The sequence below is a fragment of the Lissotriton vulgaris genome, chromosome 12 (assembly GCF_964263255.1).
Source record: "Lissotriton vulgaris chromosome 12, aLisVul1.2, whole genome shotgun sequence".
NCBI lineage: Eukaryota > Metazoa > Chordata > Amphibia > Caudata > Salamandridae > Lissotriton > Lissotriton vulgaris.
Window position 1 is genome coordinate 746,405,878 of NC_141700.1, and position 144,179 is coordinate 746,550,056.

At 43.7% G+C, this 144,179-nt stretch overlaps 1 protein-coding gene across 1 annotated transcript; it reads right to left on the reverse strand.

Annotated features, from left to right (window-relative positions):
• Positions 1-12,288: 12,288 nt before the first annotated feature.
• Positions 12,289-81,142, reverse strand: LOC147678555 (extracellular calcium-sensing receptor-like). Its single transcript, XM_086945689.1, has 5 exons — positions 80,885-81,142; positions 41,266-42,087; positions 38,018-38,242; positions 13,305-13,428; positions 12,289-13,217 (listed from the first exon to the last, which is right to left on the reverse strand). The coding sequence occupies exons 1-5, from the start codon at positions 81,140-81,142 to the stop codon at positions 12,289-12,291; spliced, it is 2,358 nt and encodes a 785-aa protein (XP_086801815.1).
• Positions 81,143-144,179: the final 63,037 nt, after the last annotated feature.

A 144,179-nucleotide genomic window follows, 5' to 3' on the forward strand; every position in this document is an offset into this window, starting at 1 on the left:
CTGTGTGATGCCTGCACAAGGATCTCACATTTAGCAGACCACAAACCAAGGAATTGTGGCTTTTAACAGTAGTAGAGGGCTGGTGTTCTACCAAAACATCTGAGTTCAGAACAAGAAGGTCTTCTTTTGTATAGGTTAAGCGCGTAAGGGAGACGGGGGCAGCAGTTCCAGCCGCCAGCGCATCCTATGCGCGAACAGACGCAAACGGCTTACCTCTGGCGCACCTCCGGCACGCCAACGACGCGCCCGCTGTGCGCCAACGCTGTGCACTGGGCCCTCCATTACTATTTATCACCGTAGAGCGCGGGAGACCGCCTATGCGATCGTCTAGCCCGCCAACCAAGATGGCGCCTAGTCACCGGCCCGTTTTCCCAATCACTCACCCAAGATGGCGACTAACACCGCGATGTAAGCCTCCCAGGTAGCTCTACTCACTAAATCCCACAAATGCGGGTGAGTTTCCAATAATTATAGTGCAGGTAAGACTCACTATTTACACCCCCCCAAAATGCAGGTGCAACTGCGCAGGTTGCAGCACGAGCGCGAACAGGAGCGAGAGCCAAGCTATGGCGAAATAAAATTAGGATTCAATTTAAAAAGCTGGCAAAAGCAGTGACACGCGTGCAGGTTCAAAAGATCTACCTACCGGTGTAAAGGATCGCCTTAAATGCAGGATGCGAGGGCAGAGCACGGGAGACCGCCTATGCAATCGTCTAGCCCGCCAACCAAGATGGCGCCTAGTCACCGGCCCGTTTTCCCAACCACTCACCCAAGATGGCGGCTAACGCCGCGATGTAAGCCTCCCAGGTAGCCCTACTCACTAAATCCCACAAATGCGGGTGAGTTTCCAATTATTATAGTGCAGGTAAGACTCACTATTCACCCCCCCCCCCCCCAAAATGCAGGCGCAACTGCGCAGGTTACAGCACGAGCGCGAACAGGAGCGAGAGCCAAGCTATGGCGAAATAAAATTAGGATTCAATTTAAAAAGCTGGCAAAAGCAGTGACACGCGTGCAGGTTGTTGTTTTTTATATGTATTGTGCTTTTATGATTTGATATTTCGAATTGAATAAAGCATATCTTGACTTGACTAATTTAATGGCATGATAAAGAGCATGGAGATGGTTTTATGGAAACCTTATATTTCATAATTCTATACAATATAACTCTCTAATATATTATACATCGGAATGTGAATGATAGGGAGGTTACATTTCTTGTATGGAAGCCATATTTGAAACTTTTCACAACAGTAGAATTCTGTAATAGACAAAAAATGAAGACATGGAGTATAGGAGATGATTGATAAGGTATGTATCTTGGACTGCCTGTCAAACTATTAGGGTTGCATCTTTTTGCTAAACTATAATGACTATATTTAGTTTGTACTGCAGTCATTCCATTGTCATTTGTAGTTATTTATATGTACTGAACTATAAGAATTCTGTATTGAATGAACATGTTACAAAACAAAATCAAACAACAGACATTTAGGGCCCCATTAGGATGTCGGGCGGATCCGCCCGCCACCCATTTCCCCCCTGCCATATTTGTATGGCAAGGGGACCGCGGTGGACGGAAAGACTGTCCGCCGCTTTTCCGTCCGGGGCGCAAAAAGGGTTTATATGGTGGCGGTGTCTGCTAGACACCGCCATCCATATTAGGATGCAGGCGGGAGGGTGCCCCCAGAAAGATGGAGGGTGGGGGAGGCACATGGGAGGGTACCTATGGTACCCCCCAACATGTGCATGCACAACATGCATTTTTAGCATTGTGGCGGGCGGTGCTCTAGCACCGCTCGCTACAATGGTAAAAATGCAGGATGCTCGCACCACTGTGGAGAATGGGATACTCTGTCAAAACATGATGGCTACCCTGTCCACTGTATTATTAATGCCATAGGCTATTATGCACATGTACTATGGCCAACGGGATAGCCAACACATTTGTGACAGTGTGTCCCATCCGCCAAACTCTAAATAAGGCTCTGAGATTCTAGTCCAACTACTAATTTATGCAAGGTATCACTGTTATGTATCACCATATCTTGCACTGCGCTCATTATATTTAAAAGGTCTGAGACTCTATCTTTGCATTTTCTCTTGACTGCAGTTGGGCAAGAGTGAGCTCAAAAACAGTCAAACCAATTTCTTGACTACAGATCTCTTCCCTAACCCAGTAGAATTTGAGATGGCTCCCAAAAACAGGGTTCCTGCCAAGAAAGTGGATCCTTCCAAAAAAGTGATCAGTATGAAGTTTTGCACCATTGAAAATAGTTTCAATGTAGTGTACCTGGTGTTCATTCTTCTAATGAGTAGTAGGTCTTTAGAAGCACTTCTGGATCCATGGTACCACCAATAATACTAATGCCTGTGTTGAGATTGTAGGAGGCATGGCTGAGACCAATACATTAGAGAGATCAGACTGAATTGTTAGAGCAAACAGAATTTCTCCACCAGCAGAACATGTTCACGATCCTCTGCAACTGAGCTAGAGAAGAAAGGGTGGTTGCTCATTTATAATCAATATCATGTTTTTTATCTCATACTTTAAAGAAAGGATGCCAACATTCCCATCTCCTTCAAGACATAGGTTACAAGGAGTGCAATCCCAACCCCGAGGGCCAACGAGGGACACTATACGATGAAAGCCTCCAGGAGGTACAGGTGGCAGTGAGGAAGAATAATCTGGCATTTCTTAAATTAAGAGTGGCCCTGAAGAACTGAAATCTCTGCCCAAACTCCTCGTACTAAGTATACTGAATCAGGCTTCACAACAAGTTCAAAGTATGGCATTGTAAAAGTTAACTCAACTCCAGTTTGGGATTTCTTCAGAGTTAGGAAGAATGAGGAGGACACTCCAGGATTCCCAATTCACATTGTTGTAATATGTTGTGTTCAGAAAATGTAATGTTATGGGCAGAGCATCCAAGAAAGGTGGGTGTTGCTGATACAACTACTGAAGCCAAAGAAGCTGAAGTAGGTGATGTTAGCGATGCCGAAGTCATCAGGATACCGAGCCTTTTCTTTAATAGAGCCAGGATTACCTCTATCTAGGATAAGGAAATCACAGACTAATGCACGGTCTAAACATCAAATCTTCATGGACTTTACTTCATGGTGGATCATCAAGTACCAGGCGCTATCTTGGGAATTACAGCTTAGGCGCTATTATAGGAAATTGAGGGTTATTACCTTATTTAATTTTATCAACAGGCCTGATGAATAATATTGTGAGTTTATGGGTGTTTATAAGTCTTAAGGTGTAATGTGTGCTTTTAAGACATTTGATTAATTGAAAAACTATGAATTACTGCTTTCACTGCTACTATTACCACTACTGCTACAACTACTACTACTATTACTACTGCAGTGGAACATTACTTATCAGTTCACCAGAAAAAAGCACCATACTACTGAAACCATTAACTGGTCCATTTACATGGAGAGGATCTAAATCAAACTGTGGGTGCTTGAGCTAATTTTGTTTGTAGGAGAGGGTTACTTGATAATGTACTAACCATTTGTCTGAAATGGAAGGATATTGCCCACAAAGCTATTCCTGTTTTCAAGTCATTCATCTGCATGCAAAAACACAATGTTCTCCATGGAGAATGCGCAAACAGCTGCCAACTTCCTGGAAGAATTAAATGCAAAAGTCTATGAATGATTTGAATGCAGGGGCCTACATGATGCATTTGTTACAAGTGACAATTTCAGTCAAATTGTTGAAGCCAGGAGTCATAAAGCAGAGACGTACAAGAGATCTGTTACATGATGACATCATCCCAATTGTGCCTGGCTTCCTTATAAAGTAGAAAAACAGTTTGCATGAGATTGTAATCATGTATTGTAAGATTTGAACTAATTTTGGCAATATATCTAGTGCAAAGGTCCTAGATCAAGCTTAGGATCAACTAATATTCAGCTTCTTTCATCCTAACCCTGGTGAGAGGGGAGTGCTGCAGAGGAATCTCAGAAGAAAATCTTATGAAGGACCTATTCAGATATTATTGACCACACTTTTTCGGGCACAATGTTCACAAGGCAAAACATGGCAAAAATGTGTGTGAAGAAATTGTGGCCATTATGAGTTTTGTGTCTGGAAAGGGAATAACATATTACCACATTATCACCCATACTGAATTCTAGGTGCAGAATTTGGAAGAGGGAAAGTTTCCAAAAAAGTGAATTTGATTTGGATGCAGCATGGCATGTTTTATGCAGATCTATGGGCCAGAGTAGGGGAGAGTGGTCATCCAAAAATTACTTTTCTCATAATTCCCATCAGGTTCCTTGCTCTCCACTGCATAAAAAATGTTGAACAGAATTACACTAAACGTGTAATGGAAGCAGAACTTTACTTTGAGGCCTTATACCCTTCAGAAACTCTGACATTAGGCAGTTCAGAATTTAGCAGGTGCAATAATTGTTGCATATTCTGAGTTTTTAGGAGAATAACATGCAGAGTTTGAGGCTTAATGCACCAAATTAAGCATGTTATGGTAAATACCGTGTAGTTTTCCACTTTTACATCCTGGGAGGTTCAGGTATTTTCCTTTTTTTTTGTTTGTTTTATTATGCTGATTGTTTCTTGATGTCTTGGTGTGTTGGTGATTGTCTAGTAGTGAGATAGCTTGTAAATACCATTGTTTTTTCTTGTTTAGTGTGTTTACACTTCTTTTGTTAGGGGCTCATGTTCTATATATTTTAATATGAAGTTCGTTTTTATGTGATTGTTTGTAGATGAATTTATAAAGGAGAGATACGTTTCTGTAGTAGTAGTTACTCAATGATTACAGGTTGTATTATAATCAAATGAAAAGGTTTATTAGGTCCATGGGTGTATCAATCACTATGATACAATAAAAAGGAACACTTATTCCATATTAAGTTACTTAACATGTTTAATTAATATGTTTCTTAATGCAAAGTGAACAAAGGACTGGTACTTTTGGAAGATGTCATCAATGATTTCAGCAGAGATGTTATTTGACTTGTCATCGGTGATGCTTCTAATTATGTCATTTAACATAACATCAGTGATTTCGTGTATGAGGTCATTAGCAGTGCACGGCATGTGTGTGTGTTATGGTTCATTTACCAACTATAACTAGTGGATTTCTGTTTTTAGATTTTGTTTTGAAAAGGCAAGCTCACTTTCAATGTTTTTTCCAGTGAATTTCTGAAGTATCTTTATGTAAATTATACTATTTTATATATGTTCTGATCATACCTTCAGGTTCATTTCAGAGGTTTTGTTTTTAAATGTAAGTTTTAATACCCCATACATTTAATTTAACAGTTTTTGTTAATTAGAATATATGTAGGTTCTAGTTAAAACTGCACTTTAATTGTGGAATTTGAGCAAATACGTATAAAACTGAAAAAGCTTTTTTTTTTATTTTTAAAAACTTTAGCTATTTTTAGTTTGGTTAGCGATAATCTAATTTAAGAAACATGATTTTATTTAATATTCATTTTACTGTTAAACTGAACGTTGGAGTAATTTCAAATATTGTCCAACACATGTTAGCAAGACCAGAATTAATAATACTACTATTTGGAATTAAGAAATAAAATAAATTCAGCCAAAGTGGAAGGAAGATGGCGACTAACGTTTTGCACCACCGCTAGGTCTCTGGCTGGCTATCCTAATATAGTGAATTGAGTCACTACTTACCTAAAATGGGTGATGTCTTAGATGGTGTGTTTGCTGCTTCTTCCATGTTGAGCCAGATTTTGCTATCGTAAATGCTCGGACCCGGGTGCAGTCTCTGGCGGCACTGGTGGACTTGAAGGAGGGTCTGCCTGGCGAGTTTGCTGGTTGTCCAGCCCCTGCTACTCCTACGGATAAGGTCTCTGCAGGTCGGGCCTTCCCTCACGAGAGACTTTCCTAAGGGGGGATATGGCGCTGCCAAAAATCACGGTGAAATCACGGTGAAAGAGGCCCGCACTACAAGGACAGCGGGCTTGCAAGCCCCTCTGCAAGGGGAGAACAACGTGAAGAATGGAGCCAAAACTGCCCCGACAAGAGCCAGTAGACCTGCGCTGCGGCTTCTAGAGGCAGGTAAAGTGGCCAAATAGATTTCAGAGGGCGAACTTCGTGTCCAAATTGAGGATGTAATTGCAATTGCATCGATACTTTGTAGCGCAGCACCTAAAGACACCTTAGAGACAGCCTTTGAGAACAAGCTATCGTTTGAGGATTCTGCGGGCACACGGAAGAGGAGCTCGAATTTGGCGATGTTGAGGAACTGCCTGGAGGGCTGGATCAGGGGGGAGCACGTACTTGGGGGAGACTTCAGTCCATCAGGACAATGCCATTATAGTGCTATAAGAGAAGGTAGCGGCTTGTTTTAGTAAGCATAAAACAGTGCAAAATGAACATGGGGACAGGATAGGAAAAGTTTTAGCGCATCAGTTTATGGATAGTCGCCTTAAAACTAAGGTTAAGGCCATTAAAGGCAAGGGTGGTGTTATATACAGATGCCCCCAGGAGATTGCCGATCAGTTTTCCCTTTTTTATCAGCAATTATATTCCCCAGACCAAGCACAAGATTTGAAAAATATGCAGAGCTTTTTACAAGGGAGCAATTTGCCGACTCTGACAGAAGAAGATTCCCTGTTACTAGAGCAGGAGATTACAGTGGAAGAAGTTTTGGAAGCAATTGCAGGGCTTTGTGGTGCTTTCGCCAGGGAAGGCGGCTGGCGATGATGCCCTCCCGGCAGAGTTTTACAAGTCCGGCCCTGGTGCTCTGAGATGTAATCTCTCAAGTTGGGTTACAGGGTGAGTTCCAGAGTCATGGAATATGGCCAACATACATTTTTTTCTAAAAAAAAGATAAAGCTCCAGAGGAACGGGCATCAAACCACCCAATCTCTCTAATAAATTCAGATGCAAATGTGTTTACTAAGATATTGCCCACCCGGTTAGCTCCAATGATGGCCAGCCTGGTTTCTCCCAGCGGCATGGGTTTATTCATGGGAGAGACACCACTGCCTATGTTAATATGGCAATAGCAGCTTTTGATGCTGCGGGGAAGTTAAAAACTAACCTGGGCATGGTCTTATTGGATGCAGAAAAAGCATTTGACCGGGTGGCCTGGGAATATTTCTGGACAACACTTATCGCATTTGGGGTTAAGGAAAAATTTCTGAAGCTGGTTGGGGCTGTGTATAACAACCCTATGGCTAGATTACAGTATTCTAATGTTCAAACCACTCCTTTTTTCATTCGCTGCGGTACAAGACAGGGTTGTCCCCTTCCCCCTCTTCTTTTTGCTCTTTATATAGAGCCATTTATTTGCGCACTGTTGTTAAATATTTTGATTTGCCCGCTGAATATTGGACAGCGCCCCCTGAAACTCACGGCATATGCCGACAATATTGCTATTTTCTTTGAAGAGCCAAGGAGGCTTTAGAGGGCATTAATAGGGAGGCAAGGAGGTTTGGATGTTTTTCTGGCTATAAACTAAATAGTAACAAAATGTAAGTCCTTCTTAATTTCCAGGCGGAATTCCCGGGTGAACGGACCTGCCCGATGGCTACATATTTGGTGGTACAAATTTCGTCTAAGATTGAGCTCATACACTTGGTAAATTATTATTCTCTATTAGCCACTGTTACTAAACAACTGAAGTTGTGGCACAAGCTCCCAATAAGTATTTTAGGTAGATGCAATGTTATAAAAATGAAGATACTTCCTAAGTTCCTGTACCTTTATAGGTTGATCCTGCTACTAATTCCTAATGTGTTTTTAGGAAGTTGGATGGGGTCCTGAGCAGCTTCATCTGGGGCTATAAAAAACCAAGACGCACCATTGGATTGATAAAGCTCCCATATAACCAGGGCGGTTTAGACCTCCCTGTCTATATACTTTATTTTTGGGGCGCTTTTGTTGGCCATTTACGCAGCCTCCTGAACCCCGAGCAAATGGATTTCTGGCATTGGCTGGTTCTTGGGGCAGAGAGCCAGATGCTTTTATATCGACTTAACAATCTTAATTATTTTAAGCGTGTGCAGTTTAAGACCATTAGAGACTGTGCACATATTTGGCAGGGCATTAAAACCAGATTTTCTTTATCACTTGTACATAGTAAACTTCTTCTTTGGGGTAATCCAATGCTGCCCGGGATAATTCAGGATGTTATGGCCCATCGATGGGCTAGCTACAGGGTGTACTCTCTCGGGCAACTATATCACTGTAATGGTTTTAAGACATCTGAGAATCTCCAGCTAATGTTTGTATCCTTAAACGGTTATTTTTTAAATATATACAGGTCAGGGATTATTTTGTTAGAAACTTAGCTGTTCAGAGCGTTTCTGGGTCGGATATGTGGGAGTGTTTGTATGCCCAGAACCGGCAGGCCATTTTTAGTAATGCGTATCAAACTCTCTGCCAGGGTAGAGCAGAAGGCTGTGAGAAATTAGTCTCCAGATGGAGTGAGATTCTGGGGGAAAATATTGCTATAGAAAACATGAAGATAGCCTTTGATACTATTGCCCTTTCTGTACACTCAGCGAATTTACGACTTCAGCAATTTCTGACACTTTGTTTACTTTATTATACCCCAGAGAGGATTGTTAAATGGTCACAAGGTGGGGCTGGATGGGGAGGGATTCATGGAGGGACGGCCCAGAATTGCCCCAAATGTGGGGTACATGCAGCTGGCATTATTCATATGTTTGTTACGTGTTCTACCTTAAGTCTTTTTTGTGATAAGATATCAGCAGCAACCAAATTTAGACTTGGAGGTGACTTTATGTTCTCGACAACAGAAAAGATGTTAGGATACAAGGAAGATTGTGGTCGGATTAGGCCTATATTAGCAATTATGCTGGCTGCTGCCTGGCTGGCGATAGCTAGAGCTTGGATTACTCCCAATACCCCAACCATGATGAAATGGTGGCTAATTGTTAAAGAAACTGGGGAGAGGGAAAAAACGCTTGCTAAAACATGGGTTATTCAGGCTCTGCGAAAGCACCGTTCCATATGGGGCTGTTTAGAAGAGCTGTAATTATATGTTAAAAGTTTATTGATTGTCATACGTATTCACGATTGTGAAATATTTTAGGATAATTCCCATCTTTTTGTTTTCTTTATCATGTTTTTCTGTATGACTGTACTTCTTCTTAACAATAAAAATATATAAAAAATAAATAAATGAAATAAATTCCCACTCTTAAACTTAAAACATGTAAGAGACTCCTAATACATACTAACACAAAGGTACATCCCCCAAAAAAGTTTAAAATTAAGATCTTCCCTTGATTCAACCTGTGAAGCTGGGGCAAATTTAGATAGTGAGGTGAATTTGTAAATTGCCTTATCAACAGAACAAGTTGCCCTAGAAATGTATTTAGCTTTTTCTTCTGAAATGTCATATCCTATCATAAATATTTAAATGTAATAGAAACTGAAATATTAATCCCTTCTAAAAACTACTTGCGATCTACCTGTGTGATGAATATAGTACACAGTTTACTCCACGTTCCTTAAAATGGAAGTGGATAAACACCTTGGTCCTTAACACCAAAGTGCTACATTTAAAATATAGTGATTCCCTATGTTGAATGGGCCAGTGCGATCCATCTCCTGAGCCTCTTTGTAAGGAACAAATTGTGGTGGAGGGTGTAGGAGTGATGAAATCCCAAGGCCCTTTTGCTAACCACAACCAAATAGAATATATTTATTGTTTTATATGTAGATTATGTCATTTGGCAATATCTTTCTCCAGAATGCTCTGACCTAAACATGGTTGTCATTGACTGACCATTTCAGGAAGCTGATACAATTTAAGATCTTGCCTTGAACATTAAAGTCAGGCAAAACCAACACTATGAAAGCAAGGATTTCAGAAAAAAGGATGGCAGACATAAATAAATGGAGGAAAAAGGATCCTACTAACATCCAAAATAAAAATAAAACGTACGCATGCTAGTGCTGCCATTTTGGTCGAACACAAAATCACTCATCTTTGAAGGAAGATGCTCGCACGTTCTCAGCTTATTCTCTGTGATGTTTCTTGCATCCTACACTGATGGGACAGAACAGAGAGAGGAGCCATTGCTTTAGTGATAAAAGAAAAGTTGATTTCCTTTATTTAAGGGATGGATGAGGGTTCCTTCAACCACTCTGCAGGTGTGATACCACCCAAAAATAGCTGAATACATACAAATGCCATACCCACTTACAAATAATGAAGAAATGCAATTTACGCATGAAATTCCTAGTAGGGAAGGCCCCTGTTGTAACATCTGAGGTTGGGGAGCAGTAGAGCTGTGTACTTGAAGACAGAGTCCTAAACATAGAGATAAACATAACTTTACAACCTAATGTATCTATTTTTACTCCTCTCTGGAATTTACAACAGGGTTCTGGCAGGTGTAAAACCATGTTAGGTTGAGGAGTTGTGTACTGCCAAAAGCCCCTCCCACCCTTAAATACCTGTGCTGATGGACAGAATGGAATGTGTCACCAGACACAGAAATCTGGGAGGAGCCTGGGAAAAGAAGTGAGATAAATCCTAGACTGGAGCCCACTCTCTTTTATAACACCACTCTATCTGAAATTTTGCAAAGGTTTGTAGATCTGAATCATCTAAAATATAGGGGGGGAATGGGCAGTAAGTAATTTCAGTTCCTTAACCAATAACAGCTGTGGATGAAACAGTGCTTATCGGTTCAATTAGCAGATAGTGCTGTAACACAACGGGAGCTGGCCAGGAATCCAGCTGAAGATACCAGGACACTGCTGCAAATACACTGTTGGGATTGTACAGATAACTAAAACAAGAGACAGTAGAACAAAAGGACAAATTCTGGTAGGACTATGAATCTGAGGGAACAAAGAGGGACGGAAATAACAAGAGGAAAGCCAAAACGTGTGTATTTCATTTTGGAATTGGAAAGCGAATGCACACACAGAAGAATTCATTGTCAGGCAAGGACTAAAGCCCAGGAGTCTTAAATGGGGCTCTACTCCTCTCGACCCGGAAATTACCCCATACCCAGAAAATGACTGGGCAAATGTAAGTCTAAACTGAGGTTAGTGGTCTAGAGTTCTAGCCCTTCTAAGAATCTACTGCCCTGTTTTCCAGAGCTCCTAGCCCAGTGTGACTCAGGCTTTCCCTGAATACTGACAACCCATTTATGTGTTCTTGAAATCTCTAACTAAAGCATGAAGTTTTCCGTACCCATAAATCTCAATCATGGGGTAGGAATATGGGCTTTCCAAAGCATGATTACAATCGGACGAATGAGAATGCCCTCAAATATGTACATTTGCTGGAATTCACGAGGTCTTATAATTCCTCTCTGCACCCTAGAAACTGTAGGAATTGATGCCATCCCTGGGGTGGCATAAATCCCTTTCCAGGATGTAAGGAGAGTATACCACCCAGATTTAGGAGAATGGGTTCCTTCATGTGAAAAGTGTTTTTGCCATAGGGAAATAAAAGTTTATGAATGCACATGGGCTTCTCTTCTTCCTGTGCTAAGATTCCACAATGAACAACTCTGCACAGCAGCTATAGGACCACCTTGCATGGGCCATGCGTGGCTTGGTAAATATGGAGTAACGGAAGGCAGCGTAAATCATTGCATTGCTTTACTCTGCCCTAGTGAGGCATTATATGGGTGGAGCACGGGGCTACCCATGCATCCACCCACGTATTTTACTGCATTCCCAGATTTACCATTAGTGGTAGACCTGGGAATGCATCAAAACCCTATGCCTTCCCAGGGGAAGTACACCAAGGAGAAATATGTTTATTTCTCCTCCTTTGTCCTTCCTTCTATGTGTGCTTCATTCTGTAGCACACATAGAAAGAGGACGATGCCTCTGAGGATTGTTTTTATGCAGGAAGGTGTCTCTGCCCGCACAAAAACAATCCTGCTAACAATGCAGGCACCCTTGCACCATGGGGCAAGGCCATTTGCACTTTTCGCTAGTCAGCCCAAAGTGCAGCAGCACTAGGGAAGGACTGGAATGCATAGTACAATGATAAATATAGTGCATTCCTGTCCTTTCACACAGCGCAGTACAGTGCAGCAAGTGGCTTGCTGCAGTGCATGAACTTTTGGCAAATATGGCCCTATATATATAGAAGGATGGCTAATGGAGGAACATCATCTTCTCAATGTTCCTACAACCCATCTGCTGAATTTCAAGTGAGAGCCCAAAATGACATCCTTTGTGCCAGCTCATTATGGTTGCAAGCAGATATACATATGAGCCCTCCTGAAGGAAGAAACTATAATAGTCAACAAAAACAGCATTCTGCCTTACATCCTTTTCACCTTTTTTCTCTTTGCCACTCCCCTTCCCATCATATACTCCTTTGTATTTTTCTCAGATCTAAACATGATTATGTAGCATTTTGGTAAAAATATGCAAAAAACCAAGGAGGAGCTCGAAGACAAGATGGCGAAGATCTCCATGGCCACCATGTACTTGCCCTTGGTGCTGAGATATGCAGGAATAAATGATAGCCAGACACTGAGAAAGGCGAGCATGCTGAAGGTGATGAACGTTGCCTCATTGAAGCTGCTGGGAAGTTTTCTGGCCAAGAAGGCAATAATGAAACTGATAGTTGCTAGAAATCCAAGATATCCCAGCATGCACCAGAAAACAGTAGGTGAACCCTCATTGCATGCAATGACAATCTTTCCAGGATGAGTTTGCATGTTATTTTCAGAGAAAGGAGGGTAAAGAATCAGCCAAAATACACAGAGAAGAACCTGAATGAGCGTGCCAACACCAATCACTGCATAGGACAGCATGGGTCCAGCATATCTTTGTAATCTACTGTTGGGTTTGGTGGCTTTGAAGGCAATGACAACCATGATGGTTCTGGCCAAGATGCAGGATACAGAAAAGGCAAAAGTGACTCCAAAAGCAGCTTGCCGCAGGAGGCATTTTTCTGTGGTGGGATATCCAATGAAACTCAAAGAAGAGAGAAAGCACAAGCTAAGGGAAATAAGCAGGAAGTAGCTAAGTGTAGAATTACTTGCTTTGACGACAGGAGTGTTCTTGTAATACAGAAAGAGTCCCAAAATTATAGCAGGGATCACAGATAAAGAAATGCTGGCTGCTGCCAAGATGGCTCCAAATGTTTCCATATAGGAGAGAAACTCGATGATCTTTGGGATGCATTTGACTTGCTTCTCATTGGGCCACTGATTCCAAAGGCATTTAAAGCATTCAATGGAATCTTTAAAAGGAAAATAATCACATCAAATCTCTTTTATTAAGCAGCTGACATCACATTTCAAATTTCCTCGGTTACTTTTACTCTTACCAGTTTGGTTAGAGATCTCCCCTAGTACACACGGGACACACTGGAAGCAGCAAATAGGCTTTCCTGGTATGGTAACTTTTCTAAATCCAGGTGGACAGCTTGGATTGCACAGAGAGAGAGGAACCTGGAGAGGGAAACAAGGTCACTGATTAGAAGTGAAAGTAAAATGTGACCTGAACAAATATTGTTTTATAGCTTGTGATTGGCCCATATTGAGTTCATTTATAATAGTGCAGAAAGTATAGAAATAAAGTAAAAATGTTGTAACATATGAACCATCAGTATAGTAGAAATTATCTGTGGAGAGAAGCATTGGGATTCAAGAAATGTTCCGCTGGCTGCCATTTTTTAGCTACATTGCTGTGTGACAACTGATTTAGGGCCTGATTCTGATCTTGATGGATGAGATACTCTATCAAAAATGTGATGGATATCCTATCCGCCATATTACAAGTGCGTTGTGTCCGACGGAACTTGTAATACAGAATACTTGATATAAGTAATGTTTGTGAGGGTGCATCCCATCCATCAAGATCTAAATCTGCCCTTAATCTAGTAGTAACTGTGGTGATGTTATCCCAGCAGCATTATTCTCCTTAGCTTTCAGTGTGACATCTTCAGATTGGTACCTGATCCTTAATATGAAATGAAATGAAATGAAAAAGGGTTTTATTAAGCGCTACAGCTGCCCTGAGGCGTCCAGGCGCTAAGACTAAAAAGGTGCCTTCAAAAGGAAAAAAACCAAGGATCTAGTTAGTCAAAAAGAAAAGTCTTGAGCTGTTTATGAAAGCTCAGAAGATTGGGATTAGTTCTCAGATGAGAGTATTTAACCCTTAACAATAAAGGTGTAATTTTACATTTACTAACTTCCTGTTTGAAAACGTTTAGCTGAATACAAGTTCTTCAAGATAAATTGAGTTTATTAGTGGCAAGATCCCTGTGGCACTGCCTGGAGGCCAGCTCAGTTCCAACTGCATGTAAGGAACACCAAAACGAAAAGAAAGGAAGACATTGAAAGTATGAGTGCTCTAACTTGGATTAAAGCAAGAGCACCTCCACAATGCGGAGCAAATACAGGGACTGGAAAACTTAAAGTTGTGATTATTGTCAAAGATTCTGTGTGAATTATAAAAGCATTAACAAAGTAAGCATACAAGTGACTCTTGTTTGACCACTAAACTTGTAATAGATAAGGTAACAATAAACAAGCATAATTGATATTACCTAGTGCACCATGGCTACCAAAAAGTGTGCAAACAATGGTTCACCTTGGAATGGATAGAAGAACTGAAGCAGACTCCATGGGAATTTAACCATCTGGAGGTCAGCAAATGCTACCTAACTGAGGACTGGCGAAAAATACCGCTAACTGGCGAAAAACACTGTACTATTCAACTAAGACAAAACACAGTCAGTCTAAAATACCCGGAAGCCATCTATCCTTTAAATATACAACTGGCTAACATTTAACATAACAAGTGTATATTAATTCAATTGGGTTAATAAAGTAATTCCAAGTTTCTTTCAAGCAATTTCCTCAGTCATGTTCCTGGAACCTTCCATACACGGGCAATAGACCCATCCACTTTTTCGATATGCCAAATTCATCTCTTCATATTTTATGTCAGTGTCCACAAAAACATCCTCAAAAATCACATGGCCTTATGGGCAACTCAGATTTTATATTAATACATAAGTCCTCTACCACTAGAATCAGATACCAGATTCCATTAAAAGAATACAGAGCTTTCATTCACCTCAAATTTCTAACCTTTAGATTTTTCATTATCAATTGATCCATGGTCAGTGTCCAGTGAAAAACACTATCTGCAAAGGCTCATTTGCTGGCTGCTAGTAGTATGAGATTTTGAGAGCACTACAAACACTGTTCATGTCTACAACAGGAAGGATCTGACAGATGTAAAGGTATATCCTATTTGTGGGTCTCTAGCTCACAATGTTTTTTACATGTGGAATTCTAGCGACTTCAAATTGTGTGTAGATGTCATCTTCCTCTGAGTTACAATGACTGAATGTTCTATCAACAGACCAACCCTGGCTGGGCCCTCAGCTGGTTAGAGAATGGATTCTCTCACTCACACTCAATAAGGACATTATATTACTGCACACAGAAGCTAGTGTGCTATTCATATAAAGAGTGATATCCCACAGAGTATGCTGATGTCTCCAATGGCTACAGCAAACAGCCCAGATGGACATCATGAAGACATGATGAGGGTTTAATGAAGCACTGCCCCCCTGCTCTGTAATTCAGATGCATATGTGCTTGATGCTATCTGATTGATGTCAGCCTTGTGACCTGAGGCAAACACACATCTTTGCCCTGGAAAGTAGTCACACACGCTTGGGATTTTTTCTTAGGCAAAAAAAACAATCCAAAATGTGTTTAACTCCCTGCTGAGACACACCACTGTGTGTCTGCGCCTGCCCAATGAACCAGAAGCTCTTGGGAATGTTTTTATTTTTCTCTAAAGAAAAATACCAAATAGCCAATGACTCCTGTATGAGGTACAAATACACAGCTTTTTTCTCTCTCAATGCTACTCACAGACAAGGAAAGTTTTGGACCTGAAACTGGGGACATTAAGGAGAGGGGCTAGGAATAATTGCAGTTCATTTCCTTCCAATACCCATCTACTTTTTCATTTCTTCTGTCAGTGGATTGGAGAGGAATGTGGAAAGAAAGGTGGGAGGAGTGAGGGTCTTCTCCTGCCTTTCCTCTCTACTAGCTCAAGAAAAATTGGATTGGCAGCTGAATGTGGCTAGGGAGGTGCAGCAGACAGCACAAAAACATTATTTCACTTGCTGACTGTAGCGTAGAGCAGAAAAAATGCTACCAAATCACACCTCTTTTGTATGATCACCACTGGCTCCTCTTACAAGCAAGCAAATCCCTCAAGCTCTGTCTCACTGTTCATAAAGGTTGCACGATACCTGCCCATCTTACCTAGCAGATCTATTAAATGTTCAGGGGGGTCCACTGGTTTGAGAAGCAAGACCTCTCTACTGTTGTAAGTTCCCAAATGAAATTAGCAAAGAAACCACGGTAGCACATGGAACTTTCTCCCTGATGCTCTTAGATCCTTAAAAAACGTACATCTCCATTTGCGAACTTAAAAAACATTTATTCAAACTCCTTTGTTCAAAGCACACTATTCTAACAATTCCTGATCTAAAGACTAACTATCCCAAATGATCACCACCTCGCAACCAAACCTATTTTTAATCTTTCTTTTGTACTGTCCCCTATCTGTTAATCAGTCCCATGTATACATCTTATTAAGGGCATTTTTCCAACACAATTCCATGATGTATTTATATGCTTATTGGGTTGTCAAATAGGGCAAACGTAACGCGTACCTATATCCCCAAAGCAGTTACATTCATTTTATTGAGATCACTCAATGTATCAACTTTTGCACTTCACAGTACTATAGAGTACATAGTCATTCAACATGCACTAGTAAAACATATTCTTAATACCAAAATAAGCTGCCTTTACTGCAGTGACTTAGCGAACCCCTCATTCTAGCAGCTTAAGCTTGCTAAAACGGTTTGTTTCCTGTTTCTTATCTTCTCTGTTTTCAGCTATGGGTCAGAAAGCGCCGGGACACTCCTTGGAGTAGCCGAGCGCTATATAAGACACCCATAACATAACATAACATAAGTGGAGGATGCCAATTTGCTCTATTGGATGCTGAACAAAGTCCAATGAACATTTTAATCAGTTGTTTATAGACCTCTGCTGTCTGAATGCTTCTTTATGGACAAATGAGACTATCCATGACCGGCAGGCGTGGGCATAGGCTGAAGTGCCCAGTGAAGGAAAATACAGAATGATAAATTATAAAGAGGTCGAAAACAGTTAGGAGGACAAATAAAAAGTGAGCATGAGATAGAAGTATGAATGAAAAAAGATGAGAGGAAATCAATCAATCAATCAATCAGTGACACTTATATAGCGCGCTACCTACCCGTAGGGTCTCAAGGCGCTGATACAGAAACAGATACGTAAATAGAAAGCGGATAGAATAACAGCAGTGAGAAGGAGGGGTGAAAGGAAGAAAACAAGGAAGAAAAGATGAAAAGTTGGATGGATAGTAAAAGACAGGAAGTGTCAAAGAATGGGTTAAAGTGTTAATGGATGGAAGGACCAAAGAATGGCAGATGAGTGAAAGGATGAACCAAGGAAGAGTCAACAAGTAGATGGGTGAATGCATAGCTACAGGAGTATGTTCTTGGGATATAGTATAGATCGAAAGCTCGCGGGCTGGCTGGATTGATGAATGAATGGATGAATGAATGAATGAGCAGTTGGAAAGACATAGGGTGGAAAATGTGTGAATTAATAGATGTAAGGGTGTAAGGGTGAAAGTATGGCTGGAAGAAGCATAAAGGGAAGCTTAGTTTTGCTCTCTTCACATGCTCTGTGAAATTAGAGGTATGGTTCAAGTGGGAGTGTATTTATATTTTCTAGCTCCTCCCTTGTTTTAACATTGGGTAATTATACAATTACGTGGTACATATACTAGCAGGTGAAAAAAACAATAGATATTTGGAAGATACAGGCTACTATAAAATGATATAGTTGTTATTTAGGTAAAATAGTATTTAGTCTCACAGTACATACAACTAAATATTTACCAGTCAGATATTTAGAACTTTGGAGCCTCAGGTATTATCTGACGGTAATGGAACATATTGGGTTTTATGGGGTAAATGCTGAATCCAAATGAGAATTCACTGTTGCAATAGGCATTCAGAGTCAACATATTAAGATGCATTTACATTAGATCGTAGTCCAAATTAAAACAGCTTTATAACTGTTTTTAAATTGTTCTCTTTAACCATTTAAATATATGAACCAAAACATGCTCTTAGAAAACAATGTCATTAATGAGAAATTGCCCACTGAATGCCGAATTCATACATTCGATTTAAATGATTCAGTCTAGAGAGGTGCAAGACAGAGCGAAAATGTACATCTTACAACAAGTAAATAGGAATTGAACATCCAAATTTACCATTAAAGATTGCCAAATGAAGATTTTTTTAAAAGATGGCATAGGCTAGATCTGTCAGTCTTCCCCCACATGTTTTGTCTTCACCCTCCTATTATTTTGAATGCAGTTTTGCTGACTTCAGGAGTCTGCACTTTACCATTGCTACGCAGTACTAAAGTGTTTGTGCTCCCTACCTAAAACATGGTAAAATTGTCTTACATCTAATTGGCATAAGTAATTTACTTATACATACCTAGTATAGAGGTATACCATTCCCAGGGCCTCAAAATGAAATGCTAATAGTAAAACTGCAGCACTAATTGTGCCACCCACCTTAGTAGCCCCTTGAAACAGGTTATGCGTCTGCCATTGCAGCCTGAATGGGACCGGTTTCAGGGTATCACCCAGGATCCCAGGATGCTTGTTTCTGGTGTAGGAAGGACCTGACCCAGGAGTTCAGGCTGGACCATTCTCATGAGGAGCAGGCTCAAGACTGATTTGCATATGGCTGGGTCCAAACTGGTGTGGTGTGGCAAGCAAATAATGTAAATGTAAATGTAAATGTGTTTCGATTTATATAGCGCACTTTAACCCAGGGGCCTCAAGGCGCTTGCTTAGGGAACCCGTCCTGGTATTCCCCTGTGAGATACCCCGGCCGGGTATCCACAAGGTGAAAGCCAGGCATCCCGCCGCGAGGGGCTGTAGTGGAGATTAAGCAAGCTATTGCCCAGAGTCGCAGAGTGTGACCCCGTGAGTCGAGTAGGCACCAGAGCGAGAATTGTTGACTCCGTGGAATTTTTGAGCCCGAGACCCACCGAGGCAGGGAATCGAACCCTGGTCCACGGCCGATCTCAGCTTCTGGGTCTGCCGCCTCTAACCACTGAGCCACGCTTCTCCACCTAAACAATTGATTAAACCCATATCCTCTGACTTGGGGTAAATATTTGCATTGTTCAACATTCCGTGTGTACTATGCTCACTGTGCCACTGGATTAAAGCTAGCCTGGCTGATTAGGGGGAGACCATGAAACAGGTGGCAGGAAACTTGTTTCTGGTCCAGGGAGGACCTGGTTTGGCAGTTCTGACTGGATTATTCCCTTGAGGAGGAAGGTCAAGACTAATTTCCATATGACTGTGTTCAAACTGGGGTGGTACTGTGATGAAAGAAATAATGGATTAAACCCAGATCATTGTGACTCGTGGTGAATGTTTACATTGTTCACCATACTGTTCTTTTAACTTTCAAAATGGCAAACAAAAACAAGTGGCTACCTTCTTCCGCAGGAATGCACAACCTCTCTCTTAACTCCTTCGACGCTCATGACGAGCTCAGCTCGTCATGAGTTACGCCTGTCGTACGCTCATGACGAGCTGAGCATGTCATGAACCGCGGGTTTTTTAAAAACTCAGCGCACAGCTGGTGTTAAGGAAGCAAGAAAAGCTCAAAGTTCAGGTAAGACCTGAATTCAAGCTATGCGTACTGAACACAGTTTTGTAAACAAACACACAGGGGAAGGCATATGATGCTGGAAGAAAACATTGGTAAGAATATTCTCTTTAACAAGACACTCATTTGGGACATTATCTTTCACCATTGAGTTAACAAATGTTTTCTCAGTTCCGAAAAGAGTGCATAATTACTTCCTTTCAAGGGACTTCAATCCCTTACTTGGAATGATATTAGGGACTACTCAAAAGTGATAAGGTGCAAGAGATTTGTTCCATAGGGCTTCATCAAAAAAGTTGCCCAATGCATGAGAATAAAAAAATGCCTGGACGGATGCAGTGGGCCCAAATCTACTAATGCTTTGTGCTGGGTTTGTGTACTTTTGTAATGTAACCCCGACTTTTGTGCAAGTTTACTGATTGGCTACTCAAAACCAGAACCAACTCTAATGACCAAATTAGGAGTTTGAAGATGACTCCCAGGTTTCTATTTGCCAGGTTCGGGGCATGAGTGGACATCCATCTTTAGGACAGGTGCCATCCCAACCAGATTAATATTAGGCCCAAACAATATGAGTTCTGTTGTATCCGGGTTGCATTGTAGTTGGCTTTCTTTGAGTCAAACTAAATCTGCTCTCATGCAAATTCAGAAGGCTGCTGTGCGGGATTCTGAGTTGCCTTCATAGAAGAAGACCAGCTGGGTATTGTCGGCATATGAAACTATCATAATGCTGAATGTCTCAACCAGGGTGGGCAATGGATACATGGGAACAGAAAAAGATGATGGACTGAATGCTGAACATTGTCAAACATTCGCCAGCAATACAGGGGACATTTTTGTGATTCAGAAACTTTCAGTAGTGCTGTTTTGTTACTGTGTCATGATCAATAACCTGACTGAGAAGGGGTGCAGGAGGTGATTAGATTCTTGAAACGCAGGGAGTTGTTTATTTATAATAGATTCTTGAATTTTGGAGGCTGCTGGGAGAAGAGATATTAGTCTAAAAGCCGTTAAATCTTACTATCTGCTGAAGGTTTCTTCAGTAGTGGAATTACCCTAGCTTGATTCCATAACAGAGGGACTAAGCCAGTTTGCAGGGAGGTATTAAACACCTTTCCCTCAAAAAGGGCAAATAATTTCATATTGTTAACCATACCACGCGCATACAAAAAGTAGAGGGAATGGGAATATAGGACATTTGCCTTATCCTGGCTAAAATCTTTCCTGTGTGACTGCACCTTCCAGGTGCACACTAACCAACATAGGTTGAAACCTCATCTTTTAGCCTCAGGTGTGCCTCTTGATTTTCCTACACTCCCTGCCCCTTTATCACATTCTTGCAGGATCCTGCTTTCTCCATTTGTGACTATTTTTCCATTTTCTGCTTGCTATGCTGAGGATAAATAAGTGCTGGTGCCCAAAAATAAGTGCAGGTGGACACCACCAGCAATGTCGCTGGTTCTGGGAGGGTTATTTTGGCACCTTTGCAAAACAAGACAGGTTAGAGAGCCCTCAATGTGGAAAATGGGAGTCTGGAAGAGATCATGCTGTAAGTATTTGTGAAGAAGCATGTTGCAAATCTGCCCGTGGGCCGTATATATCTGGGTGGTGGGCAAGAGGGTTCTTCTACTGCCACTGTATGATTGAGGCGTCTGAGCAGAAAAAACTGGGTGACAGTGAATCACCACTCCATGTACCTGTGACACACTGATTGTAATGTGATTTTCCTGCAGTATCAGTTCAGGAATGCGCTATATGCCCATATCCCTATTATAAATGTCAATCACTACATAGTGTGCACAGACTCATGTGGATATATTTTATTTGGGTTAAAAAAGGCAAAAATCAATATAAGCTCTTCTGTGAGCTATTCATTATCCATCTTCTTAACCTTTAAATATGCTATTAAGAATGTATTGTTCTTTTGAGTTGTCCAAGTTCTACAATACTATCTTCTTGCTTTTTGCACCTAGAAGCGGTGTTATATGTTGTGGTGTGCTTGTATGTATGCATGCATGTATGTATGTGGTGTTTATATTGTGCAAACCGAGATAAAAAGGCAGTGGAGTTCCATGCAGGGTCTAACTCAAAGATACAGTTACTGTGAGGGGATGTAGATGTAGAGGAAGAGGGACCCCCACCCAAGCTTCGGGCCCTCACCACGAGATTGGACTGGACTAATGTCTGGAGGTTTAGGCACGGCGCGAGCCGAGAGTACACTTACTTCTCCTCAGTACATGGATCGTTCTCCAGACTGGATTACTTGTTTGTCCCTAGGGGACTGGCACAGAGGATCGTGGCCTCTGATATCCTACCGAGGGCTCTGTCGGATCACTCGCCCGTGGCCCTTACCTTTAGAGTAGGCCCGGCTGGGCTCCCGTACCGTTGGCACATGTCTGGATGGCAGTTATTACAGGCCCCCTATAGAGAACATATGTCTTGAGAAATTGACAGTTACCTGACTACCTATCATAACTCAGTGGATTCCCAGACGACCCTTTGGGAGGCCCTCAAACCTACCCTACGCGGGGTAGACATATCCTGGTGCGTGGCGGCCTGGGCAGAGAGGCAGCGGGATCTGGTGCGGCGAGAAGCGGAGCTGGAAACGCTGGAACGCAGGTGTAGGGAGGAGAGTGGTAGATTGATAGGGCGGCGATTTGTCCTAGTCCAGCAGCAGTACACAGCGGTCTTACTGGAGGAGGCGAGGCAGCCTGGCTTGCCACTCGTAGTCGGGTGTACCAATGGGGGGACAAGTCCTGTAAGATGCTACACCGACTGTGTCAGGGCACTCTGTGGTACTGAAAATTTTGGACCCGTGTTATAAACATCGTCATATCATAACGATTTTGGTATCAGCAGACCGGTAATGATTAAGATATTATGTACAAGCATTTTCGTCATTTTCGGGTGACGACATCACCCTGAAATCAGAGTTTCCGTCCTAAACCCTCGGGTTCCATTTTGTGAACGGCAGCCATTTTGTGATTGCCCTCACCTAGGCCAAATGACTAAAGTCATAATCGAGTCAGAAGGACACGTACACCTTTGCTGACTCCTCTGTGACCTGGGCGAGCTGAGTCCACTGCCTGAAGCCAAACCTGTTCGGCCAGTTCCTTTCCCAGTGGCCGAATGAGATTAGCATCGAAGCACAACATGTCATAAACCTTTCATCGCACACAAACCATGCCTAATCTTACACACACCTGCCCCTGTTTCTTTCTTTATGACTTGCTTTACAAGGAGGGGGTGCCCGTTTTTATTGGGGGTCCGTCGATATCTGATGAAAATACTGGGCCTTGCCGGATAATTGATTGTGGGCTGAACAAACTGAAATATGGGCTTGTCATCATGACTCTGCTTTTTCTTTTTTCTTTGTAGTGAAAATATGTGAATGGTCAACTGTAAAATAAGGAATGTTTGCCTAAAGCGTAATATTTTGTATAAAAAGAGAAGGCTGGCTTTGTAAGATTGAGCAGTCTCCTGAGAACATACACCGTGTTGTACTTCTAGGATACCTGTAACTGGCTGCAGCCAATAAATACGATCTTTGACTTTACCTAGAAGACTCTGTGTTTCTGTAGTCTGAAACAGGAAGGACTCAAATTCTTCGGGTGTGTTCCCTGGCACCGCTGGGTTCTTCAAAACCCAGTAATTCAATTGGCGCCCAACGTGGGGCAATTTTAGCTGTACCGGTCCAAGCCAGAGGTTCGTGAGGAGCTTCGTGAGAAAATTCTGGAGGAAGGCCGCCACTTCATCGACCCCTGTATGTCGACGTGGTCCGAAAGTCTTTGCTGCGAGGTTCCCCGCTTCCCGACGGCTACGAAGGACTGCTGCCCTGACTATCGCCCTGTTTTGGACCCTTGATGATTGGTAGAGCGAAACGTTAGACGAGTCTTCTGGTGACGTCATCGATACCTCAGTTAAGTATGAGTGGAGCGTCTCCCAGTCCTTAGTTTGGTTCTTAGTTTTGGTATCCCCTTGGGATCGCTTTGATTTGGAACTTGCAAGTACCAAAGCCGAGGGACTCGTGTATTCACGAGACTATCGTATTCGATAATCCTTTGAAGTTTGAAGCTAGACTAGAGAGCGAAGATGCCTGGTCTTAGCAGACTTGGAAATCTGTTTTGTCTTGGTTGTAATAGGGATTCCCGATTGGAGGACTCGTGTCTGGTTCCTCCGATTGGAACTCCAACCTACGAACTCTATGTGAAACATGGCGTAGGCCCCATTGCATATAATGAAGTATGGATCCGATACACCAGGAAAGATGGTGTTTTAAAATGGCCCCAATATGGTAGTTTTGACGCAGATATTTTGGATAATCTGGAGGTTAAACTTTTTAAGAAGAAAGCCTCGCCGGCAATGTTTGACTCTTTTTGCATATGGCGCAAAGAAGCCAAACAGAGAGAAATGAAATTAGCGAAGAAAAATAAACGAGAACGAGGTATGTCAATGGTACAAGCTGCTGTTGCGTTTAGGGATAATGAGGACGAGCAAGAAAGCGAACAGATGCTTAGGGTAAAGAAGTTAGCGGTAGATAGATGCTACCCAGTTTTGCCGCGTAAAGAACAGGAAGAAAGGAAAGATCTTGAGAAAGATCCTTTAATGTCGCATCTCTTGAGTTCGCCACCCCCTTATGCACAAAATGCTACGGCACCACCGCCACCAGCTGTGATTGCACAACCCCCAGTTGTTGTGCCACCTGTGATTCCACCACAGCCAGCTCCTTTTCCGTTGGCTACTATTCCTTTGGCGCAGCCTCCTCAGGGGCCACCACCTTTGCCTTCTTCTTCGTCTGCTCCCCTACGCCTGTTCTTAATGTTCCCTCCATTCCGACTTTGAATTCTTCTGCTATTGTTCCGTCTTCTCTTTTTCTTCCACCTTCTCCTTCTGCTAGACAACGAATGACTACTGCAGTTACTGGTTTCTTTTCTCCTTTGTTGGGACAATTGGGTATGTCCCCTGTTACTGAGCGTAGACAGTCACGTAGTCAGTTGCCGAATATGGATGAGCGTACGATTTTGGATCACATGGCGCGTAAATGGATCATATACGATACGCAGTATGATCTTGAGGGTGTTATGCATGTTTTTCTTCAATGGGAAGCACCGAAGCAATGGTACGTTTTCGATACGATGTGTGCTTTTCTTGTTGAAAAATGGGATGAGGAAGTAGGGCAAGCTCCTGACAAGTTGTATAGCATACGTTCCGAATTTGCGAAGGGAACGATTGTGAGTCCATCTGATGTTGAGAAAGCGGTTGCGACGTTGTTGTCATTTAGGAGTGAGTCACCTTCTCGACAATTGTTTGGGCCTGATTCCTCAGTTGGGAGAAAGGCACGACAATATCCCATGAGAGAGGTTCCTCCGGTGTGGAAAGAAGCAGTGGTTGCTGGTGCAGGTAATAATCCGCCAGCTGTACCGGCTCATTTTCAGCGTGTCTGGGTGCATGTTCCATGGAAACTTGCTGAAGTTCTAGCTATTAAGCAGTCTTTGCCCGATCCACGCAAAAATCCAGCAGGGTACTATAAAGAGTTGACTCAGACTGTGAGTTTGTGTATTATGAATTTGGCGAACATCGACATGTTGTTTGGCAATGTTGTTCCACAACCCATCTGGAGTAAGATTCGTCATACGGATCATGCGGTTGAATTGGGTGATACATGGGTTAATCTTAGAGACGCCGACAATAGACAAGTAGGTGGTGCTAAGCCTGAGGATTTGATTACTGAACTTCCTGATAGGATTATTACGTATATGAAGACTCTAATGCCCGAATTGCGTGTCAATTAGGACAAGTTGTCTGCATGTAAGCAGAAGAAAGACGAAACTTTGTCTGACTTTTTCACAAGGTTCGAAGAGACCTTCGTCGATCATAGTGGTCAGGATATGGCTACCGAGGGTGGTCAGAGATTGTTTGTTGACAAATTTGTACATAATTTGCTTCCTGAATTGTGTAATAAGTTGAAGGATTCTGAAAGTGCTTGGGCTGTTTCCACGTCAGCACAAATTTTGGCTTCTGCCCAGTACTATGAAAATAGGTGCAAAGATAAGTTAGAGAAAGTGGATAAGAAGACTAAGGAATTGAAGACTAAAGTTCTTCTACAGCAAGCTTATCCACCCCGTATTACTAGTCAGCGCGATTATCAGGAACCTCAGCAGTATTCGAGAAACTCGCAAGGAAACGAGTCTTCTCAACAGCGTTTTCCGTATGGGCCTAATCAGTGTGCGTATTGCAAAGAAGAGGGTCATTACAAGAATAGTTGTCCGTTTTGTTACAACGCACAAATGGTGCTTCTGGTGTGCGAGGTAGAGGTGCTCAACAAGCGCCTACAGGTAGAGGTCGTGGACAGAATGTACGTCCTTTGCCTCCGCAGAACTTGATGAATAGTTTTGATCAACAGCAGAGTTCATCTGGTAGGACAGCACAGTACTACGTGGATGATTACTATGTTGAGGGTGACGAAGCAAATGGTAATGATTGTTAGGACAGCCATGGACAAAGAGAGGGAGTTGTTTCAGTTCCAGTAGATCAGAGTGGACCTTATGTTGAAGTGATTGCATCAGGTGTGTCAGAACCTTTTCTGTTGGATATTGGTGCTACAAAGAGTTCTATTATGCATTCTAAACTCCCTGGCGCACCTTTGTCTAGCTTTGATAATGTTTCTGTAGGTTTTTCTGGCGCCCCCGTTACGAATCCGATTTCTGCTCCATTATCTATTTCTGTTGGTCCTCGTAAGTTCGAAGCACCCCTTCTTTTGACTACAGGTTGTAATGAGAATTTGTTGGGATTGGATTTGTTAAAGAGATTGTATGCGACATTGTATTGTTCTCCATCAGGAGTACATCTTACTTTGGGTAAGAGAGTGATCTCTCCGAAGTACGTGTCGAAAGATAGTCTTCCATCTGAATTGTCTCTCTTACCAGATTCATTGTGGGCTACTGGTCCAAATGATGTGGGTCTATTGGACATTCCCCCATATGTTGTGACACTGAAGGCGAATGCTAAGTTACAGCGCATTTCACAATATCATATCTTGAGTGATGGTGAGCGTGCACTTTAAGCAATCATTTATGATCTGATCGAAAAGGGTGTCATTGAGGAAACGAGAGGTAATGTGTGCAATAGTCCTATTTTGCCTGTCTTAAGAGAACTAATCCTTCACAGCCTCCTGTATATCGGTTTGTCATCGATCTTCCACAATTTCCTGTTGTGCCTGACATTACAGCCTTGTTGACTCTGATTCCGGCTACTGCCACCTGGTTTTCGGTGATTGACTTGAAGAATGCTTTCTTCAGCATCCCGTTTGCCATGGAGAGTAGGGACATTTTTGGATTCTCTTTAGGAGGTCGCAGTTTTCGCTTTAAACACGCTCCTCAAGGCTATTGTGAGAGTCCATCGATCTATAGCCAAGCTTTGAAGACACAACTTGATCTGTTGATTTTACCTGATGGTGCAGCCCTTATTCAATACGTCGATGATTTGCTAGTTGCCGCTGATACTGAGGAAATTTGCAGGGAAGCCACTTTGTCGTTACTACGCCATTTGTCTGATTGTCATCACAAAGTTTCTCTCTCCAAGTTGCAATTTTGTCGACAAGAAGTAACCTACTTAGGTCACCTCTTATCGAAGGAGGGAAGGAAACTGACCCCAGAAGAATTCAAGCTATTGCGAAAATGAGTGTGCCTACGACACAGAGAGAAGTACGTGCGTTTTTGGGTATTACGTCGTACTGTAGACAGTGGATCCCTAATTTTTCTTTGTTAGCGAAGCCTTTGATAGCTCTTACTGTTAAGGATACTCCAAATCCTATTCCTTGGACTGACGAATGTCAAACGAGCTTTTCTGAATTACGCAATGCGTTGTGTTGGGTACTCCCGACTACAGTAAGCCTTTCACATTGTATGTCCACGAGAGAGAGGGATGTGCATTGTCAGTTTTGACTCAGCAGTTTGGCGATAAGCAGCGTCCATGTGCGTACTTTTCGTCGACTTTAGATCCGGTAGCTAGAGCATTGCCGAGTTGCTTGAGAGCTACGACGGCAGCGGCTGTTTCAATTCGACAGTCTGCTGGTTTGGTTATGGATAACACGTTAGTGGAAATGGTTCCACACGCAGTGGATATCTTGTTGAACCGTACGAAGACACAGCACCTAACTAGTGCTCGGTTGTCGGGTTACGAGTTGACGTTGTTAGCGAGTCATGTGCACATTAAACGATGCAACACGTTGAATCCAGCCACGTTGTTGCCGATTTCAGTTGAGACAGATGATGATAGTGAAGAACACCATGACTGTTTTCTGAAAACTGAAGAAGAGACGAAAGGGAGAATAGACCTTAGGGACACTCCTCTTCCTGAATGTGATGGTACTTTGTGGGTTGATGGTTTGTGTTTTAAGTTGCCGAATGGTGATACGACTGCGGCATATGCTGTTACAACTTTGCATACGATTGTTGAACCCGCAGGTATACCACATAATTCAGCACAAGCAGCAGAATTGATTGCACTTACGAGAGCGTGCGTGTTGTCGAAAGGAATAAGAGTGACCATATATACAGACAGCCAATATGCCTTTGGCGTGGCTCATAGCTGGAATTCCTAAGTGTGCAGAGAATGTGGTCAAGAATTGCATGGTGTGTCTGAAATACAATCCTGGTAGGGGAACCCCAACTCCAGCTGGTCATTTTGCGCCTCCAACATATCCGTTCGAGGTTTGCAGCTAGATTTCATCCACATGGAAAGGTGCAACAATTTGAAATACGTACTCGTTGTTGTTTGGGCCTTTTCGACATGGGTAGAAGCATATCCCTTAAACGACAACACTGCCATATCCACAGCTGAAGCCCTTGTCAAAGAATTCTTCCCTAGGTTTGGAATGCCGAGAATGGTCTGGAGTGATAATGGGAGTGAATTTGTGGGTCGAGTGATGAAGAAAGTATGTGAGGGGCTAGGTATCCAACAAAAATTCCACGATGCAAATCACCCCCTATCAGCTGGACTAGTAGAGTGCTATAATGGCACACTAAAACTGAAATTGGCCAAGATCCAAGCGAGTTCTGGTCTTAAATGGCCTGACGCTCTGCCTTTGGCACTCCTATCAACGAGAATGACTGTGCATTCCCGAGTGGGACTTAGTCCCTATGAAATTGTGTTCGGCCATCCGGCCAACATATGGGGAGTGCCAAGGCCGACAAAATTCAGTGAACTCGAACACCCTGTACTGCTTGATTATTTGTATGAATTGACGGCTAAATTGCGTGTTTTACACCAACAGGTTCACAATACTTTGCCTCCGGTCTCTGAAGCTCCAGGACATCCTATTGATCCTGGATCATGGGTGCTGATCAGGAACTTCCAGCGGACAAAGAATGACCAGCCCCGTTGGACAGGACCTCACCATGTCCTTCTCTCAACAAGATCAGTTGTTCGAGTAGAAGGGAAAAGGCACTGGATCAACGGCGTACACTGTAAGAGGGTCCCTCTGCCTCTTCCGTACGACCGTAGGGTCCAGGAGGGGATCGCTGACTCTGAAACTGAGACTGTGCCTCGTTTTCTGCCTTTTAGCAATGCACGCGTAAAAGGAACAATTTCTGAACAAGAAAGCAACAATATCTTGCAAGAAGCTGTGCCACCGTCAATTCAATTGAACACTACAGAGCCTGAACACTTGTTTCAGAACCAGACAGTACCTGGAAAAAAGCCGTTATAATTTGAGGCTGAGAACTATGGACAAATAAAAATTATTTTTTTCTATTTTTGAAAGTGCAGCTCTCTCATCTGAGAAACTTTCTTATTTTTGTTTTTCGAACCGCCATCCGGGTTCAGTTGCTAGGGTCGCGGTTGCTTAAGTCTTTGGAGTGCAGCTGAAGACGTTAGGTCAACAGTTCTGGTCGGTCTAAGGGAGTTGCCCTGGACTGACAGAAGCATTCCTTAGCATAGAACACCCTACCGCCGCGGGCAGCAATTTAGAGAGGATGGAGTTTTTCGAGATGGAGAGACTTGTCAAACAGATGAACTTTAAAGCCAGAATGTGTATATTGATGACAAAGAAACGATTTTTGATATTATGCATTTTCATGTTGCTTAGTGTAATGACGTTTTTAATAGGATATATTTTATTCTCTTTTCAAGGAACCTTTGCACCCACTACACAGCCCATACATCCTTCTACTGTTTCTTCGCATTTTTTTCACCCTCTGCCAGAGCATGAGTCCACTAGAAGATTAGAGTTTATCAATAACTCCTTCATCCAGCTTTTACACCAACACCAATTAGTAGTGAACACAACTAATTGTTGGGTGTGTGGTCTTATGCCACATACAACAGATAAGGGTATCCCATACTTGGTCTTACCATTTAGCTACAATGGTTCTTTGTGGGCGTTTCAGACAATGTTCATATACGCCATCGAACCATATCCCCCACGTTCCACGAGAAGTAACTCGAGCAATAAGGCATTGGTAGTGGGAATCGCAAATATGAGCAGAACAATTGACTCGTATAGAACGATTCCCAGAGATGAGTTGCAAGCTTACGATAGATGGAATGTAACAAGATATGGAGTTACTCTGAGTGAGAACGAGCGAGCAAAGAGATCCTCCTCGATTTGGATTGTACTCCATCAGGGTCACCTATGTCTGCAAGGTAATGGCAGGAATCCCAGAGCTCAGCTAGGGGAAAGTATCTGCACCGAAACATACGTTTTTTCGTCTCAGACTTCCCCTTCATTTCTAGCAGCTAAGGGTACCTATTTCATCTGCCATGATAGAGCCTATACATGGTTGCCCCCTGACTTCTCGGGCACATGTTTTGCTTAGTTCCTGTGGCCTCCTACCTACACGGCCGCGGCAGATTACCATAAGACAAGGATAGTTAGAGGTGTCATTAGTAAAGAAGACACTGCAGGACAAGAATTTGGAGATTTCGTAAAAGGTTTTCTGCCGTTTTGGGGACCTATGGTTAACAGCAGGAACATAAGGCAATTGACAAGGGTAGTTGAATCCACCGTAGTTGAAACTGCCGGTGCCCTTAGTAATTTGACGGCTGAGCTCCAGTCGGATCGCCTTATGACTCTTCAGAATAGGGTCGCATTAGACGTCATACTTGCAGACCGAGGTGGGGTATGTAAAGTGATCCAATCAAGTTGCTGTATTTTCATCCCAGATAACGCTCCAACAGTTTACCAGGCCATTTCCAAACTACATATCCTCGGTCCTCGGATGCTTGATTCCGTTCTGGGAAGGACATGGCTTTTGTAGTTCGGACTGGACTGTTCCCATGGGGCACAGGGTCAGAGCTGATTTGCATATCGCCATTGTCTAACCCAGGGTGGTGTGGCGTGCAAAAAAACGATGGATTTGGGCCCAGATCTTTGGACTGGGGTGAGTGTGTGACATTGATCCACATTCGGTCCATCACCTGTTGTGTTTGCAAACTGCATAAGATCTCTGAATCTATCCACATGGATAAAGGAGATTGGTCATTGATGGGGTGGTTCTGGGAACTGATATCTGCCTGGGGATGGAAGATTCTGATAGTCATTGGGATGACCTTAGCCATTCTTTTCCTGTTCTGTCTGTGTGTACAGTGTGCTCCTGCAATATGTGGCCTCTGTGCTACATCGTGTGTAAGGAAACCTGTATCAAGAAACGAGCTAAGTAATAGGATGATGCTACAGCAACATCTCAATGACTTTATGAATATAGACCTGGACTCAGATTAGCGTAAGTATAGGTTATTGCCTATGTAAGGGCAAAAGGAGGGTCTGTGGTACGGAAAATTTTGGACCCGTGTTATAAACATCGTCGTATCATAACGATTTTGGTATCAGCAGACCGGTAATGATTAAGATATTATGTACAAGCATTTTCGTCATATTCGGGTGACGACATCACCCTGAAATCAGAGTTTCCGTCCTGAACCCTCGGGTTCCATTTCGTGAACGGCAGCCATTTTGTGATTGCCCTCACCTAGGCCAAATGACGAAAGCCATAATCGAGTCAGAAGGACACGTACACCTTTGCTGACTCCTCTGTGACCTGGGCGAGCTGAGTCCACTGCCTGAAGCCAAACCTGTTCGGCCAGTTCCTTTCCCAGTGGCCGAATGAGATTAGCATCGAAGCACAACATGTCATAAACCTTTCATCGCACACAAACCATGCCTAATCTTACACACACCTGCCCCTGTTTCTTTCTTTATGACTTGCTTTACGAGCAGGAGGTGCCCGTTTTTATTGGGGGTCCGTCGATATCTGATGAAAATACTGGGCCTTGCCGGATAATTGATTGTGGGCTGAACAAACTGAAATATGGGCTTGTCATCATGACTCTGCTTTTTCTTTGTAGTGAAAATATGTGAATGGTCAACTGTAAAATAAGGAATGTTTGCCTAAAGCGTAATATTTTGTATAAAAAGAGAAGGCTGGCTTTGTAAGATTGAGCAGTCTCCTGAGAACATACACCGTGTTGTACTTCTAGGATACCTGTTACTGGCTACAGCCAATTAATACGATCTTTGACTTCACCTAGAAGACTCTGTGTTTCTGTAGTCTGAAACAGGAAGGACTCGAAGTCTTCGGGTGTGTTCCCTGGCACCGCTGGGTTCTTAAAAACCCAGTACTTCAACTCTTCATGCCCAGCCGCTGCCCCAGTTCTTGGACCCAGCGGGTTCACCGATCTCAGAGCCGTCTGATATCGCAGAGAGCTTCACAGCATATTTTGAGGGACTATCCGCGCCTCTGGAGTGCCTACCAGCCGAGACTGTTCAGCGGTTCATTGATGATCTCCCCCCGTGGTCGGTCTCGGATGAGGTTCGGGATCTGTTGGACATGCCCTTCACGGATGAGGAGCTGGGCTCTGCCCTGGGCGAGCTCAACCCGGGTAAGGCGCTGGGCCCCAATGGGTTCCCCTGCAAATTTTTTTAACAATTTCATGTGCAGCTGGGCCCACGCCTGTGCCCGGTGATCGAGGAGGCACAGGAAAGTGGAGTGCTCCCACCGGATTGGAGGCAGGCTGAGGTGGTGGTTTTCCTGAAGCCGGGACGGCCTCCGGAGAGCCATGCGTCCTACCGCCCGATATCGCTGATCAATACGGAGGCCTAGGTCATGGCCAAGGCCCTAGCCAATAGGCTTAAGCCCTATATCACAGACCTGGTCCACCCGGACCACGCAGGCTTTATGCCCCAGAGGGCCATCCGACACAATATCAGGCGTGCCCAAGTGGCGGTCTCGGCCTAGAGGAATCTGGATGAGCGGGCTGCCTTGTTCCTGGCAGACATGGACCGTGCTTTTGATTCCCTAAGTTAGACCTACCTGTTTGCCCTGCTAAGCCGCCTCAATATAGGTCCTCGCTTCCTGGCCTATGTGCAGCTGTTGTACACCGGCCTCACGGCCTCCGTGCGAGTTGGTGGGGTTGTGTCTCAGCCCTTTCCAGTTCAGAGGGGTACGCGACAGGGGTGTCCCCTCTCCCCATACCTGTTCGCGCTGGCCATGGAGCCTTTAGCCGCGTGGGTGCGCATAGACGCCCAGCTCAAGGGCTTTCGCTGGTCCCCGGGCCTTACGGACAAGATAGCACTATACACTGTCGACATGTTGTTCTTCCTTACGGATCTTGATCGGTCGGGCCACGGCTGCTGCGCATCTTGCAGATCTTCGGGGAGTCCTGCGGCCTCTATGTGAACTCAGGTAAATCCACCTTGTGGGTGCTGGGCAGCTGGCTTACAGTTGGCCCCAGGAGGAATGAAGTACCTGGGAGTATTTCTGTCCGAGGATGCAGGTGTCTCCCGCGTTCGTAACCTTGCCCCGATTTGGGATCGCACGCAGGAGGATCTAAAGGCGTGGGGTCGCATGCCACTGTCCATTTTTGGGAGGTCGGCCATATTTAAAATGGTGGCGCTCCCGCGACTTGTGTATCAACTACAGAATCATCCCTACCCCGTTCCGCCTTGCTGGTTTCAACAAGTTAATTCGGCACTGGGCGGGTTCCTGTGGGAGGGTGGGACTGTCAGGGTTGCGCTACGGACATGCTTTAGGTCCACATACGTGGGGGGCCTTGCTACATCTGATATACTCTCGTACTATCCAGCCGCGCATCTTTTGGTCCTCAATGATTCGTGGTACGGGGACAGGGGGGATCCAGCATATGCTGTTGAGCGCCACCGGATGGGCTCGTCTTCCATCCATACCCTACTGTACTCGGCACCGCTTCCGCGGAGTCTTCCATCCGCCACACAAGTGGTCTTCTCCGTCTGGCGGCAGGCGCTGCCCCGGATGGGGTGGTGGAACGTTCTAACTCGGGAGACCCCCCTTTGGCACAATGGTCGCTTGCCCCAATTGCTGACCCTCAGGGGTTTCGTACGGGTGGGACACCATAGGTGTCTCCACTCTGGGGGACGTGATGTCGGGCGATACCCTGAAGTCGTTCCAAGATCTGCAGAATGACTTTGGGATGCCCGTTCTCAATTCTTTCGCTTTCTCCAACTTCGACATGCACTGACACCTTACCTGACGGGCATAGACACCCTTCCAGACTTTAGCCCACTTGAAGCCCAGCTGTTTATGGGGGAACTGTCAGACAAAAAACTGTCCCGTATATACCAATCCCCGGTGCGGCACTGTTCCCCGGACCTACAGAAGTGTGGGAGGCGTGGGTGGGGGATGTTGGGGAATTAGAGGAGGAAGACTGGATGGAGGCCCTGGCGAGTCCTAGGGGGGGGCGGCGATCTCCACACGCCAGAGACTTATACAATTTAAACTCCACTGCACATACTTCACCAGGGAGCGCCTGTGGAAGGCGGGTATGATAGGGTCCCCTGAATGCCTGCGATGTGGCTCAGAGGTAGACACACTTATGCACACAACATGGGATTGCCCGGCGCTGCACAGGTTCTGGACCGGGGTCTTTCGATGTCTATCAGAAGTACTGGCGTGGGAATTGCCTAGAGAACCGAAACTGGCCTTATTGCATGTTATGGAGGGGGTTGGAGGCAATCGATACAAACGTCACCTGTTGTTGCTTGGTTTGCCTTTGGCCAAACATGACATTGCTAGAGCTTGGAAGGCGCCTCTGGCCCCGCCCTGGCCACCTGGAAGAACGGCATGGACTTCTGTATGGGGCTGGAGCAGCCTATTTTCATGGCCAGAGGATTCCCCCGTAAGCACTTTCGGATTTGGAAAAGGTGGGCGGATTACAGGGGGCTGGACCTAGACCCCCCCGGAAAGTGACTCCACTCTGACATTTTAATCACACGGGAGTGCTGGAGCACTTTAGTAGTGCTCTGACGGTTCTGGCATGAGCTCATTGTTTATCTTATTGTTTTCAGTGACCTGGTATATGGTAGCAGCGCAACCTGAGGGGGTGGGGGGGGGGGTGTTTGTATCGTATGAAAATGTCTGACACTGCTGTGTTCATTCCATTGCTGTGTGCATCAGAACCCGGTGATTGGGGCTTTGCATTCATATTCGTGCAGACTAATAAAATGTGTTGTGAAAAAAAAAGATACAGTTACTGTAATTGAAGGGTAGCTAATTTCTGAGTGTGAAAGTGTGCTGTTCTTTTTATTGTTATTATTATGCATATGTTGTACAGTGCTTGGCTACCTAAAAAAGGTTTCCCAGGGTTAATATGGGTATCAATGGATATATCACTATGAATGAACTATTATTTTTATTAATGTAATTTCCCGTTCTGTACTCCACATCTACCTCAACACATAACTATGTAATAAAATTTTTTTTTAAAAAAACAGCTCTGAAGGCCAAACTGTTTAATGAAATAAACTATTCATGTTTTGCCAAACGCCTCTTATTTTCACCAGCACTAAGCTAATTACGGTATATGGGCCAGTCCAATTTACATTCTAAAAAAGTGCAGAGTTAAACGAATTCCGGATGTTGAAACAACCAGATTTTTAAAGATTTACGAACTAGAGGGAGTGAATGACTTTCTCGCAATGTCAAAGGCTAGAGTTCCAAATTATTGATCTGGGAAAGGAAAATGCTCGGCCTCCTTGCAGAGATTTCCTATTTGAAATAATTGCGGCCAACATCAGAATACTAAAATGCAGCTAACATGCAGGGGAATACAATGACACCGAAGATTGAACATAAAGGGGTCCTTTATTTGATAGGCATTTGTGCAGATAGCACACAGCCCTGAATTTCACTCATCGCTCAATGGGTAACCAACGTAAACTCCTTAGCAAACTGGCTATGGATGTGAATTTGGGGTTTGAAGCAGAAGACATACAAACAGGAGGCATTTAAGTAGTGATTTTGCCACCCCCCTATACAAGACATTTACATAATCCAGTATATGAATGGCCAGAGCCTAGACCACAGTTTTCTGGGCAGAGGTAGAAAGGCAGCAAATGGTCTTCCTGAGCCATAACAGAACACTAAAACAAGTGGGTGTCAACTTGTTAATCTGCTGACTCGTGGTGAGTTTATCATCAAGCCAAACTCCCAAGTTCTTTATGACCGGCACTGGGATAGAGGGATTACCCATTTCACAGGCCACAAGCCATATCCCCAAGGGGTAGAGGGATTACCCACCATAAGACTTCTGTCTTGTCTACATTTATTTTCAGGAGTTGATACGCATTCATAATGAAACTTGGTTGAGACAAGACTGCAAGTCCTTCACATTCTGATTGTCCTTGGATGGCTCAGGTACAACAATTTGTGTGTCATTGGCATACTAACAGAGTGTGAGGCAGGCATCTTTTCACTATCTCTGCTAATGGAGTAACATATTAATTAACCCCATCGCCGTGGGGGTAATTCCCCTGCGGTGTGGGGGGAAGGGGGGACGCTCTCGGCACCGCGATGCTCATGACGAGCTAAGTAGCGCTGTGCTCATGACTAGTTGAGCTCTTCATGACCACACCTGTTTTCGTGGAACGTTCAGCACAGCAGGGGAATTTTTCCCACGTGTGAGCACTGTGCGGGTCATGACGACAGCGCCACCGTGCTCGTCATGAGCACCAGAGGTGTTAAAAGGCAGATGACTCAAGGTGAATCCCTTGCACAAACCTGAGGCTAAAAGATGAGCTTTCGACCTCTGTTGGTTAGTGTGCAACTGAAAGGTGCCATCGCAGAGGAAAGATTCTAGCCAGGATAAGGCAATTTCCTATGTTGCCATTTCCTCCAATGTTTGTAAGAGCGTGTTATGGTTAACAATATGAATTGCTGCACTGAGATGTAATAACATCAGTGCAGCACCTCCACCCTTGTTAAGTTGATGCCTCAGGAACTCAGTACCACTGAGAAGTGCAGATTTGATGCTGTGTCCTGCTCAAAACCCAGGTGTGAAGGGTGGAGCTGGATCAGGCCATTAAGTTCTATTATGCATTGTAAGGTGTTGGTTTACATATTTCTACAGCACCTTGGCAAGAGTGGGCAACAAAGATATAGATCTATGATTTGAGCATATGAGTGGATTCAAATTGGATTTGTTCCGTAGAGGTTAAACCAAAGCCATTTTCCATATTCTTGGACTATGCCCTCCACCAATGACAAATTCAATCATCATGATGGGGTGTTTGTCAAAGAGGTGTGTCTCTAGCTCCTTCCTAAACTGGATCAGGATTGGTTAGAGCAGTGCTGATAGATATATTGATGTTCTTGATCCTGGTTGACCAAATGGAGAAGGCCTAATGCTTTGTTTTTTACATTTTTGTACTGGTTCATCCCTAATCTGGAATTCTGGGTGCCGGATTGTCAAATTCAAGTCCAGATTATGACCATGTCAGCTAGATAGGCAGGGGAGCCAGTCGTAATGGGTTTCATAAATAATGAAGCTGTTTTTAAAATATTGTGCAGGCAGCAAGGACAGAAAATAGAGTTCCAATCAAGATGGGGTGATGTGGCTTTATTTCGGTGGGTCCTTGGTGAGGTATGTTTCTAATTGTAGGATGCTCTTAAAAAGGGGGCAGTGTGGAGTCTTGAAGGCCATGTATCAGCGCATTGCCACTATCCTGATTCAACAGAATGAGGGCTTAAACTATGATTCTGAAGTTGCTACCTAGGAGGAATAATTTCACTTTCTTTTCTAAATTTCAACATTACGTTGTGAGATTAAGCTCAACAACATTTTGTAATAACAGTATCCCCCTATTCAGTGCTACTGCTGATCCTTTCACATTTTCTAATTCTATTGTACATGTATCTTCCTGTATTGATACTGGTTAATAGAATATTTTAAACAGATATGATACATTTATACTAAAAAGGGCCATACCCTACCTGTTTAATTCCTCCAACCCATTGAACAGCACTAGCATTGATCCTCAGTACTTTTCCTGGAGGGGCGCTTGAGTCATAGCTGCCCACCTTCATGTGCCTGATGGTGCCTTCGGAATCCTGCTGCCAATTGACAATATCATACTGTGCAGGCGGGTTGCCATATCTATCGAAGAACCCCTCTGTGTCTTCTTTACTCAAGCGCACATTCTTGATATAGGGAAGGAGCTGGAAGGAAACAGAAGTTGACTTCACTTTAGAACAAAATTGTTGTCTGGATGTGTTTAATAAAACATGTTCTAGACCTACCTTGCTCGGTCAACACCATTATGTAGCATGGACAAAATTGAAGATGAGTAACATAGCTCTGGCACTATCACTGACCAATTTGACATTTATTCTCTAATAAAGTTTAGACATTTTTATATGCGTTCTAATTTTAGTTACTTAGAATGTACTATCTCAACAAGACACTCGATCTTTCTAAAAGCGTTAGTAGCTGGTGGACTGGACCATGACCTGAATTTTTGAGATTGTGTTTTAATGTACTCCTAGGGACGTATTCAATTTGCAGAAGACTACCAACATTTCAGCCTTAATACCTGATACCTGGTAATAACACATTTATGTAAGGAGAGCATTTGGTATTAGGAAAGAAATTTGGTAGAAATTGGCCTGGATTCAACCCTGGGAACCTTACCTTGCAAGTGCATGGCACCTTACCACAAACGTAACAAAGGTTCCACTGCAATTTGAATGTATTTATATCCTGGACATTAGTAGTGCAGGCCACCAGTCATTATTCTTAAATGATCATTGATGTGAAAAACAGACAGGCACCTCATAATTCTTGAGCATACCCTACCATTCCATCCATCCAAGTGCTGCTAATCATTTGCGTATTGGTTGGGTCAGGAATGAACCAATTTAATGCATATTACTTAGTGTCTTCAGAGGTCAGCCTGTGGCTGCTGACATGGATACAGTTGTGGCCAGTGTTGGAGAAGGCTTCTGCCTGAGATCTGGGAGCCCCAACGATCCCCTTGCAACCTGCTTCTGGCTGTTTACAAAATGCTTTCACTGTCACTGTGGGACTATACCATTCCACGCTTTGAATGTGCTGCATTGTTCCCATTGGAGTTCCCTGTGGATGTGGGAAGCATGCATTTAATGGAATTTGGAAAAATGCTGGAGCAGGCGGTCCGGTCTGCGTTCCACTGGGATTCATTTATACTTTCCTTCCAGACTTTACAAGTACCACTTTGATTCAATTTACTTTTTCTTAAAGACTACCAGTGGATACAGCAATACACTCACTGAGGTGTGACCTCAACGGAAGGGCCCACAACAGATCTGTTCATCTGATTCTGTGCTATTTCACTATTATACATCTCTTTCCCTTATTAGGTGTTTCTTCGCCCATGCCTTTCTATCTCTCCTGTTTGACCCTGTCATCATGAGTCTGTTCCCTGACTGACTCTGGCTGCCTACTCTTACTTGCACAAACCTTTCATCCTGACTCTCACAGCACTAATTACTAAATGATTGCCAGAGTAGAAGCAAGAAATACACTGGAATCTGATCACAGAGAACCCACCACTGACTGCCCTGCAACTTACAGTATAGATAGTCTGATACTGTAAGATGCTGCAATAGCTCCCTCTATCTTTCCTTCTCTCTCTCTCCCTTTTCCCTGTTTTTGTATAGCTTTAGGAGGAGGAGCCTAAAACAGGATGCTCTTTTATCAAGCCTTTGGCCACATGTATCAAGACATTTTACATACGCAAACAGAACAATTTGCAGAAACAGCCCATTTGCAAATGCAAAACAGGCTATTCTCATGTACCAAACCCTATTTTGCAATTTGGTAACCTGTTACCGGATCGCAAAATGGGTTTGTGATTCGGTATTTGGAAGGGGCGTATTTAGAGCGTCCCTTCCAAATACCGAATCGCAGCGTGTATAAAATGCTTTGTGACCGTGAATGCAATCGCAAAACATTTGTCTTTTATCACCAAGTTCAAGTTGGTGGTAACCCATTCGCAAATGAAAAGGGTGGCAAAACATTTTTGGGAGAGCAGGCAGTGGTCCCATGGACCACTGACTGCTCTTAAAAAATAAAAATAAAACCTTTAATTTTCCTTTTTTAAACTTAACCCATTTTCCTTTAAGGAAAATGGGCTGCATTTAAAAAAAAAAGAAAGATTGAATTATTGAAAAGCAATCATGGACATGGTGGTCTGCTGAGCCTAGCAGGCTACCATCCCTGTGCATTTTAACACTTCCTAGGGGGTCGCCAATTTTGACATACCTCGTTAATATTAATGAGGTAGGCTAATTTGTGACCCCCTGGGACTCGGTAAATAAAACACTAGAGTTTCATACATTAGGAATAGAGATTACCAAATTGCGATTGGCTGAAATTAGCAATTCCAAATGTTGATACATGTAGGCCTTGTCCCTTACAGGGAGTACAGATATTCTTTTGGGATAGCCAAACATAAGGAAGTTCTAATGTCAACAGAACTATAACAAACACAAATTCGTTGAAGTATCACATGATTTGTGATTTTTTAGAAATACTATTTTTTTGGGGTTTGGTTAATATAGAAGCCAGTTAACTTTTTTTTGTTTAATCCCTATAGGAGAGAGCAGGTCAAAGCCATGAAGGATAATTGTCTTCAACCCAGCAAGGGAAGTGAGTCCCTCATTTGTGCCAGAAAGATTTGCCTTTTTGTGAGCTCTGTCGGAGACGGCATCCCTATCGCAGGAAGAAGCAATATTGCTTCTGGATGCTTTTCACTTCTATTCTGTCCCTGACTTGCTAGTGTGTAGTACTTTCTTACAAAAAAATAGGAAATAGATTTTTCCATAAACAATCTTGTTGTTTGATAATTCTCCTACAAAAAGTACAAAACTATGTTTTGTGGGTAATTCCCTTGCAAAACCTACTTTTCATCTCGGGCTATATTTTTAAGCATCTCAAGTTGGGAACATTGGTAAAATAAAACTTTGGCAACATTATTTTTACTATGCAGTTTCTTGTTGCACTTTTGCTCACAGCCTATTCTAACCTTCTCTATTGTCATGTGCACATCCACAGTGGCGATGGTTGTTGCTGAGCATGTGCAGAGCAGTGATGTACCTTTTTGATGACCTTGATGTGGATGCTGTCCTATAGGAGGGCATGTTTTTCTACTGTCTTACATTTCCAAGATGTTTGAAATATAAATACTTGGAAGAATGCTTACCTGCCACGGATGGAAGTCCGAGACATTTGCACAGGGTTTTTGAATGAAATGTCCACCATCTTGAATGCATATCCTCAGATTGTCTAAAGCTAGAGCTGTGGCATGAACCGCTTTGTAGATATTGTAGGTAATTCTAAAGTCCATCAGTGTGTTCATTGGAAGATTAACCAGTTTCTCAGTCCCAGTACATATTTTGGTCTTGTTGTCCCATAACAAGAAATGTATCTGGTCCAACCATTGGCAGCTGAAGGCTTCTTCCCAGAACCTTTTTACAAAGATATCTCCTTGAGATGTTGCAGGGTTAATGCTGGTGAAATACCCTTCAAAGCCTATAATCTCCCCACTGTGGACTGCAAATCCGATTGTGCCAGAAAGTATTTCCGAATATTTCTTGCTGGATAGAAGAGAATTTGTTGACCATGCTTCACTGGCGATCCATATCTTGCCTGTTACATTCTGCCTCACCACCTCATCAAGGAGAGGAACCAGGTAAACGTCGGATGAGAAGATGACAATGGCCATGGCTTCTGATGTTTTGATAACTTGGGCAATATGAAAAGCATTATCTTCAGGTTTGGTTAGGTGGATGTTCTCACTGAAGGCCACACAAACACCAGTTTTGATTAGCTCTTGCTTTACCAATTGACTCCCCAGTTGGCCATAGTCATCATCTGCAGCCAAAATTCCAACCCATGTCCATCCAAAGTGCATCACTAATTGAGCCAGCCCACGGGACTGGACGTCATCACTGGGAATGGTGCGGAAAAAGGAACGAAATTGGTTCCGGTCACTTAGGAGTGGGCTTGTTGAAAAATAACTGATCTTTTAAAAAACACAAAAGAAATGTTAACACGTTGGAGTTTCAACATGACATTTGCAGAAATTGTCACTGTGACCAGTGACACCTGGATCCCAGATCCCAGATCCCCACCCAATCGGGAATATTTGTCTAACCTTGCCTGGCTGTCACCTTCTTTTTCTCAGTAGACTACGGTTGCTGTTTTACTGGGGAACCTTCATTTGGAATACACTTAGATGAAATATAACGAATAAAATCAGCAAAAACATAGTAAAAGATTTAACATTTAATACATTTTAAATATAATAGGTAAATTAAATCAAACATTTATCTTCTACTGGAATTACAGGCTGAAAAATAATTGAGAGCATCAAACGCTTGAACAAGAGAGAGGCTCCACATATCCAGCCTCTTTGGTTAGGGTTACTGGCTTTGAAGGAGACGCACCTTTTCATTGGACAATATGTCTCAGCCATTCTCTAACTTTCATATAAGTATTTATCTTACAGAGCCAGCATTTGGTACTCAAGCTGCCTTCAGATTGAATCCCTGAAGCACCAATCAAGAGGGGGCATTATACAAGAAATCATGGTATCAAAAAATCATTGATCAAATAAGTAAGTGACTATAGGTAACAATAGATTTACTATTCTTAACTCTATATCTGCATATCTAACTTGTATATATATATATATATATATATATATATATATATATATATATATATATATATATATATATATATATATATATATATATATATATATATATATATATATATATATATATATATATATATAATATAATATATGTCATACGATGTCATAGAACATGTCATGTGCAATGTCATATGTGAGGTCATAAGTAGTGCATGGCGGGGTGCCAGTTGTAGTTAGCACTGCTAACTTTATCCGGTGAATTTCTTCAAAATGGTAATGAAATCACTGACATATTCACTAAACTATAACATTGTTCTGTATCTCCGAATTTCTACGTGTTCTTTAAAGTAAAGTAGCTCTTAATTGCTATATGTAAATGAAACCCTCCTTCGTGCACGGCTGATGGTTGTCTGCCATTGCCTGGCTTTCATATGTGTATTCAACAAGGACCCCCTGAGTAAATGAATTTAGAAATTCCTAGGTCAGGGAAATAGTACAATTGAAAAATAACAACCTAGGCAATTTTAAAAGTGAGAAACCCTGATGGTAAGCATTAATGAAGGTATGACTACAGCTGGCTAAAAAAACACATGATTGTATTTATCAATTGTCACAGTAAAAAGGAAATTCATTCATATAACATACAATTTGAGTAAAAAATTCAACAATAAACAATTACATAAACATCAATGTACAAAAGTAGAACACAAAAAGAGAGGGTAAGTGGCATAAAAATAGGGTCTCTACGCGTGTTTCGGCGGCCAGCGCCTTCTTCCTGGAGTAGCCACGTAATATTAAAAAGATTATTTTCTTAAGAAGCAGTACACAGTAGATTTTCAGTTTCTTACTGCTATTCTTTCAGTATTCAGTATAGATAAAACTGGTTAATCTGGTACTTAAGTTGTTAATACCCGCCAACCGGAACCCTTTATTTGAGTAAGTTTTGGGTGATTTTCATGACGATTTTCCAGGGATATTTTCAGTTTCCCGCGCTTGCTGACGCCGTGAGACGTACCGACCCGCCACCGGACATTGGGAGCCCTGCCGTCTATCTTCGGGCAGGGAGTACTTTTAAATTTCAATCCCAGGAGTTTCAAGAATCTAGTAATCTACCTACTCTTGGGACATAGAAAATACGAAGACCGAATCATTTAGGCAAACAAATTGCTATCGAGACCAGGACCCCATCTGACCAACATATCCTAGAACAAAAACTATAGAACACAAGCAGTATTTCCAGATCCCTGTTTTTGTTGGGGGGGAAATAAAGATTGAGAACCCCCGAGAAACTGAAAATATCCCTGGAAAATCGTCATGAAAATCACCCAAAACTTACTCAAATAAAGGGTTCCGGTTGGCGGGTATTAACAACTTAAGTACCAGATTAACCAGTTTTATCTATACTGAATACTGAAAGAATAGCAGTAAGAAACTGAAAATCTACTGTGTACTGCTTCTTAAGAAAATAATCTTTTTAATATTACGTGGCTACTCCAGGAAGAAGGCGCTGGCCGCCGAAACGCGCGTAGAGACCCTATTTTTATGCCACTTACCCTCTCTTTTTGTGTTCTACTTTTGTACATTGATGTTTATGTAATTGTTTATTGTTGAAATTTTTACTCAAATTGTATGTTATATGAATGAATTTCCTTTTTACTGTGACAATTGATAAATGAAATCATGTGTTTTTTTAGCCAGCTGTAGTCATACCTTCATTAATGCTTACCATCAGGGTTTCTCACTTTTAAAATTGCCTAGGTTGTTATTTTTCAATTGCCTGGCTTTCAGTCAGGGCCTGCAACAACACCCCTGATGCAGCCAACCTTACACTGTGTTCGGCCTTTGGGGAAGATCAATTCTGGCAGATGTATGACATCACAACGCATGCTTTTAACACGCATGCTTTTACATCACAAATTTTACAATGCATGCCTTTACAACGCATAGTGTTGAGGGGTGCTGGATAGTGAATAGTTTAATTTACTATTCCAACTCCAGTCCCCATGGACAGTAGGGAAGGTGTTGGATAGTAAATTAAATCTATTCCCTATCCTAGAGCACCCCCCAGTGCAATGCGTTGTAATGGTTTGCATTGTAAAAGTTGCGATGTAAAAGCACTGCGTGGTAAAAGTTGCGTTGTAAAGGATGTTTCCCATTCTGGCCCTACACACTCGGCAGGTCATACCCTGGACATTATATATACTAATACATCCTTCATACTTGGTGATCCTCCTTGCCCATTGATGTGGTCAGATCACTCTATGATTCCATTATAGGAGTAATAGTTGCTTTAGAAACCAAACTACTATATATATTTCCTGAATGGCCTCCAAAGGCAATGGCATAAAGCCATAACTCCTATAGCAAAATATATGTTCCTCCTGTTTTCAAAGAACACATGAACGGTACTAAGAAACTTAGGGTTTTTAATGACGCCATCAGGTTAGTAAGAGACATGTTGGCTCCCGTGAAACATCGACATAGCAATTCCCGGAAAAAAAGTGAAAATTGCTATACTGCAGAGTTACGTAGTGAAAAAACCAGATGCAAACACCTGGAAAAATATGGCGTAAATCCCATTTGGAAATAGAGAAGCTTAATTTTAAATTGGCCCTCACTGCTTATCATGAAAACTTAAAAAAGGCATGTAAAGTTCATCGTATACTAAAACTGAACCAGGCAGGTAATTTAACTAAGGATCTTTATAACATTTTTACCTCCTTCACCAACCCCCCGGCTTGCGCCCTGCAGATTTCCCCCTCTCAGGGACTATGTTCTTCCCAACCGCGGAGACCTGAGCAACATGGCTGATGCCCAGTGGAGCTGTTAGATAGCTGTAGAGGAGATTGGACCCGGTTCACCACCTTGACCATATCCTAACCAGCCAGACATTGGGCATAGATCACCTTGTCTCCCTGTTGTGTCTCAACTCCCTCTCTGGCTTGTTTCTATGTCCTCCCCCCTACCTTCTTCTTTTACTTCTATCCGCATAGCCTATACATCTATTCTAAACTGTTTATCCTGAATGTTGAGACCTGAGCAACATAGATGATGCCCGATGGAGTTGCTAGACAACTAATGAGGAGATGGGCCCTGGTTTCCCCCTCGACCGTCACCTACCCAGCCGGACATTGGACACAGTTCTTCCTCGTCTCCCTGCTATGGCTCCTTCTTCCCCTCCCTTCCTATAAATCCTCTCAACCTCGTTGTTTGTTTACTGTACATTATTATGATATTGCAACTGATGCAATTTGTAACGCAATGTTCCTCTGATATAGCGCTCCGATACCTACGGGTCTAGCCAGTGCTTTATAATCATTTTTAAAGTACAGTACCTCCTAATGCAACGTTCCCCTGGTTAAGTGCTCTGATACCTCCGGGTCTAGATATCGCTATATAACCATCGCAAATCAAATAAACTAAAAACTGTTGTTTTCCTGAAAGCTGAAACCTGAGCAACATGGCTGATGACCGGTGGAGCTGCTTGACAGCTGATGAGGAGATTGGCCTTGGTTTACCCCTTGACCGTCACCTACCCACCTGGACATTGGGCATAGTTCCTCCTCGTCTCCCCTCTATTACTCCTTCCTCCCCTCCCTCCTACGATTTATTGAAACATTGTTTATGTGCACTGTACCTTACTATGCTCTTGATTCTGATGTAATTTGTAACGCAACGATCCAAAATGTAAAGCGTTCTGATACCCTCTTGGGTCAAGTTCGCACTATAGAAAACAATATAAATAAATAAATATGTGACAGTACAGCTGTGTATTTTGATGATAACATTAATTTAATTTACAATCAATTCCCTCAAACCGCGTGTCACGTGGAACACTCTAACTACAGTCCCTCAACTCTAAGAGGTTCTGATGAAGGACTGAAACATTTCAATGCCATCCAGGTTTCTCAGGTGGAAGCCATGCTTAGAATTGTGAAATCTGGATTGCCTCTTGATGTGATGCCGGCACACATATTTGCTCTCCTTACACCTCTCCTGGCCCCTTCCATTTCGGACATTTTGAAAACGTCTTTATGTGAAGGAATTATGCCTCTTGATTGGAAGGCTGCTCAGGTGATACCAATCAAGAAGAAAGCTCAGTTGACTTCTTAAGTGCTCTCTAATTATCGCCCCATCTCACTCTTGCGCTTATGAGTAAAATGGTGACGGTTATATCAACACTCAGTTAATGGGTAATCTTGGTTCCCAAGGCATTCTTGATCTTTCCCAGTCTCGGTTTAGACCCAATCACTCCACAGAGACAACTCTCATTGGGGTCACTGACCACATAAAAATAGCCTTGGATAACAACAAAGCAGTGCTGCTGGTCTTGTTGGATCTGACAGCAGCCTTTGATATGGTCTCTCATCAGAAATTGATTTTTCAACTGAAAGAGGCTGGTCTGCAGGAAAAGGCACTTAATTGGCTCGTCAGCTTCTTAGACCAGCACTCCTGGACCATCAATCTGGGTCCCTTCTGATTCCTAACCCTGAAGCTTTCCAAGGGGGTGCCCCAGGGGTCTTGCTTGAGCCCTACCTTGTTTAATATCTGTTGTGGCCTCCCTAGCCGAGATCATCAGGTACTACGGTTTTACTCCATTTTCCTACGCAGATGATACTCAACTACTCCAGTCCACACAGAGTTAATTGATCATCGTTTTGCAAAGGGCATGCTAGCCATATCAGCTTGGATGACAGAACACTTTCGCCAGTTATATGCGGCCAAGACCTAAATCCTGCTGTTTGGCTCGGCTCAAGCTTCCAGGTCCCCGAAGTGGTGGCCTGCAGTATTAGACCCTACTCCATCTCCTACTACAGTTGCAAAAAATCTAGGGGTCTGTTTGGATGTATTGTTATCAATGAAGGATCAAATTCTGACTCCTGCAGGGACCTGCTGCCATACATTGAGCCTTTTGCGTGGAGTGTTCCCGTGGCTGCCTCTTTCTGTATGTAGAACTCTGATTCTGGCTTTAATCATTGATCGCCTGGATTAGGCAATGCTCTACTGGCATCTGCTAATGATACTCTTCCCTGTAGATTACAGATTGTACAGAATGCTGCTGCACGCCTGGCTCTCAAAAAGCTGGCATGCACCTCCCCAGGGCCATTGTTAAAACAACTGCACTGGCTCCCTATTCGCCTGAAAACTAAATTCAAGCTTTGTTGCCTCGCTCACAAAGCTCTTTTTTGGTATGAGCCCTAGCCACCTGGCGGACAAGTTTAAAGTCTATTGTCCAAATCGTCGACTCAGATCGGAAGGTAAAGAGTTGCCAGTGGTCCCCCGCTACAGGAAAATATGAACAAGAGGCAAAACTGTAGACTACCTTGCCCCAGAATACTGGAACACCTTGCCGGAGGACTTGCGCAAATGCCCCAGTCTTTTTCGCTTCAGGAAACTCCTGAAGACAGAATTATTTCGGGACTTGTCTGTGTCTGTCCTGCACCCTTTCTATGGTAGTGCGGAGATACCCCTGTGGGGGTGATTCCAGCGCTTTATTAATCCCTTACATAGATACATACGTGTGCAGTGAGGGTTCAGCCAAGGGGACTGACTCTGAGGACCCCATCCCCTAAGGCCACCTACTTAAATGAAGGGAAGGGGGGCTGTGTGACCCCTCAAGCCTTGCTCTGCCATAGGAACCCCATCCATTAGGGCTACTCCTAAATAGATGGGAGGGGTGTTGGTGGTGTTCCACCCGGGCTGAATTTGGCCCCCGGGACCCCACCCTCCGGTGCCCAGCATATATTTTATGAGGATGGGGCACTGGAAGCCCCTTCCCCAGGCTGATTTAGGCCCTGGGGACCCATCCAACAGGGCCTGTGGCACTTTTCAGGGGGAGGGTTCAAACAGCCCCCTTTCCAGGCAAATCTTGGCCCCAGGGACCCCTTCCCCCAGTGCCCAGTGCATTTTACAGGGGGACAGGGACATGCAGCCCCCTCCCTTGGCCAACTTCAACCCAGGGGACCCCATCCCCTGGGGTCCAACTTTAATACCAGGGGAGGGGGATAAGGTCCCTTTCCCCTTGCAGATGATCACTTCTGGACTCCATTCCCCAGGGCTCGGCATCCTTTTTGTGAAGAAGAGACACGCAGCACCCCCCTCATGGCAATATCTGCCTGAGATTCTCATCTCTGGGGCCCGAGCATGATTGTTTAGGGAGGCAGACATGCAGCCTCCCTCCATTGCCAGTTTTGCCCACTTGGGACCACCTCTACCAAGGCCCAGTGCAATTTTTTATGGGGAGAAGCAACCTCCCTCCCCGGACCGTATTTGGCCTCGAGCCATCCTTCCCCAGAGCACTGCATAATAAATTGTAGGTGCCCACCCAGGGCACTTATCATAGTGTCATTGGGTGATGCATCCAACAGGATTGGGCATTGCTCCCACCTGGAGGGAGCAGCTACTAATTCTATTACATGCAGGCAGAAGCAATATTTAGATCTTTGTCCCTGCTCTCATCACTCCAGGAAGGAAAGCAGATCCTAAATCTGCTCCCAGCAGGCAGGAACATTTTTGAAGCTCCCGCCCACTTGGAGCGGATTTGGGGCCTGATTCACAAAGGGTCTCTCCCCTCATTGTGGCAAACTTGCAATCTTGCTGAAGACTCCACACTTAGGGAGGAATATTTGTAATAAAAATTCTCATTGGGGAGCTTCCACTATGAGGGAGGTCCGTGGTGTTTGCTCCCTCTTGGCGGGAGATTTAAAAATGTTCCTCCCAAGAGAAAGCAAACACAGGTTTACCTGCCCACTCTGTTGGGGGCAGGAAAACCACTATGTTCAGGGGTAGGCTCCCCTGGACATTGCTTGTGAGCTGGCACCGGGGAATGGGGTCCCCAGAGCCATTAGGGGGCTGTGTGACCTCCCTCCCTTTAAAGGATTGACCCAGGAGGTAGGTACCCCAGGGCCTTTTCAGTCTCGAGGAGGGAGGCTACCCCATTTTCTTTAAATTTCAGCCATGGAGTGAGCTCCCTGTGGCCTCTCAAGGCTGTCCTACCCGTTTTCCTATAATTCAGCCCCAGTTGTGTACTACTCAGCACCTCCTGATTCTCAAGGAGGGGGTCAAGGATCCCTCTCCCCATATAAACAGTTTTCAGCCCCAAGGATCTGCTCTGACCATGAGTGATGTAATATGTGAGGTCATAAGCAGTGCATTGCGTGGATGTTAGTTCTAGTTAGCTGAGCTAACTATAACTGCTTAATCTCACTGTTTTTGTACGAATGAAACATAAGCCTAACTATAATGTTTTTTAATTCCATTTCCTAACTATAAAGTCCCTGTCACCTTTTTTTCAGTGAAAATCTAAGGTTTTTTTGAATTATAATGCCTAACTCGGACATCCCTGTTAAGATTGGTCTTTTCAGTACATTTCTATATTTTTTTGTTATAGTAATGGTGTTTGCAGATTGATGGAAAAAGGGGCGGGCATCTGACCATCTCTCAGGAATCCCGCTGTGTAGGGCTCACAAAAAGTACCAGGATGGCTTCTTGGCCCCAAGGTCCCTCAGCATTCAAGAGGACCTCATTCCCAAACCAGTAGTGCACCAGGAGACACTTTTGCAGAGTGGTGGAGAAAGGGGGCGTGTGGGAATTACTGGTGGTAACAGGAGGGGTTGTTCGGCCATAAGTAACCTCAATAGCCAAGTGGACTTCATCTCCCAACTAGCAGTGCATCAGGAGACATGCTTGCAGAGTGGTAGAGAAAGGGGGCAGGGCCCCAAATACCTCCCAGCAATCCTGCAGTTTGGGACTTACTGAAGGTAACCTAGGATGGTGCTGGTCCCCGGGGCAGCGGGGGAGGTTGTAGGACCTCCTCCGCATTTCTTTGAAAACAAACAGGGGCAGCAGAGGAGGGATGCGTAGGCCCCCTGCATTTGTAGTGTTGATTGCCCTGGGGAGATGGCAGTCCCTGGAAGTGCAGGGGGGCTGAGTGCCGTCTGTATTTCTATTGTTTACTGCCCTAGGGAGGTGGCGGTCCCTGGGACTTTGGATAAGGCTAGGAGGGGGCCCATGTTACCCCCTTTTATATTTTTAGCATGCATCCAGGATTTTGCCAAACCTGAGGGCTTTTTTTAAAAGACGCACAGGGGCCAAAATGTTTTTTATTTTGAATTTTGCTGCAAATATGCAGATCCATCCTGTGAATCTATGGCAAAATTTAAAAAATAAAGCTTTTTACCGCTGGTGGGGTCCCTGTGGGACTCTCCACCATATATGCGGTGTCAGGGTATTCCTACCTTGTCCCCTTTTCATAATTCTTTACTTTTTTTGTGGGACTCGGCTTTAAGCTGAGGCCCAAGATGGGGGCCAACACTTTAACCATTGAGTGTTGGCAGCCAATCAAATTTTAGTAGGATCCGCAACTCCACTGCAAGGACTCATGTCCACAGATATCTATATTTTTTTTACTTTAACATCTCTAAAACTTCTGAACAGATTTACAACAAATAAAAAAAGGCACTCCTTCTGAACCAACATACAGTTTTCTGCCAAATCTGGTGTAATTCCGTTCAGCAGTTCGGACTGCAGTTATGTTAAAAAAATGAAAAATTCCGATAGAGATTACATAGGGAAAGCATGTTTGGGACCCCCCGTTGTTTCTCGGCCCCCACTTGGCGTATCATTCCAAAACTTGTAAAACAGCAGCTGAACCAAAAGGGGAAGTTTTGTTAACTTTTGTGACAATTCTTCAAGCGGCGCCAAAGTTATTGGCAAAACATAAAATGCTTTTCCAATGGAAACGTTGGCCCTAACTATGACTATCTACTGGTGACAGCCATTGTGTAGGTATTGTTAGAACCTACTACCCACAGAAAGAGCATTTTTTACTTTGGTAATATCTGGTGCCGTTGACGAATCTTCACAAAACTTTCCAAAGATAAGTTCACCTCAGGTCCTCCCTTGAATTTTTGGATGTGATCTGGCAACTGGGTGCCAAGTAAAAAGGGAGTCCCAAAGTGCAACTACCCCTTTCTATAAGAATTTTAATCAGCGCTACAGTCAGGCATGGCCATTTCAGGTAAAAGCGTTGGGGTAGTGGGGCAGCGGCAGGGCGGGGGGGGGGTCAACAGATGACGGAATGGGGAAAAAAATAAGTAAAACCACATTCCTTGCCTTTGCCGCTTTGCCGACTCAGCGATGTGGCAAGCGCAAGGTAAGTGATTGTATTTATTATTTCTTTTATTTTCCCCAGTCCATCACCTGTCTACTCCCACCTACCCCGCCCCACCCACGCCAAGCCCCACCGCTCTCACCTGAACTGGTTGTGCCTGGCTACGGCCCAAACAGTTAACAAAATATAGAGTAAATTTGGCATAAAGATAGATCTTTACTGAGAAAGCCTGCATTTTGTGATTTGGTGTAAAGTAATTCAGTAGTTTTGGAGAAATTAAGGTTCACAATTTAGGTGAATCTGGACAGTTGGGTTTGCAATGCTTTCGTGGTAGTCCCGCGGGCATAATCAAATATTAGAGCCTGAACTGGCTTTTATCCCGTTGTTCCTCTTTCTCAAGTGTGAGCAAGACCCTCCTGCAAGCCCTGTGAAAGTTCACAATCTGTGGCTGCCATTTAAGAACATAGAGATTTGGTCCCTGTGTCCTGAAAATTATCCTGTCAACTCTCTTAGGAGCCAGCGGGACTCCTGTTCTCTCACAGGAGTCTCATTGGAGTACATGGGCCTTGTTGGGTACTGCAAAAGTCCTCCCACAGGATCGGAAATCCAATAAAAAAATCAGGTTTGTGTGGTGGGTTGATTGCGTTTGGGTGGTTGACCCTGTATTTGAGTGTCTGACCCCTGGTGGCTGGGTGAAATGACTGTCCACAGACAAGACCCTACAACTCCATGCTGCACATGGCCATAGGCTGTGCATGCTGTGGGGTTGGCTGCCCACGGGGTTGAATACAGGGCTTGGCCAAAGGCCAGGCCCTAGAGTCAACCCTTCGCTGGGCACGGCTGAAGGTCATGCTTGGTGGAGTGTTGGCTGCCCCCAAGGGGTTGAGCCCACTCCTGGCTGTGGGCCAGGCTCTGCGGCTAACCAAACGCAGAGCACAGCTAAAGGCCTTTTGCCCGGTGGGGGGTTGCCTTCCTGTGGGGATTTCACTGCAGGGCCTGGCCACAGGGTTGGCCCTCAGCCAACCCCACACTGCACACTCCCAAAGGCCATGCATGGCAATTAGATTCACATTGTTACATATAGTAATAAAATATTACTTACGTTACAAACCCTCTAGAAATTACTGAAAAGAATAAAGGTTAAAGTGACCTTAAATTTAGGTGAAATGTCCCTTTAAATGTAATATTTTAAAGCAAAAGAAATGCTGAAATTCACCAGTGATGGTTATTTCAAGTAACTATAACTCATGCCTGCCAGCCCATGCACTGTTTATGACCTCACATATTAGATCACTCATGACATACTATATCAAATTATTGGTGACATCAATACAAAATCTAAAATAACAGCATTGGCACCAATACTGTGTGTAACACTTCTGTTAAAGAAATTTTACAAGCTACAACTTCAGGCACCTAATCTATACCCCAGGTAACGTAAATGCCACCACCTATAGTCTAAGACAGAGATACAAACAGCTAAAAAATCTCACAGGCTCAGACTTCGTAAAACAAAGATATACCTAAAGGGATAAATTACTGTCCTACACCAATATCCGTGTTGGGGCATCAATACAAAATCCTTACTTTTTGTTATCCATACAATAGGAGTTGCATCTGTGAGAAACTCTATCACGTAGGTAACAGAAAGCTCTTCTTTAAGTACTAATTTGGGAAAATAGCTAGCCCACTGGGGGATAAATGTTCAACTTCTGGAGACTGGATTATGGCAAACTTTTATCTACGCGGCGATCCAAAGACAGGCTGACAAACGAGGTGTTGCCCTCGGAACAGTTGTGTTCTCGGGACACTTTCCTGCAGGATGCCATGTCGAGTTTACTTTCTCTATAAACTCGCATATGTTTCCCATGTTGTTTGGATCCCTCCATACATGCTGATTCAACTAGAATCGTATGTGATCAGTTAATTGGTACATTGACCGAATTACGGTGTGACCAATTTTGGAACGGGCAACAACACATGTCCTGAAGAAGACCGGGGTGACCTTCGTGGCACAGTAAGTCGGTCGAAACATGTTGACAAAGGCGGTAATAGGAGGGTTGTCTCGAGAATCATGAGTTTCTCCTAAAAACATTACCCATCCTCCTATTTCTTTTAATCCTGGTTGTGGAGCCTGTTAATAAAGTTTTCATTTGGCATTCACAAACTAGTTTTAAACACTTTCCCTTTAACTGCACGTGTTGTGGACCTTTTCCAGTCACAGGGTGATATCCACTGATCATCATTTGACTTATATGTTTATATGTTGTTTGGTCTCCTATATTTGTCTTATGGTCTTTTTGTGTTAAACCCCCCTCCCTATGCTCCGTCCAGAGTATGGCTACACCTGGGCATATTGTAAGCAGAACCGATGATGAAGCATGTCACACACTTCGGTGTGTGAGTGAGGGCAGTAATCTCAAAACTAAGAATTTTTGGGGTTTTGTGGAATGTTTAGGGGTCTTCCCTTTTTCCTTTTGTCCTTCTCTTGATTTTACTCTCCACCCCTTTATCTGTGTACAATTATTTCTCAGGGGGTTCGTGTGTGAGAGCTTGAGTTATAATTGACCCTCTCCCCTTATTCGTGTTAAATGAAACTATTATGAATGTCAGACTTGTCAAAGTCAAAGTCAAATGATCTTTATTCAGATAAAAATATCCATAAAAGCACAGCTCAACACCACCAATACAAAATACAGTGCAAGTTTTAAAACATATAAATATACAATATCATCCAATACAAGTGCAAAGTTACAGTAGTAAAATCACGATAAAATGTTGGACGGGCCTGTGAAATCAAGCAGCGTTAAAAGCATAGTGCAAATTATGAGAGTTAGAACGATTGTGCAAAATCAGCAATATATTACAGATAAAGTGCAATAACGTGCAATAAGTCAGGCTGTAGTAGGCATCACGATAAAAATATAATTACGCTAAACCCCCCTTTTTTTATTCTACCAATACTAGCAGCATCATCAAGATAATGGTTATGGGAGGTGTTGATGGACATCATAGGAGCAAGGATAAAAAGGGGGCATTTCACTAGGTGATGTTACAGAGTTTGTAGCACATTATAATTCATTCATGGAGGCATGTGAGCGTACCACAGCTTGTAAAAACGTGCTTGCACGAAAGATCATGTCGTCACTTCCTAGTTTTAAATCTTCGAGGTATGCTAATTTATAATCCAAGATAGCCCATGCCTTGAAACAGGGAGTTAAATACTGTTTTGTGTGTCTTTCATAGTATTTACAAAAGAGTAAAAAATTTAACAATGTTTGTTTACTACCAATACTGCAGGGGCAGTTCAACTGCTCTAGGTTGCTGTTAAATCCTATCGGAAAGCAGAGTGAATATTTTATGCTGCAGTCCCGAAGTCGGTAGAGTAAGCACCTTTTCCATCTCCCTATATTTTTCCTTAGATATTGCTGTGGCATGTGATGTTTGGTGCTCGGTACCTCCAAAAGGGGCATATATCTAATAATCAATGATTTATGATGCTCAGTGTTCTGTCTTTCTTTATGGTACAAGTCATACAACGCCCCCCTAACTGATTTCATACTTGTGCCTTCCGATTCTAATGTGCATAAGAAAATCTGCTCCAACTTCACACTAGATAGGGTGCCTTTTACTGCGGCAAGCCAGGGTATGCTACCACCCTTGTCACACTTAAGACAGTCTGTGATTATCTCTCTTGTTAAAATCGCAGCGGGATTCTGCCAAATTATTAACCAAAATAAGGCTGGGCGAGACCTGATAAAATCCTCCACATAATGTAAATTCAATTCCTTATGGCATATTTAAGTTGGAGGTGAAATTTGAGCCCTGAGAATTTTTCTACAAAATCTGTTCTCTTCAATTTGGATCCCACTACAATTCACATATCCCCAAACTTCGGCACCATAAGTTGCCGTTTATACACATTGTGATTTGTATATCTGAAGCAAAGGTAACACTACCTCTGCTTGTTTTGGTTGCCGAAGGCTAATGATGGAATTAACCGCTTTGGAGAGTTTGCTTCTACTGTGGGCCACGCGGGCTTTCCAAGAACCTGATTCTGAAAAAACTAGGCCCAAGTAAGGAAAAGTGCTGGTGAATGTAAGCGTTTCACTGCCAGATGTTATTGACTTAATGCAGTGTTTTTTTGGCCCACAAGTCATTATATAAGATTTCTTAAAATTAGTGCAGAGGTCCAGATCGGCCATAAAAGATACAAATCCTGTAACTAATGTGTGAAGTGCATTGGGGGTGCGGCCCTTAAGGACCGCATCGTCTGCATATAGAAGCGCTGGGAATAGTTTACCATTAACTTTGGGTACGTCACTGATCAGTTTAGACAGGGAGTTATGCAATTTATTTATATAAAGGATAAAAAGTAGAGGGGCCAGCACACAGCCTTGTCTGACCCCTCTGCCGATAACAATGTCCCCAGAAACCTCCCCATCATTACTTATCCTCACCCGTGCCTTCAAATCCCTGTGCAAATACGCCCAAAAATAAACCGAGGCCTCGTGCAACCCATAATTTAAAAGAATCTCCCATAAACGCGATCTGTTAACAAAATCAAAAGCTGAGGTTAAATCCATAAAGCTAAAATAAAGTGGAACTTTTTGAGCAATAATGTATTTGCCCAAAATGAGATTCAAATTCAAACACTGTTCTACAGTTCCAACATTATTTCTGAGGCCCAGCTGGCAAAAATTTAAAATTTGGTTGTCTTCAGCCCAGTTCCTACAACCCTGCCCAAGATCTTCAAGGTGTTGTCTATCAGAGAAATTGGGCAGAAACAGCTGGGGTTGGATCTGTCGCCCTTTTTTAAAAATGGGCACAATGATACTGGTCGACCAAGTACTCAGCATAGCTGTGTTAGTCAAGTTATTAAAAACGTTACATAAAAGGGAAGCCCAGAAGTCCGGTTCATGTTTTAATAGGTCAATTGATAGCCCATCCGGACGTGGGGCTTTATTTCCTAAACTTTGGTGTATGGCATCCTCGACTTCAGATACGGTTATAGCAACCTGTAGGACTGGAAAGCATGTATGGCTAGTAGTGGTATTTGTGGGAGCTGTATAGATTTTAGCAAAGTGCTCCTCCCATAGTTCACTAGATATATTAGAACTTATGGGAGTAATGTTCGAGTCCATGGACCTCATACCTTTAACTTCTTTCCAGAATGCAGTTACATCCTTGAGTAATGCAGCACTAGCAAGATTGTTCCAGCGTTCTTTTAAAATCTCTTCTGAGCTTAGATTAGTTGCAGGTTCTTAATGATCTAACTAGGGTTGTGTCCCTGGGTGTAGCCGCTAATGCTTCACACAGTTCTCTGTTAGCCTTCGAACATGTGCCATCGAACCATCTGGGATTCTTGCATGAGTTGGTAACAGGTTTAGAGATTATATGTTTGATACCAACACACAAACCACTAAAAGCCTCATAAATCTCACCACCCGAACTGCTGTTTGATAGACACGTGTCTCCAATAGGGGATGCAGTTTTATCATGCGGGCAAAAAGGGCTTTATTACTAATGCCCTTCCAGATCACTCTGAGCTTGTCAGTGGATGCCATCAAATGTTTGGCCCCTATTTCCCTTCAGATGGTTAGTTTAGAGGAAAGTCTAATAGTTGTTAAAATTGGGTTATGATCACCTTGGCTAGTACATAAAAACTAGGCCTTTGCTAAAAAGTTTACGAATGAGGATGATATAAAAACATAATCTATAATAGATGAGCATCCACGACCTCTGTAGGTAGGCAATGGACTGCGTGTAGATTGTGGCTTGGAAGTTCTCATTGTTTGTCGCCACGGGTTTTATACTACCCCCAGTTGAGATCTTAATCCCTGTTGATAATCCCCCACATGGACGACATGTTTTGGGGCTGGTAACAATGCTGTTATAACACACAAATCCTTCAAGAAACAATTCATTTGTACACCATGTCTCCTGGAACATCAAAATATCCTAAATGCTAACCAGATCAACCCACTCCGTAGAATTCAGTTTAGATCTTAATCCTGCGATGTTCCAGTTTAGCACATTTAAATTAGGGTCTGGGCCTCTGGGTTCGATAACAATCGGGCATGCTATTAAGGGTTCCACTGACTCTGGTGTAACAGTCGGTAATTGATTCAATAGTCAGTCCTGACTCTCCAGACTGGACAGAGCGGTGTACCTATTATGTGTGGTGTATGTCGGGATAGAGGGATTACGTAGACCCAAAGGAGGTTTGTAGAAAAAGCCTAAGGGTAGTGAATGTATAACGGTTGGGGCAGTGTTGTGGTGAATTTGTGCTCGCAGTAGCCATCTCACCATGGGGGGACGTCTAAAATTCACGACTATGCAGTCTCCAGAGATGTTCTTTTCAGAAGGTCGTACCCATCCTATTCGTCGCACCAATAAAATTTCATTAGCATTCACAATCCCTAAACCCTTATACTTCGTTACCCAGTCAGTACTCTTGTTCTTAAGTTGTTCCCAGGATTCTGATAGGTCTTTCTTCAGGGGAGGTACACCGCTAAAATCACAACATAGGGACAGGCTTCTGGAGGTAGATGAAGGATATCTTTAGATGGGCTCTTAACCTTATTTTCAAAAATAGAGATGTCCTTCGGAGCAGTTGCTATGCTTGTAGGAACGGGGGCCAGCGGCACTGTGGTGGCTGGTACTAGGTTTCGTGACAGGCTATTGATAGTGGACCTATTGCCAAATGCTACATTCGACAAAAGCGTAAAACTGGGAGTGGGTTTAGGAAAAGAACTGTTCTTAGAATTGCCACACATGTCACATGCGGTGTTAACAGTAGAAAGTGTACAATCACCGCTCTTATTTGATATTCCCTGGTCAACTGCCTCCATTGGGTTAGAATGCTGATCCACATGGTTTTATCAACAATAGTAACCGCTTTTTTCTGCATTTCCGGTTTCTTAACCAGGTTTTCCAATCTGTCCAGACGTTTAAAAAAGGCATTAAATTGTTTGTCTACCAAAGCTTTTAAACGGTCATAAACAGAGTCCATTATGGTGTCAATTAGGATATCGCGGACCTTGCACGAGTACCATGGGCAGTCGTATACTCAGTTTGGGTGTGAATTGAGTTAGCTGCAACTTCTTATGTAGTCAAGTCTACAGTATTGTCATTTATTTGCTCAATTGGACTCGCTGTCACAGCAATAGATCCTTGTCTCCACATACTCAAAGGAGTGGGTTGGGTTTTTAGGCTGTTTCCTCTTGCTGCTAGTGGGTTTTGATGTGCCTCTCTTCCTTTTCTCCCCCACTGTTTTAGTGACCGAAGCCAACTTTCCAATACTAGCATTGACTTGAGGCCGTAGTTGGCGCTCTGATTTATCCTCATCATCCTCATCGATCTCAAGACCCTCAGGCAAAATATCATGCTGACAGGGAGTGGTGATTAATACATTAGGTGATAGAGGGAAAATTGGATTACCCTGGTCTGCTCCTTCAGACAGGTGCTATTGAGGTGCCAGTTGACCCATAGAAAGTCCCCTTTCGGTTAGTTTGATCTCCGAGGAAACCATACTAACAGCTTTTTCAAGCATACTTTCAATAGTAGTCGCAGTAAAAGTTTTTGGACCAGATATAACTGTGCATTTCCCCATCTTGCTTAGTGTCACACGTCTTAAGCTGGTGCTTAGAGGGATTGCCCGGCCCGGCCTCCTTTGGCCCCTGACGGCCACAGATGGCCCGCCCTTTGCCCGGGCTTAGCCCGGCACCGGCCCGCGAGGCGGGAGGCATTCCGCGTTCTTCTAGCACCTCCGGGCATAGCAGGAGCATCACGAGTGCGCCGGTGAGCCCCGGGGCAGCTGGGAGATGTAGTTGCTGTTCTTCGCCGTTGCCCTCACGGCTGGGAATACGCGCTGGGAGTGCGGCCGTTGCCCTCACGGCTGGGAATGCACGCTGGGAGTGCGGCCATTGCCCTCACGGTCCACTGGATGCTAACGGTAAGATGATGTCCCCCAAAGCATGCTCGGCGCACCGCATTCTTCTAGCGCCTCCGGGCGCAGCGGGAGCGTCAGGAGTGCGCCGGTGGGCCTCCGGGCAGCTGGGAGATGTAATAGCTGTTCTTCGCCATTGCCCTCACGTCTGGGAATGCACGCTGGGAGTGCGCCCATTGCCCTCACAGTTGGGAATGTGTGCTGGGAGTCCAGCTGTTGCCCTCACGGCCCGCTGGATGCTAACGGTAAGATGATATCAGACTTTTCATCAACATTGCAACTGATCCAATTCCAACCCCCTCAAACAATTCCTAAATATACGAGAAAATAGTGGCAAAACTGTTTTGAGTACCTTTTAACAGAAGTACATACATATTTCCTTGAGACAGTGTAGCATTAGAAAAATACAGGATACTATGCTTTTAGCATGGAGACACACTAAGGGAGCAGCGTTATAGTCTTCCCCAATAAATATCACATGTATAGTGCGAGCAAAAACAGGTCAAACATCACTCATTAGCCGAGACAGGAGTGTAGTGCCAGAGGCGATACCATGTTTTAGGACAACGTGATGACCTTTGTTTACCATTATTTTAATTGACTTAAGGTGTTATCTTGAATGTACAACTCCACATGCCTTTTTTTCTTGAAGACTTCTTTCTTGTCTCCATGTAGCTGCAGAGGGGGAGTGTTTCCTTTTTACAGCTTTGTCAGGAAAAGAATGTGTGGGATGTGCTTTTGAAAGAATGAGAGAGAGAAAGGTGTGGAATGCACTTCTCCGTCTTGGAGTGTAGTGTTATAGGCAGTGGTGCACAAATGTGCATTGTGTTGAAAATTGGGAATTATTATGAAGCTCTTACTATTGGCTTTGACATGCACTCATGCCATCTTGAATTCTGACTCTGTCTAGCTTGAACTTTGCATGGACAAGCAGGCCCCCAGATCACTGAAGTTGTTTAGGCTACTCACGTTCAAGGTTGTTCAGATGGGAGCTCATTGTGGAGCAGACGTGCTGCCACAGGGAACTTGTTTTTAGGCTCCTGAATGAGGTTTTTGCCTGACTGTCAAGGGCTCCTCTAGCTGAGTTGGCAAGAATGCAGAGACAGAGCGATCAGTGATGTATTTCTATGGATTATTGGCATTGTGATGTGGGAATGTGTCTGTGTGCATATTCAGGTCTCCAGTGGTTATAATCATCTGATGCATTATTTTTGGCATTGCAATCATCAGGGGCTGTATTACATAGGTTGCTCCGGGGGTGCAACGGGGTTTTGCGTCCACTTTGCATGCCCCTGGGGCACTTTGGTATTATAGAAGGGGGCACAGATGCTTGTGCATCCCCTTCTATAATGAGGGTGTTTCCTCGTTTGCATAGGGGCGTCCCCTATGCAAATGAGGGAATTCCCCTCACTCTGCCCCAATGCCACATTATAGACGCAGGCGCAGAGTCAAAGCAGCCCTCAGAAGGCGCACTGACAGTATGCCATTTAAAAGATGGTACACTGTCAGTGTGCCTCCTGACAGCAACACTCTGCAGGGGGTAAAGGGGGTCTCATGGACCCCGCAGACATCCTCTGTGACTCTCACTGACTGCACCCAACCTTAACGGGATCTCTGCTACCCTCTAAAAGTACAGGCGGGAGCCGCCTACACTGTGAAACACACAGCTGCTGCTCTGTGTTTTCACATGAATGCGCTGATCCCAGGGCTGCGCGAGTTCAACAGTGCCCTGGGTGGCAGCGCATACTACATTATAGGGTACATTGTGATTGTTTGCACCCAGCGCACATTTTAAATCACAATGCATAATACAGCCCCGGATGTATTTAGTTTATATATCTTTCTGATTACTTGCATTTAATAGTGCTTATTTCATGCAGTGGACGTCCTGTTTTATTATCTGTTTGTATTTTATTCCATGCATTTAACAGTTGCATTTGCTTAGTTATAAGTGTGCTGGTATTGCTTGCACATATATATATATCTCTACATACATTCAAATGTTGTTCTTTTGACATATGGGAAAGCCTTTTTATTAGAGATTGTTGGACAAATAAAACCCCACTCTTTATTCTGAAAACTGTCTTTTGATGTGCCTCATTTTATAAGAGTGAAACCCCTTTCCAGGTGTTTTTTATTGCTTCGCCGTGTGTGCTTCCATGTAGGGGTAGGATATTTTCTATTATTTGGGATGGCAAAGCAATAATGGCTAGATGTACATAGCACGGGTATCAAAATACTGCTTGCAATTTGCAACCTGTATTTTTGCGACCAGTGTGCATTTTGCAAACCGATCCATATAGTAAAATGTTGGTTTGCAAATACAGTGGGTTGCAATTCAATCTACCTCATAAATATTAATGAGGTAACCATAGTGCAAGGGTTCCTGCATTGGTGCTAGGCTGCAAAGTGTGTCCCCAGGAAGAGAGCAAGAATGGCTACAAAATGTATACTGATATGCAGTTTTACCGATAAAACCATAGCGCCCAAATGAAAATGTGTAAAAAGTGGGTGTCTTGATTGTTTTGATCCTATTAAAACCTTTGCTTTCATTATACTTCAGAATTACAAAAATTACAGAAATACATTTGTGTTTTTCTAACTGCTTACATATTTTGCAAAATGTGTACAGTTCATTTACAGGTATTTACATGTTTTTTTAAAAAAAAATTATTAAATATTTTTATGAAGTCCAAAAATTACAATACAATGAGCATAATACATCCATAAAAAGAAATGATCTTTGGGCATAAAATTATGGTTGCAAGAATAAATAAGTAATATACAAAGCAGTAAAAAATCAGGGACCGATACAAAAACAAACAACATACTATTAGCTTTTAAACATGCATAAGGCAGTAACCCCTCATGATTTTGATCAAAGTATGTAGCCCAAATTCTTTCAAACTTCCTGAGCCCCCAACACGTAGTGCATAAGTGTGTTTACTTCTCTTGACCACTTTCATCTTATGAACCCACTCTAGAACAGAGGGAATCAAATCGGTACGCCACCTCTACAAGAGACGTGATCTTGCTACTGCCATTGCAATGTTCAGAAGTTTACCAATTGATCAGGAAGAAGAAGGTCTGGATCAAAACCAATAATGATTAACAAATTATTCACTGCTCATTGAGTACAACATTCAGTTTCCAGATAGCAAAAAATATCCTCCCAGAACCTCTGAATCTTAGGACGTTGCAACATAATATGCGACCAATTAGCTGTAGGATGGTTACTACAACGAAAACAGTGTGCTGATTGATTGGCATAGATTTTCGAGAGAAAGAGAGGGGTTCGATAAATTTGCCATTTACTAAAAAACAACATCCTACGCCAATTCGCTCCTCTTAATGTACTAAAATTAAGTTTATTAATAACTGACCAGATGTTGGCAGAGATTTCTAGGTCTTCATGATCAGACCATTTTTTAATTGCTTTCTTCCCAAGATCCGGGCCCCTGACTAGGGCTAAATACTTTTTCCATGCCACCGGTTTTCTGCTTGGCGAATCCTCTAAAAGATTGTGAACTAGCTGGTGATGTTCATAGATTTGAGATACATCTAATTTAGCTAAGAATTTATGTAGGACGTTATATGACCCCAAAAGGATAAAATCATTTACAGTCAATCGCTACATTTCGGTCATAGTCAGCCATCTTTCATTCCTCAGAAAATCAGAGACCTTACGAAAACCAGTTGAGGCCCTCTTTGCAATACGTTCTAAGGATTGTATAATCCCTGAAAGTGGTAAATTGTTAGATAGTAATGTAGTGGGGTTTGAGCCTAGTACATATACACTGTTATGTTAGCATGAGCTTATTAGAAGTTTAAAAACCATTTTACCTTTCTGCTGCTTTTGCACAAGACACGGCCTTCGGCTGTTATTGTAATTTAGGCTGCGCACATTATTTCGCATGAGAAGGGATTGTTTTGCAGCTTCCCTAGACTTACATCGAGTCCCTAGTCTGCACAGTGAGTGTTCCCAACGTCAAAGTTATCATAACAGAGTTGATGTTTTTAGACATGACCAGAGCACATTTTAGCCATAACACAGAGGTAGCTGTGAGCCAACGGAGATTCTGGCGACTTTAATATCGCACTCTAGGCATGATTTCAGACACTTGGAAGATTTTCCGTGTCCAGAGAGAAAGAGCCTTTTTGCAGATCCCAATGTGGTTCATCTCTGCTGTTCTTAGAAGTATGAGGGTCCCCCACAAAAGCCCAAGAGACCTTCTGTAGTTCATAAAACAAAGTTCCTATCTAGGGAGGGTGATTTACTAGGCACTGTAGTACCTATGTTCACTATTATTATAATATGATTTCTTCCTTTGTGTTTTATGGAATTGTAACAATGCTGATTATATTAGTTCTAATCATGTGTATGCTTTAGTTGACAAAAATACTACGCCTAAGAGCACGACGTTAATATAAATATTTTAACCTTTCCCGTGTCTCTTTCTGACTCCTGTTGTGGACTGGTATGTGAGTGTAACCAAAGAGTGTTCTTGTCTCCCACCATCCCTGAGTATAATCTAAGTCGCATGTTCTAGGTTGTCTAATCATTGGTTCCTTTGCTATAGGATGAAGAGCTAATGTGACACTGAGTCTAGCTGGTAAGGGTTTCTAGGCACTAAGGTGAGTTTTTTGGCACACCACAATTCACTGAGGTCATGGGTCTCTGTGCACAGTACTGTGTAGGTTGCAGTAACCTTGCGACAGTAAAGTGGCTGAGTTAATTACACGGATAGAATATCTTTTAAAAAAGACCTGTCATTTTAAAAAAAAAAACATTGTATGCACTTATAGCGAACCAGTTTAGGGGATTTGAAGATTGTCAGAGGGGAGTGGATCTGACTTTCCTTACACATTAGATTTATAAAACTATTAATAAAGAGATGTAGTTGTAAATGACGTTTGAATCTAGTTAAGAATTGTGCAAAATAAGCATAATAGTAGTCCCTGAGATTTGGAAGAGTTAAGCCTCCCTGTTCTAAATCTTCATATAAAGTGCTAAGTGCAATATGTGATGATTTTTTTCGCCAAAAGAAAAGTTGTAAACACAGACTCTACTTGGGTGAAAAAGGAGCCTGATAAGCTACAGGGGATGGTCGAAAACAAAAAATTAAACAGAGGAAGAACAGTCCTTTTAATCAAGGCCACCCATGCCAAGATGGATAAAGGGAGAGAGTTCCAGCGTAAAAATAATTTCCTTCATTTTTCGAAGGAGCGGTACAAAATTCAGGTGATATAAGTCCCTGACATTTTCAGAGAAATATACCCCCAGATATCTCTTAGGTTTACTGTTGACACAAGAAAGAATATTGGGGTGAAAATCCAAACCTGCCCCCCCACATCGAAGAATCTCAGTCTTCCTTTTATTAATCCGGTACCCGCCTAAAGCCTCGAAATCCTCAAATTCCTGGAAGAGTTTAGCCTGCACCTCTATCTCAGGTTTAATAATAAGCATGATATCGTCGGTGTATAACTTCAATTTACCATAGATTGAATTGGCGGACGAATATCAACACAATTCCTTATTGCTATTGCCAATGGTTCAATAAAGAAAGCAAATAAAACCGGCGATAAAGGGTACCCTTGCCTTGTGCCACATTTTACCTTAACCTGTCCAGCCACCGAAGTATTGATAATTGCACTGGCTTCAGCATTACGATATAAGTTATGAATTAAGGCCATAATCTTAGGGGAAATGCCAAAATGACCATGTATGTACATGCTGTTGTGTGTTAGAAACAAGTCAGATATTCTCCTGCCTTTCCTTTATATCTCAGCACCTCAGAAAGATTGTCAGATAGTTCACCATACAAAATGCTCTAATTTTGCAAACTCCATGTTAAAAGAAATAGCAGCAATTTGTCAGAAGACATAGGCTGACATTTGACCTCTGTCTGAACCCACTACAAATCTGATAGATAAAAACAAAATGAAAGGCATCTTTATTGCTCATTCACATTCTGAATTTTAGCATGGTGACTTTGAGGATACTGCCTCACTCCCAGCACCCCTACTTCCAGCGACTATGCCATTTGTTTCTGTATTTTTGCCCCATATGAGTGGGTGACTGGTCAAGTGAGTATTGTATTGATTCAAGATTACAGTTGACCATTATCCCCATGACACTGTCAAATGGACTTTGAATATCTTTCTATTATACCTGGATGCAGGCACATTACTAACATATGTGCAACATCCACCCTATTTCCGCTCCACAGCTCCAAATCTGACTTGAAGCGCTCAGGTATATTTGCTGTAAAATTTAAGGTACCATTTCATCCTAAACTTGCGTTAAGTTTACCTATGTTGTAAGCTCCTGAAACACTTCACAGGTACATCAGGAATCTCTTTGTCTAATTCTGTTTCCCATTGTGCTTGGTATTCTTACTTGTTATGGTCCCTGACATTTTTCTATATAGGGTGGATTATGCGATAAGCCCCTTTGTGGATTTAAATATTCGCTGATATTTTCCCAATGGGGTGAGTTGCCCCATAGTTGGTGTTCTTTTGCTGGCTGCATTACCTAGAACCTAAGTTGGGCATTTTGAAGTCTGTTTTGTTCCATGATCTTAAAGTTGTTTTAAAGTTATATAAAGGATTTAATAAATTCCTTTGTGAACATGTCCCCAAGTTTGATTCATCCATCCATCTTCGGTTTCTCAACTCTGTTCCCCTTTGTATGGGTGTGTGTTAGAAAATGGTTTACTGGTTGACTCTGGTGTGAGCCTTGATCAAGTAGCAACAACAATCCTAGTGAGGACAAGGCACAATTACATCTCCAAATTAACTTGTGCTCATCCTATGGTCGCTTGGCACAGAGAAGTCAGGCTTAACTTTGAGGCAACGTGTAAAGTATTCATGGAAAACTTCAAGCAGTAAAACAGTGAAACACCACACAAAAATATCCCACACCAGGTTACAAAAACATGCTTATTTTGATAGAAAAGTCAAGACCAAAACAACAAAAGCTTAATCCGTTGAACTGGAATTATGAATTTTTAAAGAATAAACCATAAAATAACACCTAAAAAGCATGAAGCACTAATGGAGGAAATATGGTCGCATTGGACCGGGTAAAGTCAAAAGTTTAGGTTGACTGTGATGCAGCACGGGTCGGATGCAGTCCCAGATTAGACTCCCTGAAGTTTTACCTTCTGATGTTTTGTGCCAAAAGTCCTGTTTGCATTACAGACAGTCGTTGAGAGGAAGGAAACGGCATGTGTGGCAATAGACATGGTGCGGAGAGCAGGCTGGGCATTGTGGACAGGCGAGCTTGAGTTTTGCGTAGGCGGTCCTCCATGTTGGCAATGCTGCTTCGAGAAGAGACGTGCTTGCTGCAGGTCATGCTGATTTTCTGTCTGAGTGGCACTGTTTTGGTACATATTGGCGCATTTGCATAGTGCCCAAAAGCTTGAATTTAAAAGCTCAATAACCACACCAATAGTCCAGGACCTGATGGGCACCTCTTGGGGGTCAATAACACACTAAAGAAAGGTCTTGGTGCTGTTGAAGAGCCTGTTATGTCCCTGGTGGCCGCCAGATTAGCCCTTTGAGTCACCATGAGGTCCTGGATTCAAGCTGGAGTTGAAGGTCGAGTTCTTATTCCCCAGGCACGAGGGCAGCAGGCAACCGCTCAGCACAGCGGGCAGTGGGCAGCAGTCCAGAAGAGTGGCAGCTCTGGTGAAAGCACAGCAGTCCTTCTTCCTGGCAGAGTATCCGCAAGTTCAGAAGTGTACTGAAGTGATGGTGTCTGAGGTCCTTCATTTTTACACTGATGCTCTGGTTCTGGACGATGGGAGAAGCGTCTAGACAGTGACTTTGAAATACTGGGAATTCCCTACCTCCCATGCCCTTTCTCCAAGGTGGCTAAAGTGACAATGCAAGATCATTATTACCATTGTATGGAGACAGGAAAGAGCCTATTTAGGTGTAAGTGAGGCTGGGACCATGTCTTCCCTCTCATCCTGCTGAATTGGGGTTGTGAAGTGCACTCCTTTTTAATCAGTTGTAACCTTTAAATCTAATTATTCTAATTTTTGAAGGGGTGTGCTGGGAGGGAAGGAGGAGCCACCCTCCACGTAGATTGAAATGGATATAAACTAGTGACTAGCGTCATTAGAACCTTCGCACACTACTTTTGGCAGAAATCCATCCGCCTGTGTAATCTATCAAGTTGAAAACGCTAGTGTGGTTTTTCAAAATATTTAATTGAAACAAATTTTTTCAAAACTTTTTCTATATTTATGCTTTCTACATATGCATATCACATGAACAATAAATGTTTATCTGTCTTATTCTAGACATTGAATTCGCTAACTTGGCATACAAAAAATGTTATAACTAAAGAGAAAAGATGATCCTGTCCAAATGCATTTCGGGATTGTATCCCTTCGTCAGGGGCGCTGAAAAACATAATATGATGGATAAACTTATGTAAGAAAACGGCTATCAGCACTAGTAACACTTAAACAATTGGTTCACATGCTATCATACACTGTATATCATGAATAGAAAATTGGTCAAATATTATACATATAGTGATTTTAAATGAACATGTTTGTTTCAAAATTAAAATAAGCAACTCATATGTAAATTGTCAACACATTAGTTATCTCTCATTGTTTACAACGCATGTATGTTAAACGTGTATACTAGCCTCTATCTTCAGTTTTGATTATCAGGCGTAAACATGTTGGGTTTCCCCTTTTCTTTCCTTTTTCTCTTCTGTTTGCCTAAAAGTTGAGTTTTCAACTGAGTACTGAGTGTAAAGCTCCTTACATTCGCGTTTCAAAGATTTTTTGTATACTATCAAATCAGTACCAACATGGCGAATTACTACGTATTGTTAGGATATAGTCCGGTGTCTATGTTACTTACGGGCTTCACAGAATTTTCAAATAAATTCTCTATTTACCATTAAATCTGTCCTAACATGGTGAACAACCACTTATTGTCAGGACAAAGTCCGTTGTTTATGTTACTTACATGCTTCACAGAAATTTCAAATAGTTTGTCTATTTTTCCCTAAACCAGTAAAGTACTGTTCATCTAAGGCAGACTTTACTGATAAAGTTTTAATTTTGGGAAAGGAAACTCTAGCGCCACCAGAGTGCTATACTCTATTCATAGTCTTTTGCCTACATTCATTTACCGGTTCGTCTAAGGCACTATTTAAGCCACTTCCGCAGTCCGTCATCTATCTTCGGTTCGCGTCTGCACGCGGGCTTCTGAATGTTTGAATCTTGAACGAGCAACCCAGACGTCAGTCTCTGCGTCCAATCAGCTTTACACAGGTATTTACCATAGTTTAGCAGATAATCTTAGGATCATCCACACGACTTTTTTAAAACGGATCTACATTTAACTCATTTACTTTTCAGGATCCGGGTTCCAAAAAGGAGCTACTCGCCGTTCCGGAACTTTTCTTTTAAACATTTCCTTCGATGTCGCAGTAGACGCACATTCAAAAGGTACACAATGTGTATGTGTTTTTACAAATCTAGAATTTGTTTATTAACATCAATAGTGTTACTTACTATGACAACGTCTCTGTCCACTCTTCAGTTACCTATCTTATCGACTAGTTTCCACATTGCGAGTACGTCAACGCACAGAACATCAACGTCACCAAAGCTCTGCAATTCTAGGTACGAACCATCCAACCTCCAAGTGAGGTTGCATTTGCATCCACTATTGATATCGTTTTGTTTATCATTCTCATGCAGTTAAACCAAAAGAAGACCTCAGGAGTCTATTTTCGGCACACCCTTAAGCCAGGACCGGTGATTCACACAACATTACCCAGCAACCTAGGTATGATATTTAGCATCATACAATCGATTATTTTTCCTTTTTGAAAACACAGGACACTATATATAATTTGAGTTTAATTCTTGATTCTGTAGATTACTAGAATGTTTCAGTCACCGCTCCAGTACGCAGTCTATCGAATCTAGTCCCTTCTATTTTATTTGGTAAGTTCTCATCTTAAAAAGCGTTATTTGAGTTTCTTATCTAAATCATTCTGATTATTTTATTTATGGTTCACTCTTTCCTTTACCGTTAATTTAAAATGACACTAACATGTTTATTCTTAATCCAATGGCAGAATTCAGCTCTTTTACATATGTGTTGCTTATTTGAATTTTGAAACAAACATGTTCATTCAAAATCACTATATGTATAATATTTGACAAATTTTCTATTCATGATATATAGTGTATGATAGCATGTGAAGCAATTGTTTAAGTGTTACTAGTGCTGATAGCCGTTTTCTTACATAAGTTTATCCATCATATTATGTTTTTCAGCGCCCCTGACAAAGGGATACAATCCCGAAATGCATTGGGACAGGATCATCTTTTCTCTTTAGTTATACATTTTTTTGTATGCCAAGTTAGCGAATTCAATGTCTAGAATAAGACAGATAAACATGTAATGTTCATGTGATATGCATATGTAGAAAGCATAAATATAGAAAAAAGTTTTGAAAAAATGTGTTTCAATTAAATATTTTGAAAAACCACACTAGCGTTTTCAACTTGATAGATTACACAGGCGGATGGATTTCTGCCAAAAGTAGTGCGGGAAGGGTCTAATGACGCTGGTCACTAGTTTATATCCATTCCCTCCCATCTTGCCAGTGATGGTCCATCCAGTCACATCTAAGCTTCCATTGTGTGTGGCTGTCTAGGACGAATACACAAACCCCAAATGACAACTACACTCAGTCATTTGACCAGAGACAGGCAAATGACTATGGTACAAAAATGCCAAATGTCTAAAAGTGGTATTTTTTAAATTGTAATTTAAAAACCCAACTTCACTATAAGTTAGGTGTTTAAATTAGGATTCTAGAGACACCAACATGAAGCACTTACTCTCTTCCCATTTAGATATTACACTTATAAAATGTAATATGGCAACTCCAATGTTATCCTATGGGAGAGAAAGGCCTTGAGGTAGTTAAAAACTAATTTAAAAGTTTCTCACTACTAGGAAATGTAAAACATAAAAACACATGTAAAACGTTTTTGATATATTGTACCCTGTCCTCTGTGCTGGCCAGTTCCTACCCCAGGGGTGACTTATATGTATAAAAAAGAAGGTTTAGGCCTGGCAAAAGGATTAAAGGGCTAACTAAGTGGGTGGCTCAATCAGGGCTGCAGGCCCACTAGTAGTATTTAATTTGCAGGCCTTGGTTAAATGTAGTACTAGTTTACCAAGGACTTGCAATTAAATTACATATGTTGATTGGGGTTAAGCTAATGTTACCTGTTTTAAGGAGTGAGCACATGACAAAAATGATATCAGAAAAAAATTGAGGTGGATGGTAAAGAGTTGGAGGGGGAAGACCACCCTAATGCTGACAGGTCTAACAGTGTGTAGGGTTAGGGGGATGTACTAGTCCTCTATTTGATTGCTAATTTGTTCCATATTTCAAGAGGGGTTCTCTGATATGCACATATTCTTGGGGCAATCTTCTTTATATTGCCAGGTAACGTTCCATAGGCATCAGTCTATCTAAGCTGTCTCCATATGAAGCCAATGGTTCTCTGATTTCCCAACCACCCCCTTGGCATTGGAACTTAAATAGGCTGCATAGTAATATTTCAGAATATTCAGGCATATTAGGCTGCCTCTTTCTTGATGGGCTATTGTTATCTTCTTGGCTAACTTGGCCTTGCCATTTACAGTAACGAATATTTATATCAGTTTTTGTAGGGCTTTTAATTCAGTTAGCATGACAGCAGTGGGCAATGCCTGGAGACATTAAAGTAGTCATGGCAAGACATTGATCTTAATACCAAGATATATCAACAACAGTATGCAAAGTTTATGACACTTGGGCAGGTATGCCATAATCTGCCATTTTATTGAGGACCTCTTGATTCCTATCCATTCTTTCATTTAATTTTTGATATCCAAACCCAGGTGTTTGAATAAATATTTATTCTATTTAAATGCCCATTGCTAGTTCAGGCATGCTAATCTCTCCCGGGGAAGTCGGATGTTGAGGATTTCAGATTTGACTTATTTTAAAATCATAAAGTTTCCCAAAGTCACCTAGACTCTCCATTAATACCCATTGGGTAGAGTTGGGAGGACATTGTCTGCATATACACTAATTTTATTGCTGATGCCTCCAAATGATATTCCCTTAATCAATGTTGCCCTGGGATGCTAGGGCTTCCATGGTAAGGTCAAATGAGTTGGGTGCTGTTTGCCCTGACACCCTTGGCATGCTATTCACCCTAACTTTTTGACTCCAAGCAGGCCGTTTTGCTGAATTTGCTTTTGTTCAATTTAGGACTCTGTGCACTCTACCACTACTAACTAGTGCCTATAAAATAAATGCTACTAGTGGGCCTGCAGCACTCCACTTGAGTAGCACATTAAAACTTGTCTCAAGCCTGCTACTGCAGCCTGTAGTGCAGTTTAAACTGTAATGTAAACCTTGAAAACGAACTCTTTTGCGTGGTCTAAACCTTCCATTTTAATACTTATAAATATCACCTAAGTTATGCCCTAAAAGCTCATAGGTCGGGGAGCTCTGTAGGTAAAATCAGAACGTGTGGACTGCAGTTTAACATGTACTGGCAGTGACAAATTCCTAAAGTTGTTTTACACTGTTCTGAGGCCTTTCCCTCCGATGGACTAACACTGGGTTATCTTAATACGTTTAAAGGTGCTAATTTTCAATTTGGCACAAATAGATATATGCGGTTTTCACTCAAATAATTGTAATTAAAATATTCTCTTCAATTGTAAACTCAGTTTTAAGTCATAATTCTGACACTGCCTGCGACCTATGACCCTGCTCGCAGGCAGGTCACTCCCCACGCTGCTGCACGGCTCTGCCTGCATTGTTTTTGCCTAATCTTGTATTTTTCCCCTGTGCCTAACTTGCTTTCTTGCCCAGACTTGTTTTTATTCCCCTGTGCCTATACTTGCTTTCTTGCCCAGACTTGTTTTTATTCCCCTGTGCCTGAACTTGGTTTCTTGCCCAGACCTATTTTTATTCCCCTGTGCCTGCGCTTGCTTTCTTGCCCAGACTTGTTTTTATTTCCCTGTGCCTGCACTTGCTTTCTTGCCCAGACTTGTTTTTATTCCCCTGTGCCTAACTTGCTTTCTTACCCAGACTTGTTTTTATTCCTCTGTGCCTGTACTTATTTTCTTGGCTAAACTTGTTTTTCCTTCCTGTGCCCAGTTCTCACGTGGCCCGTGCCCGTTTTCCCCGCTGCTGCGTCCCTGCGGCCCGCCCACCTGCAATCCCATTTGCCGCCCGCTCCGCCTCCCAGCTGCTCCTCCCTCCCACATCCCCTCAGATAGAAGCCGCTACGCGGCCGCGCAGTGGCCGCGCACAGCGGCTGCGCCGCTGGTGCACCTAAGGCAAGCCCGTCTGCACCCGTCCGCACCTGGACCGCGCCCAGCACCAGAACCCCTGGCCCCAGCACCCCCCACCACACCCGACCCAGACTCAGCTATGACGCTGACTCCCTCCACGCTCTCAACAACGGCCGAGACCAACACTGCAACCAGGCCGCCCCCAAACACACACACGGACCCTTCTCCTGCCGCAGCTGCAGATTCACCTGCGACAGAACCATCAAACCACCAAGAACCGGACCCAACCACCTCCGCTGCATACTCCTCAACACCCGCTCTGCACGCAAACATGCCATCGAGCTCTGGGACCTGCTCGACACCACAGGCCCGGACGTAACCTTCCTGACCGAGGAGTGGTGGAACGACTCCTCTGCACCAGACATTGCCGTGGCCATCCCAGACGGATACAAGATCACCCGCAGGGACTGCGCCAATGGCATCGGAGGAGGAATAGGCATCGTCCACAAGTCCACCCTCAAGGTCACCACCCACGCAGATGACTCCCTCAACACCGCCGAACACCTGCACTTCCGGATCCACACCGACCCCAACACCACCCTCATAGGAACTCTCATCTACAGAACCCCCGGAGCCCGGGCCCGCTTCAGCGATTCCATCGCCGACCTCGCCAGCACCCACACACTCGCCTCCATGGACTACATCCTCCTCGGGGACCTGAACTTCCACCTCGAGAACAACAACGACGCCAACTCCTCCACGCTGATCTACAACCTCGCCAACCTCGGCTTCAGACAACTCGTCACCGCGCCTACCCACGCCGCTGGCCACACGCTGGACGCCATATTCTCCACAAGCACCTACGTCACCTTCTACCACACCACCGAACCCCACTGGACCGACCACCGCTGCATTCACTTCACCTTCAAAAAACCTACCATGCACCATCGCACCCAACAGCTGTCTCGCCACTGCTGGAGCAAAGTCACCGAAGATCAGCTGATCACCACCCTCTCCCAGAACCCACCCACCGACCCCACCAACCCAGATGCCGCAGCCGGCAACCTCAGACAGTGGATCAATGACTGTGCCAACACCCTCGCCCCACTGAAGAAACCCTCCAACAACCACGCCAGCAAGAGAGCCACCTGATTCACCAACGAGCTCCTGGCCTTCAAGCGCGCACGCCGGAAACTGGAGAAGAAATGGCTCCACGAACGCACACCGGACAACCACACAGCCCTCAAGGACGCCACTGGCAGACACCACCACCTCATCAGATCAGCCAAGAGATCCTCCTTCAAAGACCGCCTGGATAACAACGCACACAACAGCAAAGAGCTCTTCCGCATCGTAAAAGAACTCTCCAACCCCAGCGCCAACACCAACGACATCTCGCCCTCACAGGAACTGTGTGACTCACTGGCCATCGTCTTCCACCGCAAGATCGCCGACATTCACGAAAGCTTCAATACCACGACCGACCCGACCACGCCAGACTCCACCGCTCTCCCAAACACCAACAGCATCAACCGCCTGACCTCCTGGTCCAACGTCAGCGACGTCGAGACACGCAAGGTCATGAACTCCATCCACTCAGGATCACCAACAGACCCGTGCCCACACCACATATTCAACAAGGCAGACGCAGCCATCGCACCCCAACTATGGAAGATCATCAACATCTCCTTTGAAACAGCGACATTCCCGGAAAGCTGGAAGCACGCCGAAATCAACGCCCTCCTCAAAAAGCCCAAGGCGAACCCCAAGGACCTCAAGAACTTCCGACCCATCTCCCTGCTCCCGTTCCCGGCGAACATCATCGAGAAAATCGTCAACATGCAACTGACCCGCCACCTCGAAGATGACAACATCCTGGACCCGTCCCAATCTGGTTTCGGACAAAACCACACCCCAGAGACAGCCCTCATTGCCTCCACAGACGACATCAGGCGCCAATTAGACAACAGCGAAACATCTGCCCTCATCCTCCTGGACCTCTCGGCCACCTTCGACACGGTCTGGCATCGCACTCTAAAAACAGGCCTCCAAGAAGCTGGTATCCAAGAGAAGGCCTCGACTGGACCAGATCCTTCCTCTCTGACAGATCCCTGAGCGTCCGCCTCCTACCTTTCCTATCCGAAGCCACCGACATCATCTGCGGCGTCCCCCAGGGCTCCTCCCTCAACCCGATGCTGTTCAACATCTACAAGGCCACCCTCGTACAAGTGGCCCGTCACCACAATCTCAACATCATCTCCTACGCCGACGACACTCAACTCATCCTCTTCCTCACCAAGGACCCACGCACTGCCAAAACCAACATCCACGAAGGAATGAAGGCCATCGCCGACTGGATGAGGAGCAGCCGTCTGAAACTGAACTCGGACAAGACGGAGGTCCTAATCCTCGGACCCAACCCCTCAGCCTGGGACGATTCCTGCTGGCCAACCACCCTGGGGACAGCACCGACACCCACCGACCACGCACGCAATCTTGGATTCATCCTTGACTCCTCCCTCTCCATGTCCAAACAGGTCAACGCGGTCTCCTCCTCCTGCTACAACACCCTCCGCATGCTCCGCTGGATCGACAAGTGGATCCGGACCGAAACTAGAAGAACGGTGACACAGGCCCTCGTCAGCAGCAGGCTGGACTACGGCAACACACTGTACGCCGGAAACCCAGCCAAACACCTACGACGACTACAGCGCATCCAAAATGCCTCCGCCCGACTGATCATCAACGTCCCCCGCCGCAGCCACATCACCCCCACCTGAGAAACCTACACTGCCTCCCCATCGACAAGAGGATCACCTTCAAACTCCTCACCCACGCACACAAAGCACTCCACAACGCCGGACCAGCCTACCTGAACAGCAGACTCAGCTTCCACACCCCGACCCGCCAGCTCCGCTCTGCCAGCCTCCCCCTCGCCGCCGTCCGCCGCATCCAACAAACAACCTCAGGCAGCAGATCCTTCTCATACCTCGCCGCCAAGGCCTGGAACACCCTTCCTACCCACCTACAGCAGACCGAAGACCTACTCGCCTTCAGAACACTCCTCAAGACCTGGCTCTTCGACCAGTAGCGAAGCTTCCCCCCTCCCCCCTCAGCGCCTTGAGACCCTCACGGGTAAATAGCGCGCTCTACAAATAGATTGATTGATTGATTGATTAGAAAGTTGTCATTTTCTTGTTCTGTCTGTGCCTTCTGTCAGTATAATCAATCACATTACTGACCAGACTGTTTGTAACCTTGACAGGGGGACAGCTTTCCAGAACCAGATGAAAGGGTAGCACTGGGAATATTCACATACCAAGGCTGGCATCAAGTATAAATACTGGACCTACAGAGTCAATCTTCAGAACACTTTGCGACATGTGGAAGTTAAAGAAGAAGTGCTGCCCTGCTGCTTGATGGACTGACTTATGTCTGAGAAAGAAGATAGGACCTGCTTGCCTTCATCCATGCTACCCAGAATTACTCTCTGGGTAGTTTTCCGACCTCCTGTGTGAGCAACAGGGAGACAACATGCTTCAGAGGTCTCCCTGAAATGGCTCGGCTGGCCTGCTGACACTTGACCTCCCTGGATCTGTGATAGAGCCAGCCTGAGCGTTGTTGCTGTTGTCAGCTGGTGTAAGTCCTGATCACCATGAGGTGCCCTCTCAGGTCCTGGACCCTTGGCTGGAAGCAGACTACTCCTGGCCAACTTCAAAGCTTAATCAGAATAAACACAACAAGACCCAAACAGATGCAGGAACTCGCATTCAGCACCTACCAGTTCCTGAGCTGTGGCCTCACAAATACCAATGCAGCGCAGGGCAAAACGACGCCGGATCTGGCATCTTAACACCAACAACTTTAAGGTACAAGTCTCAGCATTCAAACTATGTCTTGTGCTCCACTTGCGCTCCATTGCAGTCAGGCTAAACTTGTGACTTTGTCCTAGTCCAAAGTGACCAGATAGCAGCAGTTGGCACGTTCTGCTTCTTAGTGCTAAATTCACTTAAGGCTATAAAATTTCATATCTCTGGTTTCACTGATTGGATTTGCCTTGTTCTTGTATCATTTTATTTATTAAAATGTACTCATTTTTTCTAAATCGGTTTGAGAATTTTATAATGTTGTGTTGTTCACTTATGTACTGTTTGTGTGTTGCATAAATACTTTACACATTGCCTCTTAGTTAAGCTTTTCTGGCAAACTACCTGGGGGTTAATGTGGCCTTGGTGATTTAGTAACGTTTGTGGTTCACTACGACCAGGATTGCGGTTGACGTCTTCTCAACCAAAAACCTTGTATACTAAAGGTTACCTCTTCGGAGGTAGAACTTATTTGAGCGGGATCTATTTAGCCTGAAACTAGATGTTGGGGAGTAATAGTTTGCAATGATCCATCCTCTTATCTAAGATTCAGTCTCTATCCTACAAGGACTGCATCCAGGGGATTCCAAGCTCAGCCTGTCAAATTTCTTTTCTGTGTCTAGCATCATCTTGGTGGCTGCAATTCATATTGGCATTGTTTTGAAACAGATGTGCAATTCTGTGGAGGTTGTCCAAGCCTCATATCCTTTGGATGAAGCCTACCTGTTCAGCTTTGACCAGCAAGGGAAAGGTTTGATTCAATCTAATCGTAAGGGCTTTAGTAAATATTTTAGCGTTGGTGTTCAAAAGTGCTATGAGTTGATGAGATTTGCAGTCCTCTGATTCCTTCCCAGATTTGGGAAGGGTTGTGATCTCAGCTTCACATACTGTGGGTGTGACACCCAAGGAAAAATGGAAGGAATTGAACAAGGTTTTTGGGGGCCTTTCAATTGGCCTGCAAAAGCCTACCTGGAACCTTTGGAGCGAGGGATTTTGTTCAAACTCATTCTCTTTAAAGCACGGACAGGACTTCCTGTGTCTTTATGAGCTTGTCTTTGTCTAGCTCCTCCCTTTAATGTGGGGTAAGTATTTTTTCCAGTGTACCCCTGAGGAAATGTGTCATGTGTTTTTTCTTTCTCGCATCTACAGTATTGAGATTTTGTTACAATTTTGAAAAGAGCTCACTCTTTCCCTTTTTTTAACATTGATTCACTGTTAGGAGATCTTATCTTCACTCTGTATGTGTTGTCCCTTTGTGCTTTCATTCACATCTATGGATGTTTATAATTGTATCTGCCCTTTTCATACAGGTTTTGTTTAAATAAATGAGACTACATTATGCTTTGTTTGTTCTCAACATCTGGAGTTTGACTTTAATTTTACCAATTTCCTCAGATAATTTGCCTGATGGAGTCATTTTATGTCTTTTGTTCTAAAAAAGCATTGCCAGGTAAAAAGGTAACAGAGAAGAGTTTAGGAATGCTCCTAAAAATACGTTTGTGGGCGTACTCTACTTTTCGAGGCAAACCATGCCTTGGAGCCCCCTCTTGCCACCACTTGAGTGGGATTTCTCTGCACTCTTGGCAGAGAATCTGCAATTGTACATGCTTTTCAATCGGCCAGGAATTATTTTGTGAATTACCGGAAGGAGTAAAATAAGCAAATTCATTTGCAACTATATGTTTATTACTGTTACACCTGAGGCAAAATATGTGTTGAATCACCTATCAACAGTTTAGCAGAGCGGGTTTGAGTTCAGGCCAAGAAGTGGCAATGGATGTGATTTCATCAGCACATTGTCAGACATCATGCTCAGTCTAACGCTCTCCATTTTTGACACATGGATCTTTCCAACTTTGAGCATCGAACACCAACTGCAAAGGGACTTCAGAACTCCAGAGCAGCAAGAAAAATGGCAATCCTGAGCTTTTTCTTCATTGTCAAATGAACACAAGAGGTTCTAGGAAAGGGCTGGGAGATAACCTTGACAACAGTCCTTTCCATGATGGTGGTCAGACGTTTGAAAGATGTCTGTGGTTCGCCGGCAAGATGTAGAAGAGTCTTTATCTGGGATATACGTTTCTGTTGTAAGTGTATGTAAAGGAGGCCTTAGGAGAGGGAATGTGTCACAACAAATCACACTCCCTGATTTTTTGTCACCATCTTCAACACTAGCTGCTATTTTATCACAAATGTGTGTTTCCAGCAATTTTGATTATTTCCCTCTGGATTCTACTCCTTTGTTTGCTTTGCTCTTTTCTTCTTCCTTGTGACAGTAGAGGTTTAGTGTCTTGCTGATTGCTTAAGTGTTAGTTTTCATCAAGAAAAAGAAAATGTTCAAGTGGGTATTCTCTGCTGGGTGGCACCATGGCTGCTGGTCTTAGCTGTCCTTGCTAATAACTCTTCTCAGGCAATGAAGAAGGGTACTCAGCAGAGTATGTCTGCATGCAGTTCTTGACAATCCCCAAATTTAACTTTCTGAATAGGTCATTTGTGTCAGGGGACTTACCCAATCAGCATGGGTGTTGCAAAAGGGAATCACTTACAGATATAGTTGATTGTTGTTTAAAATATGGCTTTACATTTGAAGATTCTGGTGGAGACATTCCTACTCATGAAAAAAATTGCTGAGTGATGAATTTAGATGATTTAGAAAACTGATGTTACGGGCACAGTTGGTGCCTTTTAGGGTTGCTCTTTGTTACATATGGTGAGTCTCGAGCAGGTGTTGGAGGGGGTACAGATTTACTATTCCCACTTCAAACTAGACAATACTAAGGAAACCATTGTATACTGAGAGGGTCGCATCTACTATTTCCAGTCCAAAGTAACCATCATAGAGGAATGCTTTGGGCTCTTCCGTTGAGGGTAGGCAATTTACTGTGCCTGCTCCACACTAAGCAACATTCAGGATAGATTTGAACTCTTGGAAGTGGTGTGGGGGGTCTTCAGACTTACTATTCCCTCTCCAAATTTAAGAACATTGGGGAAAATATTAGATGCTGGAGGGGGGAATGTTGCTATTCCCACTTCAAACAAAAGAAAATTAGGGAAAGCATTGGACTCTGGTAGGGTCAGATTTATTGTTTCTATTCCAAGCTAAGAGAAAATTGGTGAACTCATTGGACTCTTGAGGTTGCTCGTAAATTGTTTCTCATCATGATTGGATTCCCTCTGAAGAATAGTGGCCTGCTTGGGTCAGTAATTGGGTTTTAAATAAAGTATTTTTTTTTAAAATATAATCTGTTTTCCTTAAAGGGAACAGTAATGTATTTAAAAAGCACAGCGTTTTTGTTTTTGCTTTGAGAGTGCCCCTCACCAATAAATTATTTTTGAACATTCACAAAACGGAAAGGGTCCCCTCCTCCTAGGTGTCTGTACAATTGCAATGTTTTGCAACCGTATTGCAGCTGCAAACACTGATACATATACTGTTGAATCACTCTTTGGAAGACACGCCCTAAACATGCCCCTTCCAAGTAACATTTTGTGATAGGTTTGTAATCCCATCTTGGGATTTGGTAATGTGTTACCAAATTGGAAAATGGGTTTAATACATAACATAGAGCCATTTTGCTCTCACAAACCCTGTGCGATATGTGAATTGCAGGCTTTGTGACAGCAAAATGGCTTTGTATATCAAGGCCCTAGTACCATATCTTATGTAACTCTATACTACAAGCCCTCCAGTATGAGAAATATGGTCCAATACTTCATTCAAGTCTGGTTTCTACTGCCTATCAGAAAATTGTCTCTATGTCCTGATTGACTACATGTTACTTTCTGTGTATTATACTCTTTGGTGTTATGAATTAGCTAGGGCCCTTTGTTACTGATTCATAAAACAACAAAGTGATATTTACACATTCTTACCTGAGGATATCTGTAGAGACCAAGAATATGCGCAAGAGCCATTGAACGTGTGGATGCAGAATCCCCTATGATGGCAGCTGGTGACAAACTTCTCCTGCACCGGTAGTTTGGGACCAACTCTGTTTGTCCTGAAAGAATCCATAGAATACCTTTCAGTGATCGCTGGAACATCGAACATGTATCGTAAATGTAAAATCCGAGGGTGATGTTGGGTAAAATGCTGTGGTTCTTGTTAATCTCTTCAATGGCGAATACCATAGCCTGAATCCATTGGTAATTCTGGAACCCAAACCTGGAATAATTGAGAGAAATACCATACAATTAAGGCACATTTATGACTTTTTACAGTTTATTTACTAGCATTTTGTGCTGAGGTCAGTGTGAAGGCTAAATTCCTTAGCTCAAAGATCACAACTTTGTGAATAGTTTTCAAACTTGTAAATACATCAAAAGGATCCACCACATAGATCGGACAGTGTACAAGGAAGATGTTTCTGGGAAATGTATTGCCCTTCCAGATAGGGAGGCACACAGTGTCTGCTTAAATATCCCTCACACACCACAAGGGCCCTTGGTGACATGCTTCATCATAGGGGTCTTCGAGCCCCACTGAGGGCCGGGGCGTGCTGCGACCTACGACTATGCAGGAGCACTGTTTTGACAACACTATGGGCCCCATTAGGATTGCGGGTGGATCGCAGGTGGTCCCTTTTACCGTTAGGATGCCGGGTTGACAAAGTTCGCCTGCCATCCTAATGATGCCCGATGTGTTTGGAAAATCATTTGTAATAGTAACAGACCACCAGGCCCTCACGACTACCTTTGGAAATCCAAAGGCAAAAAGACCTCTTCTAATTGAAAGGTGGGGTATGAGGTTAATGGACTATGACTTTAAAATAATTCATAAGCCTGGAAAAGAGTACAATCCAGCTGATTATTTGTCCAGACACCTTACGGATGTAGACAAAAAAGAAAAAGAAGACACAGAAGATCATATCAATCTTATAATTAAGTCAACAGTTCCTCAAGTAATCTCTGAACACAAATTGATTCATGAGTCTAGCAAAGACAATACTTTGGCAGAAGTAAAAAGAATAATACCTTTAAAAAGATGGAAGCATGTCAATGCATTGATGACATTTCGACCTGGAATTTGCAAAAGAGATGTGCTTGCATTCAAAAATATTCATGCAGAACTCACAATAGCCACCTCTGGCATTCTTATAAGAGGAAACAGAATTGTCATTCCAAGCAATCTACAAAGGCCTGTCATTAATCTTGCACATGAGAGTCACAGAAGAATATGGGCAACAAAAACTCTCTGAAGAGAAAAAATGTGGGTTCCGAGGCTTGTCAGTCAGGTAGAAGAAGTCCTACAATCTTGCCATTTCTGCCAGTGTACCACAAGAGAGATAAGTGTTGAGGAGTTGTACATGTCTAAGCTACCAGATGCAGTATGGTCTGAATTACCGTGAGATTTCTATGGACCCCTAGATTCGTTTGTTTGTCCTCATTGACGAATATTCGAGATTCCCAGTTGTTAAGTCAGTGTCATCCACTTATGCATCCATGATACTTCTTGTTTTTGATGACATTTTTTCAGCTTGGGGTATACCTAAGTTATTAAAAACAGATAATGGTCCACCTTTCAATGGGAAAGAGTTTACCAAATTTCTTGAATATATGGGTGTGAAACACAAGAAAATTACTCCACTTTGGCCACAAGCAAACGCAGTACTGGAAAATTGATGGCTACATTAAAGAAAAGTGTGCAAACGGCAAAACGTACAGACATTTCTGTGAATCAAGCTGTGTGTCAGGTTTTGGGTGATAACAGAAATACACCTCATGGATGGACTGGAAAAAGTAATTCTAAGGTACATATACAAATTGTAGAAAGAGATGAAATGATGAAAGAAAAGATTAAACATTATGCAGAACAAAGGAAATGTATTCATCCAAAAAAAGTACAAAGTTTGAGACCTGGTATTGGTAAGGCAAATTTAGACACGAAAGTTCATGAGTAGGTTTCACCCACCTCCTTTGAAAGTAATAAAAGTAAAGCAATCTGCTTTTATTTCTCAAAATGAAGATAAGACAATTAAGAAATAAGGAGCACGTCAAGAATTTTTTTAAATCCAGCTCCTAATGAAATGCATGAAAAAAGAGATGATACGCATGGTTGTTAATTATTTATTTGTTTGATATTTTATTTGTGTTGGTATTTGCTGTATGTAGGTTTTACATGTGTTAAGAAAGAGGAAGATGTAGTGATGTCATGAAGCATGGTGGCATGTAGTCAGGACCAAGTAGAATCTGTGGGGAGTTTGTAGTATTCTGCATATGTATTGTAAGGTATTTTCCACCACATGCTCAGTCAGTGCCTGTGCTCGGAACTTAATAGAATGTTGGAGTCTTGATATGCCTCGGAATGTTGGGACACAGAGAGGTGAAAGGACAGTTGGACATAGGCTGAGCAGCGTACAGGCTGCTCCTGGTGGGGCTCCCCTTCACAACTTAACTACCTGTTATACTGGAATTATTTTACCTGTTTCCTGCCTGAATTAAAGTTCCTGAATTTAATCCTACCTGTCTGGACCTCCTCACTACAGAGTTCTACTGTTGAGGTGCATTACAGGATTTGACTTTGTGACAGTTATGAGGCAAGTGGACTGCTCTGTGTCCAAATAAATAAATAATACAACGATAATTAATGTTAATAAGGCTCCGCGTTATTGCAGCAGCAGCAGAGTTAAATGAGGGTAGGATGTAGTACTTACTGTCCATACAAAACTGGTTGCAATTTACACCAAAAATATATAATACCAGTAAATAGTTTTCAGAATCAACGTATGTGCAAATAGGTTGGTTCGGAAAATTCAGATTCAGAGTGGGTTACATTCTTACCTACCACATTTATATTTGTGTGAAAGATTGTGGATTGTGTTTCACTCTGATTGGATGCCATATTAGGGGTTGTGGCCTGCTGAGGTCAGCGGACAACCATGGTTTTGACTGCCTATCCATAAAGTAACCATTTTAACAAATTGCAGTAGAACTGCATGTAAAAAGAAGTTAAACATTTCTAAATGTCCCTGGACCACTGCTTACTCCCCAACAAAGTTTTTCCAGCATTCCCTAAAGATAAGGTGTTCAAAGGGGACCCTTTCTATTTTGAGAATGGAATGCCATCCTGAATTAGGGGTTGATAAACTTTCAATGGTTTACAACCACTATTTCGGTCCGAAAACCTGCATACATATGGATAGCATTTGAGCGGTTGCGGACTCAGAACTGTGTGAAAAAAGTGTTTGAGAGCACAAACAGTGTGTATACATTTGACCTTTGTTTCACACATGTAGAGTTTACAGAAGTGCTGCATGCTTTGCTCACAGACAACTGACAATATGGGTCTCAGCAGAGAAAAGACCCTTCATGCATGGGACAATCAGTATAAGCTTTCCCACCAATCTCTAATGAAGTGCAGAACAAGCAACAGAAAACCAGGCACCCAACACTGACAACAATACACACACACAGATGCACAGAGTTATACATGCAGACTCACAGACACATGCACACAGACACAGACATGCACAAACATACCTGCACACACACAAATAAACACACACACAATATCACACACATTCACAATTTCAGACCTATCTGAAAATTAATGATCCATCCATGGTCAGGAAAGAAATTGGTAGAAAAACAGAACTCCCAATAACCTCATGATACTGTAATCCGTCCCCACAACAAGCAGTCAGCTCATCATATCATCCAAAGCAAAGTACTATTGCAACGTCATCAATTAATTCACTGGTAGAACCTGAATGCTTTTCCAGAAAATCAAGCTTTGCATCACCCCCCTGCCACGTCCACCTACTCCACACTCCACACAAAAGAGCAATGATATCAACCTCTTCTTCATTGAACATACATCATTAGTCCTTATTTATCTCTTATGCCAACTCCATCCTGTATAATTCCACAGTGGTCATCAATGCAGACCTTGCCAACATACTCAATTCCCTCAAGCCAATTTTTATGAATGTATGTCTCACCCTCATTTATCATAGCTCTCTCTGGGGATGTTTTCTCAGCCCTAGGCACCATTGCCACTGCATCTCTCCCTCAAGGCATCTTCCTTAGAAGCTCTCGAAACATGCCAGACCCGCCCACTCCTAAAGAAACATACAATATTCCCTGATGACCATGCCAGCTACCGGAACATCACTCTTCTAACATTCATTAGCAAAATCATTAATACTGCTAACCATCCCTTTCTCAATTACCAGTCTGGCTTCATTCTATGCTGCAGCATGGAGGCAGTTACTGTAGACATAAGCAATGCCCTTTTCAACATAGAGGAAGATGACCTCTGAATTCTGATATTGTTCAATCTCTTAGGTGCCTACAACACAGTCAGCCATCCCACTCTATGTGCACTCTGAAGTGTTGAATGGGATTCACTAGCAATCTAGTTCACTGATGTTCCTCCTATCTTTCCAACTGACACCATTTTGTTCACAATGGCACCTGCTAGACCCATAATATCCATACCACTTGTGGAATCCTCCAGGGCTCCATACTGTCTACTGTCTTCTCCAACTTCTACATGGAGCCTCTAGGTGCTCTACTTTGGCCTTATAGCCCACCGTAGAGGGCTATACCGGCGATTAAAGGCCCTCTCCAGCGTTAAAGGCCCAAGCCGAAGGCGAGGGCCTTTAACAAGGGAGAGGGACTTTAATAGCCGGTATAGCTCAGCTATGAAGGGCTATAACAATATAGAGGGCAGAATGTTATAACAAAAAAGAACAAAGCCTTATGGGAGTGCGAGGGGATTGGAATCCCCTCAGGCTCCCTGAAGCCTTTGTTCACAGCCAGAGCTATGAACAAAGAAACATTGGAATGTTGGAGCTCCAGGCATATACCAGCCATGGAGGAGAAGTGTGGCTCACCGGTTAGAGGAGGCAGTCCCTGATGCAGAGGTCAGACCCAGGACCAGGGATCAATCTCTGACGCGGCAGGGCCTTGAGCTCAAAATGTTCATGGACTCGATAATTCTCGCCTCGGTGCCTACTCGAATCGTGGGTTCACACTCTGCAACTCTAGGCAATAGCTTGCTTAATCTCCACTACGGCCCGCCGATATGGGATGCCTGGTCTTCACCTTTGGGATGCCCAGTAGGGGTAATCTCGCAGGGAAAGGCCAGGACGGGTTCCCAAAGCATGCGCCTTGAGACCTTACGGTGAAAGGTGCTATATAAGAATGTATGATTTACGATTTACAATTTAAGCCCGGAGCACTCCATTGTTTTCAATGGAGCTCCCAACATTCCAATGTTTTAATTACAGTTAACAGCATCAAGATTCACCAATATGCAGATAATACACAACTATTCTTGAAAGTCTCCTCCGCTTCACGCATCCAATTTCCCAAACACTGCCTGCCCACCATCCTAGACCTAGATATGCAGTGCCTTCAGAAAACTCAACCCAACCAAGTCTGAATTCCTCATATATGCCAAAGCATCAGACAAGAAACAGTGCAAACCTGGCTCATTGGCATGAACCTTGGCAGCTTTGAACCCCAACATTAATTGAATGACAAGTCACATGGATTCAACCTCACACTAACATCACCATCATAGAATACATTGCCAAAAAACAAATACAGCCTGGTACCTTAAGATTCAACCTACAAATATTTGTAAAAACATTTTTTGTTGCTGAATAACGTTTTAACTTTTCCCTATATTTTACCCTGGAGAGACTCCACCTTCGAAGACAATAGTTAAAAAAGTTATAATAAATTAGTAGCAATATTTTTACGTTAAATATGAATTCAAATTAATTTTGAATATTTAATTTAACTGTAAAGCAAAAAATGCTATAAAAATTGGAAATTGATACTTGTATAGCGCACTACTCACCCACCAGGGTCTCAAGGCGCTTGTACGAATACCGCTGTGGAACCCATCCTAGCTTTCCCTGTGAGGCGTCCACTCCTGGGCACCCCCAAGGTGGAGGCCAGGCATCCTTACCGTTGTGGGGGCCGTTGTGGAGATTAAGCAAGCTATTGCCCAGAGTTGCAGAGTGGGACTCTATGATTGGAATATGCACCGAGGCAAGAATTATCAGGTGAGTGGAAGTTTGAGCCCAAGACCCACCAAGGCGGGGAATTGAACCCTGGTCCCGGGCTAGACCTCTGCATCAGGGTCTGCCGCTCTAATCATTGAGCCACACTTTAATCTATACCACTCACAACTTAATTTTGAATTACATGTTTGAATAATGTAAATATATTAAATTAATTTAAAATTATTTTTAAATTGAAAAATAAATTACCACATGAAGTGAAAAGAATAATTGTTTTTAATATGTATTAATCATTATTGAAAGTGATGTAAAGAATATGTTAAAAGCTGTTTAATTATATTTTACTCAAAGTAAATGTTACCTTAATTTATAAATCCAAACAAGGTTGTTCAAATGTTTAACAATTAATAATTTTCTATTTGTATATATGTTTTAACATTAAAATATACCTATTTATATAGGAACACTATTTCAAATAATTAAGTTTATTATTATTATTATTATTATTAATATTATTTCCTATGTGATTTCGTTTTACGTTCCGCCGTCCATTATTTCCTATGATGGGGGTTGCATTATCACTGACTTGCCATATGTGGTGCTGCGGTTACTACTATTTCTTTTTGGCAGTAGTAGCAGACACTTACACATTTGACTCCACCCCATTTTTAGTGTGTGGCAATGTCTAAGTATATGTTTTTCAGTAACCTAAGACTAGGATTTTGTAAATTGTCAAAAACAGTAAAGTTACGTTTTGCTGCCGGTTGTTGTTGCCGCCATAGGGGGACCCGGGACTTCAGCCCCCAAGCACCATGGCTGCCTCATGCTGCCAACGCGACGCGCAGGAGGCGTTTAAATCCACTGCAGGGGTCCCTCAGTGCAGGAGCCTGTTTATGCTGCTGGTTGTTGTTTTTTACACAGGGGGACCGGGGACTTAAGCTCCCAAGAACCATTGTAGCCTCATGCCGCCAAGGCAATGTGCTAAAATCTAAAGCAGGGCTCCCGCAGTGCAGGATGCACCCGGGCAAAGCCCGGGCCAAGGCCGGGCCCGTCCGCAACTGTCAAAGCCCAGAAGAGGCTGGGTCAGGCTCTCCCTTTTGGCTTTTTGTTTTTGGAGAAGCTTGCTGTATAGTCCCCAACTCAGCTCTCAACTCTGACCAGCTTAACCTCTAAACTATCAAGGTCTACTTCAGCCAGTAACTGTTTCAGGGGACTTCTTCTCCAGGTAGTAAAGCACAGCCTCATGTTTTAATCTACTTTTTTTACTTTTTTTTCTCTTTCAATTGTTATCCAATCAATTGCATCCAACAGTTTGCTTCCCCAGTTGTTTTTCTACATTCCCCTCTAACTAGCTTGAGTATTGGTGGGATAGCCTTTGGGAGGTGTTTGCACTGTCCCATCATCCAAGCAACAATAATGGGGAAAAAGATATGCTCTGGTAAACCTCAAGTTCTGCCCCAGGCACCTTCCTCCTCCATACCACCTACCTCAATTGACAGGATGTTGCAGGGGGCTATAGGTGTGGTAGCCACAGAAATAGAGCTCACTGAAAGATGATTGTCATTAACTCCAAATCTTCGTTGCTCTTTGATTGATTCATCTTCCCCCCAAACTGCCTCAGCTACCCCTGTCAACCCTGCTAGGGTTACCGCTCCCGACTATCCACGCGAGTTGTATGTAACGAGGGTGGTGCTGTACCTCAAGTTATTACACAAAGGGGGGGGGCGTGGTAACCGGCACATCCAAGAACGGAAATCACAAACTAGCAACTAGGGTGGGGACAAAAAGAAAGAAATTCAATGACTGGCCCGCTAAAAGGAGTGTATTGTTACTACACGAATGGACATGGAATCCCCAGTCTGGGTGAATAATCTGATGATGGACCTACAGAGCCAGTTTAGATATATTTTGAGGGAAGAGCATGCTCCTCTGGCTGCACATATCAACAAACATGTGACACTGTGGGAAAGCAGGGCTGGAAAGAACAGTGAACGTCACACCCGAGCTGAAGTGAAGTGAAACGATTTCAGTTGCCAGACAGACACACATAGTATGACACCCTTAGAAAGGCCAGCTTCTCTGCATGTTCAGGTACCCACCACCATCATGAGCTCTAGTAATGCTAATTGTGGAGCAAAAGAGTAACGAACTAGCACAACACAATAGGGGATTAAACAAAAAACGCTCGCACATCCGTGGGCCCATGCTAAGCAGAGACGATATGGGGTGGGGGGGCATAGAGGGCAGGGTTGAAGGGGACAGCCTTCCTATCATAAACCTACCCCCCCCGCCTCATCCCTGTATGTAATTATACTGCTAGGTGTACCTGAAATGGAAAGCGGCCAGAGGGAAACCCTACTTGATTTTAGGAACAAATGTTTGTTCTGGCTGGCAAGGCACAGACAGCTCGGCTGGGGAAATCCTTATGGTCTGCAGAGTCAGTTGGGTGGGCAACAGGCTGTGTAGTTATCAACTTAAAAAAAAAACCTGACCATCCGTAGACTTCTAAGCAAGAATCATTGTAGCAAGGAATTAGCTACAGTGATCAGGCCCTTTGTGTTGGGTTATTTCTACACACCTTGTCAAACGCCACCTAGGGCCCTTAACAGTTCTGAGCCGGGCATGTTGCCTCAAAACAAAAGGTCTCAGGGCCAATGGTACCAACCCCCCAGACTCTTGCTATTTAACGTACCTGTAGCTAACAGATTTGGGGTCTTGGAAGAAGTAGAAAGACAAGCAATGATACAAAATCTAGCTCAGGCAATTAACAGCCATAGGGTTCCTAGGGTGATAGAAGAGTACACCATTGACCAGTGTAGCCAGATTATGGACCAGGGGTAGAAGTAGAGAAATTATTAACAGAAGCAAACAGACGATCAAGGACAGGGAAGGGGCATTGAAAGAGCCGTGTGTTACATGTCTGTCACAAGCAGGCAATACATTGGACTCTCTTATACGCTCCCCTGCAACACCAGTCCTAACCAATGTACAAGGAAAAACATTAGACCCAACCGCTATTCCCTCAGGCAATACTATATCGCATGGAGGAGACCCACCAAGGCTGACAGAGCAGTATCCTAGTATCCATACGAGGAAAACCAAAACCCCAAAACTCACACCTATTCAGCGAATTGAGAAAAATGTAAGGAATTATATAAGCTGAGGGTTCTCTTATGGAATGTTGCTGGCCTGAAAAACAAGTTGAATTGCCCAGATTGGGGGCTTTTTGTGGACCAATATGATGTATGGATGTTCCAGGAATCATGGGCACGGGAAGATGCATTTTGGTTCGGGTTTGCGTCATTTACTGTACCTGCCATATTGAGAGGAAGGGTCAGAGCATCTGGAGGCCTTTGTATATGGGTGGGTATACATCTGGGTTGCACGGTGGAGCAGCTGAAACCTTCTTCCAATGATATCCAGTGCATATTACTTACATTATCCTCGAAGATCAGAATTGCTTTCATTGATGTCTACTCTCTGCCCGAAAGTCACAGTCACGAATCTCCGACCAATGACCAACTGGGTCTTTTTATTTCCACAATTACCCCAAATATGTGGTTGGTGGGGCTTTTAATTGCCAATTGAGCCCCTTATTGATCCCAATGATGCAACCCTCTGTGAAGAAGACTTGCGCTAGGCTATCCCATAGCCACAAATTCTGCCAATTAGGGCATGGTCCCCGCTAGAACTCCAGATAAATGCGCTCACACTAAACCACTCCTTAAGAGCTTGTAATGGCCGCACAAAATCTGATACACCACGGAAGTTAACATTTAATAGAGTTGGCCAATACTCCCTGTTAGAATACATCTTAGTGGAAACCAGCATATGGAATAGGGTTGTCGAGTTTACTGTCTTGCCTCAACACAACATCAACCACAATGCCCTGATTATGGAACTAGAGCTGCGGGATGTGGGGAATTATTTGGCTCCAGCATTCCAAAAGATGATAGACTAACACTTTCTAATAACAGGAGAAGGATACAGTGGGCGGAAATCCAGCACTCCCTTGAAAAGCTGGCCTCCCTATACTCAGCCATCATCCCGACTCTAAAGGAAATGGGCAACAACATAAAGTCAAATGGCATTTTATCTCCCCTAAACAGAGTTGCAGAGCTCCACATAGTGCTGACCTCCAAACTGGATGAAATATTTTTTCCAATGGGATCATGTAGGTGGAAAAACAGGCCAATCGATCTTGGTTTGATGGTAGTTGTTAACTGGCTAAGCAGGCCTTGATAGATGCCATCAAATCCATGGACAGGTGTCAAAATTAAGCAAAATAGGGAACTGTATAGAGTTAGCATCTACCAAGCAAAAAACACTTGGAACTGGATAGCTAAAATTCACTCAAAACTGCCTTATCAAACAAGAATCTGTTAGACATTCTGGAGCATAGTCAGTACAGGCTGTAGTGAAGGGAAGTCAGCTATAGAGCCAAACATAGCGGCAGAAGCATGGAAGGTAAACCTCCAGGCTTTATACACCACCATGGGAGTAGAGGATCTCAATGTTGAACCAGCAGCAACTTCCCTACAGATCACTTATAAAGATGCCCCCGAGATGACCTTGATCAACATAGCAAGTGCAATAAGCAATCCATCCCTTGGCAAAGCTCCAGGGCTTCACAAGATACCAGGGGACCTTTTCCGGGCGGAACCGATGGAAATAAAATCTATGGGTATTATTTCATGCTATTTTGTAGGGAATGGCGATAACTGCAACCTGGAATGGTGCAAAAATTCTCCCAGTATTCAAAAAGGGCTCCCCACTTTTGTCGACAAACTACAGACCAATCAGTTTGATCGATGTAACCCAAAATATATTTGCAGGGGTATTATTGGATTGTCTCCAGTTATGGATGGATGATCATGACATCTTGAGTCCGTACCAAACCAGATTTAGGAAAAACATCTCTACCGATTACCAAATATATAGACTCCAACTTCTATATAAGAAAACTTTGACATTAGAGGGTAGTAGTCTGTATCTAATATTTTTGGGCCTAAAAACTGCTTTTGACCTGGTACCCAGGGACAAACTAGGGGCTACACTCAGTGATCTGGGGGTCCCTACCAATCTTCTGCACATGCTAATTAGATTGCATGACGGAAACTATTTGCAAATTTGGTATCAATCAATCAATCAGTCAATCAGTAATTTGTTAAGCGCACTACATACCAGCGAGGGTCTCAAGTCGCTGGGGGTGGGGGGGGGGGGGCTACTGATTGAACAGCCAGGTCTTGAGTGTCTTCCTGAAGGTCAGCAGGTCTTGGGTCTGTTGTAGGCTCAGTGAGAGGGTGCTCCATGTTTTGGCGGCGAGGTGGGAGAAGGATCTCCCACCGGTGGTTGTTCTTCGGATGCACGGGAATGCAGCGAGTGAGGGGTCGGCGGAGCGGAGCTGATGGTTGGGGATGTAGAAGGAGAATCGCCTGTTGAGGTAGATTGGACCGGTCTTGTGGATTGCCTTGTGTGCGTGGATGAGGAGCTTGAAGGATATCCTCTTGTTTACGGGGAGCCAGTGCAGGTTTCTCAGGTGGGGGGTGATGTGGCTGTGGCGTGGTACGTCGAGGATCAGTCGTGCTGAGGAGTTTTGGATGCGTTGCAGTCTTTTTATGAGCTTGGTGGGGGCTCCTGCATTGAGGGCGTTTCCGTAGTCGAGTCTGCTGCTGACGAGGGCCTAGGTGACTGTCTTTCTTGTATCTGTCGGGATCTAACTGTAGATCTTGCAGAGCTTGCGGAGGGTGTTGAAGCAGGAGGAGACTGTGTTGACTTGCTTGGTCATTGAGAGCATTGAGTCTAGGATGATTCCCAGGTTGCCTGCGTGGTCAGTGGGTGTCGGGGATACCCCCAGTGCCATTAGCCACCAGGGATCGTCCCAGGCTGAAGGGTTGGAGCCCAGGATGAGGACCTCCGTCTTGTCCGAGTTCAACTTCAGGCGGCTGATCTTCATCCAGTCGGTGACGGCTTTCATTCCTTCGTAGAGGTTGGCATTGGCAGTGATGGGGGCCTTGGTGAGCGAGAGGATCCGTTGAGTGTCGTCGGCATAGGAGATTATGTTGAGGTTGTGCTGTCGAGCGATGTGTGCGAGCGGGGCCATGTAAATGTTGAACAGTGTCGGGCTGAGGGAGGATCCCTGGGGTACACCGCAGATAATATCGGAGGCGTTGGATCGGAATGGGGGGAGGCGGACGCTTTGGGTTCTGCCGGAGAGGAAGGAAGCGGTCCGTTCTAGAGCCTTGTCTCGGATCCCTACAGTGTGGAGGCGTGCGCGTAGTGTGTGGTGGCAGACGGTGTGGAAGGTGGCGGGGAGGTCTAGGAGGTCTAGGTATGGAAAAAATGGTGAACTTCCCCTCCACTCTGAGTTCATAGAGGAGTAAGACAGGGTTGTATGCTTGCACCTACCTTGTTTTGCTTATTTATCAATGCATTGGTCGACCAACTCACTGTGGTGAAGCATAACGATGCCTGAAGCTAGCACACAGGAAAGTGCCAGCAACGATGTTTGCTGACGACACTGTTTTGCTTTCGAGGTCACCCATGGGTATCCAGAGGATCCTCAATAGTTTTGATGCCTTCTATTAAAACAGGGGGCTGGTGAATAACACACAAAAGGCTAAATTCATGGTATTCAATCCAGCCACTACGACACGGTCTAATCCCTGTTTGAACTGCATCATGCTTGAAAGGTTATTGGTATTTGACTACCTAGGTGTTACCCTAACTGAAAATCTGGAATGGGGACCGCTAATGGCTAAAGCAAGTGTTAAGCTAGCTCAGACAATGGGTGGGGCCTGGCAAAGCTATGTAGGAATTCCTCCTACAAACCTGCTGGGCCAATAGCCGAGATATGTAAAGTGCAAGCAAGAGGTACCATAACATATGGGGCAGAACTATGGGGGCACTGCTTTCCAAAAAACATGATTAAGGCAGAAAACAACTTCATGAGGCAGCTAAGTGGATCTCCCCCCAGCACTCCACCCACTCCCTTACGCTTGGATTTGGGAATCAGACAAATCACGGATGCGATTGTTCTTAGACCTCTAACTTTTTGGCGCTGTCTGTGGACAACCCCGGAACTGGCTGCTTATTGGTCAGAGTTAAAGGAGGTACTGAAACTTCTGGCCGAAGGAAAAAATACCATGGTTTGCTTATGCTAAGGATGCATTCTGAATGTTGGGCAAATCGAGTTTATGGAGCAATCCAGAGGAAGCTTGTCTTGTAATGTCAAGAACCGAACTGGTAAGGTGCCATAGGGTGGAAAAACTTGCTGAACTACAAGAGAGCTCAGCAACTGCAACCATAACTGCCAACTTCATTAGAATTAAGGACCAGTACACATTAGAGTCTTTCCTGGATAATATCCAACCAGCTCTGGCCAGGAAACTACATATCCAATTTAGATTTAGTACCCCCGCGCTGCATGCATTTTCCAATAAATGGTCTGGTGCCACCCCTTTAGGGTGTCCTGCCTGAAATTGTGAGGTAGAGTCAGAGCTACATGTCTTTTTTTCCGCCCGGGATACAAAATAGCCAGGTAGTGTTGGCTAATCCAATTGGGCGAAAATATAGGGTCCGAGCACTGTGAACGCATTTTTTGAGGCAGAGGCTAGGACAATTTCATCTGGCTACCATGCCTTTTCTTTGGTGACAACATTGTCATTTTTTATGGATTTGCTTTCAAGAGCGTAGCTGCTGAAATAAAGCTTCTAAAATAAATAAACACCTTGAACTAAATTTAGAGCCATGAAGAAGTCCCTATAGGGGCAAAACGGGTAGGCTATTGATTATGAATTTTGGATTTAATCAACGTGATGTATTTCATCTTTCTCAATAAAGAATAAAGTTCATAAGAAAAAAGAATACAACAACTTGGAAATGTTTTTAGGACATCGCCGTTATTCTGTGCTGAATTGATTTTGAATGGACTAATAATCTTGTGTGTGCGGAATCCATACCTTTTCTCAATTTAGTCTTGAGTTTCCCAAGTAGGGAGTGGAGAGGGGTGCACTCCCAGGTTTTCCTGCACCAATCATAATTTTCTTACCTTTTGGACAGGAGCAGTTTCTCTGCCTTTGCCTCAGCCATCTTCCTGCTTTCTTTATACACTGTGAAGATGTATTTAGGATCCTGAAATATGACATCAACACGCCAATTGTACATGCAGTGTCGCGATTCTTAACCTCTATGTGGTGTGTGCGGAGGTTGTTCCTGAAGTCCATCTCACGGTCCTGGTCTGATGTATTGTTTTTTCCCCTCATGTGGTTTTAATTTCTATTACTTCCAAAATATTTTATGAATTATTTTTAGATGTTTTTAACACAATGTATGTAGTGATTCTTTTCACATCTGTCTTTTAACAAGGGGACAAATATTTAGCTGGGTGTTGTAAAGAAGCAGAGGGGTGTTGACGTTGTGGGGAGGGTGGTTAATGATGCAACAAACTATGGATTATTTGGAGTTACCGTGCTGTGAATCTTGTGATTCATTTCAACTTTGTATACTTACTAACTGGTCTACCCAGTCTATCAGGAATGCTTTAATGTTTGTAAACTGATTGTACATGCACTTTGATGTTCTATTCGACTGAAATCTATACTACTATTATAAAGAGAGAACTGTGTCCTTTGAGCCAGGTAAACTCGAAAAGTACACCATCAATCCAAACACCCAATACATGTTTGAAAACATCAGGGCAAGCAGAAGGACATAGGCTATATAAAAACTAAATATATATGTTAGAAGGGAAACGTAATTTTTAAGGGAAAGTAGTCCCTTAGAAGTAGCGCCAGCTAACGACGTGCGTGCTGATGCATGCTGACATCACGGTGGAGCGCGGAAGCCGGAAGCAACACCCTGCAAGGAGTGGACAGGAGAAAGGAAGAGACACCCTCCAAGGTCCGGAGCGCGTAGAGGAGCGTCAACATGCCCAGGGGAGTGCAGAGTAAGAGAGGACAGGAGAGTCAGCAGAAGCGGCCGGGAAAAGAAAACGAGCGCAGAGAACCAGCGGACACGAGCGTGGGCAGAAGCGGCCAGGACCAACAAAACGGGAGCAAGGAAACACTAAGTACGCTCTGCTGCTCCCGGCCGCTTTGCTGCGCCACTCCTGCTGCGATGCTGCCCCAGCCCCCTTCTGCCCCGGGCAACACCGAGGCGGGCTGCTAGTATAGTATATATGACGATGATGAGTAAAGTTACTCAAAAGTGTAAGAGTAAATACCATTTGTATATTACTCACAAATGTAAACTACCATTGTGAATTGCCCCATGATTGTCTACAATCCACTGCAATCCATAAATTATATTAAAAATTCTTTAGTCATTATGATTTTGCTGACATGTTTCACCCTTTCACATATAACGCTGGGTGGCAAAAGTTCTGTAGTAAATATTTAGGGTTTAATTTGTAGATACAATTAAGTTAAACTTAACTAGTGAAGCACTTGTGAGCACAAATGTTGAGCAGTGCAGATCACCGGTGTCTTGCACCAGATGTCACTTACTGCTAGCACTAGAGTTAGGATTTACAAATTCTTTAGAGAGATTGGGCGCTAATAAGATTATTCAGCAGTACCCCAAGTTCGAGCTTACACTTTAAGCTTGTCTTATCAAAGGTAGCTTGTTGCCTAACCACAAGCTGGATATTTTTAATCTCCTGGCGGACATGAAACCAGATCTAATTTGTCTGGTGGAAACATTGTTCAGCAAAAACTCCAACAGTGATAATGCATAAACTATACCCTATGATTCCTTAATCATACATCAGGATAGAGGAGACTGAATGGTAGATGGTAGGGCGATAATGTAAAAATTTTATATCAGTAGAATACTTTCACATGGGCAGTTTAACAGAGTTTGTGAACTTGATCCGGGAAGTACTATCCACTGTCTGCATGAAGTCTGCAGATTTCTCTGTGTTAGAAAATATTATTTTACATTCTGATGCCATAAGCAAGTGCTAACAGTACTCCTTTACTAATAGTTCCCCAGATCCTCTGAGACCCTAATTTTCTCCTCTGGGGTTGAAACGTCATCAACATCTCGACAGACCACTGCTTGGAATAACAATATGTGAATCTTCACTAATGTTATTGAATTTTCTAGAAGCAGATAGGGTATTTAGCTGTCTGTGAACACCAATATACCTGTTTCACACACACTTTCCCACAATTTTTTGTCCGGTTGTTGTTTATTCCACTTGGGGTATTGGGCACTTGCGTTGAATTTTTACAACTCTGTTCAATGAATAGTATTCTCTTGTTTAAAATAAATTCAATTGGAATGATTTAAAAGGATTCCTTTTGTGCTACTTTTCTTCTGATTCCTTTGCAGATTGAATCTTGACAGGTATTTTGATGCCTTACTATATATTTTATGTATGAGTTCCATAGCATTTCTATTCAAACTTTCTGTTAATATCCATGTTCACATGGACATTTGGTCTTGAGAGCATATATTGCGTGGTGACTCACTACAAGAGCTATATTTATTGCTCAAACCACCTTTAGGTTTTCTGTGTGTATTGTCCTTTCTGTTTCCTGTTGAAATGTTATAAGTTTGGAGGGTTCAGGTCACTTCACAGACTTGCCAAACTAAAAGTAGTGATTGATGCTTCCATACTACTACTCTTTATTTCTATTACCCAAACAATGCCAGAAAGAGAGGCACCTCTATACACAGAGGAGTCCATAGCCAGAGTCATCAGTGTTCCCCTTTATTGGCTTCCAGCACTTCTACCCTTTTACCAAACCCTAGACAGATAATTTTAAGCAAACTAGAAAAAGCCAAAAGGAAACATGTGAGAACTGAATTACATGCTTGTAGCTGGCATAATACTTGAAGGCCAACATAATACCCTTGGGACTTTAACTCCCCAATGTTCCTGACATTTTTCATGAGGACAAGAAATTCAAAGGGGACTTCAGCCATATAGCCACCATGTGCTCAAGGCATTGGGTTGTCACAGGAATTGAAGTAGCTCTTGAGCATGCTAAGGAAGAACTAATAAAGATAGCAGAACTAGAGAAATAATTTCTAGGCTGTGACAATCTAGAAGAAGCTAAATCAGCACCAGAGAAATGTAATAAAACTATTGCAATATTTAATACAATTAGGTTAAAAAAGAAGGCAGACAAAGAACAAAAATATATTAGGAACTTCAGCAAGGAAAAGGCATATCTCTACCTTCACGATGACTACTATACACCAACACAGCCCGCACAAAGGAATACTACCTGGGGGAGGTTCAAGGACCAAAGACTAGTTACTGTCCCTGAATCCTCTGTCTATGAACTCAGGTGACCCAGTAAAATGCACTTGTAGTAGCTCAAGCAACTGAATCCCTAAACATTTTTTAGGATCAGGCCAAAGGGGCAGAGGCAACAAGGAGAACAGGAGGAAGACCTACAAGGGTGGCAGGGTGTCACATTGACACCCTGTTGCACCCCTGCATAGTGCATGGGTGCACATGTGGCACACATTCATGCCCTAAGGGCATGTATGTCTGCCACATGGCACAGTTATAAAAAAATCACAAAATTGCTTTTTCCAAGGTTTTCGGTATTTACCACCAACTATTAGTTGGTGGTAAATAACGAATCCTTACAAGTGAAAAGCACTCACTTGAGTGCTTACTACATTTAGGACTCGGTAATTTACCGAATCGGTTTTTAAGAATTCGCTAATTTACCGATTTCTCAAATTACCGATTCAGTAAATTACCGAATCCTTAATTTATGGCCCTACACCTCAAATGCCTAATACCGGTCGGTAACTGCAGAAATTCGGTAATTTCAGCCGCTACCGACCGGTATTAGGCTCCCTACATCTAGCCCCTTGTCTTTATTGACTGTAACCCATTTTATGGCAACATATACCACTAGAAGAGGTACATAGATGACATTTTCATGATCTGAACATGCTCAGCCGATACTCTGAAGCTCTTTATACAGTATCTGAACAGCACCCAACCCAATCTCAAATGTACTTACAATAGTGAAATCAGTAGCCTACCTTTTTTAGACCTCGAACTCAAGGACGATGAGAACAACCTAATTAGCACCCTAAATAGGAAACATACTGAGAACGATACTCTGTTACAAATCAAAAGCTTTCGTCCACGATTATTCAGAGATGGCCTCTGCTTTTGCTAGATTCTGAGGCTCTTTAGGAACTGTCCCCTCAAACAAAACGTTTCAAAGAAGGGCTATCCTCAGTAAAGAAAATGTAGAAAGGGGATATCAGAGATGCCTGGGTAAGATGTCCATAAAACAGGGATGGAGTAGCTCTAGGAACATAATTCTCCAATCCAGAGAGAAATAAACTCCTGACAAAATTGCCTGCATCGCCACGTTCTGCCTTGGCATCAACAAAATTGCAAACATGATCAAAAATTATTGGTTGGTTCTTAAAAACATTGAGGATTGTACTGAGCCGCCATTATTCTGATACAAAAGGAAAAAGAACATTAGAGACCATTTGGTTCATGCAAACTTTAATATACTTAATATACTGAAAGCGCTAGAAACAATCTTGGCTTCCTGGGGCCTATATCCCATCAAAGGACATTTTAAATGCTGAAACTGCATTCTTTGTCAGTTCACACAAAACACAAGAGTCTTCAAACATGGTAACATACAGAATTCTTTACAGCACCACACCAATTGTTCCTCTCATAATTAAATGTACTGAATATGGTGCCCTTGTAGTTTGATTTACATTAGACAGAAGCTCCAGCAAGTCAAGGCAAAAAGTGTTCAACACTGGAGCCGCATTTGATGTGATACTTAAAGCACTCCACTGCTATCACATTATATGGAACATCATCCTACTGTGAACGATTTGAGATGGCAAATCATCGTAAAGTACCAATCACCACCGAAAGGAGGATACATAGTATACATCCTACAACTCTTGGAGTGCAAATGGATCAACAAATGTGATTCCCTTACAAATGGACTAAACTCCATGTAGGACTGGCGTAATGTCCCTTATGATCAAACATCCCTGCTCTTTGCACCTGGTATTTTGACTTTGACAATAGTTCTGCCTACTTTTAGCTGCTTGACCTTTTCCATGTATTCCGATGAATAATCGATCATTGTATCTGGTTGGCATCCTTTACACCTCAGCAGGATGGCTCATATCTGATGACTGACCTTGATTACCTTTTAATGAATGTGTTTACTTTTGACCTTCTATTTGCCCTCTTGAATAGGACAATTTCCCTATTGTCCAAAATATGCACCGCTGCCCACAAAATGTGAGTGCCTATGGTGCATATTGTTTCTTCTTGATTAGTGCCGTTATTATTATTTTTCTCCTTGGTTTACTTGTGTTTGTTTCAGGGTATTTTCTTAATCTAATTGTAGCTTTCTGTGTATTTCACTTGTTCCTGTTGTATGTCTTAGCCCATCGACTCTTCAGAGGTTCATCAAACAAGCTGGAAACTCTCTGTGCAGTTGTTCCCAGCTCATCTTTCCTGCCGCCGTGCAATATCTACAGCCCTGTGGTGGACCGTGTGAAGTGAACCGGTATTGTCTGACACACTGTGGCACTGTGTGAGTTGCCCTGTCGGAGGCAGTGTGTTGGACCTAGATTCCCCAAGTCTACATAAGGTAGCTTGGCACAGTAGTGGCTGCAGCTAACTCAAGGCATTGGTTAAGTACTTACAAGTCTCACTCACAGTAACTCAATGATGAACCACTAAAATGAAGACACAACACCACTGTTTGGAAAAATACCGTTACCTTTTATAAAAATTATATGTTTCTTTGGATTCAAATCATACAGGATATAACATCAATTTCTTTCAGGAGTAAACATTACACTTTTGCTTTGAGAAATTACTTTTCACTCTTCCTGCTGTGGAAAAAGGGCAGTAAAACACATTCACTTGACAAGAGTTCAGTAATGAGGAAGTGACACTCTTTTGAAATTAAAAGAAACCTGTTAGATTTACACTATGCAGGGTTACACACTTACATCACCTAACTGGCATGTACATTTCCTAACAGTTTCAGAGTGCTCTTCAGGGTTATTGGCCTGCTTCAGTAGTAATTTTCAAGACCCTAGTATCACTACCCTGTAACCAATTCTATAATTACTCTGGTGTATCAAGCTAACTCCCAGCTTTGATCAACCCTGGTTTCTACAATGAACTATTATTTCTTCTATTCACAACTTAGGATTTTCACTAGCAGTTCCCAGTTATCAGACTCTTTAGTGGCCCCTCTTCCCTGCTCCTTACTTTAGCGTGGGGACGATGATGTCCCAGTCCCCACGCGTCACTGTTGCCTCAGGGCGCCTGCCGGCGTCTTTGCCTCACTCTGCCTCGGCTCCGCCGAACCGGCGCTTTGCTGGGGGGTCTGGCGGTGAATCGATTGGGGTCCCCAACTCTCCCTTCCCTGCTCGTGTCTGCTTCACACTTTGACACTCGAGCGGGGAAGGCAAAATGGAGCAACACGCCTGGGCCTTCTTTTCCCTCGCTCGCGCTGGCTCCTTCAGCTAGCGCTCGAGCGTGGGGGATCGATGTAACTGACACAGCGCTCCGGGAATCCTTCCGGCGCCTCTTCAGTCACTCCGACCGTCGCGCTGAACCTCCGGTCATGCGCGGAAGCGCTCCTCGACGACTCCGCCTCCGCTCCCGCCTCCTCAGCGACGCGCACTGCTCTGGGCCTGCTCACCTTATTGCCCCTCCTTCCGGGGACATCCACAGCTCACGGGGCATGCGCGAGCCTGACGCTGGAAGCGTCTCTTCAGGGGCCGGCTCACTTCGCCTCACAGAGGCCGATTAAGGCAGCGCGGGTGCGAGGGACCAGTGTTCCCGCTTGGCGCCGCGCTGTCACCACTCTTTTGGCCACTGATCCTCCCCTCACTTGGCTCCAAGGAAAAACGCTGCACAGAGCGGGACGCTCTATCTTCAGGGTCCCAACAGGCTCCGCTGCCGCCTGCCTCCTCCACCAAGCCTCAGGAGCACCACAGAGTCCACACCTGGCTGGAATCCACTCCCTACTCAGCGCTGGTAGGTGGAAGTCTTATCCAGGGAAATTAAGTCTCCTAGCAAGGCGTTCCACTAGGGATCAATGGGGGCAAGACTTAGAAGGGTCTTCCTTCTCAAGTAGCTCGATTTCTTTCTCAGCAGTTGTTGTCTTGAGAGAGGGATCGGTCAAAGGTTGAAGGGGGAACAATCCTCTGAAGAAACTGTCAGCCTCAGAGACAAACTAGCTGCTCTCAGTGTGTCCACCTCCTCTCACCACTGCCTCACTCCTCTACTATGGGGTCAGCACAAAATGGCTGCTGGTCACTGGCCTTATATAGGTTGGCCTGAGACCTGCAGAAGTCTCTAGTTGATTCCAGAAAGTTCCCTAATGTTATCCTATGGACCTGTCCTCCAGTAGTGTCCGTTATGGCAGTTGGTGGACACCATTTTAGGTCTCTGGAGATCCCTAAGGTTTCAAGGGGACTGACTAGGCCTCACAAGTTATGAGGGAAAAATGGCGTCATCGCCAAGGAACACCTAGCCCCCTGACAGCATTAAAAAAGATTCCTGATGGACATATGTAAAAATAAAAATAGAAACTCTGGGAGGCTAAGGGGGACAAAAATAAATAATAATGGTTAGAGTCTCCCCAGAAGCAGACAGGTCTAACACGCGTCCCCCCCAGCTGAAAGTGGGGAGAACTACCCAACCCCTTGGGAGTCCTCATCACTAAGGCGGAAATACCTGGATAGACCGTCTGCGTTGGCATGGTCCGCCCCAGGTCGGTGTTCCACCCTAAAGTCCATTCCCTGTAGGGAGATGGACCACCTTAGCAACTTGGGATTCTCCCCCTTCATTTGCATCAGCCAACGAAGGGGGCGATGGTCAGTCTGAACTAGGAAGTGCGAGCCAAACAAGTATGGCCGCAGCTTCTTCAGAGCCCAAACCACCGCAAAGGCTTCTCTCTCAATTGTACTCCACCTCCTTTCCCTGGGGAGTAGCCTTCTGGATAGGAAGACCACTGGTTGATCCAAGCCCTCATCATTTAGCTGCGATAACACTGCCCCAATGCCATGTTCTGACGCATCTGTTTGGACAATGAATTCTCTAGCAAAATCAGGGGCCTTGAGAATGGGAGCGGAACACAATGCTTGTTTCAAGGTCATGAAGGCTCGCTGGCAAGCCTCCGTCCAGACTACCCGTCGGGGTTGCTTCTTGGAAGTAAGTTCAGTGAGGGGTGCCACGATAGTGCCATACCCCTTCACGAAGCGACGGTAGTATCCAGTGAGGCCCAGGAAGGCTCGGACCTCTGTTTGAGTCTTGGGGGGCTCCCAGGCGATGATAGCCTCAATCTTTGCCTGGAGGGGCTGCACCGTCCCTCTGCCCACCAAGTGACCTAGGTACACCACCGACCCCTGTCCGATCTGACACTTGCTGGCCTTGATTGTCAAGCCAGCCTGTTGCAGGGCATGAAGAACAGCTTGCAGATGCTGCAAATGGTCCTCCCAGCTGCTACTGAAGACAGCAATGTCGTCCAGGTATGCAGCAGAAAAAGCTTCCATTCCAGAAAGGACCCTGTTCACCAGCCGCTGAAAAGTGGCAGGGGCATTCTTGAGCCCAAAGGGCATCACACGAAATTGGTAGTGTCCCTGAGGTGTAGAGAAGGCTGACCTTTCCTTCGCCTCCTCGGTAAGGGAAATCTGCCAGTACCCTGAAGTTAGGTCAAAGGTACTTAAGTATTGAGCAGCTCCCAGCCGGTCAATAAGCTCATCCGCCCGTGGGATGGGATGTGCATCAGTTTTGGTTACTGAGTTCAAGCCTCGGTAGTCCACACAGAATCTCAATTCAGGTGTGGTGCCTGGTGGGGCAGCTTTTGGTACCAAAACCACCGGGCTAGACCAAGGGCTTCCAGAAGGTTCAATCACTCCCAGCTCCAGCATCTTGGCGACTTCACTCTTGATGCTGGCCTTCACCTTGTCCGACAGCCGGTAGATTTTAGACTTCACAGGTGGGCTGTCTCCTGTGTCCACGTCATGGGTACACAAGTGGGTCCTACCCGGGACAAGGGAGAACAGAGAAGAAAATTGCTCCAGGATCTGGCGGCAATCACTCTGCTGTTCAGGAGTTAGGGATGGCGAGAGAATTACTCCCTCCACCGACCCATCCTTTTCTTGGGACGAGAGAAGATCAGGGAGAGGTTCACTTTCTTCTTCCTCTGCTCCATCGGTTACCATCATCAAGACAACCTCGGGCCTCTGATGATGTGGCTTGAGGCGATTGGCATGCAGCACCCTGTGGGGCTGCCTCAGGGTCTTAAGATCCACCAAGTAGGTGGACTTCCCCTTCTTCTCCAAAACCTCAAAGGGGCCTGTCCAACGGTCCTGGAGGGCATTTAGCTCTCCAGGTTCCATCACCCACACCTTCTGTCCAGGCTCCAGTTCCACTGGGTGAGCATTGTGGTCATACCACTCTTTCATAACTGCTTGGCTGGCCTCCAAGTTGTCTGAAGCTTGCTTCCACAACTTAGCCATTTGGCTCCGGAAGGCCAGCATGTAGCTCACCACGTCCTGGGGAAGCTTCCTGGGAGTCCGTTCCCATCCGTCTTTCACCAGGCTGAGAGGTCCCCGTACAGGGTGCCCGTACAAAAGTTCGAAGGGGCTGAAGCCCACTCCCTTTTGCTGCACTTCCCTGTAAGAAAACAAGAGACAGGGTAGGAGGATGTCCCATTTCCTCCGCAGGCTCTCAGGTAGACTCCGTATCATACCTTTCAAGGTTTTGTTAAACCTTTCCACAAGACCATTGGTTTGTGGGTGATAAGGAGTGGTAAACCGATAGGTAACTCCGCACTCCTTCCACATAGCCCGCATGTACGCTGGAAGGAAGTTAGTCCCCCTGTCGGACACAACCTCCTTGGGGAAACCCACTCGGGTGAAGATCCCCATCAGGGCCCTTGCCACCACAGGTGCAGTGATGGTCCTCAGAGGTATTGCCTCTGGGTACCGTGTGGCATGATCCACCAAAACCAGTATGAACCGGTGACCAGCTGAAGTTGGTGGATCCAATGGCCCCACAATGTCGATGCCCACCCTCTCAAAGGGGGTGCTAACGACAGGTAGTGGCTCCAGGGGAGCTTTAAGCTTCACCCCTGTTTTCCCACTAGCTTGGCAGGACACACACGTCCGACAGTATGTATCAGACGCCACTTTCATTCGAGGCCAGTAGAAGTGGGGGACAAGCCGGGCAAAGGTCTTGTCCTGTCCTAGATGTCCTGCCAATGGTATCTCATGAGCCAGTTCCAGTAGAAAGGCTCTAAAGCATTGAGGGACCACCAAGGCTCTGGCTGAACCATGGCCAGGTGCCTTGGGCTCACTGTAGAGGAGTCCATCCTCCCAGTAAATCCGGTAGCTCCCGTCAATGTTTCCTGCTGCCTGGGCGTTGGCCTGTTGCCGCAGCCCCTCGAGAGTAGGACACTCTTTCTGAGCTTCACAGAATTCTTCCCGGGAAGGACCTCCCTCCACATGCCATTCAGTTGGGATGGGTAGGTTTTCCAGGGAAGCAACATTCTCCCCTGTGGACTCCAGATACACCCCCGCAGGTGGTCCATCTGTCTCACGAGGTGGAGATGTCGAGGCAGGGTCCTCCGGCCTCCTGTCCTTCTCCTCTCTGGCAGCCGGCTGGGCCATTGTTCCAGGCTCCAGCGTAAGTGAACTCCCCCTTCGGGCAGTCGCTGACCTTGTGCTGACACAAGTCCAGTCAGGGGGTCCCAGCATCTCAGAGTGAGTCTGGTACTCCACCCTCCTCCAAGCATTGTGCTCCATATCATTCCCTAACAGGCAGTCAACAGGCACGGCAGGGCTTACGGCAACTCGAAGTGGACCTGCAACCCCTCCCCACTCAAAGGGAACCTCAGCCACAGGGTAGTGGCCCAATCTGCCGTCAGCCATTACGGCGGGATGGAGTACATCTGGGATGACCTGCTCTGGAGACACCAGCTGACTCCTTACCATAGTCATGCTGGCTCCTGTGTCTCTCAGAGCCTCCCCTCTACGGCCATTGATGGTGACCCACTGCTCATACTTAGTAGTATTAGAGGGCAGCTGGCTCTTGGGAACCATCTCCTTATCTCCCAGGGACACTAAGGTGACACCCGCCCGCTCCCCTCCATTAACCAAAGGCATCTCCTCCCCGAGCACTACACTAGTGATTCCCGGGGCTTTTCCTCCAGTGGGAGGGGGTGGTCTTTTTGGGCATCTCACATCTCCTTTATAGTGTCCCACACCACCACACTCAAAACAATGAACAACCCTTGGCTGCTGGCTTTGGCCAGGGGTAGGGTTGCGAGGGGAGTTACTCTTGGGGATGAATCCTCTGCCCCTTCCTTGCGAAGTATTTTGTGGCCCTTTTGAGAACTCCCTCTTAGTTTCCCCTCCCTCTTTCTTCTGGGGGGCGCCCTGTCCTTGCTTCTGGGGATTCCCTCCAGTCCCCTTAGTCGACACCCGGGTACTAACCCAGATGTCCGCCTCCTCAGCAAGCATCCTGGGGCTGGTCAGCTTGCTGTCCACCAGATGCTGTCTTAGTTCGGGAAGACACTTCTCGAGTAGGTGTTCCTTGAGTATGAGGTCATATAGTCCCTCATAGTCTCCTACTTCGCTGCCTCTTACCCAACCCTCCAGGGCCTTCCTGGAGTAGTCCAAAAAATCTACCCAGTTTTGCGTGCCCAGCTTGTAGCTGCCCCGGAACTTTTGCCTATATTTCTCAGGGGTCAACCCAAACTTCCTGAGCAGTGCTGACTTCATAGCCGGGTAGTAGGTCTGTTCACTCTGATCAAGGGCCAACAAAGTATCCCTACCAGTGGGGGGCATGTATTTGTATAACCCACCTCCCCAGTGGACTTCCAGAATCCCATGGGCCCTCAGCGAGACCTCGTAGGCGGCTAGCCATTTAGCAATGTCGTCACTGGGTACATAACAAGCCATAATATCTTTTGGTAGGTACGGTCTAGGTTCCCTGGTGTTGGTCTGGATATCGCTGCCACCATTCTCTGGTTTGGGGGTACGTAAATTTAGGGCTTGCAAATCCATCTCTTTGATGGTCCGCTCATGCTCCAACCTCTTTTCCTCCCTCACCATGTCCATCCTGGCTAGTTCTATTCTCATCCTCCTCTCCTCCCTCCTATCTTCTAACTCGGCGTCGGTCAGGCCCCTCTCTGACACACTACTGCCCACTCTGGAAGGTGTTCTAGGACCTGTTACAAGGTTCTCCCCTCCCGCCTGGTACAGTGTTGCGGTCTCCAGGACAGTGTCCTTGTCACTCTCCTCAGGATCTACCTCCTCCCCGGAATGAGCCTCTACCCATGCCCGAATACTGGTCAGCAGCTCAACTTTTCTGGCGCCTTTCTTGAAAAACACCCCCTGCTGCTGACACCATTCCTTCAATTGGGTCACAGTATAATTTTCCAGCTCTTCCACATTTATCTCCATTTCTATTTGGAGTATAAACTGCTACACAGGAGAAATCCACAAAGTGACCTGAGGTCAACCCCCACCCACCGCCAGAAGTAAATTTAGAAAAATCAAAATGTAAATTAGGAGGGCCGCAGGGAGAAAACTCCAGGTGAGGTCTCGTGGTTGGCACTGCGTTACTAATAAGTGAATGTAAGTACAAATCCGTGATCCCACCGCTGAAACACCAATTATGTTGGACCTAGATTCCCCAAGTCTACATAAGGTAGCTTGGCACAGTAGTGGCTGCAGCTAACTCAAGGCATTGGTTAAGTACTTACAAGTCTCACTCACAGTAACTCAATGATGAACCACTAAAATGAAGACACAACACCACTGTTTGGAAAAATACCGTTACCTTTTATAAAAATAATATGTTTCTTTGGATTCAAATCATACAGGATATAACATCAATTTCTTTCAGGAGTAAACATTACACTTTTGCTTTGAGAAATTACTTTTCACTCTTCCTGCTGTGGAAAAAGGGCAGTAAAACACATTCACTTGACAAGAGTTCAGTAATGAGGAAGTGACACTCTTTTGAAATTAAAAGAAACCTGTTAGATTTACACTATGCAGGGTTACACACTTACATCACCTAACTGGCATGTACATTTCCTAACAGTTTCAGAGTGCTCTTCAGGGTTATTGGCCTGCTTCAGTAGTAATTTTCAAGACCCTAGTATCACTACCCTGTAACCAATTCTATAATTACTCTGGTGTATCAAGCTAACTCCCAGCTTTGATCAACCCTGGTTTCTACAATGAACTATTATTTCTTCTATTCACAACTTAGGATTTTCACTAGCAGTTCCCAGTTATCAGACTCTTTAGTGGCCCCTCTTCCCTGCTCCTTACTTTAGCGTGGGGACGATGATGTCCCAGTCCCCACGCGTCACTGTTGCCTCAGGGCGCCTGCCGGCGTCTTTGCCTCACTCTGCCTCGGCTCCGCCGAACCGGCGCTTTGCTGGGGGGCCTGGCGGTGAATCGATTGGGGTCCCCAACTCTCCCTTCCCTGCTCGTGTCTGCTTCACACTTTGACACTCGAGCGGGGAAGGCAAAACGGAGCAACACGCCTGGGCCTTCTTTTCCCTCGCTCGCGCTGGCTCCTTCAGCTAGCGCTCGAGCGTGGGGGATCGATGTAACTGACACGGCGCTCCGGGAATCCTTCCGGCGCCTCTTCAGTCACTCCGACCGTCGCGCTGAACCTCCGGTCATGCGCGGAAGCGCTCCTCGACGACTCCGCCTCCGCTCCCGCCTCCTCAGCGACGCGCACTGCTCTGGGCCTGCTCACCTTATTGCCCCTCCTTCCGGGGACATCCACAGCTCACGGGGCATGCGCGAGCCTGACGCTGGAAGCGTCTCTTCAGGGGCCGGCTCACTTCGCCTCACAGAGGCCGATTAAGGCAGCGCGGGTGCGAGGGACCAGTGTTCCCGCTTGGCGCCGCGCTGTCACCACTCTTTTGGCCACTGATCCTCCCCTCACTTGGCTCCAAGGAAAAACGCTGCACAGAGCGGGACGCTCTATCTTCAGGGTCCCAACAGGCTCCGCTGCCGCCTGCCTCCTCCACCAAGCCTCAGGAGCACCACAGAGTCCACACCTGGCTGGAATCCACTCCCTACTCAGCGCTGGTAGGTGGAAGTCTTATCCAGGGAAATTAAGTCTCCTAGCAAGGCGTTCCACTAGGGATCAATGGGGGCAAGACTTAGAAGGGTCTTCCTTCTCAAGTAGCTTGATTTCTTTCTCAGCAGTTGTTGTCTTGAGAGAGGGATCGGTCAAAGGTTGAAGGGGGAACAATCCTCTGAAGAAACTGTCAGCCTCAGAGACAAACTAGCTGCTCTCAGTGTGTCCACCTCCTCTCACCACTGCCTCACTCCTCTACTCTGGGGTCAGCACAAAATGGCTGCTGGTCACTGGCCTTATATAGGTTGGCCTGAGACCTGCAGAAGTCTCTAGTTGATTCCAGAAAGTTCCCTAATGTTATCCTATGGACCTGTCCTCCAGTAGTGTCCGTTATGGCAGTTGGTGGACACCATTTTAGGTCTCTGGAGATCCCTAAGGTTTCAAGGGGGCTGACTAGGCCTCACAAGTTATGAGGGAAAAATGGCGTCATCGCCAAGGAACACCTAGCCCCCTGACAGCATTAAAAAAGATTCCTGATGGACATATGTAAAAATAAAAATAGAAACTCTGGGAGGCTAAGGGGGACAAAAATAAATAATAATGGTTAGAGTCTCCCCAGAAGCAGACAGGTCTAACACAGTGTCTGAGGAAGTGAAGTTAAAAGTAATAGAAGACAACCAGGAGGGTGCTTCAGAGATGACGTGAGACAGTGCAGTGAGGGACCCTTTGTGAGACTGGGCAGCAAGGGGTGAAGGGTCAAGATGTGACAGAGGGCTGTGAGTGTATGGAGCAGGAATGAAAATGCAAAAGTAGGCGGAAGGTGGTCAGGGTGAGAGAACTAGATTTGTTGCGAGGATACATGTGTAGGGATGTCAGAGGTGACAAGCAGGGGAGGACCATAGGTGAAAGGGGAGAGTGGAGTCAGAAGTGAGCTACTACAACAGTGGGTGAGGTATAGCAGAGATGACAGAGTAGTGGGTGGGGGTGTCCAGAAGCGAAATAGTGCATATTGGGAGTATGCCAGGGCTGAGATTGAAGAGAGGGGCAAGATGTGGAAGAGGTGAAACGTGACCACAGAAGAGGGAGGCCAGAGGTAAGGCCATGCAGTTGAGCGAGAGGGAATTAAGTTAACATGAGACTGCTTGCTCGCTACACACCATGTCGTGCTGGTCTCACTTTTACTTTCTTCTCTCTGATTCACTACTGGTGTCTGTTTTGGTGCTCTCTGAAAGAATATCTATGGGTACATATGACTGGGTGGGTAACCTGGTGCTCTTTAGGGTCATCAGCTACTATGTACTGTGCTTTGAAAATTGATACAATTGAATAGGTAATGAAAAATGTGCTGTAAAGTTCACCATTTTGGGCTGTCTTTTTCCCAAAAATTTCTTGGGGGTAATACCACCCCAAACCCCCCTAATAGTGGTCGGGCATGCTCGCTGCGCTCGCTCGCTATGCACCAGACGAGGGCTGGCCTGTCAAAATTTGCCAGGGCTGCTTTGAGTTCCCAGTCCGGCCTGGTTATGCCCGCAATTTATTTACTCTTTTCCTTATCTCTTCTCATTACAGCTCCAAATAGGCTGTGCCTTGTGAGTATGGTTGTATTATGCAGTGCACATTTTCTTTGGTGACCTTGATTTAATCAACACTCGGACTAGCTTCCCTATTATTCCACTTCTTCGCAAGTTAACCAGTGTGTCTAATTTCAATAATAATAAGCTTTATTTTGGCAATTGCCATAAAAGCAAACAATAATTTAAACTGTAAACACTTAAAAACATAATACATAGAATATAGAATAATTAGGTTGCTGAAATACCCACAGTTAATCATATTTATAGTACCTACAATTGAGGGTAGTGGCTTGGCAGGAAAACATCATGACAGATTTCGGAAGCAGTAACTGGGTTTCATCCAAAAACTCCTATACAAGTTATCTTCTACTACACAGTCTATAAAGAGAGAAAAATAAAATAACAGTAAAATGCAACCAGGACGCAGGAGATGATAGTGCTATGTACAGGGCAGCAACAGGCAGTCTTTTTCAGTCCGTGTCTCCACATGTATAGCAGAACCCGGGAGACAGCAAAGACAAAAACATGAGCAGTATCTGCCCTGAGTACCCTATTTGCTATGCTGTAATCCCTTATGCCCAAGTTAGAGCATATCAGCAATATCCGTGTCCTCCTGTGAGCATTATACTGTGGGCAAAAGTACAAAACATATTCTATGGTTTCCTTAACCTCTGGGCAAAACGGACTGCTTAGGTCAGCTTCAGCATTAACAAGGGCATGACGCCATTCTGCAGCAAACAATCGAAGTGGCAAAATCCCAATTCAGAACTTAATATAAAGTGTCTTAGCACCCGGAGACTCAATTATATCCATGTACCTTTCCCAAAGATATGTGTCTTTAAATTCAAAAAAGTTAATAGTTAGAGAACCTGCTCACCCATTTTAGTACCATCTGCCATCTAGGAGTTCTCCAATATTGCTCCTTGAGCGTGGACTTAGAAATGCCACTGGACATTTCCGGATGTGCCCAAACATGTCCGCACCCAATCCCCTCAAGTGTGTTCTTATTGTACCCTAACAAGTGGCCCCTGAAAAGTGTCCTAATCTCTTCCAGGCCTAGCCGATAGGGTAATAAATCAACTGAGGACCAGATACTCCTCCAGTACATCAGGGGTCTGTGTTTTATTTGGTCGGAGAGTAAGCAAAGTGGTACCAGTGGAGTGCTAAGGGGAAGATTTGTGAGCAGCCAGAGGAAACGATTTTATGTCAACTCTAATCTCACTTTTTCCGTTTCATAGGTTCCTCATCAGTATTCCTCAGTGCTAACTGTGCTCCTTTACCAGTAGTTCCCCGGGGCATCCCCAGTCGTGATGAGACCCTAATATTCTCCTACAGGGTCGAAGTGTCATTGACATCTCTACAGACAGACCGCTGAATGAAAAAACACTATATGTATCTCCACTAAAGCTTAAGCATTTTAAAGGAACCAATACTGTATATGGTTGTCTGCGAACACCAATGTACCTGTTCCATAGGGAATTTCCCTCAATTTTATGTCTGGCTATGCTTTATTCACTATGGGCATTGCGCACTTGTCACAAATTTCTGCAACTCTTCTCATTGAATTACATTCTCTAGTTTTAAATAAATACAATTCAAATGCATTGAAAGTAGTCCTTGCTGGTTTTCATTGGATTCCTTTGCAGATTGAATTGTAACAGTCATTTTGATATCTTACTGTATATTTCATTTATGAGTTCCATGTGAACTCCTGTTTAAAATTTCTATTTAGAGCAAGGTCAGACCACCCTCTGGCCCCCTTAGATCTGTCACCCTTGAACACCACTGTCTTTCATCAAGTTCCGCGAGGGGTTTGTGAGTATTCAGAAATAAAGTGGCGCTCAACAGGTAGTGGTTGAGTCAAAAGAAATGTTAGCTGTGGTTGGTGCAACTGGGTCAGAGAGAACCCTAAACTCTGAAAACAAGGGTGGAGGAATTCCTGCCTTGTAGTTAATTGTAAGCAAGGTCCGATGCACACAACAAGTATGTGTGATTTGGAATTATCACCGGTCCCCTGAACCCTCCCTTCACGACCCGTTAACAGCCCTGAAGAGTCACGGGTTATCACCCTTCTTGACGAAACACGTGTCGGCTGGTTTCATGTTCCAACTATATGCATTCCAATAAAACGAGACAAAAAGGACACATTTGTGCGACTCCATCCTTGGTACTTGTTTGTGATCAATCATATCACACATACTTGTTGCGTGCATCAGGCCTTGCTTACAACTGTCTTTCATCAGACACTTCCATAGTGGCTGGAGGATATGTGGGCTCTGTGGAACTGCCCTGGCTACAATCTTTCTTGAGCTGTAGAGGGCAATTAGTATAATTAGACACTGCTTCAAATGCAGAGGCTCCCACCTATGAGGCCCCTCAAGGATTGTCATTGAGTCCTACACTTTTCAATATCTATTTGGCCGCGCTGGCCTCTATCATACAATTGCACGGCATACAGGTATCTCATATGCAGATGACACGCAGCTTATTCTTTACTTGCTAAAAGAAGGCAGATATAACCCCAAAACCTTTAAAACCTTTTTGGCTCATGCGGACGACTGGATGAACAGAGTTGTCTGAAGTTCAACTCTGTAAAAACAGAAGTGCTGCTCCTTTTGAAAAACCTCAGATAATTGGTCAAATTATTTATGTCTGCCTGAAATAGGAACTGCAGCCAAGAATCTGTGTGTAAAATCAGATAAAAATGAGCTGTATTTTCAACCTCATATTCCATTTGTAGTGGGAACGTGTGTTTTCTTACTACATGCTTTGAGGGAGACTCTAGACTTCCTCACTATAGAATCCCACAAAATCAAAGTGCACACATTGCTCACATCTGTAATGGAATGCACTAATGCTCTCAATTGTGATCTCCCAAATAGTCTGATCAATCTTCTTATAGTCAAGACTGCATAAGCCTGGCTGATCCACATGATTCGCTGTAGACAATCTATAGTTCCACATCACAAAACACTGTTAGCTGCCATTTAGAAAACAGATTCGTTATAAATCCTTTGCCCTAGCTGATATGGCCTTTTATAAAACAGCCCCAAAATATCCGAGCAATAGGTTCACTCTTTACAATTCCCTAGGTCACTGAGATCCTCAGAAAGCCACTGCTCAAGGAAACTCAGTATTAGTGTGATGACAAGAGCCAATCACTCAATTACCTATCTAGCCTACAAGGCCTGAGTGACCTGCACTTATTCTGTGATGCAGTGCCAATGATGATCTGTTCGGATCACTGACAGAATATCGACAGTCAAAATATCGACTTGCCAAAATATCGAGGTAAAAATATAGAATCCCAGAATATCGACTTCCTATCTACAAACAGGTAAGTACAAAAATATCGACTCCAAAATATCGATAGGAAAAAATATAGACAGTCAAAACATCGAATTTTTTAAATATCTTAAAAGTAATTTAAAAGTAATATAATAATAAATATAATTAATTTAAACAGACTTAAAATACTTAAATAAACTTAAAATTAATTAATACTTAATGTAACTTAATTTTTTTTTTAAACATATATATATATATATACCGCACGATGAACTAAAATAAAACATTTGGATACCTTACTTTCGCCTGGGCGTGCTGATTCCTGGTCTGTGTGCCTTTATGTGCAGCTAAGCACTGGTGTAGACGGGCTGGATACACACATATATATATATATATATATATATATGTATATATATATATATATATATATATATATATATATATATATATATATATATATATATATATATACATATTATTGAACAAAACATATACCATATTTTATCCGTAGGATAGCGAGAGGGTTAAATTTACTATTCACACTCCAGAGAGTGCAACAGTAGGGAAAGCGTTGGATAGCGTAGGGGTAAAAATAACTATTCCCACTCCAGAGAGCGCAACAGTATGGAAAGCGTTGGATAGCGTAGGGATAAAAATTACTATTCCCACTCCAGTGATTGCAACAGTAGGGAAAGCGTTGGATAGTGTAGGGGTAAAAAGTTACTATTCCTACTCCAGAGAGTACACCAGTAGGGAAAGCGTTGGATAGCGTAGGGATAAAAATTACTATTCCCACTCCAGTGAGTGCAACAGTAGGGAAAGCGTTGGATAGTGTAGGGGTAAAAATTACTATTCCAATTCCAGAGAGTGCATCAGTAGGGAAAGCATTGGATAGCGTAGGGTTAAAAATTACTATTCCCACTCCAGTGAGTGCAACAGTAGGGAAAGTTGTGGATAGCGTAGGGATAAAAATTACTATTCCTGCAACAGTAGGGAAAGTGTTGGATAGCGTAGAGATAAAAATTACTATTCCCACTCCAGTGAGTGCAACAGTAGGGAAAACATTGGATAGCGTAGGGGTAAAAATTACTATTCCTACTCCAGAGAGTGCAACAGTAGGGAAAGCGTTGGATAGCGTAGATATAAAAATTACTATTCCCACTCCAGTGAGTGCAACAGTAGGGAAAACGTTGGATAGCGTAGGGGTAAAAATTACTATTCCAACTCCAGAGAGTGCAACAGTAGGGAAAGTGTTGGATAGCGTAGGGGTAAAAATTACTATTCCTACTCCAGAGAGTGCAACAGTAGGAAAAGCGTTGGATAGCGTAGAGATAAAAATTACTATTCCCGCTCCAGTTAGTAAAACAGTAGGGAAAACGTTGGATAGCGTAGGGGTAAAAATTACTATTCCAACTCCAGAGAGTGCAACAGTAGGGAAAGCGTTGGATAGCGTAGGGGTAAAAATTACTATTCCCACTCCAGTGAGTGCAACAGTAGGGAAAGCGTTGGATAGCGTAGGGGTAAAAATTACTATTCCCACTCCAGTGAGTGCAATAGTAGGGAAAGTAAATACTTCATGTATAAATATAAATAACAGAAATATTAATACCACTTACAAAATGATTACAATATTTTAAAATTGTATAAAATATATTAATTATTCAATTAAAATTAGAAATAAAAATTAACTAATAATAAAAATTACCAGCTAATACTAATTATTTACCAATCACTAATAAATTAATTTACAATATAAAAATAAATAAAAATTAGACAAAAAATATTTAAAAAATGTAATTACTTACAATTAAATTACTTCCCAAGCTTTTCCTCTATAAACACACAACCCACTACAGAAAATAATGTAATAAAAGTTACATATTTATCAATTAATCAATTACAATGAATTACAAATTATATTTTGATTAATTAACAATTAATTCTAAATAAATAACAATGAAAATAAAATAACATATTTAATTAATTATAATTAAATTACTTCCCACCCTATTCCCCTATAAACCCACAACCCGCTACAGAAAATAAATTACTAAAATTAACATATTTATTAATTAATCAATTAAAATTAATTACCAATTATATTTTAATTAATTACCAATTAATAATTATTTACAATTAATTCTAAATAAATACCAATAAATAAAATAACATTTAATTAATAATTAAATTACTTCCCACCCTATTCCCCTATAAACCCACAACCTGCTACAGAAAATAAATTCCTACAATTAATATATTTATCAATTAATCAATTAAAATTAATTACCAATTATATTTTAATTAATTACCAATTAATAATTAATTAACAATTAATTTGAAATAAATAAAATAACATATGTAATTAATTATAATTAAATTACTTCCCACCCTATTCCCCTATAAACCCACAACCCGCTACAGAATTATATTACACAAAAATTAAAAATTAATATTAACTTACCTTAAATTCAATATTTTTGTTGTCTATATTATGTCTAGTCGATATGTCCATTCTATATTTTTGATTCGATATTTTGTCCATTCTATTCGATACTAAAATTTTCTACTCGATATTTTGGTAGTCTATATTATGTCTAGTTGATATTATGGCTATTCTATATTTTTTACTCCATATTATGTCTAGTCGATAATAAAAATTCAATATTTTGACTCTATTCTGTTCAAAGGACTCATGAAGACATGCCTATTTTACTTTTAGCTCTGTTTCTTTCTTGTCAGCTGGACTGCCTAGTTTCTTGTGCCAGGCCACCCGATGGGCAGCTGTATGATTTATGAATCCGATTTGATTTGATTTTGTATAGTTAGCATTTATGAGAGGCACACATGATGGTATATTCACTAATTAATTTTCTATTATCTGCAGTATATAAATAGCAAATTAATTGTACCGATAATTTTAAATTCATGGCACATGAGCATGAAAGCACAGGACACTCAATAGGTACAAAAGGGGGTGGTAATGGACGGAGCATCTGAACCAATCAAACACTCACACCCAGTCAAAAGATCTGGGTTTAATCCATCAACGTTCTTTAGCCCACTCTGCCACCCCAGTTCAGACATGGCTATATGCAAATCAGTCTGACCCTGTGCCTCATGGGAACAGTCTAGCCCGAACTGCCAAGTCATGCCTTCCCTGGACCGGACACAAGCTTCCGAGGACCGGTTTCTGGCATTCCAGCCATCTTCAACCCGGCTTGCTTGAATCCAGTGGCAAAGTGAGCAAGGGACTCACGTCTGAGTATACCCTGCCACACTTATCGCGGCCAAAAGCAGTACAAAAGGGGGTGGTAATGGACGGAACATCTGAACCAATCAAACACTCACACCCAGTCAAAAGATCTGGGTTTAATCCATCACCGTTCATTAGCCCACTCTGCCACCCCAGTTCAGACATGGCTATATGAAAATCAGTCTGACCCTGTGCCTCATGGGAACAGTCCAGCCCGAACTGCCACATTGCTAACAAGACTTAAGTAGTAGCTAAATGCATAGCTCATGATTAGTATCAGTAGACTCAGATTGAAAGTAACTAACAAATAGCTGGTTAATTTAGACTAACACATGAGCAAGCAAATGAAAATAGGTATTGGTGTACAGATGTCAAACTAATAGGTATAAAACAGATCGGTGAACACATACCTTAGGTAGTCTGTCAAAGAGGATCCTGCACAGTTGATTGGTCTGATACATAGGTAGCCATGATGCAAGTCCCATAAAGCTGCTATGTGTTGTGTGTCTCATCATTCAAGGTTGGGCAGGCCTAAGGGTACAAAGGCATGTATGTACAATGAAGAGCAGCCAGGTGGGTCTATGTACGCACCATGTTGAAAGTAGAAATTACATCTAAAACAGATGAAGGAGGGGGGATACGTGTGTATAAAATTAAGGTTTTGGAGCATGTGTCTAATTTGTTTTTGAATTCACACAGTGTTTACTTTTACCAATATATATTGTAAATGTCCTTTTAGAGAGCACTTTGAATGTCCTCATTTTTAAGGCATAAATGGCAGTGAAACTAATTTAGGGTTCATGTCTTAAGGCCACTACGTCAGGGTGAGTATTATGATAGTACATATTACTTTTAAGTCCTACGGAACCCGCATTATACTGCAGGTACAACAATTGTCTAGTTCCTGCATTATGCAATTTAAGGAATATGGCGTTTTATTGTTGGTGATATACCCAAATATATTTTTCTGTTATTAACAAACCATGGACTGCATGAAATTATTAACATCTGGTTAACCATTAGATGTGAAATCAATCATATTAGGTTAGAATCAGATTTTATTTGTTGATTGTCGGGAAATTTACAAATCAAAATGTTTTAAACAGTGTTCATGGGTGCCAGTAATGCCTTTCATAGCTCTTATTGAGTCCCCAGCACACTGTGTTAAGTCTGTCAATCCATGAACATTCCATGTTTTGCAGCTTCAGTTCAGTGTCAAGGTTTTGGGAAGACTGAGTCTATAGAAAAGAATTTGAAATCTTTTTTGTGTGTAATATTTCTGGAAAGGCTCAGTAAGTGGTTTGTTAGCTTCAATATTTAGGTCACAGTTTTCGTGCTAAACAATATTTTAGAATATGATATGAGGTGTAAAGCTTGGGAAATGTTCATCCCATAACAAACTTCTGTCACGAAGCCCCATAGAGAAGCGGTCATACTGGAAGGAGGATACTTTGTCCTGTCAAAGTCTCTTGTTTTTGCAAAGAGACATATTGTTAAATGTGAGGAATGTGTTAGGGAGGCTTAACTCTAGTGGTTCCAAAATCATTTAGAACAAGACAGCATATTGTATGGAGAGATGGAAAAGTACAACAACAAACTGATTAAATGAATGCTTGAATTTACCTCAGCCACTGACGATCGCTGATGATCACTTGGGCTTCATTCTGGACAAATATATTTCACTCACTGTTCCACTCTAGACAAACACCATCCATTTGCAAAAACCACTCTGGCAGTTTTAGATTCTACAGAAACAAAGAGCAGAGTGATATACAGAATGCGTGAATTAATCTCAGCCATTCGTGATCAATCACCCAGGTCTCATTCCAAACCATTGTTTTTCACCCACTAGGCGGCTCACGAAAGAGCTCAATCATGTGAAAGTCAGGCCTAGGCCTGCCCCAAGCTCCGAGCAGTTGCAGTAAATTTAGACCTCGTCATTGAGGTAGATTCAGTCCTGTGGTACAGCAAGCCAAAACTAACATCTGGGCATACGCATCGTACTTTACAACGAGGAAATCACAAAATTGAGGGGTGAAATGCTTGCAATAATCTTAGCCACTGGCAATCACATGGGCTGCATTCCAGACCATTATTTTTCACCCACTTTGACCCATGCAATGTGTGATATCTTCAGCAAGTCCTAGCTTTATAAGCAACAACACTGTGCATGCTGGGATTTGTGTGCCCATACTTAGAATGTTGCCTGAGTGTTTATGCATTAAGGCTCTCATACATTCATGACCAAGGAGTACCCTTGGCACCTTTGTAAATTCCATGTAAGTCAAAAATGTACTCAAAGTAGAGCATATGAACGGCGCCACCCTATCATAGAGGCGTGGCGCCCTTAGTGGCATCCGGGGGCGGGAGCCAGCAGGGATGTTTTCAAGTCGGAAGCAAGGACAGGGAAGAGCCAGCACACGTCATCAGGGAGGCAGGGCCGACCTTCACTCCCCCGAGGGTACAAAAGCCTCGGGGGAGGCTGAACTAACCCTCTTCGTCCTCTTTCAACAGCTCCGGCGGCAGCAGACCAGCGAAGAATTACCCACCCACCCATCCCTGCAACAAGGAAGAGAATGGCGGGGTCGCAGGCAAGAAAAGGGTGTGGAATTCCCCTTTTGGTATGGACTGACTCCCCATGGAAAGGGCAAGCAGTCATTGTGGGGCTCTGAGCTGGCGGGAGAGGGGGGACTGACCTGCTGGTGGTCCTGACCACTCCTGCCCTACCCGTGATGATGGGGTGTCGGTTTATAAACACTGGAGGGGGTATACCCCGGTATGGTTGTTACAAGTAGTGGCCGATTATTTACCAGCGGCTCTGTTGACCGGAGGGCGGTCAACTTAAGGAGAGCAGGCTATCTTGGTTGTGGCCTGCTGGCACAGCCCGAAGGACAAGCAAAAAGGCCCCTTGGAGAGCGGGGTGTAAATTTAATGACAATCTATAACTTTGAGATTATTTAATGCTGTTGTGTTGAGAAGCAAGTATTTTAAAGATTTACCTTAAACCGTAATCAAGATGAGTAAAGGATTAATGACACTGCTTGAAGTTTTAATAAAAGACTACGCGGGCGACTCGCACCCGGTAGGCACACTAAAGCCATCAGAGTAAATAGCAATAATTTAATGGTATTGATTTATGATTTCGGTCCCACATGATTGGGTTTTGCAACTATCTCACCCAGTCACGAGCCAAATCAATGATCCAGACCTGTTTGCATTGGTTTGCATCACTGTTGTGGAGCGGCCTGATGCAAACAGAATTTTTGACATGTGCATGTCTTTGCATGGTTTAGTAAATACAAAGTAGCACAACGCAGCCCATTGCGCTGCTCCATGGTACTTTTCATCGGTAGCTAATACAAGGGTGGTGCTTTTAGGACATGCACTTGGACACATTGGCAAATTTATAAAGAGTTGTACATCTGGGTCTTCCCCAAGATGGTGTGCCTACTCAACAGAGGTGTAAAGAGGAGAAACACCTTTATTTCTCCTCCTCCTTTTCTCTGTCCATGTGTCCTTCATTCTAAACCAGATATTGAAAGCGGAAATGCCTCTTCGAATTGTGCACAAAAACAATCCTGTCAGTAATGCAGGCGCCCTGGTACCACAAAGATGCCTGCATTGGTGCTAGACTGCACAGAGAGAGCAGGAATGGTCCATATCTTTATAAATGTGCAGCATTTCTGCCCTCTCATTTTCATGCAGCAAAGGCACAGCAAGTTCACTTGATGCGTCACGTTTCGTGACATAATAATAATAAACCTGCCCCTAAATCCAGTGATTCAAAATGATACGAAAAGTGCAAATGTCTTTGAAACTATTGATGCCACCAAAGCACTAACTAACAAATGGCAGAGACAAGTGGGTGGTAAAGAGACACCCCAGTTTAATGAGATTCTCAAGGAAATGCACCAACGGTTCGAAACGGGACATCTTGCTCGTGAGAGCAGCTGGCATCGGAGGCATGAGAATAAAGTATTTTTTTCATAAGCTGCCAGTTTTCTGGCATTTGCAAATAGTTTCAGAGTCCTGAATGGAAGTGGAGAGAACGAGTTCTGTGGACCCTGTCTCTGCAGTCTCAGGTTGTGACCCTGATTGACAAGAGGTGCCTTGCGTAATGGGTAGGGATGGGGCTGGATGTCTGTGTACCGTCAGGCAGCCTCCATGTGCTGGATTGATACTGAGGTGAAAGCATGATTGACAAGAGGTGCCCTGCGTAATGGGTAGGGATGGGGCTGGATGTCTGTGTACCGTCAGGCAGCCTCCATGTGCTGGATTGATACTGAGGTGAAAGCATGTGAACTGGGATGACCTGGTGAAGTGGAGAAAGCAAGACTGCTTCTGGTGGGCGGGGCTTTGCTTACGTGTGACATGTGGCCGGCACAGGTTCCTCCTGGAAGGTGATTTCCCTCTGCAGAGTAGAGGAGTGGGCACGGAAGATCCCTCCGATATGGATGTCGCCATCTCTTGAGAACCCACTTCCTTCAATTTTTAGGAGGTGAAAACCACGCATTCCCATTTGGGTTGCAGGCGCTGGCATCAGGCAACAGGACAGCAGGTACACGGTAACTCTCATGTGGAACAAGGACTTGATAAAGGCAGCTGTGCGCATGCGCGGGAGGGCTGCTGAAAAGACTTCCACCATTACACCTGCAAATTGGCAATCTGAAGAAAAACCCGGCTTGTGGTTTCAGGTGCTTGTTTGATGGCTTTCTGGGCATGTGCAACCCCTGCATTGCTAAAGCATTTGTTACCATGCGTTGCTTCCAGCAAAGCCTTGCTACCATCAGAGGAAAAAATACAGTGCAAAAACACTAATATAAAAATGTTTTTAAAAAGATACAAAGCAGAATCAATCTGTTAAAAGCTGCTCCAGTCAAATTGCTTCTTTTCTTTCAGCTCAGTATTTTTAACTAGTTCCTTAACTAATTTCCGCGGAGGAAGGGATGTTATGTTCTGCCAATAAAAGAACAATTTATGCGAAGGTAGATTTCATGTTTTCGTCTCAAATCCGGGATTGTGTGTCTGTGTGTGTATTGTCAGCTTCAACCTTCACCAGTTGGCAGTTTGGGGGTTCCTTGCAGGCAGCTCCTTCTACAAATCGTAGCAAATGTTCCCAGACATGCTGCTTCTCAACACTGGCTTGATGCCTGGACAGGCGAGTCTCTTGGAGTATTTATACTGGTTTAAGTCCCAGGAGAAAGGCTGGTGGTAACACACACGCAGGTGATAATTACTGCAACGCTGTGGATTATCCTGGATGGTAATCACAAGTTAGGGAAATGAGGTTCAGCCATTTGAGGCACAATTAGTGAGATTAGCTTGAGTGTGACCGTTCTTCGCTTTAGGAGACTTACAGATAATATCTAACAGCCTTTTCTTTATAAAGTATATGGTGTGCAGTGATTTATGCTTAAAAGACTGAGGGGCGAAGATTTAGGGTCTTATCATGAGTAGGGCAGTCTTCAGGAACTCCGTACTTGTGGTGGCGGACCACCACCACTGAGGGTGTCGGACCACCACCACTGAGGGTCCACCCACAGTATTCTGAGTGTGGCGGTCGGACCACCACACGACCGCTGCCTCCCCGGGTATCCAGGATCCCATGGTGGTTGTGTGGACAGAGGAGGTAATATGCTGGCAGTGCCGATGGTGGCACCGGAGAGTCCGCCATAAAAAGGGTGACACAGATGCAGCAAAGGGGGTGCTGACAAGGCCCCCAGCTGCATCTGGCCATTGGGGGTGTGTGTGAGTGCACATTTTGTGCCTGGTACAAACACACCTTCGTTCCTGTACGGTGTGTATTGCACACAATGGCGCGTGCCACACCATGCAGGAATGTGCACTTGGCGCTCTCATGTCAGGTTCTCCTATGAGCCTAACAACGACTGCTGTGGAACCGCTGCCACATGGATTCACCTCAGAATCTGGCAGAAGGTGCTCCATGGCCTTGGTGGTCCTCCTATGGGCGGAGCGGTGGAAGTTCCACAGGCGGACTGCCAAAGTCGTAATAAGGGTCTAGCCCTGCAGCTCTGCATATCACATGCATACGCGGCCTTAGATATCTTGAGTAACAGACCTTTATCCTATGTTGTGTGTACACATACTGCCTGTTTGAGCAATGCATCTGTACAGATACTCATTCATTTACCTTAAATACTGAGTTATATCCACTTGAAGGAATTGTTGAGGGTGTGATTACCCACGCAGTCATTTGGCGGTTATCACTGCATGAAGGGGTCATTCTGAAGCCTCACCTTGCTACAGAGCAATTACATTTATAGTTTGAGAAGTGTTCAACGCTTCTTGAACAATGCACATAGATGGAATGTAATGCATGTACCATCCTAACTGCTCAATGCATGCCTTCTATGTGAATCCCAGAATCAATATTGATATAATTCCTTTCAAAATTGTATTGTACAGCTTCGCGGTCCATGGCAGCCCATTTTGGCTTGAGAGTAAGCAGCATTCCCACGCCACGAATAAGATAAGGATAAGGATAATTACGCACTTATATAGCACACGACTACCCGGAGGCATCTCGGCGGTGGTACGAATACCGCCGAGGAACCCTTCCTGGCCTTTCCCTGTGAGGAGCCCACTCCTGGGCACCCCCAAGGTGAAGTCAGGCATCCTCAGCGTTGTTGGGGCCATTGTAGAGATTAAGCAAGCTATTGCCCAGAGGTGCAGAGTGGGGCTCATGATCAGAATAGGCACCAAGGCGAGAATTATCAGGTCCGAGGAAATCGAGCCCGAGACCCGCCGAGGCGGGAATTGAACCCTGGTCCCGGCCAGACTACTGCATCAGGGTCTGCCACTCTAACCATTGAGCCACACTTCTCTTTGTCATCACTCGCCCTGCAATACTACTGTGTTGATTGGTAGTGGACACCTTTGTCTCTCAGGTCTACACGCATTACTCTGGCAGTGGAATACTAATGCATGTTGTAATGCTCTTGAATGCTTATACTTTATGCTTTCTCTTTTTACAATTTAGTACGATGGAGGACCCCAACAACAAAGAGATTGTTGGCCATCCTCTGTACCACCTGGCCCATCACTTATAGGCCAGCATCAGGTTTTATACTTATGTTTGTTGTTTCAGAGTGACTATACCAAATTGGTCCTGATGAATACCCCTGAACCCTGAGCTGGGTCAATCTAGGACAGAAACATGTTGGTCTTTTAAATGGACAATTTCTTCCAATTTCTCTGTCACATTTGGTTTAATCCGATCCATCCATTGGGGGAACAACTAATATTGAGCCCACCACAAGATAGTTTTATTCTCATCACACACTCTATACATATATATGTATAGCACTCTATCTCTCACCCATACGTAGCTCTTACCTGAAACTAAAAACAACTCAGATCCTCTGCATTGGAGAGTTGTAGCCCACACCTGGCACCATTTGGTGCAGGTGTGAGCAAAGATGTGGCACTGGAGCTAGAGAAATAGTATGTGGTGCAAGGTTGGGCAGGGAAGCCCTTTGTTGAGGGAGTGTGTCATAAGTTCTAGGACATTTGTGGTGAATTGTCCATTTAGGATGACAATTTGATGAGAAGAGAGAAAATTGTGCTACCGCAGAGCATAATGGATTTATACCATGAAGGGCAATTGGGCATTGTAAAAATTGCATAAAGAAAGAAAAGGATTAAGGAGAGTTACTGGTGGCCAGGAATGGATGTTGATGTGGAATGTGATGTGTGGGAGTTTTCCGAATGTGAAGTTGCTTTTAAATCTAAAGCCATACTGAGATCTCTTTTAGTTCCTCTGGATGGTCCCGTCATGGCTTGGAAAAGTATTGGTGTGGACATTATGGCTCCTGTTATGGGTGAGAATAAAGAATGTGTCCTTGGATTTTTTTTTCCGAAATGACTGAAAATGGCTTTTGTAGAGAACACAAATGTAGTGAATATGCTAAATGTTTGTGATACATTTTTCCAGAGGGAAGGTTTACCTAGGAATGTGATTACTGATAATAGCGCTCAGTTTAGGAGGTTGAATGATTTTTAAGCGTAATGGCATAGGGCACAACTGCACTTCCATTTATAATCCTTAAGTGAATGATTAAGTGGAAAGGTTCAATCAAGTTATTAAGGGTGCTCTGCAGATGGCCACTAGAAAGAACTACAAAAATGGATATTGAAAGTGAGAAAATGGTGTGGTTGTATCAGATTACACCAGGTGTCACTAGTTCCAATCCTTTTATGGTCATGTTGTTGTATATGAATTTAGGACCCTAGTGTAATTTTCCCGATTCATGCCCATATATAGGTATAAATCATCCTATCCTTATATAGGCATAGAAATCATAACCATATTTAGACTTAGCCTATGCAGTCCAAATACGGCATGGCTACTTCCACTATTTCCGAAAATCCAAAACGATTTCTTTGAAAATCCTGTATTCAGCAGTCAGGGACTTCCCCCTGCTTGAATATTAATTTATTAGAGTAATCATGGAGTTTTCATAGAACAGAGTCTTTGATGACGTTATTATGTCCAACCTTACGTCAAACTCAGCACCTTCAAGGTATAAATATGCCCACACTTGCCCAGGCAAACACACAGTGGTTTGGAGCAGTTCGACTATCTACCTACATGACACAGATCACCACAGCAAGTGCCGAAGGAAGCCTACGCTCCAGCAGACGCACTGAGAGACGCTGTCTTTTCTCCTGCTGAGAAATCCAGCTCCAGCGTTTCCAGGCTACCCTTGCGGGTTGCTGGGAAATCGAGTCCTGAGAGAGAGAAACAAGACCTCCTTCATTCTGAACCAAGGTACGGAGCTGATTAGACACTTAGAATTCTTGGATAATATTCTTGGCAAAAGAATACTAAAACTTAAGCTACACCTCACTTACTTCTTCCCTTGTACTAGACTGTACTAGACTGAGGTTAGGGGTAGGCGTATTCTAGAAGCACCAGTTGAGTACTTTTAGTCATTATTTATTAATGTTTGTATTTTATGTATTTTATATGGTGGCTTAGAAACCATACCATGCTTTTACAGTATTATTTTATAATACTCTTCGTACTGTACGCATTTCACTTTGCAACCAGTCTTACGATTGTAGCAGTTCATTTCCTCTGCATGAGAAAGAAGACTGTTCAATAAATACTTTTATTGAAAATGCCAGTCTCTCTGTTTCTCTGCACCTCTGGTGAAACGAAGCATGCACGATTAACTGAGTGAAATAGTTATTTATTGTTTCCGCGACGCTACAGATATATTTCTTATTCTTGTGAAACAAAGTTGTCATGTTTATGCGGTTGTCAGAAACTAATCCCTTCTTGTGAATTCGAGAAAGTTTCTAGTGACCTTTGAGCTAGCTGGCACACTCACAATTAAGTTTAGTATATTCGATAGAGACCTAGTCGACTTAAATCCTACGTCAATTCTATAGTATATGCTATTCCAATGCGCAGAGCCTATTGGGTATATAGGAACTACACTACATGGCGCCCAACGTTTGGTAAAGCGATAATTTAACGCTAGATACTAGAGTAACTCAGTTGTGCTTTTCACACAGACCCCTTTCCCCGTAAAATACTCCAATAGACGTCTGAAGTGGGTAAAAGGATATAATATGCGCCCTAACTGAGTAGGACGAAAATCCTACATATTAGTTTTTGGTTTGATCAACGTTGAAGGATACAGTGTTCCAAAAATATTGTGCACCTTATCTTTGTTTCCTTGAAACTTAATCTGCAAACTTTCGGTCAACAAAATGCCAGACAGTGACGGCGAGAGGGAAAGAGTTGCAGCAGCAGCTCAAGCAGTTTTAGACGACACAAGTCTCCAACAAAACGACCCGGATGTTATAATCATTCCGGTAAATGTAAGAAAAACTATAACTTACAAACTCATAAATAATGGAGTATCATCGAGAGGTGGTAAAGTAATCTTTGTTATAGAGGCACATGAATATCGACAAACAGAGGTATTCTTTTCATGGATTCAGTTTCCTGCAGCAAATGCAGTAACACATGAGTTCCACTACTACAAAGTAGAGGAACCTCCTGCGGAATACATTCCTTACGAGGACGTTGAAATTCCATTAACTTACCAAGAGCATCAGCTCTGGTTTAAAGGCGCCCTACAACATCAAAATCACATTACCAGCCTTGGGCCACTAGGTAGACCAGGACCAACATGGCAAGTACAAGCCAGCTATACACCACATCCTGACATTGAAAACATGCCAGGTCCAGAACTGTTAGCTCACCTGAAACAGTTAATTAAAATACATAGACAATTGGTTAAATATGGCATGCAGACTTTAACAGTCCAACCAACTGTACGGATTCCACAGCACACCCCTCACCAGGGGAACACAAACAAAGTTACACCACAGACTATACAATCAGGCATTGGTAAATTGCCTGAAAAAAGGGTAACAATTCCGTTCTGGTTAGCTCAAAAAATTATTCAGATAGAGGCAGTATTTCCTGATAGTACACCTCATGAGAAACACAGAATTCTGACAATCTGTTTACTAATGAGGATCGCACCACATGTGGAGGACTGTGACACTTAGGGTACAGTCTTTGCTTCAATGTACACAAAAACACATGGTGTTCCGTCTATGGCGGTAATACCAGACGTCCTAAGACAGATTCAAAATGAATATGGACCTTGGTATGAAGTTACTAAAAGATTTCAAACAGGTCTCGGCTATACTATTAGCTAACATTAAAGGTGAAGCAGCTTCCATGGCAATCCACCAAAAATTAAAAGAAACAGATATAACAGAGCAACCATATGAACTTGCAAGAATTATTGAAAAATCCTATGAAGAACTAGGTAGAGATAGTTTGGGTGGGAAACCAATAAAACCTCAACTAACAGAAAATCTTGAAAAAGTTTTTATTAAAAATAATCTTACTACTCCTAAAAAGAAGTGGGAAAACAACAAACAGACACTTCCTAAAGAGAAGCGTTCTCGGTCCAGAGGAAGGTCTCCTCAACAGGAACCCTTTGAAAAGTGGTATAACCTCAGAAATAGGGATAATTTGAGAAAACCTGATAGATATCAAGATACTGATACTTGTTCCTTTCGTACCTTTCAGACTTTCTCGCAGAAATCCGAAAGAAGAGGACGATCAGAACAAAAAGAAGAACGTGTGAAGTTCAAAGACGAACAGCACGTTCCTAAAAATAAGAAAACTCAATTCACCAAGAAGAAGGTAGCAAGTGTAAAGATCAGACATGCTGAGGATCTTGAGGACACAACTCAAGAATGGGGAGTGGGCCCAGACAATGCTAGACAGCGCAGCAGAAGTCACCATAGCTCGCAGGATCCTGAAGGATCATCTGGAGACAGTGGACTTGAATGAATGCATTCAAGTTGAAACTGCCGACACAAGGGTTAGTGTACCCCATTAGTTATATGAAGTTACACTCCGGATGGAGGGGGACATACCTAGGAAAATAAAAGCACTCTTTTGGGAGAAGCTATGTAAGGGTTATGACATTCTTCTAGCTGAACAAGACTGGCCACCTGAATTTGTCAGGGAGGGCCCATATGGCGAAGAGATAATTATGCCAGCCTTCTCAAATCACATTCCAATCACATTCCAATTCATAAAAAATACACAAATGCCAGAAAATGGGCAGTAGCTCAGGCTCCATCATTATATAAAAATCACGTAGGATGGGATGAGGACTCTCCTCACCATAAGATCCAGTTAAAAAATCAACCTACTGCACAAATGCAGTATCCAGTTAAGCAAGAAGCTAAAAAACAGGTCAGGGAGATCTTAGATCAACTTGAATACCAATGGGTGATTGAAACATGCACCTCATCTATGAACAATGCTTTGTTTCCAGTCTCCAAGACAGATAATACATATCGTGTAGTTTTTGACTACAGACTACAGACACTTAAACTCTTGTTGCAAAACTTTTGCAGTACAAAATGCACACAGTGCAGCACTGATTAATAACACTGTGTGTAAAAAATATAAAACCACATTCGATATTTCTAACGGTTTCTTATGTCAAAACATTCCACCAGAAAGCAGGTACTTGACCGCTTTCTCAATAATGGGGACACAACGACAATTGTGCCGTCTCCCCTGGGATTCAAGAATAGTCCAGGGTTATTTTCAGCCAGAGTAACAGAATTACTACAAACGCACAATGATAAGACATTATCTTATGTCAATGACATCTATCTTACAGACGATGATTTGGAGGTACACTTGAAAACACCATAATACTTGGGTTCCATTCTGAAGGGTACAAATTCAATTTTAAGAAATCACGAATTGCCCATCTCAACGTCCTATTCTTAGGATACAAACTTTCGAGTGAAGGTAAAAGCCTGGCAGCAAACTTTCTATAGAAACGTGCACTGCTCCAGCCTCCAAAGACGCTGAAGAACTTACAGTCAATTCTAGGTTTCCTGAATTTTGGAAGAATGTATGTTCTAAACTACGCAGAAAGGGTTAAACCTCTCTATGAACTAATCAAACCTGATTTCAAACCAACTAATTGGACTCAAAAACCCACAGAAATTTTGCATTCAGTGCAAACAGACATGTTAGCAAAAACACAGTTACATACACGTGACAATGTGCGCAATCTTGTAATCCGAATCATCCCAGGGAGAGGCGGATTCACGTACCTAACCTTTAATGAAGGTGAAAAGGTACCAATAGCATACAAATTACACTTGTACACACAAGCTGAAATGAAATTCACTTCTACAGAAAAAATTCTGACAGCGGTTCAAACTGCAGTAGCAAAAGAGAGAGCCCTCGTGCATGGTAAACGCATAATGCTCGTTACACCTGTACCTGCCCTAGAGGCAGTGACGAAAGCATGCATTCCGAATGCTAAGGCTTTACACCCGAGATGGATACAATGGGTTAATTCTCTTCCTGCAACAGACGTAGAATATGTTTTTGACCCCTACTTGAAAACACAAGAATTTCTACAATACGAACACGAATGTCCCCTGCCGACCGAGATTCTGCCTCTAGAACATTACGGATGTATAATTTATACAGACGGATCAGCACAGCCTGCAATTGCGGGTAAACAAGCCTATAGTGCTGCGTGCGCGATTGTTAAAGGTCGCTGGCACGAAGGTAAATTTAGACCAATGGTCACTAAGACTCAATCATTCGGAGACTGTACAGCTCAGCGAGCTGAACTACAGGCTTTCAAGACGGCGCTTGAAAATACCGATCGCGAATTCCCCACAAACATTGTGTGCGATTCGTATTTCTGAGTTGAATCTTACAATGTACACTTACAGAGCTGGGTTAAAAACGGGTTAAAAAATGCAAAAGGTGGCAAAATAAGCATAAAATGCTTTGGGAACAAGCAGTTCTATTACAGAAAGAACTACAAAAGACTCAAGTGATCCATACACTGAGTCATCAGCGTGATGGCGTTCACGTTGCAGGGAATTCATTGGCTGATGAAGCAGCGAAGGCAGCTGTACAAACAACCTTTCATAGCTACAATCACTGGTTTTCAAAACAGAAATAGACGGTGAAACATTGCTAGCCGTAAAAGCCTCAATGAGAGGAAGCTATGCAGCGTTACCTCTAAACTATCCACTCGAGTACACATACATAATTGATGCAAACTGCGTTCCTTTTGCTCGAATCCCTTGAGTGGGGGACAAAGTAATTCCAAACAGGAAATGCAGAGGTGCTTTGGTTCACGAAGCACATATGGGAGAGGGTCTGACATATCAAGGGTTCTTAAAATCTCTAAAAGAAATAGAAGAGATGTACTGGTGGCCAGGAATGAGCGTCCAAGTTTATGAATTTGGAATTGAGATGTGTGTTACAAAGATCATAGCTTTGAAAACCACCAGACACCTGACTACAGTGTAGCCAGTCCAGTTCAGAAACCTCTGTTAGACAGCATTAACGTTATGCACGCAGAAGTCACAATGGACGAATGCGGTCCCATAACTATTAGGACAGATTCATTTGGATGTGCCCTCAGCGCTCAGCTGACCCCCGAACTGTTATTAAAGATTTGCGAGTCTTTATCGGCACATATGCAATTGGCACGCTACATTCTGACCAGGGTCCTGCATTTAGCTCTCAAGCTTACAAGGAGGCCATGGCCATAATGTGAAAGTATCTGCATTATTTACTTTTCAGAGTATGTAATATTGTTTGACTCACTCTTTTACATGTATAGAAGCTGGCTTATATACCCAGTCTGAACAAAAATGGTATCTTATTATTCAGATATTAAGGAATTATTTCTTGACTCATCTTTTGACATATGTAAATACTGTCCTTCCAGTATGAACACTATTGTGCGCTTTAGACATGTACTCAATGTTTTGCCTTTCGCAGAAAGGTATACTTTATCACACCCCATCTTTTCACAAGGGATCCTTATCGCATGGTGTACATGTCACTTTGACCGCACATCGGAGTTATGTGTAGAAGTTTTGCATTCATTTCTTTCTTGCACATTTACTTTACTCCATTTCAGCACCTCGGTTTAGTTATCTGGTTTTGATTTTAATTATCTCTGAATCTTTTGACCCTGTGTGTTTTGACTGGGCTATAATAGTATTTCTTCTATTTCCATACACGTCGCATTGACGTACCACGATATATACCGGCGACAGGTTCATTGACATTGAAAGTGATGGTGGGTCCCGAGGAGGAACGCTACGGATCATTTTGAAGTAAGCGGGAGTTTATCTAAATATATAGCGTACGGTTGGATATTGGTTGGGTAGGCATTGGTTCGCTAGAGATTGGCTTTTAAGATGTACTTTTTACTTTTGACAGCTTGAAAAACTTTAATTGACACAACGGAACTCCGTGCATTTATTGACACCCCGTCCATAAGTTTCTTGCATGCTATTCTATACATAGGGTTGACCACACGCATACACAGCCAGAATGTAACCTACTGTATTGTATGTCATTTTACAGGTTCCATGCACGTTTCTAAAAAACTCTTGTGATTGAAAGGATTACACATGAGCAGATTGATTTTGAATTGTAAGCGTTTTTTCGTTTGTTTAACGGCATGTTCGGCACATCGGCATTATTCACGTTTGAATGACGCATGCTTTATTCACGCTACTCACGAGGTTGGGTTTCTCTTCTTTGCTTGGTACATACATTTTCTCCTGTACTATTTTAAAAAAACACAGGTTAGACACGTCGAAAGTTGGAATAAAGTTTCACCAAACTTTATTGAAAATTATTTGTTTCACTATAAGCATCTGTAAGAAACATGTTTTTTCTGAGCTGCATCGAGTGCACCCATGAATATTGGAAGTAATCCTGTAATGTACATTGGACTATATCTTTATTGGCTGTGTATTTTACTCATTACAGAAAAAGACCCCTGAAGAAGGGCAAGTCCCGAAATGAATTGGGCATACAAATGAATACATATGATGAACGTAATCATAACTATGAAGAATTTAAAGAAGTGAAGAAATAAAAATAAAATTCATAGCATGAAGATTTATGAATCTGGTTGACCTTTATTGAAATTTACCCCAGAATGCAGCTAGGTGACGTTGCTCAGAGTTGGGATAACGCACTCTCAGAGGTATTCCTTACCCTCATACTCAGGAGGGTCAACCCAGCCGCACCTACCTACATTGTTACCCGGATTACCATTCCACACTAATCAAAGGAGTACGATTGTTCATTCATCTCAGACTTATCATGGTCTGTAAAGGCAACCCATGGCCCTGAGGGCTCGAAAACTGTGGCGGTGAGGAAACTCAAAATATGCTCAGTGGTGCCCCAGCAGAACTGCCAAGCATATTGGAACCTCTGAATGCCGTGCCAACGCTAGGGATCATGGATCCCTGGCGGTTAGGGCAGTCTTGTGGAGGTGGGACCTCCGCACTTATAATGCGGCAGTCTCCCCTGTGTAGCAGTTCCTGCCACTCCACCGTGGGTACGTTGGTCCTATGGACCATTGTGCTCATAATCAGGCCCTTAGTGATGTGTAACTTAACTTCTACAATAATGCTACAGTTTCTGTATCCATGGTAGTTGGTAACCTGATTTCTGCCTACTAAAAGTGTAGCTTCAATTATAACAGAGATACAGGGGAACAGCTTTTAAGCATCTGTGTTTATATATAAACATTTGTAAAAAAATTAAAAATGTGAGTCTAATTTATAAACAACTCGTTGATGGTGACATTCTAATTAGGTTCATAGCTCTTTATTTTTGCTGTTTACATTTTTAATCTGTAATTTTGAAGTTTGTAAATTTATAGTTTATATTTATACATGCTAGTGCACTCAGAAATGTTTCTATGCAAGATACTAATGCTAATGTTTGAGACCAATCCCCTTCAACTGAATCAGTGTGTGATTTCCAGGACAATATATTCATGATAGGTTCATGCTGCCCTCCAGGTACATGGTGTCATGTGTCTGGGTGTTTGCAGCCGCGGCCCGTGAAGGGAGGTCCGTGGGGCGGAAAGGCGGGGCGGGGGAGGGGCAGGGTGGGGGGAACTAAAGACCGGAATACGGATGATGGGAGGTAAGTAAACAAGTAAATTAATAAAAAGAAATTTCGTAGCGCGCGCTGCATCGTATTTTGCGATGCAGCGCGGGCCGGAAGTTCTTGAGGTCTCTTGGGTCTGCGTTAAGTTTTTTGAGTAGGGCGTTGATCTCGGTGTGTTTCCAGATCTCTGGGATGGTCGCAGTCTCGAGAGAGAGATTGATGACATTGCGCAGGTGGGGTACGATGGAGCTGCTTGCTCTGTTGAAGACGTGGTGAGGGAACGGGTCTGACGGAGAGCCGGAATGGATTGTGCGCATGGTCTTGATGGTGCCATCAATGCTCACACTGGCCCAGGCTAGCAGGGGGTCGTGGTCGATGGTTATGGAGGGTCTGTTGTGTTGCTGTCTGTTGGGGCACTGTGGGTGTTGAAGCTGTTGTGGATGTCTGCTGTCTTGCGGTGGAAGAAGTTGGCAAGGGAGTCGCACAGGGCTTGCGACGGCAGGATGTCGTTGGTGTTGGAGCTGGGGTTGGAGAGTTCCTTCACGATGTTGAATAGCTCCTTGTTATTGTGTGAGTTGCTGTCGAGGCGGTCTTTGAAGGAGGTCCTCTTGGCCGCCCTGATGAGGTGATGGTGGTTGCGGATGGCGTCTTTGTGTGCTGCGTGGATGTCTGGAGTTTGTTCACTGTGCCATTTCTTCTAGTTTCCGGCAGGCTTGCTTGGAGGTTAGGAGTTCTGGGGTGAACCAGCTGGCCCTCTTACTGGTGTCCCTGTGGGGGGGTTTCTTCAGCGGGGCGGGGGTGTTGGTGCACGATCCAACGTCTGTGGGCTGCTTCGGTGTTTGAGGGTTCAGTGGGTTTGCTGAGAGCGAGGTTTGCGTGTAGTTGGTCTTCGGTGACTTTGCTCCAGCAGTGGTGGGGGATCTGTTGGGTGCGGTGGTGTGTGATGGGTTTCTGGAAGGCGAAGTGGATGCAGTGGTGGGCGGTCCAGAGGAGTTTGGTAGTGTGACTGACGGAGACATACGGGCTTGAGGAGAAGACGGGGTCGAGCGTGTGGCCGGCAGAGTGGGTGGGCGTTGTGACGAGTTGCTTCAGTCCGAGGTTGGCAAGGTTATCGATCGGGGTTGTGGAGAAATTGTCGTTGTTGTTCTCAAGGTGAAAGTTCAGGTCTCCGAGGAGGATGTAGTCGGTGGAGGTCAGGGCGTGTGTGCTGATCAAGTTGGCGATGGAGTCACTGAACTGGGGGCTGGGTCCAGGGGGTCGGTAAATGAGGGTGCCTCTGAGGGTGGAATTAGGGTCTGTGTGGATCTGGAAATGCATGTGTTCGGCGGTGCTGAGCGCGTCGTTGATGCTAGTCGAGACCCTGATGCTGTTCTTGTGGACGATGGCGATTCTTCCTCCGACTTCGTTGGTGTGATCTTTTAGCCGTCTGGGATGGCTATGGCGATGTCGGGTGTGGAAGAGTCGTTAAACCAGGTCTCTGTCAGGAAGGCGACGTCCAGGGATGTTGTGTCGAGCAGGTCCCAGAGCTCGATGGCATGCTTGCGTGCGGAGCGGGTGTTCAGTAGTATGCATTGGAGGTGGTTGGGGTCTTTCTTGGCGGGTGGTTCATCGGCTCTGAGGCTCGTGTAGTTACAGTTCCTGCAGGTGGAGGGGCCGTGTGTGTGTATCGGGACGGCCTTGAAGCAGGTGTGGCTCCGTACGGAGTTGAGAGCGTGCAGAGTGCTGGCGTCGTAGTGGCGGTGGTCGTCGTGGCGGATGCGGGGGCCAGGGTTTCTGGCGCCTGGCACAGTCCAGGCGCGGACGGGCGCTAAAGGGCTTGCCTTAGGTGCACCTTCGGCGCACCAGCCGCGCGGCTGCACAGCGGCTGGCATGTACGGAGAGGTGGGAGGGAGGAGCAGCACAGAAGGCAAAAGTGCACAAAAATCGAGTGGAACAGAAGGCAAAAGGGGCACAGAAACGAGTGGAACAGAGGGCAGAAAGTCACAAAAAACGAGTGAAACAAAAGGCAAAAGGGGCACAAAAACTAGGGAAAAATGAGTGGAACAGAGAGCAGAAAGGCACAAAAAACGAGGGAAAAACGAGTGGCACAGAGGGCAGGTGGGCACAAAAAACAAGGGAAAACCGAGTGGAACAGAGAGCAGAAAGGCACAAAAAACGAGGGAAAAACGAGTGGCACAGAGGGCAGAAAGGCACAAAAAATGAGGGAAAAACGAGTGGAACAGAGGGCAGAAAGGCCCAAAAAATGAGTGGAACAGAAGGCAAAAGGGGCATAAAAACGAGGGAAAGACGAGTGGCACAGAGGGCAGGAGGGCACAAAAATGGAAGGAAAAACAAATGGAACAGAGGGCTGAAAGGCACAAAAAACATGGGAGAAACAAGTGGCACAGAGGACAGAAAGGCGCAAAAAAAAGGGGAAAACAAGTGGAACAGAGGGCAGAAAGGCACAAAAAACGAGGGGAAAACAAGTGGAACAGAGGGCTGAAAGGCACAAAAAAAGAGTGGAATAGGCAGAAAGGGAGGACAGACAACAGCAGGCACAGAAACACCAATGAAAATACAGGCAATACAATAAAAGCAATAAAGCGGAGGATGGATAAACCTACCTACGGCCTACCACTGGCCACCAGGGATGAGGCGCAGGTGGTAGCCTTCGGGTGGTGGAGGACCTCGAACTTCCTCAGCAGCTGCAGCTGGGCAGGGAGGCACAGGCGGTGTCTTGCGGAGGGGGAGCGACCTACCTGGTAGGATTCAAGAGATTTTTGACTGAGGCAAGACCAGTTGACCACGGATTGCCTGGATTTTGGAATATTTTGTTTATAACAGTCTTCATTGAATTCTCTGGAGCCACAGTGGTTAAATAGAAGTTTTTTGCCAGACTTGCCTTTTTTTCCAAAGATTGTCGATTTAGATTGAATTGCAGGCGAATTAAAGTGTTCCTAGCGCATGCTGGAAGACAGAATAACTTTTTGTCAGCTGCACAGTGGATCTTTTCAAGGTCATGCTCAAATTTGCCTGGGTAAGCCTGTATCGCATAATTGAGGGAAGGTAATAATTTTGCCCTCAGGACTCGTTGGATAGCCGTTGTTGTTGGGCTTTCCAAAGTGGCATTAAGTTTACAGGTGGCATAGGTAACCATTGTTCCTTTCTGCTGGAGCTTGTGGCGATGGGCCTGTGGCCGGCTAGTTTCACTGAACAAAATAATTGTACGATTGTGTACTGTTCAGTATTAGTGGTCCCAAACTCCATTTCATAAGCTTCTTTTTAGGATGGCGTCCAAAAATCACTATCTTGGATTTTGTTGGGTTTGCAACCAGCTTATTTTTAGCGATATACTCTGAGAATGCTGTTAAAGCTTTTTGAAGGCCGACTTTGGTGTGGTCCAAAGGGACCAGGTCATCTGCATATTATAACAACTGGATCCTAATCCTCCCAATCTCAGGAGTTGCTAAAGTTGCTTCGTGCAGTGCGCTAACTAAATCTGCTGTGTAAAGATTGAAGAGCAACGGGGCAAGGACACAGCCCTGCTTTAACGCGTGATCTGTGATGATTTTTGCTGTAGCAGATCCGCACAAGAGTTTTAACTCTTACCCAAGTTTGTGTATACAGCGATCTGATGGCTTGTAACAGTTTCAGGCAGATGTTCCAACAGGCCAATTTCTTCCATAGGATGTTGCGATCTACCCCATTGAATGCTGCTGTATAATCGATAAATTAAGCAAAGAGCGGCTGATTGCCACAAGCCATTGTTTGCTGTACTAAGTATGATAGGGCAATGATATTGTCTAAGGTGGAGCCTCCTGAAAGGAACCCAGTCTGATGGAAAGGGAGCAGATCTTACATGCTGGCCCAGTCTGCTAGTTCCGTCAGGAGAGTGCTAGCATAACCCTTGCCCTCAATGTCCAATAAGGCGATCATGCGGTAGTTCCTAGGGTCCGTGCTTGGCCCTTTTTTGTAAATTGGGTGTAATAGTGATCCCCTCGAGGAATCTGGGACATCCTCCAAAAACCTGCACTCAGCATACAAATGTCCCAAATTCTCATCCTAGAAGTTGATATCCTCTCTGAAGAGGTCCAGGAGCTCAATTGTGGCACATTTTTTTCAGAATAGTTCGTATTGTTTGTTTTTCTGAGGGGGTGGCAAGGGCCAAAGGATCCATAATTTCAGTTGTCATTTTACTTGGATGTTACCCGAGAGTTGTTATTTCTGTAGATTTTATCTTCGTGTCATCGGTTTAAAGGGTTTTTACATTGGCTGTCTAGGTGCTTGCGTCAAGTGGGTTCGGTCTATTAGAGGTCCCATGGAATACCTTGTTTAAGTATTACTAGAATTCTTGGGATTTGCTAGGTGCAAGCAGCTCGAAAATCTTCAGCCATTTTTCCTCTATAAGTTCGCTTTTTACTTGCCAGACCAATATTTAATGGCTCTTGGCCATTAGTTTTAGTTCCCTATTTGCCGACTCGGATCTAGTTACTCGATAGACCCTGTGTTTAGAATTCATTTGTCTGGAGCATTTCTTAATTGCTGGTTGATATCCCAATTTGCAATCGGAGTTAACATAGGTTCTTTGAATGTCTCTCCCCCGAAGCTGATGTGCTAAGTCATAAGTGAGTGAGCCCCATTCCCCTTTTCGGCCCTTGTCATTATGGCCAGTCTGCCAGCCTTTTCATGTTAGTTTCCATGAGGCGAACTTATGGCATGGGAGCGGCCCCCATTTAATTCTTCTAAGGAGTCTATATGACTCTTCCCCCTTTGTAGCTCCAATACAGTGAAGAGTATAACGTGTTTTCGCAGTAATGGCAAACTCTATGGTAAGAGCGACATGGTCACTTTCGTTCCCGGGGTTGGACTGCATAATTTAACATGTGTTTTTGTAGACTCTCACTTAGTAGAATATAATCTATTGTTGTCTGGTTGTTCTAAGTGGGTACTATCAATGCTGTTGGGTTGGCTTTTGTAGTTAAGAAGTGTGTTGTTACCAGATTATGGGGCATATGTAGGTAGGCATTTGTGATTCACAAACGCCGAAATTCAGCGAATTTCGGCGTTTGCGAATCGCAAACAGTGCTTTGGTATGTAGGTGCACATTAGCAAAATAAGGAATCGCAAAAATTGTGATTCCTTATTTTGCTCAAGCATTTAAGGAATCGCAATTTTGCGATTCCTAATGCTATGTAGGAGTGAATTTTAAAATGCGATTTTGGCTTAAGGAATCGCAAAATACCACCTACTCCAAGTAGATGGTATTTAGCGATTTCCTTTCAAAATGCATTTTTTGAAAAAATTCAAAGTGCTATGTGGCACACAGACATGCCCTTAGGGCATGTATTTGCGCCACATGTACTTGGAGGCACATTCCAGGGGTGCAACAGGTGTCCTTTGGGCACCCTGGCACCCTTGAATTTGTGAATCTCAAAATGCGATTTTCTCATAGAAAATCGCATTTTGAGAATGTATCCCCATTCAGTCCTATGGGCCTCTTGGCCCATAGGAATGAATGGGACACTCATTCCTTAATTGCGATTTGCAATTTGCTAATCGCAATTAAGGAATGATAGAGAATCGCAAAGAAAAATTGCGATTTTTTACCTACATTCCATTTTGCTATTCTCAAATAGCGATTCCTTAAAAATCGCTATTTGGGAATCGCTAAATGGAAATTACCTACATATGCCCCTATATGCTCGCATTGGGGTGTTGAATCTTCCGGTGCTCCCATTGCGGTGATTTTCAGGTGTATTTTGCCCTATGTCGTGCATGTTAAAATCACCAACAGTGATGGAATCCATACATGCATTCTGTGATAGCAGAGTTTCAATCTCGTTTAATAGCGGATTGAGTTTGTCGTTTGAACCCGCCCCGTGGCGGTTAAAATAGACATTGATTAAGAGTATTTGATATTGGGCCGTCTGTCGTGATCAAACATTTCAAGGTACCAGCCAAAAACATGTCTGATGAATTCTTTATTACTGAAAAATGTACTTTCAGTGCATGTTTGATGTATATTGAAATGCCCCCAGGCGGTCTGCCGAAAATGTTGAGTTTTATTGCGGGTTTGAAATATTCGGCATAGTCCCCTATTGGTGTTGAAGAAGTAGCTCATGTTTCCTATATCTGCTCCTGTGAGAAGTGTAATTGTCCCTGGACTTTGCAACGTTCCAGGTAATTATATTGATTGTTCGATTATTCTCAGTGGGGCTATTGTGCTGAGCGTGGGCAAAGGTGGTTTTTGATGGTATTGGATGGTTTCCCAATGAGGATCTAATATTAGGAGCTAGAATTTAAAGCCATTGGGAGCCAGGTCCAATCTTTGGTACTGTTCCCCTTAGTTGAGCTGGATCGATTGCCTCCATCTATATGTTTGGTGATTTGAATTGAATTGTTGCTCCGCTGTATTGCTTGTGTGGGACCTGTAGAGCCGTGTAAAATCGATCCTGTAGCTGGTAAAGTTAGGTGTTTGCTGTTCATCCATTTCTGACCGTTCAGGTCTTGTTCTCCCTGCTGAGCAGTTGGCCCTTTATTTTTCTGAATCTCTGTATATTTAGTAACAGGTTGTAGCTTAACTTTTATGCCCCAGTTGTCCAGTTGCGTTTTGTATCTTTTCAAAACATTTGCCGTGGTCTGGTTGGAGAAGGTTATCTCAGCTTTTTCATTTAAATCGCTCGGCCCTGGGCCGGAGAAAGCAACCCTCTCAATATCAGTTGTTTTGATGTTTTCCAGACTCGTAATGTTTTCACAGAGCTTCAGAAGGTTCCCTCTGTTGTGAATGTCCTAGCTCCCTTGCGAAGTGTATTCGGGATATAACAAAACTTTTAGGTGTTCACAGTCTGTGACAAGGGCCTGGCGGGGGTTAAGTAAGTTCGAAGGAGCCTTGGTACTTTCCAAACCCTCTATTAAATTCAGAGTGGGATTTTCACAAAGAGCAGATCCCCCCGGTCCAATTTGTGTTCGAGATACAGAATTGCGGATCAGTCCTGAGGGTGAGAGCGCGATCCGGGGCGGAGGAACAGTCATTAAGACTTACTTGGACGTTATTCCTCTCCCGTTGGTCATTGAGTGTGTTTCCAAGTTGGGGCTCATTATAGGCTATTGGCTGTGCGCCGGTAAGTTGGTTTGTGATGTCTTGGCGTGGCTCATTGATCTGTGGGCCGTGTGTGTCTCAAGTGATCACTGGGCGCAGGGGATCTTGTGGTCAGGATTTTAATCGAATCCCCGATTGAGTTACATGAGAGGCTCTGAGAAGGTATTTCAGTAGTAATTGTACCATAGATTTGTGTGTCTCTGTTTTGATCAGCAGTAGTTGGTTTTTGTATGGGGTCACAGCCATTCTGTTTCTCCTTGCTATTATCTTTTTTGTCCTCATTTTCTGCCACAAACCAATGCTTTAGAATGTGTTTTGTCATTTTTTGTTTTATTTACCTTTTTCATTTTGTTCTTATTTTTCCTAGATAGAGGGAGTTCTAAAGAAGATGGTGTTAAATCGTCAGATTTTCCAGCACCATTATCGGTAATGTGGCAATATTGTGGTTTTGACTGTGAGTTTGGATTCGGAGCCAAGGTGTTAATGCTCAGTGGGCATTTGGGGTAGTTACCATCATTCCTAAAGGTTTCCTGCATTTTTCCTGAACTGTCCTGAATATCCTGTGGCCATAGATATGGGTCCAATGTGGACTGCATATCACTTGTTCTTATTTTGGTTGTTTGATCTCCCATTTGCCCTGATGCAGCGTACATGGCTTTTATCGTATTTTTTTCTTTATAGATAGTCTTCGTACTTGGACTCTGGGTGGAGTTATGGTGAGAGGGGCGTGATGTATTGCTTGTCCACCTGTTCGCCTCACACTTAAGGTCTGTAACTAGAGTGCTCAATATTTCTGGGACTTTTTCCAAGGTATGCAGTATTGGGGAGCACCCGCAGTCATTTGGTTTTAACTTTACACCTGAATTTGCCTGTGCTCCATGTATCAGGGAGTTTAAATGTTCCACTTTTAAGTCCACTCCAGAGATCAGACTGGCTACTAATTGCAGTATATTTATTTGAGTGTCTAATTTATACCCGTGCTTTATGGCTGCGTTTGCCATTGAAATCAAGGCTTCATTAATAAATGCAAGATGATTTTCTTTTTTTTGTGGCACCAAACTAGGTTCCATTTCCGTTTTATGCAAGTCGGGCGGCCTTGGTTCATTTGCACTTATTGGACTTTGGTCTAGGTCTTGGTAGGGACTCTCTTTTGATAATATGTCCTCGTCTCCGGATTTGATGGGCATTAAGGGAAAGGCCAGGGGGTCCAACTGGGGTTTCGAAAATATACAATTATCCATGATGCCCATAGTGTGTCGTATCAAAGAAGGGAGTTCCTTACTTATCTCACTTTCGGAGCAGAGGTGAATGGCGCTTCCGTGAGACCATTGTCAAAGTTTATGGGTGCCATTGTGCCAATTCCTGAGTCGTTGGAGTGAAACGAGCTGTGATCGATTGAATTTTCTTCAGCTTGTAAGCTATTGCCCTTCATTATGAAGATTTTGGAGCAAGAGGTACGGTCAATAACAAGTTTTGATTCAAAAGTTTGTATTTACCAGCACATGCGGAAGTGTTAGCAATGGTTCCGTTGGTTACTGTGCTAGTTGCATAGAAGGATATGTCAACTGTTCTTCCACGGTTGCTGGAGTTACCTTATTTGGACAGTTTTGGAAATAGTTTCTGATATCATTGTTGCCTTTAGGGCTGTTGCTACTACTAATTCTGATACTTTTACTATTGCTGTTGTCAATTTTAACATGTTCACTCAGGTTTGGGTTATATTTGTATTTGTGTTTCTAGTGTTTGTCCTTGATGGTAAAGGAGAGTTTATTTGTTCCTCTCCCAATTGTTGCCCGTCCTGTAAGGTCTTGTCCTGTATGGTCAGATCATATCTTGCACTGTATTTGCCAGGGGAATATAACATCTTAGCTTTTTGGCGTCTCACAGTTGTGTGAGGGCGGTAGTTGGCCTGGGGCTGAGTCAGTCCGGCATTCCTTGTCCGCATAGTTGTTCTGCGCAGTCGCCTTTCTATACTGTTCTATTAGGCAAATGCCTTTTTTTTACTATCAGTGTCACTTGCCACTTTTTACTGCTTACAATGTCGCGGTTCTTGATAGACGAGATAAAACACAGGAGGGCGTAGAACACAAAGGAGTAGGAGGCAGTGGGAAGCAGGTGACAGCATACAGGGGGAGCAGTAGTCAGAAAGCGTGGAGTGGAGTGGAAGTGGTAGCGGCAGGGGAGAGGATAGAGGGATGGAGGGAGCAGCCCAGGGCCCCCACACCCGGTGCCTCTCGCCTCTCGCCTCTCACATCTCAACTTCCTCTGACCCCTCTAGTCGCCACTGTCCCCGCGCCTCACTCTGCTCTACTGCTCTACTCCACTTGCTGGGGAACCCTTAGGGTGTCCTTAGGTGTCCTTGCCCTTGGTGGGCTGTCCTAATGCCCTGCAGCCCCATTGTTTTGAATCTCTGTGGGAGGGCACAGGCGTAAATGCTGCCCAGGGGGGCTGTCCTGGTGCCATGGTGCCCCTTAGTTTCACCGCTGTGGGGGACCATGGGCATAAACGCTGCCTGGGGTGTTTGAGGTGCTGGGGAGCTTGGGGAGGCACCCACTCTACTCAACCCATGCACCCAGTCACCACTTGTCACCCTAGTAACTGGAAAACTGCAAACTGCAGGCGGCAAGGTGAAGATGAATAGCCAGAGAATGGGATTGGGATCGGGATATCAGCGCGGGGGCAGGGGAGCAGGGAGCAATGAGAGGAGCCACGAGCGGGTCGCAGAAACAAGGCAGGTGCGAGGTAGCCGCAATACACGCCGCCACGCCAAAGCTGCTCGGCTCGGCTCAACTCACCCCCTCGGCTCCGGGCCCCAAACTCCAAGCCCGACCCAACCCGATCTCGGCTCAATACCGGCTCAAGCCACGGCAACTCCGGCACTGGACCTTGTCCAAGTTTTTACAGTTCCAGTTGGCCGCTAGTCAACACCCGGCTGAAAGCGTACTCTACACATATCCTCTGATCAAAGCGGGGTGGGAGCCGGAGCCAGGGCAGCAGCAAGCTCGGCGGGCTCGGTGAGCTAGAACTCTGACTCGGACTCAGAAGTTAGGCTCCTCCTCTCTCAGACAGAGCTGGTAGAGTGGGAATGAATAACACTCCCTGATACGTGTGTGACTTAATTAATGTATTCTTATGTCCCAAAATGGTGACATTTAGATAAAATTATATGAGGCAACTCAACTTTTTAAAGTATAACAACATATCAAAAAAGCAGGTGTACCTAATATGAATTTACTTGAAATAGAGTATAATACGTTATGAATGAGAACAGCATATGGGTTACATAACATGCATACAAAACATCATACATCAATCATGTCTGGCATAAATGACTTATGTAAATTGTAACAACAGTTACAAGATCGGGATGCACACCTTTTTCTAAAGTCTATCCAATTTAATTC

What these genes read in the sequence shown, in the direction of transcription:
- LOC147678555 (XM_086945689.1), bottom strand. Translation starts at nt 81,142, where the DNA reads ATGGTATTCGCCATTGAAGAGATTAACAAGAACCACAGCATTTTACCC. An exon ending in CGGACTTCCATCCGTGGCAG is followed by an intron (nt 38,243 to 41,265) that starts GTAAGCATTCTT and finishes GTTTCCTTCCAG; the next exon opens with CTCCTTCCCTATATCAAGAA. An exon ending in GGGTTGGAGGAATTAAACAG is followed by an intron (nt 13,429 to 38,017) that starts GTAGGGTATGGC and finishes TTCCCTCTCCAG; the next exon opens with GTTCCTCTCTCTCTGTGCAA.